A 114897-nucleotide genomic window follows, 5' to 3' on the forward strand; every position below is an offset into this window, starting at 1 on the left:
AGAAGGACTTTCTTAGATTAAAAGATACTAAATAAATATAACAATTAATTGCAATATATTAACCTGGACTGATTGGAAAAAACTATATTAAATACTCTGGAAATAGGGGAAATATGAAATTCTTTAGATATAAAACTGATAATGAGGTTATATAGAAAATGTATTTATTCTTGAAGGATGCCAAGTTGTAACAGTAAAAAAAAAATTTAGGAGTGAAGTATCATGATGAACTTATTTTCAAATGGTTTAGCAAAAATAATAGACAGATAGATAGATAGATAGATAGACATAGATATAGATACCTAATGTTTTATATACATATGCAAAGAAAGAAGAGAGGAAGAAAATGAATGTGGGAAAATATTAACAATGATTAATCCATGTGACAAGTATACAGGCATCCATTGTACCATTCTTTCAACTTCTCTGTAGGTTTGGAAAACTTCGTAATAAAAAAGTTGAAATTGTATCTGGATGCTGCTCTTACAATATTATATGAAGATAAGTATTACCTTTTCATTTCATTTTTCAGTTGAGGATGTCATTGGCTACATTTGCATACTGTTTACTTGTTCCTTTTAAAAAATATTGTTTTGTTTTGACATCTAACTCCCAAGAAGGAACATTCACATAAGAAATTTATAACCAACCATGGCCAAGTTCACTTCAGGAATCGTCTTTATAGGTTCATTTGTACATTCTCTAATAAGGAGTTTTATGGCCATGTATTTTACGGCCCCTCTGATGTGCGCCTTTACTGTTCCTCTTGCCATGGTGTTTCTTCTTATGACAAATGTTGTCTTTAACATTTTTCTTGGCCGCTTGTTTTTTCATCCACTGCTTAATAATATGACTGTGCGGGCTGGCACAGATTCTTCTGCGCTTGACATGAAGGCTGCCAAAAAGGGAAGAAAAAAGATCACTCGTAGAAAGTACAAGTAAAAACTTAGTTACTTACAGGAGTTCCCACTTTTAGACACACTGTATTCTTAGAGTCGGAATCCTAAAACTCAGTACCACAAGGTTGATTCTTAACTTGACTACACTGCTGCCTTTGGTTCCTCGGATATCAGCAGAAAGTATTAAAAGAAGAAGGAATTGGAGGAAAGGGGAGAAGGAGGAAGGGAGCAAGGGAGAGTGGGGAGGAGGGGGCGAAGGGGGAAACCAAGAGAAAACAATTCTCTTTCTGGACCCCAAGCTTCACCCAACAAAATCAATTCGTTTCTCACCGCCCATCTCACCCATATCCTCCTCAGTAAGGTTTTTCTAGATTCTCTCAGCTCAGTGCCCTCTTTTTTCCTTTGAGTTTCCATGGCACTGGTTATCTCTCTTCTGGCACTTAGTTTACTTGTCTTTTATTTGACTACTTGTCTGTCTCTCTCCTTTCACTGTGGCATGATGCTGTTGTCTACAAGTGTCTTGGAAAGGCCTGTTCACAGTAGCAATTCAGTAATTCGTTGTAGATGTGAAGTGAAAATTGTTCAAAATTAGGACAGTTTGGTTTTGTTTTCAATGAAACTAAAATATGCTAGGCTTTCGTTAACATTTTCATATAATATAGATCTATACCACAGCTCAGAATTTGTTTTCATTTTTCTGTATGAAAATTTGACATTGGGGGTAGGAGATTCCTAGAGCACCATTCACAATTTCTAGCAACTAGAAGAATTTTTTTTTGTTACAAAAGATATTGTGACTTAATATCCCCATCAGGTCCCACCAGTTTTATTAAATGTCACATGGGCCTGCTGTCTCTATGCATACAAGATTGCTACGTCTGGATAAATTGAGACCTTTGACCCTGTTTTCCCAAAAGGAATCATCAACTAATATGGGAACTGTTTTCCCAAAAAGAATCATCTGCTAATGTGAGAGGAAAAGTTGGGAAAGATTTGAATGAGCTTAAGCATAATAAAGCCAGAATGTAGGCATATTCGTTTGAAAAAAGTAAGGCATCGTAACAGGAGAACAATACATTCTCTAACTGTGTTAGATTGAGAGGTCTTCAAAAGAAAAGCTACTTCTCACCATGGCCAATTGGCGTGCCTTTAGTTATGACAGGAGAAAACTTGGCTGTAGCAATATGGAGGAAAAAACGAAAAAGTGTTGACGCTCCTACCCTTGGCAAAGAGCTGAAACTATCTCCTTCCCTGTGGTATCAGCAACAACCTGAGCAGACATCCGTGGAGAAAGACTCCACTGACATCCAGATAAGCCCAGAAGTGACACAGGAGAGAACTAGGACTCAACTCCATTATTTCTTGAGGAGTGAGGAGCTGCTGGGAGGGGCTCTGGCCCTCGGGCTGAAGGGCAACCTAGATGCGGGGCGAATACAGACAGAGGACCCAGGGAGGTGGAGAACCACAGGACAACAGGCAACAACTACCATGGGGGACCCTTTTCAAAGGCCTATGCAGTGTGACCTCAACCTCTCAATGTAAAATTAGGGGAAAAACCAGCTACCAGAACACAAACCAAATCCAAGATGCTATGATGTTTTAAAATCCTAATGTCTAAAGACTACTTAAACCTCCACTTGTATCCCTCGTGTATTCCATCAGGATAAAAAGAGATGAGGTAACATCGGGCTGGGATGTAGCCTATTCCATGCTCCCTACGCTGTCCCCAACTCCGTAGTATTCTGATGAGCACTGACCCACCCCGTTGTGAACTTCTAGGTGGAGAGTTTGATGCTAAGAAACCATAAGGCTGATCTCCTAATTCTTTTACAAGAGAGTAACTAATTCAATGGACCTAAATGGGTGGTCTTGTTGTAGAGATTGTATCTATAATTGTTACATAGACTTTATTTCTTTACCTGTTTCTCTAAGCACTACAACCCCTAACAACCACTTTGGAAAATATACTCAAGCCTGCCAGATAACTTCATGTAATAATCCCAAATTTTCTTCCCAACAGATATGATTCAAGAAACCTAATCCTAAATCTGCCCAAGACAAACAACTTTGCACTGTATGTATGTTTAGAAACAGCCCAAAGTTCTCTAATAAAGTCACTGTAGAGGGGTTTAAACATGCAAATTGCTGTTTAAACAATCTCAGACATCAAAAATTACAACGGTCATTTATGGGGTGTGAAACAAAGGACTTATTTCTAGGCAAAAAAAGGAAAAGAAAAGAAATCCAGTGAATTCTCTGTAATTTATATTTAGTAGCTGTGAAAATAACAGATGCTATTTGGGAATTATATTTTCAACACTTGTAGTGTTTTCTGCATCTAAAACACTTGTTGCAAACCTTGAATTCTTAATGCATAGTGAAAGTTAAGGGATAAATAAAGACGTGTTCTGTAGTAAAACAAAAGAACTTTTATCTATTTATATTGACTGTCAGGAAACACAACAGGGAAGATCTGTAATTTATGATTTAAAAGTGCTATATAGTCAAATTTCATCTTATTTGAGACCAGGTCATAACTTCTCTAAATTTAGCTGTCTTATCAGCACAAAGAGGTCAATTTACAAACTTGTACTCAAATAAAGTAAGTATTTTTAGATCCAAATGATTGTCTTCATAGTTTCCCTTTAATTAAAACTGAGTCCTTATTAAAATGACAACTCATGATTTTGATCATATTTTCCCTTATCAAAGTGAGGACTTATATCATTTCTGTTCCTATACCTTTGAGATCTCTATCTGGCGCCTGCTTATCCCAAAGAAACTTCTCTGAAACTCCTGTTAGCAAACTCCTGTATCAGCGTCCCCTGATATTCCCCATCATCTGTCTTCTACTGTTTCACACACAGAGAAACTTCCCACAGTTCTTTCCCCATACCTTCCTGGGAGTGCCATGGGAGCTCTTACAAACTCTGAAGACTACTTCAGTCTGGGGTGACATGTGCCAACAAGGTGAAAGGAACAGGAAGTTGAGAATTTGGTGTTATTGAGAGTAGCCAGAACAGCCTCAGGCAAATTCTGTTCAGCCAAATATCCAAATGTTTCTAATTTTCCAGAGCACTGTTTACCCATGAACTTTTTCCTATGAATTTTTGCCTATGAATTTTTACTCTCCAACTACTACCAGTACTATTTATTAAGATTAAGTAAAAAATGATAGAATTATGGCCAGGCATTTACTAAGGGAGTTTTTCAAAGAAATTGGGACCTTGAAGCACCCCTCAGCTTCACCCCTTGAAGCACCTCATTAGTAAGTATCCCCTGGATGGTCATAGAACACATTGGTTCCCAGTGACACAAAACCACCTGAGCCAATGGATCCAGTGTGGTGACATGAAGTAAGGAGTTGCTGAGAGAGTTTTCAGCCCTTTCCCTTCTCTTACATAAACACTCATGCTTATTACAAGTTTGGGCCAGGAATTGCCTTACTCCACACATCTAACCCCAAGTGTAATTTTAAAACGTTTTTAGATCTAAGGTCTTTTTGAAGGTCTTATAAAATCTGTGGACCTTCTCCCCAGAAAATGTTCACACATTCAGATGCACAAATTTCAGGGACATCACAGCCCCTCTGTCCTGAAGGAAGTCTATCAGTGGACATCTTACAAACTCTTCCTCTGATCTTCTAGAACCTTGCCTTGGAGCAGTGTTTCTCAAAGTTGGGTAATGGATGGATTTCTCTGACGGGGAAAAATGTATCTTAAATCTCAGAGAATGGTCTGTAGGACCCACCTGGATAGTTAGTCTCCTGGAGACTCTAGGAGGGCAGAGTCTATTTTGTCACTGCTGCATCCCCAGCACATAGAATAGTGTTTATTACATAATTGCTAATTGATAAATATTTGTTGAATTCATTGAATAAATAAGGAGGTTCCCCAGTGACTCGGGAACTCAGGCATAAGCAATGGGACTATTTGTAGCCCAAAGAAGGGAACACCAAATGGCTTGTTCGTGTCGCCTGGAACCATAAATGGTGTCAGGGAAATGCCTGATATGCTGTCATTATGATTTGAAGGTGCTGAATGCAATGGCATTTCAGGAGAGCATCTTATGGTTAGTCCCATCATCCCCTTTGAGAGACCTTGGAAGTACATAGTGCTCTGAACGAAGAGACCTGGGTTCACATCCCATTTCTACAGTTCACCAGCTGTATGTCACCAGGTGAACTTCGTAGTCTCTTCAATCACATCTTTCTTTTGTGTGACATGGAGGTAACTGATGCCTTCCCCACAGCATTGTTGTCAGCGTCCAGATTTGCTAAATACCAATGTATGTCAGATTTTAAAATCTCTATGGAGATGTTAAACACATATGTCTAAAGTTTTTAATAACTGAGCCAGGGATGGGGGTAGGAGGGGTCAGAGGGTCTACTGTGCGCCAACAGCCCAGCGTCAATAGCAAAGAAGGATGTTTGTGCGTCATTACATGTAGCACGTGTGGCAGGGACGACAGCTCTGCACTTCTGTTTGAACCTTATATACACTCCTGATGAATTCTGAGAGCAAAACGGATAGCAACCCACATACTTGCCTGGAAAAAGTTACAGTTAAAGACATGAAAATAGAACAGAGTCACTTCCTGGTTTTCTTTTCTTGTTTTCACTCAGAATGTCCCTTGTTTTGCTTAGGAAAGTCGTATGCATTGCTCGGTGACTGAAGGCATTTAGCCGTAAGCAGAGCACTGCAGTGAGGGGAGAGGAGGGCTAGTGCAGGGCTCTGGACATCCTAGTACAGGGGGACTGTGGGTTCACTCCCGGGGGCCTGGGGCAGAAAGGCGAAATATTGACTCTCCCCTCCCTTGTTTCAATGATTATCTGTGTGTTGTGCATCAGGCAAAGCCTCCCTAACCTATTGTTGATTGGCTGAGAAATGATCGCTATGCAGTTTAGACCTCGCTGCTGAAGAGCACTCACATGACAGCAGCCAAGTCACAATCCCCATCAGCTCTCTGAATGTGACATACAGTCACTCTTTCCAGAAGCCTTCTGGAAATATGATGTGAAACCTCGGTGCAACAGCTGGAGGCAATGGGAAGTATGGCTAAAAGAAGGAAAGAAAGAAAATGTTAAATGACAGTTTATAGAACAATGGCTGGGCTCACATCCTAAAGGCTCTGAAAGAACAATGTTAATCCACTTGAGCAAGGGGTAACCCTGTACCGAGGGCTTTGTGCGTGCAGACTCGGGCAGCACTGTCTCTCTACCTTCCAGAACTTAAACTGTATTGGGGGAAGATAAAATTAAGTACAGGCAAAGACACAAAACAATGGAAGTGATGATGAAATGCTCCAGACAACAATGTTAGTGGGGTTGCAGACTGACTTGATGAAAGATGAAATAAGTGAGGTTGACATAGTTCAGAAAAGAGTGAAATAAATAATGGTACATCTAAATGGAATAAAGGATGAAGTAGGTATATATACACTAACATACTGGGGCTGCCAAAAAAATATATACACATGACTTGTATTCATCTTTTATTATCGGTATATATATGAGTGTTATAATTTTAATGCAGTTTTTTCCTTTCTTAAAATGTGTGTACGCATACATTTTTTTGGCACCCTCTGTATACAAATTCCATAATTTATTGTTAAGTGAGAAAAGCAAGTTTCAGTACAAGAACTATAAATGACCCTGTTTTTATATAAAAATAGAATGTATACATATACAAAGAGGAAAGATATGGAAATACACATGTCTAAATTTATAAGCAAAAACTACTTCTGGAAAGGGGGCAAATTTTCAACTAGCAAATAACACAATAAAACTTCCAGTGCTATGAAGATCTAAAACAAGTCTTCTAGAAACACAGATTAGAGAACTCCAGGTGGGAAAGTTAGTAGGCAGCAAAGGACATGAAGTTTGGACTAAGTTTTAAAGGAGGAGTCAGAATTCACCTAACTGAGAGAGGGCCTGGAAGATGTCCTGCTCTCTGGCCTAGAAGAGAATGGAATGCTGGTTTGGGTTGTTTAGCTCACAGAATCTGAGACACATTGAACCTGGCATCTTAGACCAGGGCAAGTCTTGTCAAGAAGGAAGCTCTGCACTAACTTCAAGTCTTGTCAAGGCCTGGAGGAAATGCTGTGACCTTAGTTCCAGAGCCTCATGGAGGATCTGTGTAAAATTCACTAGAGTTCTTCCCTCCAGAAAGAAAGACTTTCGCCCTCCTCTCCTGTCCCACTTGTCCTAAATAGCTCAACGCTGCTCCATCTGTAACAGAATCTAGGCTGACTAAATAAATGAATGAATGAATGAATAAATAAATAAATAAATAAATAAATAAACAAATAAATGGCAACCTAGCTTCAGTCCAGTATATATTTTTCACTCTCGGGAAATTAGAATATACATATAATCTCCAAGTATACATTAATTATATATTTACATAGACTCATTTACAAAAATGTATGTCTTTAGTAACTTCTAAACCATGCATTTAAATTAATAAATGCAGTTGAAATATACCCACACCGGTGATAGAAGGTACTCACCCGCAGTTCCGTTATAATCTAGCTGCCCTGTAAGTCCGCAGCAGCCCAAATGAAGTACATGTTTTCCATTCCCAGTGCAAACTAGTTCATGTCCTGTTTCCTCTCAATCTAGACCCAGTAAGGGCTTTTCATTTTGTTATGCATTTGAGGAGAGTGTAGAGGCCCCCCTCAAATACCACCCAACCAGATTCCCTAGAATAAGGAAAGAATCTTTCGTTCAGCAAACATGCATTGAGTGTCCACTCTGTGCCAGGCCCTAAACTCTGTATTAGAAATGCTGAAATAAACAAGGCATAGTTTCCATCCTCGTGATGTATACTAGTCCAGTAGGTAAACAAATAATCACAACACAGAAAAATAAGTGTTGACCTAGACATGCTCAAAGTGTGATGGGATTATAAAATGAAAGAGACCAGATTCAAAAGGCCACATTTTGTATGATTTTGTTTATATGAAATGTCCAGAATAGACAAATCCAGAGACAGAAAGTAGATTAGTGGTTACCAGGGGCTGGGGCAGGGGGGAATGGGGAGTGACTACCAACAGGTAGAGTCTCTTTCGGGGGTGATAAAATGTGCTGGAATTAGATAGTGGTGATGGTTGTACAATTCTGTGAATATACTAAAAACCACTAAATTGTACACTTTAAAATGGTGAATTTCATGGCATGTGAATTATATTTCAATTTTTCAAAAAGTGCTATAGGAGAACAGAACGCTGGTTGCCCTTACATTTATTAATACATGTATTTCCTAAAATGAATTGTTTTTTTCTTTAGCTATGCCATGCTGCTTATTCTCCAAGTCAAAGTATTGTAATATTTCCCAAGAGGTTTGGGGTTTATTCATGTATCTATCCATCCATTCACCCATCTTACTATATAAGAATCATTATGTGAATTCTTATAGAGTGAATCACTATCTAGACTTATATCTATGACTTCTTATGTGTGAGTTACTATGCTAGAGCCTGGAGGTAGAAAGATGAAGAGTTACTTCATCTTTCAGACCACTGCTATTAGCTGTGATCCAGGCAACCATAAAGTACGAAATGGACTTTGAGAAGCATTGTGGGAAGTAAGAGTTATAGGCAAACCTGTGTGTTTAGGAATTTGAGTTATCTAAGAGCTGACATAAATTTGAGGAATAGATTTAAGACAGACAGACACCCAGGACCTACCTATATGTACTCAGTAAACTGATACACATTTCTCAAATATAAAGGTAGGATGGGCTCACTTAGAGATTACTTGACCTAAATCAGATTAACCACAAAAAGGCGAGGCAGGCCAGCATTTATTACATGTTGGCAGATGTAACTGGTGCCCTTGTGAGAGAGCTGGAAATATAAAAGGCGGGAAAAGGTAGAATCATTCAAAGAGTGCAGGAGGAGCCAGGCAATGAAGAATGAATGCTAGGTCGTTTGGACTCCGGCGATGGTGAGATTCTTTTAGATAACATCGCCGCCTAGTGGTTTTCTTATGCAGCCTCCAGTCAGAATATTTCCATTTTTAAGGAATGGTCAGCAACTTCCTCTGATTTCCACACAGGAGAGATTTAGGGGTAGTCATAAGGTTGAAAAAAGGGGTTAGGTGACAGTTCTTCTGCATTTAACACTTTTTATTCATATGATACATTTACTTGTTTGTGAAATCAAGCTGATAAGAAATTAGGGAAACTAAGCCTTCCCCAAAGACCACCCTGGTGCCACCATTGCACAAGGCCAGTAACCCCAAAGGAAAGAACCTGCTTTTCTTCCAAAACAGTAGTTCACACATAGACCTGTCTGATGTAGTAGGGGTTCCCTGGAAGGATAGATGTGAAAATTATTGCAAATACAAATATTCTTGCAGAATGGACTTGATAAAGCAAGAGGGCCCAGAGCTATAAACAAACAAGGTTATTGTAAAGCTTTTCCTACTTCACCCCCTGCCCCCTCCTCAATACCACCAGAGATGCCCCTTTGCTTTGGAAAGGGCATTCTTTTCTTTGTGTCAGCCCAACAGCGAGGACTCTCCTTGGAAATATGATTTATGAGAGCAGCAACTGCTGGGCTAAGGTCAGCTCTCTGGAGGCAGGAGGCGACCATGAGAGGACAGGGAGAGGGTCAACAGCAGCTGCCCAGCAGAAGTACCAGAAAGTTGCAGGTAGGGGCAGCCTCCCTATCCTATGAGACCACCTTCACCCAGACTCTGGGAGGGAAAGCACTTTTCTCTAAGACTCACAATTTGAGAATTATCAAGAATTTTTGAATTGGGGGACCCTAGTGAAAAATCTGTAATGACTATGAGGCGAGACAGAGAGGGGGTGATTCAGAACATCACAATTTCTATTCACCAGCCAGTGAAGTCCAGACCATGCAGTTTCCATGTGTAGCATCTGATGTGTGTATTCAGTGAATTGAAGTTAATGTTTCAATCATTGGTCAAATGTTTTTTGAGATTGTATCAATCTTTCCTCCATTATAAAGAATGGTTTACTCTTGTGCAGAAGTGTGACATAAAATAGGGGAAAACATATCTAACATAAGGCAGAATGTGGCAATTGCTATGTGATAAATAGAATGAGTGTCTGGAACCTTGAGCGGCAGAAGAGATAAATTATAACAAAGATTCAGACACATCTTTATCAAGGAGTGGTATTTGAACTGGAGACTTGAAAGATGGATAAGATTTTAAAAGGACAGTAAATGTAGAGGAGACAATGGGTGTAAAGACACAAAAGTGGAAAAAGATAGAACATATGCAAATTTGGTTGGAATTATAAAATTAATGAGTGCAAGTCGTAAGAGGAAGGCAGGAAAAGTATGTTGGGACCAGGCAGCCTTGTATTTTATGCCAAGAACACAAGTTCAGTAACCTCTTTCTGTGGAAACATATTTAATCAAGACATGATGATTTACGCAAACTAACACTCTCTGTGGAAATCTGAATGTGAATAGATAATTGATGACTTCATTACTATTCTTTGCTTGTGAAATATCTCAACACAGGGAAAAAGTAGCAAGAGTAATAAAAACCCCTATATACCCACCACCCACATTTTATTAATTTTAATCTTTTTTTCCATGTTTGCTTCCAGTCTTATTTTTAAGAAATCTTTTACCAATACTTTACTATTACAAGGAAGGCTGTAATGAACATCCTAATGGTAAGAAGAAGTTACATTTATTGAGTGCTTACTCTGCGCCAGGCACTAATGTAACTGCCCCATGTGAAATAATTCCTTCACAGCAACGATATGCAGAAGTTACTATATTATCTACACTGCATAGATGAGTAGCTGCTATAGAGAAAAGTTACCTGACTTTCCCCAGATCAAAGGGCTAAGAAATGGTTGGGCTAAAATTGGAATCCAACAGTCTGGCACTTTTTTAAACGATTGGGCTATGCGTTCCTTGCTCGTCTATGTCTCCTTGAGGCTTGTGTGAGAATATCTCTAGGGCAGTGGTTTTCAGACTTGAACGTGCCTCAGAATCATTGGGAGGGCTTTTTAAGCTACAGATAGATGTCAGGCCCTCCCGTCCCTCAGGTTTCTGATTCGGTCTGTTTGATGTCAGTATGTTAAACATCTTACACTATTGTTGGGATTATGTCAGATTTTTTTTCTTGTGAGTCTGTCCACTTTTGCAATATATTGCTTGGGGTTATATTTTCAGATGCACACAGACCTGCTGGTCCACAGCCGGGATTGGAGTAAGGTACCAGCCTTGGGTGCAAAATATAAAGGGGCACCCCAAACCCAGTGATCAAAGATAAATCACGTTTTAATGTAATATATTTTAAAATAAAAATTAATGCATGAAATCTTTGATGAATAAAACATCATAAGTTTAAAAAAAAACAACATCTGACCCTGCATCTGTACAACTCACCAAATCACCTCACTTGCCTCACCCTGTACTCAGCTCCTGGGTGTACCTTCTTGGTGAACTTAATCTTTTTTTATCCTTCCTATTAAATAAGATTCCTCTAGTCCTGTTGCAGCTTTCTGCTTAAGTTCTATTTTTCTGATATTAAATGGGCAACACTAAATTTTTGGTTAAATGTATCCACCTTATTTTGTAGTGTTTTTTTTTTTAATCATCCTTTTTCTCTGCTTTCCCCTCCCCCTTTCCTTCTATTGAATTAAATTTTCTACATTTCCTTTATTTTGTTTTATTTATTTATTTATTTACTTACTGAAAATTTAGGCTGGATTACGTAAAAAAAAAAAAGTCCTTGGGAAAATATCAATACTATCCATATCAATACAATAGGAAAATATTTTTACTATTAGGTAAAAAAAAAAGTCCTTGGGAAAATATCAAAATATCAATACTAACATTACTCACACAAATGTTTTTGAGTAAGTGTATTATTTTACTAATGAAAGTGACTGTCACATCAATAAAATTCCATAAACAATTACTGAGCACCTACCTGTGTCAGTCATTGTTCCAGGCACTAAGTATTATATACAAACATTAGTAAGTCACTCTAGCTGCCCTCAGGCTGCCTACCATAGCAGATATTTTTCTAACATTACTTTTCAAGACCTGACTACTGATTGTGACATTGTTACCCATTCCTTCCTAAAAACTTTCCATATCCCTGGTTTATAAGTCACTAATCTCTCCTGATTCTCCTAATACTGAGAAATTATCTTCTCTGCCTCTTGAAGACCTCCTTAGCCCTTCCTCACTGGTTAGCATTCCTCAAAGTTCCATTCTTGACCTTCCATTCTTTTCTTTCCATCTACATCTTCTCTGTTTTACATTACTACCTATGTCAGTAACTTCAAAATATCTTTGTCTACTTTAACGTCTAACCCAATATCCTGACATACATCCAACTGCTGTTGAACATGCACTTGGATGTCCCACAGGCACTCCTAACTCAATAAATACCCAACTGGAGGCATCATCTCCTGCTGCTTTAAATTTACGCCTTTTCTCATCTCATTTAACTATCATTTAGTTACCCAAGCCAAAAACCCAGGTGTCATTCCATCCTCCTGCACTCCCCACAGCCAATCACAAACTTCTGTAAGATTTACTCTCTTGACATTTTTCAGATTTGTCTCTCCCTTTTCATCCCTGTTACCCAAATTCAAGTTCATTGCCCAAGTCCAAGATCTCATTAATTGGCTCCTGGCCTACTGAGCCACCCAGTTGCCTCCTGTCTTTTAGTCTTGGCCATTCTGCACATAAATCTGTGAATCTGCACATAAAGCACCCTGTGCTTTCCTGTCTTTACCATATATAAAATTAAATGTTTATATGACTTTGTCTTTTGTCTGTGAGCTCCCTCAGAATATCTTTCTACCCACACCACAGACAGTACCTGGCATTAGTGCTAAATAAATGTCTCTTGAGCTGAACTAAATTCTGTTGTAATTCTATATCATGTTTCATTTTACCTTGTTTTAAGGTTTTCAGTTCCATTAAAATGTTTTTTCTTTTTCTTTATTTTTTTAAAGGAAACAAGATTATCAGTTTTTGGTGAAGGTCTCATGTCACAAATGTTCTAAAATTACACAGTGCTTTTAAGAAACATACCATTCCTGTACCTTAAGGTAATTAGGGGTCTACTAAATATGAAATCATTTGTGCATTATATTTAATATTTTAATGATGTTATTAGTATCTCATTAAAAGCATTACTATTTGTCTTATTAATTATAGTATTATTGCTATTAATTCTGTTGGTTCTGTATTGTTATCATTGTTGTTTACAGTAGTAAGTGGAACGGGTGATTTGCCATAAATGTCTGTGCCTGCATACTTATAAATGCATAGAGGAAATTCTAGAAGGATACATAGAACCAGAAGGGTTATTACCTCTAGAGCAGGGAGCGAGATTAAAGGAATGGAACAGGGGGAATGTTCATTTCTTTTAATTCTATATTTTATATTTAAAAATTTTACACTTAGTATTTGTTACCTTTATAATTATTGTATTTTTAGGAATTAAATTCTTTTAATTTGTGACTTTTTGGTATTACCATCAGAGGTAGCCCACAGATGTGTTGTTCTAGGGTTCAGGAGTTCTCCAAACAGTTCTTAAATTTTAGCATGTCATTTCAATGATAATCTTTAAATAGATATGTTCTGGAGCTTCTTTTGAAGACCATCTTAAAAGAGCACTTTCCAGACATTTGAACTTTGCTTATGTTTATGCTAGTTGTTACCAAGTTAGATCCTACCTTAATTGTCCCAGGCCAATCAGAAAATAACAGAGTAGAATTTCATAATGCATTCATGCTAAAGGAGGGCCAAATTATATAACTGTGGTTCAAACAGAAAAAAGTGGTGGGGGGAGAAATACTTCTCATTCTGAACATAGTAGTATATGCACACAACACTCAAAACCTGCACCTCAAGAATCAGTGTTGCAGGGGCCGGCCCGGTGGCTCAGGCGGTTAGAGCTCCATGCTCCTAACTCCGAAGGCTGCCGGTTCGATTCCCACATGGGCCAGTGGGCTCTCAACCACAAGGTTGCCAGTTCAATTCCTCTAATCCCACAAGGGATGGTGGGCTCCACTCCCTGCAACTAAGATTGAACACGGCACCTTGAGCTGAGCTGCTGCTGAGCTCCCGGATGGCTCAGTTGGTTGGAGTGCGTCCTCTCAACCACAAGGTTGCCAGTTCGACTCCTGCAAGGGATGGTGGGCTGTGCCCCCTGCAGCTAGCAACGGCAACTGGACCTGGAGCTGAGCTGCGCCCTCCACAACTAAGACTGAAAGGAAAACTTGAAGCTGAACGGCACCCTCCACAACTAAGATTGAAAGGACAACAACTTGACTTGGAAAAAAGGCCTGTTCCCCTTCCCCAATAAAATCTTAAAAAAAAAAAAAAAAAAAAAAAAAGAATCAGTGTTGCATTCATGTTTGGAATGGTGATTTTAGTTTTGGCCAACCAGTAGCTATTACATTAAGTTAATGTTACACTGAAGTCTTTTTGGCTTTGTAGTTGTGTTTTTATTTAAATCTGAGATTTATTTTGGTTTTATAATTGCAGAAGAGATATATACACAAGCGGTTTATACCTGATTTTATGTTTATATATCAAGTAATATAGCAAAATAATTTAAATGTCATTACTGAGAGTATAAAGAATGTTTTCCTTTAAAAGAAACCATATATGGTTCAAATTTGAGACGATTGCAATTATATCACTCTGCTTCTTTAGACATAGAAAAGGACATTTATAAAACTCTAAACTACATTGTAGATATGATGACTGGGTTTTTGAACCAAAATCGAGACACTTCATCTAACAATGGTATTGAGGCATGCGGGATGTACTGTTTTAACTAAAGGGCACACCTGGAGAGAAACTGAAGGGTAGATTTCCAGGCACATCATGTCTGGTCTCCCAGGGACCACTTCTGGTGACATGGAGAGTCCCAACTGTGCAGAACAACTTTCAAGCACAAATGTATATTCTTGGTAACCCTCCCTACTGAGTCTCTTTTAATTAAAACAAACAAAAGATAGTTTTCCTTTAGGATGAAACAACGAGTCCCTAGCAACTACTGGTGTAATAAGGAACCATCGTACTCTGAGAAAAGTAGACTGTCAGTCAGAAGGAAGCCAATCTGGGACTCAATGAAGCAAACCCCCCCCTCCCCCCGATGTGCATGTGCTGGACACAGTGGAACTTAGTCTTAGCGTATAATAAAAACAGCCAGGCCCACAAAGCCCTAGATTGTGGCTTCACACAATCTGGCTCAGGGCCACCGAGAGTGGATAATAGACAATTTTATGGACTTAGGATTGAGTTCTAGGAACCATGTCAGCAGATGTGGGGTGTGCCCAAACCCTATCTTTGGGTAGAATCCAAAGCTTTTAATTATGGGTAAGTCAGCTGCTTCCTGATTTATGCAAAATACTTTCGGAATGCCAACTACTGAACCATCACATCAATTCAGCCATTCAAGTAATTAACAGTTAATGCCTGGAAGAACAAAATGTATTTCCCAAAGTCCCAAACTGGCACAGGCCACTTCCTTATTCCCTCCCCCAGACTGCAACAATTGCCAAGGCCACCAGATACCTGCTTCCTTGTAGTACTCAGTATTCCCCACCGCCCTCCCACTCTCCCTCCCCACCTACCTTCCTCCTCCCCCTCCCCACCCCATCCCATCCAGCCTGAATCCTTAGGGACTCCCACAGGGCACCTGGGACACAGACACTTGAATGGAAGTTTGCTACGGAAGCAATGGGGTTACCCCATTCAGTTCAGAATGACAGTTCTCAGGCCTACTCTTATGTATTTTAACCTAACATCACTTTTTTCTTTTCTTTTTTTAAGGAGGGCACAGCTCACAAGCGGCCCGTGCGGGGATCGAACCAGCAACCTTGGTGTTATTAGCACCGCGCTCTAACCAACTGAGCTAACCAGCCACCCCAGTAACATCACTTATTTTTAAATGGTGGAGGATTGGGGCTTCTCAGATGTTGTAACTGCCTTAGGAAAAGACCTGAGATTAACCCAAAAGGCTACTGTTGGGTCTCCTCAGCTCCCTTTCTTTCTTATCACCAACTGTTCCTTTTCAAACCCTTCGATTTTGCTGTCCCACCCTCTCTGCCTGGACTCATTCCCAGGAAAAACTTGGTCTTAGGCCTGGTAGGGTTTCCCTCATTACCTTTGTCCTTTCCTCCTTCCCTTCCCTCCCCCTCCCTTCTCTCCTACAGAGGGCTGGCTCTGCTTCTGCTGCTGCTGCTGTAGGGACAGCTAGAAACAGGTCAGGAAGCTTCATTTCAAAACTTGATGAGGAAAAAAAAAATTGCATTGCCAAAACTAGGAATAAAGCCTTGGTAAGTAGACCTTTGAGAAACAGTGAAAGTGAATCCTAAAATTTCAATGGTGTATTTTTCCGAAGAATTTTACAGAAACACATACAATGAAAAACGTTTGTCTTTGTCATAATGAAATAGATTCATAAAAATGAAGACGAGATTATCCAGATTTTTCCCATGCTCAGCAATATAAACCCAGTGCATTGGTACACTAAATTAGGGTCCCTACATAAATGCCTACAGTTAATAGGATGACAGCCAACTTCAGAGAAGGACAGAGGTTTGTCTGCTCCAGCCAGTTCTTGCCAGGGAACAGGGAACCATTGTTGTCAGATCTGATTTTTCAAGAGAAGCTTTAAAATCTAATTTTTATGTGTGTATATATGAGTATGTGTATGTGAAATCCGTCAGTTTTTAAATGTTGGCTTAATTTTTAAAAGAGCAGTCCAAACAAAACTTGTATTTCACCTCAGTTCTGGATTTAGATAATCTTTTCAGGGTAAAGTTTCAGAAAAGAAGATGGTGGGAGAATCAAATCAGTCAAGTATTAAAGTACCTATAGGTAGGGTTTCTAAATATGGTACAAATGATTACATCCAATCCAAATGCAGTTATAATCCCCATGTATGTGCTAAGTAACAGCTCGCAATTTAAGTTCTCTTTGATGTCATTTGTATAGTTCAGTCACCTTTATCCTGCATCCTTTTTAGGGGCAGATTGAAGTTTTGGTTTTTAGTAGCCACAGAGCTGACTTTGTTCGGAAAACTTGTTGCAACTCACCAAACCCTAACCCAGAAGGTCAAGTCTCTCTTTCTTCCAGGAATATGCACACTTGCATCCAGACAGTTTAGCAGGTTGGAAGGAGGGGACAGACATGAATAATAGCATCTCTCCTCCAATCTCTACCTGGGGATTTTCTAAGATGCTGTCATCAGAAAAGGAAATGCAGCTCCAAGTTGTACTGGTGTGGAAGGACCTCACCTACCAGGTGGCAAATTATTAATATTCCTGTTCAAATGAGGTACCTTTCTGAAAATTCTTCTTGGAGATCAGGAATTTAAACCTATGCCATTCTTTTGTAGATAATTAGAAGTTCCTACCTGAAGAGATCGAATTCCTGCTACAAATTGCTGGCAGTCCGTCACCTCTTCCAGCTCCATCTTGGGAGGCAGCCCCCCCCCACTCCGTCTACTGAAGGCTTAGCAAGCAGGTGCCCTCACTCACCTTCAGAGGTGTGAAGCGCCACACAGGCAGCCAAGGCCAGGAGAGTGAATATTGTCTGCTGCATTCCCGCCTGCCCCACCAGCTCAGACAGCACTGCAGGTGAAGCTGTAAAATCAGGAAATGAGGCTAAAGGTGTCCTTGGCTGCAGAGAAAAAGCATGGAGGAAAAGTAAACAAGGAAGCTCCGCCCTGGGAGGCGCTGGGGTACCTATTTCTCAAGTTTCTTTCATGGAAACCAGGTTCTTTCTTGAGATCAGACCTGTGTTCAACCATCCGGGGGTCAGGCGATGCCAGTGTTGATGTGGCAGCAGCTGGTGAGGTCTTTGTGAGTTGGGGGTGTGCATCAGAATCCCTTGGAAACCGTTAAAAAAAATAGCTATCTATAAGAGTTCCTCCATAGACCTACAAATCAGAACTTTGGAATAGGAGACCATTAATTTGAACTTTTTAAAAGCTCCAAAAAAAGAAAAGCTCCATAGGTGACTCTCATGGATACCCCTAATGAGAACCATTGCATAAAGAAATCAGTTTTTAAGTAGCTTGTTGAAACTAAGTTTCTGGGGACAAGGGTGACAAGTCATAAAAAACATTATTATCTGGAGGAAAGATATGGAAAAATTTGACCCCACTCTGGTTTTGGTTTGCAGCCAAATTGTTTCCAGTGAAGCTGTTAGTTTATTTAGAAAAAAGGCAAGATATGTAGAGTGGCCTCTTCCCTCTAGGCTGTGCCTGGTAGAAAAGAGAGCCCAGAACAGGCCTGTGGAGGTACAGGGTCCAATCCAACTTTGCTGTTAATCAGCTTTGTGAATAAAGCTATAGGGTAGGGAGAGGATAATTGGATTCTAATCTTGCCTTTTCTACTAACTGGTTGCGTAAGCTCAGAAAACATACTTAACTTTTCAGTAAGTAAGGAATCAGGAGGGACAATCTTCCCAAGTCCTGCTCTGCTTCCTCTCAATCTGCGCTGTCTCATGAGGTAGCCTCTTGTCCACACGTGGCCCTTGAGCATTTGAAATGTGCTAGTCCAAATTCAGGTGTGCTGTGTGAAAAAACACACCTGATTTCAAAGACTTAGAACAAAAAATATAAAATATCTTAATAATTGTCATATTGATTACATGCTGAAGTGGTATTTAAATATATTGAGTTGAATAAGGTAGATTATTAAAATTAATTTTACCTGTTTCTTTTTACTTTTTTCATGTGACTACTCAGAAAACTTTAAATCGCACATGTAACTTACATTTTAGTTGCATTGGGCAGTGCTGCTTTGTAAGGTGAAGAGCTGGAGGTCAGAATTGTCTTCCAGCTGTTAAGTTGTGGTACTTTGCCAAGCTCCAATTTTACTATCAAGAACTGGAAGTGCAATAAAATAGGAAATGGGAGCTTTGGAGGGCATGGGGCTAAGCAAAGGTGGTGGCCTCCTGAAGGAGAAGACCCAGTCACGAAGAGCAGCAGTTCCACTTTCCCACTAATCAAAGGGACCTTGCCACAGTTCTCGGTAATAGAGCTCAGAGAACCTGTGGAGGTGACTGTCAAGCGTGTGAATTCATGTGCACCTGCCACAACCACAGCAGCCTCTCTGGACCAAGCAGTGTGCTCTGAAGGTAAGAGTCAAGGAAGCTGCATAAAAATTATATTCTGAAACAGCCACATTTTAAAAATTACTATGATTTACAAAATTTTTACCAAACTACTTTGATTTACAAAAATAACATGTGCGTAAGCATTCATTCATCGGTCTGCCACTGTGCCTGAAATTCCCTCCCTAAGAGTCCTTCCTGAGGAAAGCTTCTCTGCAGTAGAAAAAAGCCTCTGTTCAGATGAAATGAAGGGTGACTATTGGGGAAGAGGAATGAGTTTTAATCCAACAGGAAGGCTGGGCTCAATTTTGATGAACCTGGGATTAGATAGACCCTGTGTGCTTATTTGTGCACTCTTATTTCCTTCTCTGTTTGACAGGACAGCTCCCTTTTCACTGTGTGCCTATTTCTTCTGTTAGGAAATGTCACCATGGTCCTGCCAAGAAGAAAGCAAGGGACAGAATCCAAAGACTTGAAAAGCTTAGGGGATTGTCCTAGAGTTGTCACAGGTTATTAGCACTTTCCCTCTCCTTCCCACTCCTTCTTTGGGGACCACTGGAATGAGATGATGGGTTGGACAGTAGTTACTGGAAGACAGTTGGTATGACATGTGGAACTAAAAGCATTAAAGCCTGCACTATGAAATGACCACCATTAGAATGACAGCCTTGGGTCAGGGCGCTATGTCAGCATGGTGTTCAAAAACAAACCTGACAATCATCAGCAGGAACCAAGAAACCATTGGAAAACCTATGCCATATTGTTATACAACAAGCCATGAATGAGAGGAATGCTGGCTGACCAGTTTTGAACGAGCAAAACTGAACGATAGGATTTTTGTCTGGAGAGAACATGGTGCAAGCTATAATTATGAGGTGTGTGTGTCTGTGTGTGACAGGGTGTTCACTAGGTAGAATGGACCGGAACTAACTAGGAAGGACCCTCCAAAGAGTGGAATGAGAGCAACTTTGATTGTTTAAATATTTTTATCTGGACTTGGGCCTAAACAAAATGAGGAGGAGCCTGTAAAATATTTCCTTTTAGGGCCTAAAGGGATAGTGGGAGGGGAGAGCCATTGAATGAATGAAACAGTTTAGAAGACCACCTAAAACTGTATGGTTTTGTGTTTTCCATTGTGAAATGTCCCTGGTGAAGAATATCAGGACACAAATATATATACACACACACATATATATATATGTATGTGTATATATATATATATATATATATATATATATATATATATATATACCTACCAGGAAAAATGAAATCGTTTTCACTTTAAAGAGAAGGAAAGTGTAAACCTCAGACTGTCATAAAAATATTTGATGTCATCCATGTTCTTGATCTAATGACTGGTTCGAATTAGGGGGATGAAGATTTCAAAATGGTATAACAGCTTTCACAAAATAAAATCAAGCCAGTGAATTTTCCTTGAAGATTTGTCTTGAATATTCATACATAGATGGACTATTTTGAAAATCATGTCAACATTTAAATGTCCTAGAAGAATTTACAATTTCATGGACCACTTCCCTGAACCTTTTGGTGTTGAGAATGATCACCTTTTACTCTGTATGATATTTGAGTTCTGATTTGTAGATAATGGATTTGTTGAAGCAGAGCAGAGCCCAATGGGGGTCTCATAGTCAACACTGGGCTTCAAATACTTTATGATAGGCTCTGAGTTACAATTTTTAAATATAGTATGTTCTCTTTTGATTACAAAGTTATATTGGGTCCATTGTAAAAAATTTCGAACATGCAAAACAGTAAGAGATAAATGTTTAAATATCCAAAAATAAGCTTTCTGAACCTTTTGGTGCATATTCCTCCAGTCTTTTTTCTGTGCATATGTAGTCATTCAGTCTTTGCACAATTCTTTATTAGGAATATACTATATGAACAATGTTGTGTTAGACAAATGGTGAGCAAAGAGGCCATAGTCCTTACTGCAGGGAGGAAGGACAATTAAGCAAGCCATAACAATAAAATCTAGTAAGTGCCAGTGCAGGGAAATACAACGCTTGGGGCACTAATAGCGGGGTTTTCCCCCTAGTCTGACAGTGAACCAGATCTGAAACATGCTTTTAAACCGCTGCCTAGTTTAGTATTGCATAACCCAAAGGTATTGTGCTTTATAACTCACCTCTTATTAACTGAATTTTAGACTGTGGATTTTTTTCACTGTTATACATAATTCTGCAATGTATCACTTATATAATTCAAACCTTTATGCTCATTCTTTAGAATACATTTTGAAAAGCATAATTGAAAAGTTAAAGGATATGGTTAGTTGAAAGCCTTTTGATACATATTCAGACTGTTAATCTGAACATTTTACCAACATTTTTTCCTTCAACAGTTTCCATATTTTTCACGTGGCAGGGCTCTTCCGTCCTCTGAAGATCTATTTCCCAAATCAGGATTTAAGGACTTTCTTGTGCAGGGCCTTCGATGCCCTCAGTGCTCCTCATGTAAATAGGGAATGAAGTCCCTCTCCGGGTGGACACAGCCAGAGGACCCACAGTTTAACAAGCAGAAGATGCGTGCAGAAGAAAAAAGCCCCTCTTCTCTATTAAAAAAGCGTGGGAGAGAGGGTGCCACTTCCTCTGGGAAGATGCCGCCAGCATATCTTGACTTGACAAGCGAACATTTTCACCGCCCCCCCCCCCACACACACACACTCCTCCCTCAGCGGTTAGCCTTCTATGGTGCACAAACTAGACGGCTGTCCGCAGCAGCCCTGATCTTCCTGTTTCTTCGCTGATCTGGGTGACCTGGTCTGAACCATCTTCCCAGCCTCTTCCATCTCATCTAGAAAACTCCTACGCATTCTTTAAAGGCACAGAGCCATTGTCACTCTGTGCATCTCCTTGCCCTCCTTCTTTGCTTCCACAGCCTCTGGTAGGCCCCCCTCTTTTCTCAGAACTTTCAAGCTGGGCCTTAAGAGCAGGAAACTCTTCTAATTAGCTTTGCCTCCTCAAGTGCAGCTCAGGCTGGATACACAGAAGGTGCTTCACTCACATTTATGAAAGATGCCTGCTGAATCACTTTTATTGTACTCACTACCTCATATTTTTAAAAACTTTTATTCTAACTAAAAAAACGTTTTATGTAAAATACTTATATGAATATAAAATATAGTATTTATATTAATATACAATTATATTCATCACGATATATTATATGACAATATAAAAATCATTTATAACCAAACAGCCAATCAAATGTGAACTCCTCTTTAACATTTGCATGTGTATCCTTTTAGATTTTTTTCATTTGTTTGTAACTATATTTTATTTTTACCAAAAATACAGTCATATAATACTATTTGTTCTGTGACTTTGTTTTTCAATTAATCGATCAGAAATAGCCATCCATAGATCTGTATTGGTTTTCTCCTCCAAGGGATTAACAGTATTCAATCAAATGGTTTTGCCATCGTTTATTTACTTAATTTCCTCCACTCCTAGATATTTAGGTAGTTGGGTGTTCCTTTCTGGTGTTTATTATGGAAATACTAGGATAATCAGTCTTAAACACTTTATTCACATGTCTCAATATTTTCTTAAATAAATTCTTAAACATGGAACTTCTCAAAATATATGCCCACTCAAATAATTTTTTCCCCCCTTCTTCCGCCTCCCCCACCCCACTCTGGTTTAAGCCGTTGTTTCTCAGTCTAGTTGTGTAGGACACAGTTCCCTGACCATGCTGGTATTATAAGCCTTGCACTCCCCCGGGACTGAGGCAGTCAGTCAACGGTCAAAGGTTGGCTGATCACGGCAGCTCTCACCAGCTGCCCGCCACTCACGCTGGCCACTGGCCGCTCACGGCAGCCTGCAGCCCATGGCAGCCCATGGCAGCCCACGGCAGCCCACGGCAGCCCACGGCAGCCCACGGCAGCCTACGGCAGCCTGCAACTGCTCATAGCAGTCCAGCTCCAGGGAGAGCCATTGTTTACGATCTTAGCTATAGACTGTAGAGAGCACAGCTCACTGGCACATGTGGGAATCGAACCTCGGTGTCAGGAGAATGGTGCTCTAACCACCTGAGGCCCCCAAATCATTTTTAATATATATTACCAAGTTATCTCATACTATTATAAATATATATGTGTGTGCCTCTATCCCCCTATAGAGTGGGGCTCAGTGAGAGCAGGACCTGTATCTTATTCATCATTATACATCCAATGCCTAGTTCAGTGCTCAACAAATAAGAGATGTTTCATGTTTGTTGAATGAATAAGGAATTGAATTATTCAAATAAGCAGACATTCATTAGATGGCCAAAATCTTGCCAATGTCGTCACAGAAGTCTATAATTGGTACTCTTGGCCTCTTCTGAATATCTATATCCTAATTGGTAATAATATTTTAAATGTTCATTTCACAGAAAGAATTGTTTTCTATACCATACAGAAAACAAAAAATTACACAGAGTTTTTCTTAAAGCATGGAGAATGGTTAAGGAAAACAAGACACACACATACATACATATATATATATATATATATATATATACACGTATATACATATACGTGTATATATATATATATATATATACACACATATATATGTATGTGTGTGTGTGTGTTTTTTATATATATCACCAGGAGGGATTTATAGGCTTGAAAGAAGGTACAAGGGCAGTGGGTGAGTGTGTACGCTATTTCAGAAATCTATATTCTTTAGAAACAAGATAGAACATCTTCCAGCTGAGATGGCAGGAGAGCCAGTCTTGGTCCCTTTCAGTGCCCTGGCTTCATGAGGTACACTCTGTAATTACATGTGTGATGGGGCACTAGGTATACCAAAGTAAACAAAGAGGAAAGAACGCAAAACTTATCAGTGGAAACCTTATCAGAGTTTGAACCTATGGCCGGAGGAGGGAATTTCCCTCATCCTGAATTTCTTATTCCTGGTTAACACTTTGGTTTCCTTTCTAGACTTAAATTTGTAACTCTTTTCTGTTTCTTTTTCTTTTAACCTTCGTGCTTTCCAGGTATGTAAATAATCCAAATTCACTCCAATATCATCTCTATCACTTTTATTATGATGCTAAGGCCCAGAAGTTCAGTGACTTGCCTAACATAAATAAATTGGGAATCATGGAGCAGAACAGTATCTCAAGTTAATAAAAGCCAAAAGAATGCTGTCAGGAAAATCTGAAAAAGAAGAGCAATGAGGGATCTTTCTGGACTAAAATATATTGTTTATCTACTGTAACTAAAAGTAGACACTAGACACAGATGCATAAATCCAGAAGATATAATTACTGCTTGTGTGAATTTAATACATAGTAAAGTTAGCATTTATATCAGGGAAAACTTCGGATCATTCAATGAATGGTTTTGAAATCACTGGTTAACCACATGGATTAAAAGTTGAAACTTTAAATTCCAGCTGTATTAAATATTTCATATAAACATTTAAAATACAAAATTATCCAAAGGAAATATGGAAGATTTTTTTTTTTCATTTTGGAGCAAGGAAGGATTTTCTAAGGATAAAACAAGATTCAGAAGCCACAAAGAAAAGAAAGAAAAATTTGACCATACAATAAAGTGAAACTCTATCATGGAAAAATAAAACCCAATAAAAGACAAATCGCAAAAAGGTATATGTGTGGTTGGGGGTGGGAGGGCATTTGTAAGACAATAGACAGAAGGTTGCTATATAAAGAGATCTTGTATATCAGTCAGGAAGAGTCCAATAACTCAAAAGAAAAATGAGCTATGGATATGAACAGAACTAAAGGTTTATGAACATTTTAAAAATGATTGATATTATTCTAAATTACTTAAACACAAATAAAAGAAAAACAGAGTGAGATATATTCTCACCTACCAGACGGTCAAAGATCAAAGTGTCTCATGTTACCTGGTGTTAGCAAGTATTTACTCATATGTGGTTAGTAGGAATGTAAATTGGTGCTAATTCTTAGCTGGTTAATGTGGCAATACCTAGTAATTTAAAATGAAGATATCCTGTGACTTAAAAGTTTCACTACTGGAATTTATAGTACAGATTCAGACACATGTATGCAAAGATGCCACGTATAAGAATCACATTGTAGCATTGTTTTTAAGAGCAAATTATTAAAAACAACCTGTAGCTCTATGTATAGGATATCAGAAAAATAATCTATGGCACCCCCACACAGTGGACTATAATTCAACAGTAAAAAAATGATAATAATAATGTGTTGTGAGAAAAGATCTCTGGTCCCTAAGTGAAAAGACAAAACAAGGTGCAAAGCAGTGGAAAAATATATAGTACTGCTTATAGTTCTTTCCTCTCTGTTTACTCTGGCACACCTGGTGCCCAACCCCGTCACACATGTCATTACAGAGCGTAAATCATGAAACCGCGGTACTGAAAGGGACTTAGCCAGGCTCCTCTAAAAACCATCTGAGCTGGAGGATATTGTGTCTTGTTTCTAAACAATACAGATGTGTGAAATATCACACACATACTCACTGCCCTTGCCCCTTGTTCAAAGATATGTATCCATATATCCATATATATAATGTATGTATACAGATAAGCACACACACACATGCATATAAATGCTTATATATGCATAGATTTCTGGAATGATGAAGCATTCCATTATTGTGGTTGCCGCTGAGGAGGGTGAAGGCCTAGAATGGTAGAAAAATCTCCTTTTCAATGTATATACATTTTTATAGTTTGAATTTTTACTAGTTATCTCATTTTCTATCGTTGGATTATAAATGAACACAAACTTAATGACTTAAAACACCTACTGGGGGTGGCCAGTTAGCTCAGTTGGTTAGAGCGCGGTGCTCTTAACAATAAGGTTACTGGTTCGATCTCCACGTGGGCCACTGTGAGCTGCACCCTCCACAACTACCATGTTTCCCCGAAAATAAGACCTAACCAGAAAATAAGCCCTAGCATGATTTTTCAGGATGACATCCCCTGAACATAAGCCCTAATGTGTCTTTTGGAGCAAGAATTAATATAAGACCTGGTCTTATTTTGGGGGAAACATGGCAGATTGAAACAACTACTTGACTTGGAGTTCATGGGTCCTGGAAAAAACACACTTAAATAAAAGTTTTTTTAAAAAAGTTGGTTAAAAAAAAAAGCACCTACTTATTAGCTCAGTGTTTCTACGGGTCAGGAGTTCAGTGTGACTTACTTGGGTCCTCTGCCCAGGATCTCACCAGGCTGTAAAGGGTCAGCAGGGGCTGCTGTTTCATCTGAGGCTTCAAGTCCTTTGCGAGCTCCTGTGGTAGGTGGCATTCATTTCTTCACAGTTGTTGACCTCATGGAGGCTTGCTTTCTCGAGACCAGCAGAAGAGAGAATCTCTGATCTCTTGATGCTCTTTTAAAGGGCTCACCTGATCAGGACAGGTCCATCTGGAAAATCTCCCTTTTGATTCACTTAATGTCAACTTTAGGGACTTTAATTTCATCTGAAAAATTCCTTCACCTTTGGATAGTCTATTGGTATTAGCAAATCATGGGTTCCACCTGCACTCAAGGCCAGGGGTCTACACAATGGTGCAGATACCAAGAAGCAGGAGTCACCTGGGCCTCCTTAGAATTCTGCTTACCACACCAATATTACCAACTACAAAACCACATCACCACCACAGTAACATTCAATACTTAGAGAGAGCTTATTTTGTAGTAAGCACTGTTCCAAACATTTTGCATATATTAAGTCACTTATTGGTCAGAACAATTTTATGAAGTAGGAATTCTTATTACCTCCATTTTACAGTAAGGAAATAGAGGCATGAGTTTAAGGAATTTGTTCAATGTTGTGGAACCTGTAAATGTTGGAGACAGCATTAGAATCCAGGCAGTCTATGTTCAGAGTTCTGTGTTCCTTATTATACTACACATACATTTTTCAGATATGGTGGTAAAAGCATTTTTTTAAAGTGTTCCAGTGACTGAAGCTGTATAACAAATATGCCAACACTTGTGGCTTAAACAATCACAGCATTTATTTCGTTCATGTATCTGCACGTTAGGCAGGGGATGACTCATGTCTGCTGCATTCAACATCACCTGGAATGGTTTGAAGGCTGGGAGAGGAATCAGGTGGAGAGGCTCCCTCCCATGTCTGGCAGTTGACGCTGGCTGTCAGCGGGGGCCTCAGTCACTCTTTACATGAGCCTCCCCGGTGACTAATTTGTCTTCCTCACAACATGGGGCTGGCGAGTATCTCATGGGTGACAGAGTGAGAAATAGATAGAAGCTATATTGCCTTTTATGACCTGTCTTGGAAATTTATGCAGATTCAGTTCTACTGCATTTGATCATTAAGGATTGTCACAAAGTCCTACCCAGGTTGAAAGGGAGGGGAAACAGACTTCACTTCTCAACGGAGAGTGCAAGTTTCTGGAAGAGCATGAGAACCTGAAATATTGCTGTCAATCTGCCTCAAAAAGCTTAACCAATTTACTCCTCTGTTGCAGCATTAGCCTGTATCCAAACCATCCCAATCATTTACTTATTATTTTCTTTAAAAGCCTCAAGAAAAAGGCCCCGCGGTCTTAAATAAAACATCAAAGTAATGTCCATCTGTCTTTCCTCTTACATTTCCTGTAGGATGAAGAACAAATGAATTATTAGCTCTCATTGGTGTCTGCTGCTGGCTTTAAACCTGGGCAATTATGTTTTCTTTCTTTTGGCTGACACTTGTGGGAAGAAACCTGAGTTAGGACTATCTAGTACATTACATGTCAGCTCCTATCTTCTAAGAAAACAAGGAAGGGTGAAATAGATATAATCATTCCTTCATTCATTAAAAATGTATTGAGTCTCACACCTTGCATTGAGCACAGCTCTATTGAAAGAGTAAGAGGTAGAGACCTTGTGTCTGCCCTCAGGGAACACATGCTGGTGGAGAGAGAAAGAGACCAACAATTTCAATGTGAGAATAATTCCTGTAGTAGGGTCCACTGTTTTCTGTTCTTTGGTTACTCTCTGAAGTGGAGAAAAGGAAGACAACCGCCTTTATAGGTCCTCATCTGGGTCTTTGTCTTGTCTGGGATTGATGCTGCCTGTCACACGGGGTCTCAGCTCCCGCTCCCCGCACAAGAACGCAGGACATGGTGAGGCCAAAAGGAAAACCCACGGAGCCATGGATAAGGGGTTCATACCACGATATTCTCGCTGGCGGCTGGGTTGGAGACACAAGAAGCAGGAGCCATATGATCTGCAATCCGCTGTCCACTTCTCTGCCAATCAACCCACCACCACCAACACCAACCAACCAACCAAACAACCCCCCTACCATAGCTACAGCTGTTACATTAGTGGCTAATGGCTAACTGGTTACAGCTGATGGCCATCTAATAACCGAGCCAGCACCTTTCCACGTGAGGCCAAGAGCTTGGAAACTGCTCTCTGGGACTCTGTCCCCACACGACCTAACACCCAAGTCCTCATAAAGAAGGCTGCCATTGCATTAAAATTAATAATGCAGTTCCCAGACTGTGTGCCGAGCCACCTGAGGGTGCTGAAACAAACTCTTAGGATGCGGTGGGATATTCTAAATTATTGAGGGAAACACAGGACATCTGTTGGATACCATACAACTACCACGATTGAGTCATTTGGATCTAACTAAATAACAGGAACTATTTGGTATTTCTTCTGGCCTAGTGCTACAATGAAAAAATTACTGAGACATTAAGAACACCAACTATAAGCTAAGAAAATTTGGGAACTTCTAGAGTAATTCATGTATCAATTTTCCTGATACTTCCTTATGTTTTTCTCCGAAGTGAACATATACCCAGCCATTGTTTCTCTGGGGCAAGGCCTTATCACCTGGGCCTCCTGGAAGGTCTTCTCCCGGGGCTTTAGAGGACACCCTCAGGTGGGCATTATTGCCAATCTCTCTGCCCGTCTGCCTCCCTTCCCAAAGCCTTCTCCCCTTAGCACTCCCCAGTTTTCAGGGTTCCTTCACCCAGTCTCTGGCACCTCCCTAGGAAATAATCAAGTCTCAATCCTCACCACTGCCTTCTGGCAACTTGCAAATTTTACCTCCCTGTTTTGTCCTCCTCTGCCCAGTTATTGCTCTCAACAAGAGGTTAGGGTAGGGAAGAAATTGTGAAGGCCTATGGTTGCTTCGGCATCCCAAGATTAGTGTCCATTTGAACCCCTGGTGAGATGAGAAAGTCCTATTCCTTTTGTTAACATATCTTTGCACTGGTTTCTTGTTAACTAATATTCTGGGGCTACTATACTAAGATAACATTTGCCTCGACCTAGAATTCTGCATTAATTAATGATAAATGGTAAATGCCCAAGTGTGTTCTAATTTCAAGGCTTGTCCCCTGGCCTTTGTGTTGGGGTGGGGGCTGAAGTGGCCGAATAAGGAGAGGACAGCAAAGCAGTTAGCCCTTGTCACCACATCACACTGTAATAACCACAAAACAGAAGGACGCAAAAGACTGCCCTGAAGAGGAGCCCTAGCTCTACACTGGGGGCTGGGTTGACAGGTTTAAAATGATTTATAGACAAGACACACTTGAGGTGAGTCTTGAAGGGAGAGTAAGAGACACCCAGACACATATGTGGGGAAGAAAAAGCCTTCCAGCCAGTGGGAACAGTGTGTGCACAACGTGCTCAGTTCCAGCCACAGCAGGTAGCCCAACGCTCCATGCAAAGAGGCCAGACTTGATCCCAAAAGGCAATGATCAAGGGGAGAAGGACTTGGTTTGCTTTGGGTAGGGGTGATGGTGAAGAATGAAGGGGCCCGGTCTCATCACAAGCCTCCACCTTCACCATACGCATGAGAGAACCGCAGGTAACTCTCCTAGTTGCTGGTAAGGCCATTTCTTTCCTTCAAAACATGGGGGCCACTTACTTGGCACGCCCGGAATTTTAGGGCAAGCTCTCTCCCTCTCTCCTCTTGATTGTGGGGGTCGATGGAATACTTTCTCACCCCCTGGCTACCCCATCTCTTTTATGTTCCCTAGAGGGACATCCTTTTAACATTCTCCACCCAGCTCCTTCCCCTTGCCTCCGTTATACACTACAGGGGCCACCAAAGGGCCTCTGGCCTTGTTGCCATTAGTAACAACAAGGCCGACAGGGAGGCCGTGGGCCGCGCTCCTCGGCTCTCCAGAGCCTGTTACCAATCAGGGAGCCATCTGGGAGGGCCCCTGGCTTACCTCGGCCGGAAAACTGCCCCTACCCACGTCCCTCCTCCCTATTGCCCGTTCCTGCCTCCGCACTGTCGCCCCCCGCCTTCCAACTTTCCTCAGCCCCTTTTGCAACCCTTACTTAAGTAAGTCTTCCCTCTTTCACCCTCCGGACTCGGTCAGATTTGCCATTGGATACAAGACCTAGCGCTAGGCCTGACCGTGTCCCGGGGCCAGGCACCTGGGTGGGCCCTCAGCAGGGACGCCTGCCCGGGTGTGCACCCTTCCCCTCCCCCGGACCTGAGGACACCCACAGCAGGACGCCCTGCCGGTTTCCCTTGTTCTCTGGGTGATTAAGAGGGTCCAGACTTTAACTCCTTTTGCCCCCTATCCTTTACCCCACCCTTCTCTGTTATCTCCCCTCCCCTGGACACGGGGACTGGGAAGACAATATTTTTAATTAACGCCTCTCGCTTTTTAACTGCCAAGCTCTGAACTCCTCCCTCCAGGACAAGAGGCCCCCCTCCTTTACCTTGAGGGTTCGTTTGAGAACGTAAGCTACCCCTTTGCTTTCGACTAACTCCCTTACAACGGAGGCTCCAAAACCTCTCTTCCAACCTCGGTGTCTCCCCTGAATCCTATATCCTCCTGACACCGGAGACCCCCCTTTGGTTGCTCCCACTCAGAGGCCCCCTGATCACCTTGTTGCTCCTCTTACTTTTTGGCCCCTTCTTGCTCTTCTGTTTATTAACTTTATCTCACCGTGCTCTTACAAGACCACCAGTCCAGCCCCCTCACCCAAAACTCTAATTAGGGACTCTGATCACACCTCTGCTCAGCAGGAAGCAGTTACAGAAGACTGATCACCGCCCCTTTTCCTAAGAATAGTTACCAAACCCAGAGGGGGCCTTTGTTAAGCCATATTTAGGCTTGTAATCTTATCTTAAAAGCCATCTTGTCTTGATTCTGTCTTGCTTTGTCTCCTAGGGGCCTGTGATCAGGCCTGGAAGAGCCTCCTCTATCCCTCCTATAACACTCCATACCCCTCTTTGCTCTGGGAGGTTATGGTCTTTTCTAGCCTGACCTCCTACAGCTCAAACATGCCAAATAAATCCTAATAGACCAATTTTGGTCTCCCACGACTCATTCCTCTGGCCGTGCCTAATAGTGTGATGTTGCTTAGACATTATATCTAGTGCTTTATTCTTAGGCTGTAAGTAGCCCAAATTCAGAAGTAACTGGTTCTGAATAGATAGGCTACTTATTGCTGCTATGCCTCTAACCTACAAAGTTCTTGACGGGAAGGCCACATGGCTAGGTGACATCAATTAAAATGCAGCAGCTCTGGGGCTGGCCCGGTGGCTCAGGCAGTTGGAGCTCCGTGCTCCAACCACAGGGTTGCCGGTTCGACTCCTCGACTCCCCCTGCAACTAAGATTGAACACGGCACCTTGAGCTGAGCTGCCACTGAGCTCCCGATGGCTCAGTTGGTTGGAGTGCGTCCTCTCAACCACAAGGTTGCCGGTTCAACTCCTGCAAGGGATGGTGGGCTGCACCCCCTGCAACTAGCAACGGCAACTGGACCTGGAGCTGAGCTGCGCCCTCCACAACTAAAAATGAAAGGACAACAACTTGACTTGGAAAAAGTCCTGGAAGTACACACTGTTCCCCAATAAAGTCCTGTTTCCCTTCCCCAATAAAATCTTTTAAAAAATAAAATGCAGCAGCTCTAAGATTCAGCTCCCAGTTGTAGCCTCCAGGAAGAAAGACAAACCTGATCATTCCAGCCTCAGGCTTAAACCTTTCAGTGCTTCCACAGGATAAATTCCCAACTCCTTCACAGGCCCCTGTCACATCAGCTTGCTGCCTTCAACCCTCACACTCTCCCACCTCACTCTGCTCCAGCAATGCTGAATTACCTACATACCACCTAGGAGCCATCATTTGTTACTGCCGTTCTCTCTGCCTTCAGGGATCTTCCCACCCGCCTCCCATCACCTCACTCTCACCTTCACTGGAGCCCTCCTGCTTTTCTCTTAGTTTTCAGGGACCTCCCCTTTCTTCCCTAGAGAGACTTCAGAGTCCCTGTGTTTGCTCTTACTGCGGCACTTACCACGAAATATTCTGTCTCCTGTATGTCTCCACAACTAGCCTAGGAGTTCTTTTAAGGGACTATGTCTTCTTTTACCATTATTAGACCATTAGTTTTTAATACAAGGCATGCTACATAGTAAGAACATGTTAAACATGTGTTCAGTGGCTGATCGAACCAATGTTATGTGAAGGCAGGTATTGTATTCAATGAATGTTTAACTGGCCAAGGATTTTATGAATTTCAATCTTTACTTTTTTAAATGGAGAATAGAGAAAGGGTTTGTATAAAAATTCAGTAGTTCCACATGGAGAAAATAGAGAAGAAATACAACCATACGTATTAATAGCATGGGGAAAAAGAAGGACATTATTATCCCAAGATCAAACTTAACTCTGGCGCGGCAAGTTGGAGGTCATTTCCCCAGAATTTGAGGAGCCCACCATCACTAGGACAAGGAGCTAAGAATTATAGAAAGTTAGAGGGAGAGGGAAGCCTTGGAAAGCATCTGGCCTATTCCTCATTAACTCCAAAAGGATGAGTGACTTGTCCAAAGACACCAGGGTTAGATTCTGGTCCAGGGCACAGGATTCAAAAGAGTGGTCTCTGGTATGTCGAGGGGGGGGGGGTCGCTTGTCAGCTCATATTAAACGATCAAAGTCACCACCAACAGAACAAAAATTAAAAATATTTAAGGGTAAGCAGAATAATGCCCCCCACCCCGTGATCTCCACATTTAATCCCTGGAACCTGTGAATGTATTACCTTATGTGGCAAAAGAGGCTTTGCAAATGTGATTAAGTACCTTGAGATGAAGAGCTTATCCTGGATTGTCCAAGTGGGCCCAAAATATCACATGTTCCCCAGCTGTGGTCAGAGATGTAGATGTGACCATGAAATGGGGATCAGAGAGACGCAATGTGGAAAGGAAACTGCCCTGACCATTGCTGGCTTTGCAGATGGGATAAGAGTGCCACGAGCCAAGGAATGCAGGTGGCATCTAGATGCTGAAAGAGGCAAGGGGACAGATTCTCCCCTTGAGCCTCCAGATAGAACTCATCCCTGCTGATCCTAATTGTAACCCGGTGAGACCTGTGTTGGATTTCTGACATACAGAACTGTAACATAATACATTTGTCTTGTTTTAAACCATTGAGTTTATGGTAATTTGGTATAGCAGCAGAAGAGTAATATAGGATACACACACACACACACACACACACACACACACACACACACACACACCCCATAAGCCCTATGCAGGCCAAACAGCTTCCCATCTGTCTTCCATACTTTCTTCTCACTCTTTTATAGTATTTTTATCCTTTCAAAGATCCCCTGACATTTATTTTAATTCCATCTCACTTGGATTGATATGTCAAGATGGGAGCACGAGGCTTACAGAATGTTTTGCTCTGGGTTTCACACACTAGGAATGGCAAAGCCCTTTCCAGAAGGATTGGCCTAGGGCCCATGCCTCTCTTTGTGAGCCTGGATTGACCAAAAGAACCACTGTGCCACTCCATTTAGAATCTAGAGAAGCATCAGAGTCTCTGCTGGCCAGGGAACTAGGCCTAACACTGAGAGACTATTGTTACAGACTCTGGGCAAACAGCCGTGAAGGTCCAGGAAGAGGGAAGTGTGGTATTTATACACAGCTTTCCAAGAATAGCACTCCTCACCGCTTACAATGTGGTCCTTATAGCGGGGTCTCTTATGAATACTTTTAAAAGTTCCAGCCACTCCCTGTGATTGTGTGAAATAGCTGAAGGTAGCGAGGTATGACCGCTGTCATTTGGATATGTTACACTGCCTGCGGTCTGTTATGTAACCTCTATCCCACATTTTATTCTTTATTTAGCATCACACAGATATTTCAGGAAAATTTTCTCCCTGCTTTCTACTTTATGTGCATGGTGTCAATATCACTGACCTGGGAACCTGGGCAGTACTCAAGTCAAATCAATATTAATGAGTAAGCGTGTGTGAATTCAGGTGGGTGCTTTCATCTTCCTCAGAAGTCTGAGGAAAATTAGAATGTGTGTTAGAGCGCCACTCTGACATTTCCCTCCTGTTCAGGCAGTTACGGGGCTGATGGGATTGGACAGCTGCCCAGACCTTGAAGCAACATTATTTAGTACTCCCGGGTATATAAGCCCAATAACTCCTTGCAAGGTCAGTCAAAAGGGTAAAATGCTTCAGAAACCCTTTAATTATTATCATTATTCCTGGGAAGTAAAGAAATGCCATGGGGACACATGTGGCAATGCCTTGGATTTATGCGAAGTGCAAAGTAACTGTGGGAAATAGTGCTAGAATCTGATGAAGTAATAGATTAAGTAATAGTCAAAGCTACATGGTTCTAATTGAGGTGGTGAATCCAATGTGAAAACAGTGGAGCATGTCAACAGCTTGCTGACCCACCGGGACAATTATTACCAGTCTATTGTGTGAGCCTCGGAGGAACAGCGAGTGTTGGATGCTGGTGTTCGACCAGACCTGCCCCACAGCCTGAGAACTGCACTTATGATAGAAAAATGGAAATACCTTTATTTAATATAAAAGTCTACATGCCTATTGTAAAAAAAATATGTAATAAGTAAGTACCGAGTAAAAGCAAAAGTTCTTTATTACCCCCTTACTTCCAAGATGGCCATTGTTAGTTAACTGCTTGGTAACTAAATTTCAAATTGTTTTCTACATGTATACCATGTTTCCCCGAAAATAAGACCTAGCCGGACCATCAGCTCTAATGCGTCTTTTGGAGCAAAAATTAATATAAGACCCAGTATTATATTATATTATATTATATTATATTATATTATATTATATTATATTATATTAAAGATCCAGTCTCATATTATAATAAAATAATACCAGGTCTTATATTAATTTTTGCTCCAAAAGACGCATTAGAGCTGATGGTCCAACTAGGTTTTATATTCAGGGAAACATGGTACGTGCTTGTTTTACAAAAATGGAATCATACTGTTCTATCACTGGTCTTTATTTTTTAAATGTTTCATATGGATATTTTTGCATATCATTACATGGGTCTACTTCATCTATTAGTATTCCATTGTTTGTACAATAATTAGGATATGAATTCTCTACAGCCTTTTAGGTGGTTTCTAGGTGTTTTCTTTTTTCCATTTAAGCAACTAACAGAAATATTTTTCCTTTGTGTACTACCTTGCTTAGTTCTTTAAAATAAATTCCTAGAATTGGAATTTGATATTTCTGGGTAAAATGACTCATACTTTAAAAACATATTACCAAATTCCCTCTGATAAAAAAGTGAATTTATTGTTTCATACCAACAACACCCATTCGCTTACACTTCCTGCCAACCCTGAGTGTTATCAATCTTTCTAAAATTTGCCAAACAGAATCAGAAAGACTCATTGCTATTTTATATTACATTTAAATTAGATTCAATATTTTTGGATTTAAATAAAAGTTTATTTCTATAACATAGCAATTACAATCTGCAATAATTAGAAATAAGAATTTCTTGATGTAACTAAGAGGTAGAAAGTACCCCAACACAAAATAGTATCTTATAAATTCATAACAAGACTAGATCAAAATCAACCTCTTACCACATCTACAGATTTTATTAAAATTAAATTCAGCATGTTTTTTATCATATGAAACAGACATTAAAAATTCATCTAGAGGACGGAGAAAACACACACTTAAAAATACAATAACAGTTTGTGCAAAGAAGTGTCAAACAGCTTTCCTCAGAAGATCCTGTGTAAGAATATGCATCAATGTGGAATGGTTTATAAGATATCCTGCCTCAAGGCAAAATAATAGATTTCTATGAGGTCCTGTGAGAGTACAATTTTGTGTTTGGTGAGCCCCATAGGAGAGGAGGAAATTAGTAATTAGGAAAAGAAATTCCTTAAGGGCTATAGCTTCATGATTTGAGTCCAGAGGAGAAACCATGGGAAAACAAACAGAAACCTATCTGCACATTTGTTAGCTATGTTATTCATTGATAGGCGCCATATATATTTCACAGTCAGTACATCAGTGATCATACAACACAATAGACATTTTGCTGGGTGCACTGGCACACTGGTAAAACCCCATTGGGAGGAACCCCATTAGATTCCTCTGTCTGCCCTGCATCAATGTGTAATAACATCTAGAAGAAAGCATGAAACACACAAAGCAATGGACACTGCCTGACAAATTATGCATCAGTAAACAGAACTTCTTTCAATCCAGTATATCTCCAGTTGGAATTAGTCCTTTGAATTGTGACTCTTATGAATTTGGTTTGGGGTATCCATTGGTTATTGATCCTAAGCCTTCCAGAAGGTTATCATCTCCTTTTTGTCATTTGTCATAACAAGGAAAATCATGAGATTCTCTTTCATCTTGTTTTCATGTCCTGAGAGCTTGGGTTTGTAACCAGTGAGGATATTTTCAAGTTTCTTCCAGTTGTGGGGCACAGATTATTGGGCTTGAGTCAGGTGGCTAGCCAGCTGGCTAGGAGCCTGACACATGAAATGACAAGCAGCATTCTCTTTATCTCAACATAGCAGCTCTCAGGGGAGTTTGCATTAATCAGGGGTCTCAGTCTTTAAAGAGGCCTGTCATCTTTCCCTTCATTGGCTAGTTTGTGCTGGGAAAATTCCCATCCCAGTATTGCCTTTCCGATAACACAGATTAGTGGATCTGTGGCTTATCATATCTCACTTCTGTGGGAGATCAGAGTTTCATAGCCACCTGTGATAATGGAGGTGTTTGCTTACTTAGGCTGTCTTTGGGGTGGCTCTGGATCTTGGGGGAGCTATATCTTTTGCAGCCCATTTGGTGGTGCCTCTTTCATCCAAGGTTAAGTCATAAATCCTTATTGGTTTTAAGCTATGGAAAAGCGAACAGTTGGCTCAATGAAGAGAGGGGAAGTGAGGGAAATGAAGTTAACGATGCAGGATGGGTCTAGAGCAGTCGTTCTTAAAGTATGATTCCTGAACAGCAGCAGCAATATCAATTGGGAACTTGCTGGAAACACATTCTCAGGACCTACCAAGTCAGGACTCTGCAGGTAGGTCCCTAACAAGCCTTACAGGTGACTCTGATATATGCTAGTTTCAGAACCACTGGTCTAGAAAAAGGAAACTAAGTTTGAGATCTCAGAGATGAGCAGTGTCACCTAAAAATAAGGTACAGAGGCCTGTTATACTGGTTGATGGCTGATGTGCTGAGGCGATGAGTCAATGGTGCAGAAGAGGGGAATATTGAAGTCCAGATTTCAGGCAGGTCGTCTGACGACTAAGGATAAAACCAAGGGGTTCAAATGAAAAATGAAAAGGGATCCAGGTGCTCATATCATCAAAGGGAAAAGTGAGTCTTAGAAGCTAGCATGTGAGGGTGAGGATTTGGAGTAATATGAAGAAATGAAGAAAACTGAGACCTATGACGGATGAAAGGTCAATGCTGAGCAAGGACCAGAATAGCCCCTATTCCTCACTCCGTTCAGAAGGAAAAATGGAAAAAGACGTAAGTTATTGTTCCACCAGCCAAAAGAAAAAGGAGCCAGGAAGAATCTGCTGATTGGGTTGGGTAGCCCCTATTCCTCACTCCGTTCAGAAGGAAAAATGGAAAAAGACGTAAGTTATTGTTCCACCAGCCAAAAGAAAAAGGAGCCAGGAAGAATCTGCTGATTGGGTTGGGGTGGGGGGCTGCCTAGGAGAAGAAAGGTCTAAGGAAAAGAAAGGAGGTGAGGGTAAATGGGAATTTTAACCCATATGCTACAGGGGTTCTTAGCCCTCCACTAAAGAAAACTAGGCTTGGGGGTGAGTAGAAAATAGTTCCGTGGTGGAAGTCCTCCTGAGTAGCCAGCATAACAAACATGGCTCAGGAAAACAGTAGATTGGGAGGTCAGATCAGCAGAACAGTCAAGACAGAAACACTAAGTGAATGGAGGACATCTAGAGGACGGAGAAAACACACATGCCAACAAGATACTATCCAACTTTCGATATAATGTATTGACACAACCCCAAAAGAAAAGGAACAAAATGGTCGCATAGGAAGTTGGTTGTTATATTTCTAGAGGTTACAACCACATTTTTGAGAGACCACTTAGAGGACAAGGAACATTTCTGATGGTAGAGGTAGGAACAAAGATAAATCCACACTTAAGAATTGCAGTTGTTGCAACTGGTTCTGAGTTTGCCTGCACTTTCCTCTCAAGTGTGTACTTTCTTTTTCAATAAGTTGCTTTTGCTTTCTTGCAAAACAAAAAAAATTGCAGTTGTTGTTTAAGCAAAGAGTCATGGTCAAAATGAAGTTCCATTCTAATAAAGAAAGTTAGGACAACGCCCAAATCCCAATGTGACATTCTTTTTTTTTTTTTTAATTGGGGAAGGGGAACAGGACTTTATTGGGGAACAGTGTGTACTTCCAGGCCTTTTTTTCCAAGTCAAGTTGTTGTCCTTTGGATCGTAATTGTGGAAGGTGCAGCTCAGTTCCAGGTCCAGTTGCCGTTGCTAGATGCAGGGGGTGGAACCGGCAACCTTGTGGTTGAGAGCCCACTGGCCCATGTGGGAATCGAACCGGCCGCCTTCGGAGTTAGGCGCATGGAGCTCTAAATGCCTGAGCCATCGGGCCGGCCCCCAACGTGACATTCTTAATTAAGGCCCTATGTTTTCATGATGTACGGAGAAAGAAAAAAGTAGAGTTTTATAATTTAGTCAGAAATAAGATATATGCTTTATTTTCACAGATTCCTGATTTCATATGCCTTTTAAAAATCTCTACCTTAATCAAATTTACCCCTCACTATATAATATTTACTATTAAACCATCCAAACTGACATAATAATTGCTCTCAAAAGACAACAGATTATAAAACCTAATAGATTGTAAAATATAATAGATTGAAACCAGTTGGTTAAAAACAAAATGAAAAATTGAAGAGCTTGAACCTCTAGAACAATTTACAGAACTGTTTCCCTTAATAAGTAAGAAAACTCTGCTTTGGATAAGGCATTGTCATTTCTCAGAGAAAAAGGCACACAATCACTAACATTATAAATCACAAATGTGTAAGAAAATCTGAAGACAGCAGACGGCACATATGCTACAAACAAAAGTAGGTGCCTTTGGGGCATTGACTTTTACATCAAAGTAACATTATACTATGCAAATATAAAATTTACAGCAACTAAATTTCCTTCTCTAATAAAGACTAATCATTTTCAACAGAAGATCAACATGAAAAAACAAAGGAAAAATCAAATTTTCTAGAAGTACTTTATTTTGAAAAAGAAAATGTTTTGTCTCTCAGTATCAGGCAGGTTTTTACAAAATGATTTAACAGGTATAATATTTTAGAAGAGTATGTAAACAAATTGACAAAAACTAAAACCACTTTAATGGCACATTCAGGAGTTTACATTCTAAATAACATTACTGGAAAGTCTTTTTTGTATGAATTCAGATTCTATGGTTATGAGCCAACTATCAGTATTTTGTTAGTTAATTTTCAACAAATATTTTGCTAAATTTAGTTATGTTTTCCAAAAGAGTTAAAACCCTAACACATGAGATTTTTGGGCAAAGATACTGAAAAACGAATACTTCAGGAAGATGTTACTATAGTCAACATATTACAATAATTTCCTAAAGTGATTTCTGAAACAATAACCTAGATCTAATGTTAGTTATTGTCTTTTTCTGAATTAATTTTATTGGGGAATATTGAGGAAGAGTATGTTTCTCCAGGGCGCATCAGATTCCAGTTATTGTCCTTCAATCTAGTTGTGGAGGGCGCAGCTCAGCTCCAAGTCCAGTTGCCGTTTTTGATCTTAGTTGCAGGGGGCACAGCCCACCATCCCTTGCGGGAATTGAACCGGCAACCTTGTTGTTGAGAACTCGCGCTCTAACCAACTGAGCCATCCAGCTGCCCCTCCGGAAGGGCAGCTCGTTGTCTTCAATCTACTTGTGGAGGGCGCAGCTCACTGGACCATATGGGAATCAAACCGGCAACCCTGTTGTTCAGAGCTCGCGCTCTAACCAACTGAGCCACCCAGCCGCCCCCAGTCATTGTCTTTTATGAATATTGTAATGATTTCTCACAAGTGCACTGGAGCAGATTCTGCCAGTAATTACAACTCACTAAAGCACTTGGCAAATTAAATTTCATTCGGAATCAACATAAATGACATAAAGAAATGTTAGCATTCACTGTATATCTTATTCATGATCTCATTTATTTTGGCCATTTTACTGTATCACTATCTCAGGAAAATGTGGATCCAAATATAATGTTAACTTTCCACAAATCAGTCACCCTAAAATTTGAACTGATTTTCATCAGGAAATGGACTACCTTAAAGCTATATTTCCAAACTTAATTGGATGTTACTCTAATAGAGCTATTAGTAAAGCCAGATAAACCGAAGAAACTATAAAAACAAATATCACTGAATAAACAAAACTGCAATATTGCACTAGAGTGTTACAGAAGTGAGAAGCTGAATTAATTACAACAAAGGTATAATTTTTAAAAATTTGTACATGCCTCCTGAGCAAAAGGATTCAGGAATTATAATAATTACTATTAGTACCTAATATGTTTTTTTATAGTTCATTTTAATGTTGGCTACCCTTAATTATCATTGTCTGAATCATTTGATTCCCTAAGACTGCCATATGGTTACTTCAGACATCAATATAAATTCCATGTTTTGAAGACATCATTTGTCTGGTCCCTGTTAAATACATAACCAACGAACAGATGTGAGGTAAAGATGATGTGATTATTACATAAAGCCAGAATGGCAAAGGAGAAGTTTTTCCAAATGGGCATATCCACAAGCCATGACGAATGCCATCTCGGATATGGTGTGAGGTCCAGGATATAAATAACATCCAGGGAAGAAAGCACCATGAGTCTTTGAGCTTGAAAAGGTGCATAGCAAACTTCAGGGTCAGAACCACAATGGGTATCACAGTAGAACAATGAAGGAATGGTCTTCGTGGAAGAGTCAAAGCAGCCTGTGGGGGGAAAGCAATAGCTATGTCATTCCCTTTTTGGCAAACAAAATTTTATAGATGCTTCTTAGTATTCTAAAATATTTTCCAGGAGTTTATTGGAAATGTGAGGGCATCATTTTCTATGCCACCTCCAAATACATGCATTGCATCTATTATGTATAGGCAAAGAAGACAAACAAGGATATCTTTCACATTAAAAATGAAATCAAAATCTCAAGAACATGGTGATTAAGTTTTTAAAGTTTTCTATTATTTGCTTAGAAAAGTCACAATATGAACGTAATTTATATCCTAAATATATGGTTTGTGTAAATTTGGAGTTTTAAAGAATTGTCTGGGGCCCCTAACAGTGTTGAAAAAAATCTCACAACCTAATAAAATATTCTTCAATTAATAAAGGCACAGAAGGGGAATATCTTTCTTGTAACCATTTTATATTAGCCTTGAATACTTTCAGAATTTATTTACAACATTTAGAAAGATTATATTATTTAAGTAAATATTCTAAAGTTGAGTGAAATAAACTTAAGTTTCTAAACCATTGCAAAAAAATGTAATCAATATCTAAACAAATGAAAATTTCAGTCTTAAACCCTCAATAATCCATTAGTATGGTGAATGCAAAAAAAATTTAATACATCATTCAAAAATAAGGATCACTTAAAACAAAGACTATAGCAAGGGACAAAGAAGGACCTAATAATCCCACTTTGGGTATTTATCCGAAGAAACCCAAAACACTACTTCAAGGGGATGTGTGCATCCATATGTTCACTGAAGCATTGTTTACAATAGCCAAGATATGGAGGCAACCTGGGTGTCCCTGAATGAATGAATGGATAAAGAAGAGGTGGTACATATATACAATGGAATATTACTCATCCAAAAAAAAGAAGGAAACCTTGCCATTTGTGACGACAGGGATGGACCTAGAGGTTACTGTGCTGAGTGTAGTAAGTCAGACAGCAAAAGACAAGTATCACAAGATTTCACTTGTAAGTGGAATCTAAAGAACAAAATAAACAAACGAAACAGAAACAAACTCATAGCTACGGTGAACATTTTGATGGTTGCCAGACGGGAGGGGGTTTAGGGGTAGGTGAAAAGGGGAAGGGATTAAGAAGTACAAATTGGTGGTTACACAGTAGTCATGAGGATGTAGGGTATAGCTTAAGGAATACAGTCAATAATATTGTAATAACTATGTATGGTGTCAGATGATACTAGATTTATCAGGGTGATAGATGAGAGGAGGGTTGGGGCAGGGTGAAAAGGTGAAGGTACTAAGAAATACACATTGGAGTTACAAAATAGTCATGGGGATATAAAGTATAGGGAATATAATCAATAATATGGTAATAACTATGTATAGTGTCAGGTGGTACTAGTCAGGCGTATCACTTCCCAAATTATATAAATGTCTAACTACTTTGCCACACACTTGAAACTAATGTAAAATAATACTGAATGTCAACTCTAATTGAAACATTTAAAAAGGGGGGAAAAGATCAATAATATTGTGATAGCATGGTACAGCGCCAGTTGCTGGACTTCCCATGGTGATTACTTCTTTAGCATAGGGAATATAATCAATAATGTGGTAATAACTCTGTATAGTGCTAGGTGGGCACTGTTGAATAACTATGGTGTACACGTGAAACTAATATAATATTGAATTTTAGCTATATTTCAATAAAAATCTTTAAAAAAATAAGGATCGGTGCCAACACTAAGCTATACTTTATGCGCACTATCTCATTTAATTCTTACAGCAATCCTATGAGTTAGGGATTATTGTAGAGAGGAGGAAACAGACTAAGAGAGGCTAAGTAATTTCCCCATGTTGTGCAGTTATTAAGTGGCAGAGCGGGGATCTGATGTGGGGTCTGTCTGAATCTATGGCTCCTATTCTTAACACTACTGTTTCTCAGTGAATCAAAGAATAAATACTGGGGGTTGCTGGTTAGCTCAGTAGGTTAGAGTATGGTGCTAATAACAACAATGTTGCCAGTTCTATCCCCTGTGAGCTGTGCCCGCCTTAAGAAACAACAAAACAAAACAAAAAAGAATAAATACAGTTCACAGCCCAAATGTTTTTAAACATTACAACAGGATAAATTCTAGATGAATGCACTTATGAACCACATTCTTTTGCTTTACAGATTATCCCACTCTCTACTAAGATACAATATATTGTTAACTATTTGCCAGGGTGTTTCACTTAATATGCTCTTTTAATCCTCACAACAACCCTATGATAAGTTATGTTGTAGCCCACATTTACAGATGAGGAAATGGAGACTTAAAGAAGAAAAGGGGTCTGCTAACACTACAGGCTAGGGTTCAAACTCAGGTTTTGATTCCAATCTTAAACAAGTAACATGATGCTGCTGCCTCCACTTACAGCAAAAAAAATTAAAATTTATCTCTAATCAGGAATTGCTGATTCCGTACCTGTTAAGCTTCTAAGTAAGACAATCTCTGAGAAATATCTGGTCTAGTACTTGACAGATAACAGGAAGAAGCAGCGATCATTTCTCTTTCTTTGAACAAATATTTACTGCATACCTCCTAGGTGAGCCAGGCACTTTTCTAGGCCAGCGGGGAAGAAAGCAAAGTCCTTGCTCTGTGAATCTGTATTTCTTTCCTTGAATGTGTACAGATCATAAACAGGTAAAAGGTAGGCAAATTTGTTAACATTTAGAAAATATTCTCTGAACGGTCACTTGCAGCTTATTTTGTAAGGCTCATAGGTCACTGTGTAGTAAACCACTGATGTCTCAATGAAATGCCTCAATTTCTCCTCCAGAGACTGTGTCCTAATCAGCCCATTGAAATGCACACCTTTGGCTCCAAGAGGTACTTGGGGAATGAATCCTTTAAAGTCATTTCCCAAGACTGGGAATCATCTTAAAGCAATTCAACTGTTATAGAGTACTTAGGTACTTAGTTAGTACTTACATACTAACTATAAAACATAAGGAATATGGGGGGAAATTTAAGTGTGGTTCTGAAGGAAGACCACTAGTACAAAAAGACTAGGACAGCCCTAAGAATGACACCCTTTACTTTAAACCAGTTCCTTCCGTCAAGAGTTGGCTAAACACATCCTGTGTAAAGCCAGCCCGGAACTCCTCAGGCAGAGTTCGTGAGTCCGGGCTCTGTGTGCATCCACAGCACTTTGTGATGCCAAATAACTTGATGAGCAACATGTCTGTGAGCACCTTCAGGGAAGTACTAAGTGCTCAAACACGTTGGATGAATGGGCTTCCTTATTTTAAAATAAGGCTAATCTTCTCCAGTGCTAACTAAAATGATACTGTGAACATCAAAAAAATGGTGCTAAAGAAATAAAGATCAGAAAAATCCACCATATATGCTTCTTACCTTTAACGACAGGGATCCAGCTAGAAAAAAGTGGTCTACGTCAATAACAGAGGCTAAAAATCCAGCTAAAATGATTTCTCTCAAGTCAGTCTTCTTCCTGATTCCAATGACTATGGCCCACGACCACATGCCAATCACACCATGCACTGCATTATCTGAGAGGGCACGAAGCCAGTCATTTTGCTGAATTATGGAAAACTGTAGTAGTAGTCTGTCAGCTATTAGGCAAAATATCCCCAGACCAAGGCTGGAAATAAGAGATTCAGTGCTACAAGACTGGAGTAAAGCATGGGTCTTCTCAGTCTCGGATGCCATCACAAACAATATGTCAGTATGTACTAAAAGCCATCAGGAAACAGCTTATCCTTCTTTACATTCCTAGTCATCCTAAAATAGAAAGCAGAGAAAAATATTCATGATTATGGGCTGCCATATAATACTTAAACAAAATATTATCAGCAATAATTTCACAAATATAAAAGCAAATTGTAAAAACTGGTATTTTTTAACTGTTGTCAGTAAGTTTACTTTTCCTAGCTTTACTGAGACATAATCAATATATAACACTGTATAAGTTTAAAGTGTACAATATGATGATTTGATATATATATATATATATATATATATATATATATATATATATATATATAGTGAAATAAGTATCATAATAAGGTTAGTTAACACATCCAGCATTTCACACAGTCACCTTTTCTTGTGTGTGGTGAGAACATTTAAGATCTATTCTCTTATCAACTTTCAAGTATACATGTTATACATAATATGCCATGTGGCCCAAGAGTATAGCTTTGTAAGAAAAACAATTCAGATGGTAATATGCATCAAGGGACATTTAAGAACGGCCACTAACTGTAACCTATTACTTTGAGATCATCAAATAGTTCTATCCCTCAGCAATGTTTACTACATGGTAGTGGGCATCCATTGTGTCTAGTATGTATCCAGCAACTACTTCCCACACTTCTGAAAACAGCATCCCCTTCCTTTGGGAAAACTGCTCATCACAATACCGTAACTCCAGAGCTGACCAATTACAATGTCCTGTCTCCCCTATTAGTAGTAGTGATTAATTAGTAATTACTAATTAGTAATCATTTTCCAGTAGTGATTAGATTAGTTGTGATTAATCTAGTGATGAAGGTGACCCAGGTTGGGCCAATCAGAGTTCTTTCCAGAATTTTCCTGTTGAGTGGGTGGGGAAAGTTCCTTTTCTTCTTATAGACTATGGGCTCCACTACATGGAACAGCCTATGTAAAAAGAATCATAAGGACATCAAATTCTCAGGTCCAACTCTAAGGTTCTCAGAGCTGCCCTTCTCTAAGGCTCGTCAGCATTTTTCCAATAAATTCCCTTTTCCTTTCTGTTGCCTTTAACCAAAGAACCTTAACTGATATAAAAAAGCAATCATAATTCTATGCTGAGTGCTTACTTGGCATAGAATATCGAAATCACTTATCCAATTAAAGGTATCAATATTGTGTGATATCTGAAGTTTTTGTTTTGTATTATTTTGTTTTAATTCTGAGACTAAAGAATAACTTAATGATTTATTGAGAATGATTGAACTTCCATTTTGTAATAAAAACTATACCTAGCTCATTATGTATATATTCTAAAATTTACAGAGAAATGCAAAAGACCTAGAATAGGATAACAATTTTGAAAAAAAGGAATTAATTTGAAGAACTATGTCATCTGATTACAAGTCTGATAAAGCCTAACAATAATCAAGACAGTGTGGTAATAGTATAAAAATATGCAAATAGATCAATGGAACAACTAGAGAGTGGGATCAAAAATAGATCACATACACATACATGGTCATTTTTGACAAACATGCAAAGGCAAGTCAATGAAGAAAAGATATTCCTTTCAACAAATGGCGCTGGAACAACTGGATATCCATATGCGAAATTAATGAACTTCAATCCATACTTTACTCCATAAACAAAAATTAACTCAAAATGGATCAGAGACCTAAAAGTAACACAAAACTATAAAACTTTTGGAAGAAAACACAGGAAAATATTTGTGTGTCCTTGAGTTATGTAAAGAGTTCTTACATGCAACATCAAAAGCTTGATCTGTTTTAAAAACTGATAAACCGAACTTCATCAAAATTAAGAACTTTTGCTCTTTGAAATACAATGTTAAGAGAATGAAAAGACAAGCCACAGACTAGGAGAAAACATTTGCATAGCTCATATTTGATAAAGGATTTCTATCTAGAACAAAAAATTTTCAAAACACAATAACAGAAAAACAAAGAAAACAATACAAAACTGGCCACTTGAAAAGGTACTTTACAAAGATAATATTCAGATGGCCAGTAAGCATATGAAATATGCTCATCATTAATTTCTATGGAAATGTAAATTAAAACCACAATGAAATACCAAACACACCTATTGGAATGGCTAAAAGTAAAGACTGACCATCCCAAATGTTGACAAGATGTGGAGCAACCAGAACTCTCATATACTACTGGTGGAAATGTAAAATGGCACAACCACTTTCCAGTTACTCCTACCATATGACTCAGTCATTCCACTCCTAGGTATTTACCTCAGAGAAATGAAAGCATACATCTGCACAAAGACTTGTACATAAACGTTAACAGCAGTTTTATCTACATTAGCTCCAAATTGGAAACAACCCAACTGAATAACTAAAATGTGGAATAAAAAACAATAAAAATAAAAATAAGCGATATGTACGAAAACAAAATGTGGAACAAAAAAGAAAAAAGTGATACATACAAAAACATGGATGAACCTCAAAAATCATACTAAGGCAGACCCTCTCCAAAACAAGAAAAGAGTACAGTCAAAATCCATAGAATTGTAGAACACAAAAAAAAGAACCTTAAATTGTAGACTTTAGTCAATAATAATGTATCAATATTGGTTCATTAATTGCAACAAATGTACCTACCACATTAATGAAAAATGTTAGTAACGGAGAAATATGTGCAGAGGGAGAGTACATAAAGTTGACCCATGAACACAGGTTTGAACTACACATGTCCACTCACACGTGAATATTTTTCAGTAACTACTGTAAATGTATTTTCCTTATGATTTTCTTAACATTTTTTTCTATTGCTTAATTTATTGTAAGAATACAGTATATAATGCATATAACATACAAAATATGTGTTAATTTTTTATGTTATTGATAAGGGTTCTGGCCAATAGTAGGCTATTAGTAGTTAAGTTTTTGGGGAGTCAAAAGTTATATGTGGATTCTTGACTGCAGGGTGTCAGCATCCCTAACCCTACATTGTTCAAGGGTCAACTGTATATGGGAACACTGTACTATCTGCTTAACTTTTCTATAAACCTAAAACTACTATAAAAAATAGTCTATTAATTTAAAAAAGTAAATAAATGAAGCAATTATGGGAAAATGTTATAATTGTTAAATTTAGGTAATGGATATACTGTAGTTCATTATACTTATCTTCTTTCGGTATGTTTGAAATTTTCATTTAGGAATGTTTTCAAAAGAGCACATAATATGATTCAATTTATACAATATTCTAGAACATGCGAACTACTTTAAGTGACAGAATGCAGACCACTGGATGCCTGGGCACAAGACGGCAGGAAAGATAAAAAAGGAGCATAAGGAAACTAGGCAGGCCAGATATGTTCAGTATCTTGATTGTGGTGATAGTTTCATACATACATCAAAATGTGTCAAATTGTACATTTTAAATATGTACAGTTTATCACATGTCAATTACACTCTAGATATTTTTTAACAAAGATATTGTACATTTTAAATATGTACAGTTTATCACATGTCAATTACACTCTAGATACTTTTTAACAAAGATATTAAAAAGTTAAAAAACACACTTTGTCAATAACAACTGCAGACTTTCATGTAAAAGGAGCAATCTGAAAAAAAGAGATTATAGAGATGAAAAGCCTGATTGCCCAAATACAAGGTTAACAGAAGCAATACGTAGTAAAATAAATGCTTCAAAAGTCACAAGTGAATATGAACATTTTCAAAGAATTTTCCCAAAGCTTGATGAGGGAAAGAAGAACCAGGAGTTGGACACAGAAAAAAAATAATTTAAAATATAAAGAGAAAATCTTGAAGAGTATTCAAGTCCCCCCCCTCGAAAAAAGTTATCTGCAAAATAAAGAGAATGTGATTAACATCAACACTAAATACCAAAATATTATGGTGTACAGAGCTCTGAGAGAAAAGGATCATTAGTGTAGGAATCTAAACGTAACTAAATTGTGGCACCTGTGTGATAATAGTGAATTTTAGGAGTTTTGCCTTAGAAATTATAATAGTTATATATGATTTCTGGGGGGAAGAATTGAGGAGCAGGACTTCTAAATCTCTAGGGGGAGGGGAGAGGAATAAAGAAAACTTGATCAATACAGTAAAATGGAAAAGGGGGGAAAAAACATAGAAGAAAATTTTACTCCTCTCCCCAAAAAGTAATAGGGATCAAACACAATACCACAATAAATGTGAATGTATTAAATTTCTCTATAAAGAGGCAGATTGGGACAAAAGGAAACATGCACTGTTTTAAGCTTCTAAGTTTTGGGGTAATTTGTTATGCAGCAATAGATAACTAAAATATTAGTTTCTATTTTTTAAGAAAGGTCTAACTATGGTCCCAGAAACACAATTCTGACATCTATTCCACTCCAACACTTGGTGCATATGTTTAGATTAGATTCTGAGTATGAGATAAGAAATTTAATAAGTATACTTCCTCTTATTTGTTGTCTCTGACCAGGACACATGAGTGTACCTATTTTTCTTCTCATACTTTTCTTCCCTTTTCCACTTCCTGCTCCTCTCCCTACAAATAGAATGGAGTCAGAAACCTCCTACACTGTAAAAGAGCTTTACGTTTATTTTACATATTCACTTTTTGAGGGCAGGTTGCTTAAGAGTAGTAATTATAATTTTCTTTTAAACCTATACTCAGGTGTTTAATAAATATTTCATTATACTAATAATAGGGGTAAGCAGGTAAGCAATCCTCAGCCTATTATATATTAAAGATATACGTGGAATGAATTCTCTGCCATAGTAGCCAGTTACCCAGATCATAAATTTCTCTCTATGACTTGCAGGAGCCACTTTCTGCAATGGCCAAACTCTGCTGCAACCCATCCCCACTAAAATGCCATCAACTATGGGGCCTCCAAAGTATACATAGCAGTAATCTTCCCTTTCCTCAAGTCCACAAACACATAATTAGTCAGTTACTTTAATTATACACTATTATGCATTGTTTGTTAACCACTTAGACATTACTTCTGCCAAAACAAATCAGAGCTAACAAATTCCCAATGTAAATATCATCTTCTACTTCACCCTCTTCCCTCCCCTCTTCCCCTCATCACATTCACAAACACCTGAGGCAAAAGCACGGTCTAAAATCTGAAATTTGCCTTTATGTTTTATCAATGTCCTCTTCACTGAACTGTAATTGCTGCAAAACTTGTATCTAATTTCTTTAATGCTACAATACCTAAAGCAGAAGCCAAATCGAATGTAGCTAATCTGCAAAGAAAGGAAACATATCTTGCCTTTCATGGAAACTTTTTATAGCCAGAATATATGTTTAGTTCCTATGACTATTACCGATAAAACATACAATTCGGAATTTCAACATGTCTCAAGTCTCAGCAGATTCCCAAAGTCATTCTTTCGTCAGACTGGTGTGATGCAGTAATTTTTAAAATGTCGATTAAGAAAAGGTAGGAAGCCCTGGCGTCTGTAAAAAATGGGCCAAGTCACACTCATCGCATTCACGCCTCCCAGGATCCGGATCGCATAAGAGTTCTGATGCCTGGTAACGATGAAAATGGGCAAGACCCCCGCCCGGCACTCCGCCCTGGTTCAGGGAAACGCCAAGGGCGGGGAACCTCGGCGAGGGCTGGGCGCCTAGGGGATCTAGACTGCGCGAGAAGCCAGAGGGCGGTGCCGGGGCTTCGCGCAGATCCCAGGACCACCGGACAGTGCCCGTCCACGGGTCAAGTACACCCCGCGTGCTCTCGGGTGCCGCGTGCCTGCCACCCCTGCACGCCCTCCACATCTGGGACCTGGATCTTCCAGACTTCGGGGCTCACGTGACGGTCCCTGCCTCCAGCATTCCACCTCAGGACGCAGTTTCAAGGCGTCTATTACGTCCTCCTCCCGCCCAGTCCCTCGCTACAGCTCAGCCCCGCCCACCCTCCGCGCTCCCTGCTGAAGCCCACGGCGCGAGCCGCGGCCACTCCCCTCCCTCCCGTCCGTCCGTACCATAGAGATGCCGGCCGCTGGCCAGAGTGGCTCCAGCGCGCAGAGCCGGGCCAGAGGACGACGGGATACTGGCTCCACTCTGAGTCGACAGGAACCGGTATTTGAATGCTCTTTGGTCGAGCGGGTGGAGATATTTCTTCTTCCCAGTCCTGCCCCAAAAGGGAGACCTTTGGGACAACAGGGTAAGAAGTGAAAAGCGCCTTGTTGGTTTACTTCTGTCAAACCTGAGAATTCGTCCTGGGTTTAGCCGGCGCCGGGCCACAGATGTGGCCGCTGACATACCCACAACTCACCCAAGTGGCGGCGGGGAAGCTGGGGACGCAGAATTAACCTCACCGAATGTCACATGCACAGGCCTTATGCCCAGACGCTTGAACTAGGAGCCACAGGCCATCGTGGATCCCAAAGGTGTAGAGATAGTTCCGACTTCCTTCAATGGATCCTTCAGGTTGGGTGTCAGTTTGTCACGAGACGGAGAGACCGCGCGACCAGGCGGACCTGACGCTCCTCCGTAGCGCTTCACCGCCCCCTGGGGGATTTCTTGATAATTATTCGTTACTTCTGCGGGCGTGTACGTGAACAGCAGTGACTTACTTGGCTAGAACAGTTTATCATGACTTCTAAACGCTCAAGAGCCGGAAAAGCAACTGCATAGAGGGTAGCTTGATTAACTGGACTGACAAGATGCAGCCTGTCTACCGGTACTGTGGTCGGTTCCCATTCCCGTCACCCTGCCTCCGGGCAGTGGGTGCTCTCATCACCGAGAAGACATCTAGCTTGACATTTGGCTCTAGGCAGTACTGGCCCAAAAGAGGAGGCTCAAAGAGCAACACTCCTTTCTCCTTTCTACCTACAGTTTCTCAAAACAAGTGTCAGGTGGAAAGCAAGGCAGTAGTGGGATTATACTTACAAAGTTGAAAGAGACCATAGAAAATTGGAATCTTCAACCTCAGGCAAACTCACAGGTCTCTAACAGAGCTTTAAAATGTGGCTCAGTATCTCCGTTATAGAACTTTTCATTGCTTGTCACACTCTTGGTTTAACGGGATTACAAATTTTATCCACACAGCATAAAAGCTAATTAAAAATAGCACCGAATACATTAACCACAATAGTGGGTGTTTTCAGTCATGTTAAGAACACATTTTTTTCTGTAGTAACAATTTGGCATTACCCTCATGGCAGCATGGTGCATGTCTTATTATAGTCTAGGCTTTCCAGAGCTACTGAGGGACAACATACGATGTAGATGGCTTCCTGCTACCAAAACAGAACCTACAGTTTGTCTGTAGTCCATCTACTGCCCAAAGGCACTGATTCATTTATCCAACACTTACTGAGTGCTCTCAATATGCCAGGCGTTGTGTTTGGTTATGGAATAACTTAATGGAGCTCAAGTTCTAGTGGGGGATAGAGACCACAAAGAAGTTGGATGATTGGAATACGTGCTGTAAAGTAAATAAATAGGGTGATGTAGTAGAGAATAACTAGGGGAGGCCAACTTTTGATAGGGTAGTCAGAGAGGGACCTCTGAAGAAGTGATATTTGTTCTGACACCTGAAGCTGGCAAGGGACCCTGCATGAAAGGAGCTAAAGAGCACTGTGCCCACTGAAATAGCTGACATTATCAATCCTAATCTCCTATGCTCTGCTTGCTTTGCTCTCAGTTTTTCTCCTTGTTTCCTCTCTTGCTTCCCTTTTACCGTGTTTCCCCGAAAATAAGACCTAGCTGGACTATGAGCTCTAATGAGTCTTTTAGAGCAAAAATTAATATAAGACCTGGCCTTATTTTACCATAAGACCGGGTCTTTATAATAATATAATAAAAATAATAATAATATAATACCAGGTCTTATATTAAATTTTGCTCCAAAAGACGCATTAGAGCTGATGGTCAGGCTAGGTCTTATTTTCAGGGAAACACGTTATGTGAAGAGGCTGGTCTTTTCTAGAAATCAGAAGTTAATTAGAACATTTCTGGTTATATTTGGTATAATATTGAAGTCTTTTTAGATATATGGTTTTGTTCTTTCCCAATAGACAAGGTGTAATAAATAGCACTTTTGGTGAGCTCATTTCTCTTAGCTTCACACACTTTGTAGCATAGATCTTTTTAGATGTTCAAAAGAAATGAACAAATCTGGTTCACGAGACAGTTCCGATAAAATTTAGTCATTGATGAAGTACTTGATTCTTAGCCTGAAGGAATATTACCTACATTCTTTTTTTTAAAGATTTAATTCTCTTTTTATAGTTCTATTGAAAAATACTTGGAGTAGAGAGACTAAATAGCAAATGACCAAATGCACACAATATTGCACATTGAAAAACAAAATAAACCTTGAAGATTAATAGTGAATGCTCTATAAAATAAAACAATAACTCTTATTTTATAGAATTTTTTCTCATAAATCTGAAATAAGAAATTGTTCAAAATTTCAAGTTATTTATTAATAAGTATATTATAAATACATATTTTTAAATTTATAGGTTAGATAAAATACCTCCAAAATTAAATGTCACTTCCCATATAATCACTGTACAGAAGTCATATATACAATTTTTTGGCTTTCTAGTAATTTTATACCAAGCACTTGAAACAACATCCTTAAGGTTTAATAATATATTGCAATAATTCCATTTTTCACTTTTTAGAGTTTGATAGAAGACAGTCAATATCCTGAAGAATTTCAGAGGTTTTTTTCAGTGCCACTGCTACTCTGTTTTCATTATCTTCTTCGAGCAAGATTTCTGAATATTTTGGTTTGTAATTATCAGAAGACTGTTCATTTTTTTTGTTAGAAATCTGGTTTAGGACACCACTATTCTCCAATAATACTGAGTTGCTTAGTTAAGGAGTTTTTGCCCACATTTTTCATTATACAAGTATTTTTAATTTCAGAAAGCCTGGCCTTCATATTAAAATATGATTTCTTCATTGGGAGGAAGACCTCTTGGATACATCACAGAGTTGGGACTTCAGAACTCATGAAGTCTATCCCTTATACATGTAGAAACTAGAGTACAAGAGGGGGAAAAGAAGGAGTATGTATGTGTGTTTGGATGGCGATTTGTTGATAGGGAGGAAATGAAAGAATGAAAATCTCAGCAAACCTTTAGCTAGATTTACCAACAGAAAAAGAGAGAGGACTCAAATAAAATTGGAAGTGAAAAAGGAGATACCACAACGATACCACACAATACAAAGGATCATAAGAGACTATTATGAACAATTATACACCAACAAATTGGACAACCTAGAAGAAATGGATAAATTCCTAAAAACACACAATTTACCAAGACTGAATCACAAATTAATATAAAGTCTAAACAGACTGAATACTAGTAAGGAGATTGAATCAGTAATCAAAAACCTCCCAGAAACAGGAGCCCAGGACCACATGGTTTCACTGATGAATTCTACCAAACATTTAAAGAATACCAACCAATCCTTAAACTCCTCCAAAAAATAGAAGAGGGAATACTTTTCAAACCATTTTATGAGGCCAGCATTACCCTGACAACCACAACCAGACAAAGATACTATAAGAAAAGTATAGGCCTATATCCCTGATGAACATAGATGTAAAAATGCTCAACATGATGTACCTTCTACAGACAAGATGTATCCTGAATATCTTAAATATTACTCAGTGAAGCTCCGCAATATATGTCTGAATTCATATAAACTACAGTAATGAATTAAGCCTAGAATGGAAAGGGAATAATTATGCAGGAGAATACGTTGTGTTTAAAGGATACAGTTGAACTTCTGTATCTTTTCAAGTTCAGAAGCCACACACCTGTGGGGAAAAGAAAAGTTAAGTTCATGCTAGTTGTCTTGATTCTTTTTTATCCACAATATTTCAAATAAGCACTCTTGATTTTCTTTTTAATAAATGTTAGAATTTTATAAGAACCTAAAAGTTAAGAATTCTCTTCATAATAGCTTTATTTATCAACAAATCAACTTGATTCAACTGCTACTTACTGAGTGCTTTTAATGAGTAAGCTAAGGGAATAAAAGTCCCCACCTCAAGGACTTTTTTTTTTTCTTGGGGGTGGGGGATAGTGTGTTTTTCCAGGGCCCATCAACTCCAAATTATTGTCTTTCAATCTAGTTGTGGAGGGCACAGCTCAGCTCCAAGTCCAGTCACCGTTTTCAATATTTAGTTGCAGGGGGCACAGCCCACCATCCCATGCGGGGATTGAACTGGCAACCTTGTTGTCGAGAGCCTGTACTCTAACCAACTAAGCCATCTGCCCGTCCCTCCGGAAGCTCAGCGGCAGCTCAGTCTCTTCAATCTAGTTGTGGAGGACACAGATCACTGGCCCATGTGGGAATCGAACTAGCAACCCTGTTGTTCAGAGCTTGCGCTCTAACCAACTGAGCCATCCGGCCGCCCCTCAAGGACTTTTTAATCAAGTATTGATGTTTGAAGGTAATGGCCTTCCTGCTACAACTTCTTAGTACTAATCTGGCATACCCTCTATTTTCCTCTTTGAAGTTTACTTAAATTTTAAAAACCTACTAACATCCCATCACTTTTTGTAAAAGAAGTGATCTTCCTTGAAGTAATCTCTCGTTCCCTGAATTCCTGTAGATTATTTTAATTAATCATATACTTACTTGTAATGTCTTCTCTTGAACTATTTTATTTTCTGATATTAATACCTAGATTGTCTCTTTCAGGAAAATGGATCTTTTCTTATTCTATATTTTGCACACACAGTAAGACTTCATTGACATGGAACTCTTAGGGAATGGATGGTTTTGGAGGGCCAACTTTTTACACAGTTGAACTAGGTTGCAAAACATACATATTTTCTATTAAATTCCTTCTGGAATAGACTACCTACTCATTTCATTGTTTTCTTAAGCACAGTCTGTATACTAAACATTCTCTTCTTGACTTGAAGCGTTAACATTAACGTTGGCTCTTACCATGTTTCACAGAAATAGATTTTGGGGCAAGTGGTATGGGTAGAGGGATGTATACAACTCCACCAGAACCTCTTTACTTGTGTGTTCTTTTTCTCTTTCCTCATCAATAAAATATGAGCATGGCACACAACTAGAAAATAGCGTAACTCATCTAGCTCTCTAAAAAATTAATGAGGACATTAATGTCTAAAAGATCTCTTTATTCAAGTCACTAGAAAAGTCTTCTTCACAGTTCATAATAGAGTATGTGACTCGTCTACTGGCTTTACAAAATGGACCACATGTACCTTCCTTTCTGCTTACGCTCTTGTACTCCAGCCTATGGATGAAGAATGAAGGAGAACATTCATCGTTTTAAGCATCTGTGGCAAAGACTTGGATATGACTTACTCTAAAGCCTGATGATTCTTCATCATTGCAAAACACCATCTTTTTTTTATTATTATTATTTTTTTTACATAAGACACATTTTTCTGGTCATAAGCAACAATACAAACTACCCTTAATGCTGTTGCTCATATGATGCATCAACTTCTCATTAAAGATCTTCTATACTATTTTTTGACTAGCATCCTTATTAAAAAGTTGAATCAGTGAGCTAACAATAGATGAGTTGGAAATAGAAATACTGAAGTACAATTTAGGTAGCTGTTTATTGTTCAATCTCTCTCTCCAACCTACCCTCTTTGACAAGAAAACAATTTACAGTTAGAGATGTCTTAGAGGCTTTGCAAAGGAAATGGACCTATGGCAGGTGGCTGTATCTCCTCTCCCTATACCTCCTCAATTCCTTGGTCTCTCTGCTGTTCCTCATTGCTTCTACCCATAGCTGCTATCACCAATCTGCACTTCTCGACTCCCTCACTTTTTTATGTCTCGTCAGTTATCCTCTTCTAAGCTTCCATATAAAAAGGCATTTTACAAACTGTACCAGCTGGGCAATGATGAAGTGACTAATTTTATAGCTGTGTACAATTTCCCTTTCTTTGCAACTATGTCTTTTGCTAGCTACCTGGGCAATGTTTCTGCTCCCAAAGTCTAGTTGAAGAAGGAGGGATCTGGATAGCTGAATCCTTAAGACCTGAGATATTCAAATAACATCTACGGATTTGATTTGTACCTCTTTCTCTAAGCAACTTCAGAAAAGGTGGTAAGAATCAGGCTTAATGTTTATATTGTTTACACCATGCTATGCTCAAACACCTTGCAACTTACTTTAAAGCTTCCTAAATTATTCCTGGTATCCTTTTTTCCCAATATATTTAGATTACATTCTCAGTGATACTAACCTTCCTATGGTCATTTTTTTCTATTTAGGAACTTGTAATCATCAAGTCTGAATTCCTTTACTGATTACAGCATCCATTCAAAACTCACACTATAGCTAACAAAGAACATCTGCTCCATAAAAACTATCTTCTACTATCTCCACAGTCCAAAATATCCTTTCTTACCTCTCTCCTTGCTTCCTCCCTAAAATGTCTTAAGTTCGATAAATATTCCTTTGAAGCCCGGATCTAGTCCCCTGCACACTGAAAGGCACACAGGAGGGACTAAAATACTCGCTTTGTTTGTTGATTTGCCCATTAATTTTGTGGAGGTCAATAGGATAGAAATTATTTTAAAAACCAACTTTTCCTGAAAGCTTATTATGTTAGTCAACATTTTATTTCCTTTAAAATTACTAAAGTTTGGGGGAAAAAAAAAAAAAAAACCTTTAAAATTTTCCATAAAGTTTTCAGGATGAATTTCTCACATTGAAAGAGTCACCCATTTTGACATGAAGTTTTCTGAACTTCAGATGAAATATAATATGAATTGTAATAAATTAGATATCTAATTAAAGATAAATTATTTTTAATCTTAAGCTATCATAAACATTATAGAGTTAAATACACTTAACTAAGAAAAGGTTTTCTTGGGAAAAACATCTTAGAGTTTACCATTTGACATTTTAATTTTTGAGTATTAGTTGACTCTTCTACACAGATTAAATTTAAAAGAAATATAAATACCAATTTTCTTCAAGAAAAGAAGAGGAAGGATGTGTGGGCACCTCTCTCTCACTAGTCCGGGTCAGTCTTCTGCACCATGATATTACTGTTGTCACATATCTAGATTGAATACATTAAAAGAAATATTTGGAAAATAAACTTGTATAATATTTATAAATTCAAAAAATGAAAATAAAGTCATTAAAACAATTTGGGTAAAAAGGATAAAGAAAATATTCTAAAGTGAGGCATTTACCGGGCAATTCTCTGAATCTTTTTTCATTGGAAATAGAAAAGGCAATTTTTTCTCATTATTCATCCAGAAAAAGATTATTTACTCACATTCATGATTTAAAAAGATGAGATTTAAGAGTCAGAACAAAGTGGATACTTGGATTTCATTCAGTTCCAATTCAAATGTCTAAATTCTTAGTTTTTCAAAGAAAAATGAGTTTCATTAAATGTTATCATGTAAAGGTGTGTACCCATAAGACTAAGTGAACATTTGCTTTTTAAAATTAAATACATAAATACATACACATACATATATATATATATATATATGTATAATTATATGTAACTCCCTGAGTATACAAAACAAGTATCAAGTTTAATAAGATGAATATTCTGAAGTGACTGGCTGAAACAAATAGTAATGTTTGCTAAAAACACTATCTTTTTGAGGCAAATTATTCAAACTAGCAATGAGTGTTGGAGTATTTAGACCAAAATGCAATAAATCCCAACAGAAAAATAAATTCAAGAGGTAAAAAAGCAATTCTTTTGTGAACATTCTCAAAGTAAAATCATCAAAATGTCAAGAATATCACAAGTACAATGTTTATAATAACAAACTATATAAACCAAAAGAAGCATATTCATAAAAAGCTGATTTCAAGAATCTTCTCCATTTTAAGAATAACCAACCATCAGCTAATTAATTTTTTCCACTTTATAGAAATACACAGAAGTTTAGTTATTTGTGTTTGCAAACCTTGTTTAAAATTGGTTAGGGGATTAACTGGTTAACACAATTGACCACAACCTCCACAGCAAGCCAGTTATGTCTATAACACATTCATTTTGAAAAAATCACGTGAATACAAGTGGAAATGTTAAACCTGGCCTGATCTGTTTAGTTATGCTAGATGCCAATATGACTGTAAACTCTGGAACCTGTTGAAATGACTTCGTTCACATTGTCCACATGTAAAAACTAAAACAATATATAACATGTAAACAATGTTTATGTTTCCTCTCTGTCAATTAAAAGTTATTTAGTAACATGTAAATAATTAAAAAAAATTTTTTTCAGTACCTTTCATATGGTCCAGGATGTTCAATCTGAATTAACTGATCATGTCCATCAGGAAAAGTTAACTTACACCAACCTAAGTTGAGACCTTGATTTACCTTAAGAAGCAAGGAGGAAAGGTAAGTTTTATCACTGTAAAACTGAAAAACAAAACAAAACAAAAAAAAAACCTCTTCTAACTTAACAATATAAAAAAGTATATAAGTCGGGGGCCAGCCCGGTGGCTCAGGCGTTTAGAGCTCCATGCTCCTAACTCCAAAGGCTGCCGGTTCCATTCCCACATGGGCCAGTGGGCTCTCAACCACAAGGATGCCAGTTCAACAACTCGATTCCCACAAGGGATGGTGGGCTCCACCCCCTGCAACTAAGATTGAACACAGGCACCTTGAGCTGAGCTGCCCCCGGGATGGCTCAGTTGGTTGAGTGCCTTCTCTCAACCACAAGGTTGCGGGTTTGACTCCAAGGGATGGTGGACTGCGCCCCCTGCAAATAGCAATGGCAACTGGACCTGAACACAACTAAGACTGAAAGGACAACAACTTGAAGCTGAACAGCACCCTCCACAACTAAGATTGAAAGGACAACAACTTGACTTGGAAAAAAGTCCTGGAAGGTACCCACTGTTCCCCCAATAAAGTCCTGTTAAAAAAAAAAAAACAAAAAAAAGCCAAGTATATAAATAATTAAAAATTTATCTGACTAATTTAAAAGTTATATTTTACATGAGATACAGGTAATACTTAACCACCACTCATATAATTATCAGAAGAACAAAAATACTAGTCCCTCTCTGTATAATGAGTTATCTTTATAAAAAAGACTATTTGCCATACCTATCTGATATTTGGTAGGAATCCAATGAGATCATAAAGGCTCTTGACAGATTTTTATACTCCAAAATACAAATTGAGATAGAACAAAGAAAATAAAGTACCACAGTATTTCCACAGATAAAAAAAAATAAAAATACATTTCAGTCTGAAGTATACTCACCTGTGTCTTTTCTATAAAAGAGCCAAAATTCCAATTTAGGGTTAGAGTAACACCATCTAAAAAAATAACATGTACTTTGTCATCAGAGTATGCAAGAAATCTTCCCACGCTGGGTATGACTGATTCTCTCAAAAGCAAAGGCAGTATACTGTTATCATTTATCCCAGGTACCTAAAACCAAGTAAATAAAAAGGAGCAAGTAGAATTATGTGTTAATAAGATTTAAATGATTAATGAACTCGAAGGCAACTTGCAGATTCTTATGCAGAAGTTGAATATTGTAGAATCCTTATGTAAAAGCCTTAACTTTTCCAGAAGTGGATACCCAAACAATCTATTAGAAACAGTTTAAGTTCTAATGTCTTAGGAAAGTCACCATTTTGCTCTGAGCTTTACATAGAACACTAGGAAAGATTAGGAACTGCAGCAACATATAAGTTTATAATCAAATTAGTACAGATACAAAAATCAAAGTCTGAGAATTACTTCCTCCAAGTCGGCATTACAGAATTTACTTTTACAGTTATGGAAAGAGAGTAAATACTATAATATCAATGTTTATAATAACTATGTTTTTACATACAAATCCAATCAATTCCCCTGTCCTTCCCCCTCCATGTAAAAGAAAAAACAAAAACTATATAGAATAAAAATATAACATAAAAGCCTGATTTTGCAGTGTTTAAATGGATATTTTTCTGAGTAAACCAATATTATATTACAAAGAATTTCTCTCATGACTTAGATGAAAGTAATTTGAACTCAGGAGTATGTCTATATATAAATAATAAAACAATTTAAAAATATCTTGCTTTTGAAATAATTTTAAGATACCATTTTCCAGCACCATATACGATAATTATGGCTTAATGAAAGTCTCATCTTGGCACAATGCTGAAGAATCCTGTGAAGATGAAAAACACTACTTAAACATTTGCAAATGATGGCATTTTTCCAATTCTAGCAAACCATTCTCAATGCCATATGGCATTTTAGGCAAGTAGTTCATTTGCACTGAAATATGTGCAGACCTCTTCTTCCAGAAATCCTTATGCCCTAAGGAAACTACCACTGTTGTTTCCCTTTGTGCTAATCTTACCTAGTTAAGGTTATTCTTCTAATTTTTAGCAATGAAATGACTCCAAATAGAATTTTCAGGTGTTCCTTTATAAGAGGTGACAGATTCAGTGCCTAAAAGGTTTAGCACAGAGTGGATGTAAATCAACTGTTCCTAGGATATCAAATTACAAATCTCCTTCATATCTACTTTGGAAGTTGCTTAGACATCATTTATAAACATAATTTAATCCAACAATCTACTTTCATTCTTCTGAGTGCACTACAGATTAATATTTTTAAAAACATATTAACCCAAAATGAAACTACATTTCATCCTCTGTACACTCTCAGAAATTTTTATTACTATGATAAATAAGTATGAAAATGTTAAATGTATCATCAAATCCTCAACTTGATTCCAAGGAACCATAATGATGCCAAACTTACCCAGAGAAGTCATCTATTTCCTACTAGCACTTACTTACCATGTATGGATGTTTCTCCATATTTAACTTCACATTTCAAAGATGGAAATACTCTTTTAATGACATAGTGATTACCTTATTTTATAAATGATGAGACCAGAAAAGTTGACAGATTTTACAAAAGACATGTATTTCCATTCTATCTACCAATTCTTGATTTTGACCATTAGAAAAGGTATTAAGGTGCTCATTACATGATTTAGTTGAATATAAAGAACTTACCTGGTTGCCCGTTTAATTAGAGAACACACAGAAAACAGACTTCCGGGTCTGTCTGGTGGAAGGTTATTTACTGAATATGTTTTCTCTTCTCTCTGAAAATTAGTTTAAAATGAAAAATCTCAATAATAAATACTGGCCATTATTATGTAGCTGTTTTTTTCTTGAAATATGTATTTACATAGTGACAAAGCAGGCAGTTATTTTAACTTAATCTAAAGACCATAAAAGGTATATTTTTAAAGGTATTTTATGATACTTTTCCATTTTCCCTATCTATTCAAAAGTTATAGTTTCATAGCCTATAACTTACTGTCCAATTTAAATCCTAACTATACTTAACATGGTTACAAACTAATTTTCCTACACATTAGCAGGAAACGTATCACATAAGCTTTTTCCTTTAGACAAAACAAAACAAAACAAAAAAGCCCTACACATCAAAAAACTATTTTAATTGAATGAACATACCATTTTATTACACTTTATTAATGGAATAACTTGCTATAGTTTGTGGAAGATGACATTATTTACAGCCTTGGGTTCTTCAATTTTTTAAAAAAATTGTTATTTTGTTATCCCTTCTGTATTTCGTCTTTCTCAGACTCTTTAATGCTAGTGTTTCCCAGCACTCTGCCTCCAGCCTTCTCTTCTGGCTTTCTGATTTCTTCTTGGGTTATTTCCACAGGGTTCAAAGCTACAGTCATAATTATCATTACAGCAACAGCTAACATTTATTGAATACATATGTGCTAGGTGCTGTGCTATGCAGTTCACATGGATGATTTCATTTCTCAAAATAATTATGTAAGATAAAAATTATTAATGCCTATTTTTAGATGAGGAAACTGAGGCTTAAAGGCTAAGAATTAGTAGAGATCTGTTTTGAACCACAAGAGAGTGCAGCCCACACTTCAACATCAGTGAGAGAAAGACGGGCTTTGAAGTCAGACAGATCTGGATTCCAATCACTATAAAACATGTGGGACAGAATTTAGTATATAGCAGGTACTCAAAAAACAGTTTTTGCCATTTTATCCTGGACTGTAGACTTGAATTCTAAATCTCTACTTGGCTTATCCCCTGGATATCTGAGACATCTCAACTTCAACAAGTCAAAAAGAGAATTATCTTCATTTCAAAATTTGCGTTTCTCCTTCTCTACTTTCTATGTACCTCTGGTGTGTCAATTATCACATGCTGTTTCCTCTACTTGGTTTCCTCCTCCATCATCTCTTTGTGTCTGACTCTTGCTTTTCCTTCAGTTTCAGGAAAGCCATTATGGAGGTCCCACGGACAGGGTGAAATCCCCTAGTGATGTCCACAAGCACAGTACCCTCTACTTCTGCTTCTTGGTTTTCATTATAATTTCAATTTAATAGGTTTTTACTTAAGGTCTGTCTTCCCCGCTAGAATGGTTCTTCACAAAGGTAGGGGTTGTATTTGTTTTGCTACCCTCTGCATCCCCAGCATTTATTAGCACAGTGCTTACCACATAGTAGGCACTCAAAATGTCACATTTTAATTATTTATGTCTTTTCCCATTTTAATTATTTATGTTGGATACTGAGTTCCCTGAGCATTCTTGTTTTTTCTACTATCCTATTTCATCAATTCTAAAATGCTTATTTTTCACAATTTAACCTCTCTGAAATCTGGAATCACTTTATAATTAAGAACGTCTTACAATCACTATTAGGCAAATGGGGTTGAGATATAATAGAGTTTAAATCTATTGACTCATCCTGCTAAGATCAACCAATGGCCATCATTGAAACAATTGAGATTTGATAAAATTTTGGTTTAATACAGTGCCTGGTACCACCAGTCAATGATTTATTCAATAATTTGGCATCATTTTCAACTCCTTCCTCATCCTCAATATCTACTCAGTCATCAGTCCTTAATATTTTTTGTGTGTCCAGTCCTAACTTTTCATTCTCTACCACTGCCTGGCCCTCATACTTTCTTCCCGTGAACTACTGTAAATGTCTTCTAACTGGTTCTACAGCTTGAAGTTCCATCTCTTCCCCACTCCAGTTCATCTTCTGAAATGATCTAACAAAAATCTGGTATCACTTCCCTTCTTAAATCCTTCAGTGGCTCCCCAAATGCAATAGGGTTTCTCATACCCACTTATGAGTTAGCCCACCTTAGTGGTTTAGCCTCTTCTCTGGACATCCCCCACATTCTCCCTCTGTTCTAGCCTACTGAACAACAGCATTTTCATTTCTTTCAACACTTCACACTCGCCCCAGGATCCAGCTTCCAGTTAGGTGACATTTATCTACTGTTGTACAGACTAGCAATAATAGTATGTTAACCAAGCCAGGGCTTACCTCAAGTGTGGGCTAGTTAGTAAACAAACACTGATCCATAAGAAAAGCTCACACAGCATAAAGTGCTATGAAGAAAAAAAGATAGTGCACCATGATTGGGAGTGACATGGTGGCTTCTTTTTTAATTTGGATACCCAGGAAGAGCCTCCATGAGAAGGTGACATTCAAATAGAAACTTCGATGACAAGAAGCCAGTCAAGCAAAGAGTTGAGCCAGTAAAGTGTTCCCTGAGCTATATGCTCCTCTCTTGTATAACTGTCCTTTAGAATTACAGATCCCAGATTAGCCATGTCATCCTCCAGGTTTTTCTGGAGTTGCCAAGACTAGGTCAGGTGCCCCCCGTTATGTGGTCCCAAAACAAGATCTTCTCTCTACAGGAGCACTTACATTGTGAGTACTTGTCAATCTTTCCTTTTTAAAATTTTAATTATGTAAGTAATAATACATTACTATGTTTTTCTTGAAAAAAAAGTTTCAAGAGTACAAGATTTAATTCCTCCTGATCCTCCTCCCTCACAATATCGCAGATTCCTCCCCAAAAGTAACCACTTCAGTGTATATCTGTCCAGATCTTTCCCTGTGCATTTACACGTGTATTATATACAGTACAGGTTTGGGGTTTGTTTTTTGTTGTTTACACAAAAGACATCATTGTACATGTTCTTATGCAACTTTCATTTTTAACTCAACAGTGTCTTGGAGATCTTTCAATATCTGTCTCTCTTATGCACCTCCATTTTCCTCCTTCTTTTGAACAGCTGCACAGCAGTCCCATATCTGTTCACTAAAGCTTACATTTCCCTATTGATGAACATTTAGATTGCTTCCAGCATTTTGATACTACAATGACACAATCTACATCTTTGGCCATGCTTCTTTGTATATATGTGCTAATATTTTTCTGGGATACACACCTAGAAGCAGAATATCTGGCCAGTTTTGCTTGATATTATCAAATTGGCCTCCATGAACCATTTACACTCTTAACAAATACTATTAAAGCACCTCTTTTCCCACACCCTTGCTGGTAGTAGATAGTATCAACCTTTTAAGTTTTTGACAAGTTGAGTGAAAAATCTTATATCATTAATTTGCATTTCCCTGATGCAAGTAGTGAAGTTGAACATGTTTGCAAATATTATGGGGTATACATATTGTCTTTTGTAGTCTTATAACTATTCTTGTCCTTTACTCATTTTTCTATTAGGATTTTTGGGGCAGGGATCTTTTTATTATAGAATTATAGTATAGATTATTTTCTTCCACACCTTTGCCTGCCCTTTTGACTTTATCTCATTTAACTTTATCTCTTTAAATATTTAAAATTTAACACAAGATTGAAAATTTTTAAGCTGATCAAACTTTTCTTTTTTGCCTTCTGGTTTTTTGTATCGTACTTAAGAACAGCTCCCCTACCCCAAGATTATAAACATTCTTCTTCTGTATTTTATTTTAACAATTATAAAATTTGGTTTCTTACATTTAGCCCTTTAATCCATCTGGAATTTATTTGGGAATATGAGTGAAAGTAAGGAGCAAACAATTTTATACCAAAAAGAGAGCCAATTGCTTCTAGATCTTTTCACTCAAGTAGACAGAGGAGAGTGAAAGTGTGGCACACAGAGGTCTGAGAGTGAAACCTAATGCAGTCCACCACAAAGGCACAACTTGTTTGGAAGTTTTGTGTTTTATCCCCAAAGCTCATGCTTCTACTCTGTATGTTTCCTTTAGTATAAAAATCACCCCCTCCTTCTGACACCTTTCAGTAGAGCTGAAACTCCAGGAAGATGCACTGTATTCATCTTGTAGTTTTGCAAACTCCTGTTATACAGCAGTCAGTAGAAATGCATACTCGCTCTATTTGCTTTTTACTTGTCGCATGTACTACACACACACACACACACACACACACACACGTATTACTGGTCACACTTTCATTTCAGTTGTTAGCTTATCTGACTACTGGACTGTGAACCCTTGAGGGCAGGAACTCTTCGTCTTTACCTACAGCTTAATACAGCACCTGTCTGGGAATGCTCAATTAATATTTATTGAACAAATGAATACTTTCCTACAAATAGAACTCACCAGGGAATCTGTTCCAATATATACTAAAATAGTTATGAATGACATAATATTTGTGATTTACTTAAAATATAAAAAAATAGAGGGGGGGCAGAAGTATAGATGAAACAAGCTGGGTGATGGGTACATGAAGGTCTGCTACACTTCTCTTTCTACTTTTGTATATGTTTGAAACTGCACAGTTAAAAAAAAAATCTGTTCTATTTTTAACTCTTTTCCCTAGCATCTCTGATAATCTTATCACTTAAATACTCTACTCTGGAAAAAAAAAAAAACACTACTCTGTAAGAGAGAAAGAAAACACATTTATTTATTATGTTCCATCCTACAAGGCAAAGCCGTGTGATACTATGGTGATCCCTATTAAAGGGTGGATGTCAAATGTAGGATTTGGAACAAGCAAATTAAGACTTAGTAACAAAATACCCACTTTATTACATTTTGATCTGATATATTAAATAGATCATGTCATGTTTCACTGTTTTCAACAACAGAAAACAATCTTGTTCAACTTTCTAGTTGTACATAAAGATTTAGCAGTTAAGAGGTATTTAAAATATGCAAACAATACATGGCTGGGGCAAAAACAATGTGCTTTTTAATGTGCAAATATTGATTCAAAGAAGTATATTGATTCAAAGTAATACTGCTGATTTTAGTGTTTCCCATTGATAAATTCTATGACAGAAGAAATTTAACCTCTGATTTAAACACAAATTGCTTAGGCAAATGGAAGACAGAATACAGTACGAGAATACAGTAAAAATAAGGCGGTGAATAATTATTATGCCGATGCTGGCAGTAAGGTTATATTAATTGTCCAGACTAAGTAGTTGCAAGCAATGTTATATAAAGATCAAATTTCCCATATATATATATTCAGAATTATTTGGAAATAGTTATATACCAAAAATCTTCTTGAGCTGAGATCTCATTGTCAGCTTACCTCTCCTGATCCTTCTCGAATAGAGTAGTATGTAAAATAGTTCCCGAAATAAGCTCCTTCTGATTTGAACACAGATCCATCCCCAGGATAAATCTCTATTGAGTTCATATTTTTATGGGTAAGTCTAAGGAAAAGAAATAATCACTTAAATTTTCTTTCTAATTGAGATTAAAGGCAATAATCAAAAAAAAAAAAAAAGCAAAGAAGTATAAGTTTTTACCTACCTAGCAAATGGATAATTTCATACTCTATACCCTTAACCAACTAAATTAATTTGTTTGCAAAAAATAGTGGAGCACATAGAATTGGTTAAAGTATCTTTTTCAACAACTAAACTCAGCTTTTGGAAGTCAGGCATCTTGTCTTATCACACTGGTATCCCCACTGCCAATTACAATGGCTGGCACATAATACCACCAAAGCAATACCCATTGCCTAGGAGTTAAATATAACAACTCTAAACCTGAAAATAAGATTATTCTTTAATAATGAAACTAGTTGAATCAATGCCTGATGGATGAGATTAGCCATGTGTAGAAGGAACCATCCCTAAGAGAAGATGACTGATTATACCTGGAGTAGCCAGGTACAATCAAGGAATTGGGTATATAATATATAAAAACTTGAGCCAAGTCAATTTTATTGAAACATATATGAAGAATATGTTGTCAGAAGCAAGTGGGTCCTCTTGCAGGGAAAGGAGCCCAAAGAACAAACATTTCACAGTACTCTTCCAGCATTATTTAAAAGTGAACCCCTAGATCTGACCACACTAGTATTCCCATCACTAGGGAGGTCTACTTAGTAGTGAGGTAGGGGTCATTCAATGGAATACTCCAGGCACAGAGCAGCCACTCAATGAGTATTTGCTGAGTGAATGAAAGCCGAAATCACCCTTAGGCTCCTAACTTCTCTAATTCCATGCTCAGTGGGCAACCTTTTGATATAACTAATTCAGACAACTGGATCCCCTGATGCTTGGAAGGGGTGTGTAAATAGCTGACACGAGTATTTCGTTCACTAGCAAAACTAATCCCTCACTGGCTTTGGAGTTGTCACAAAAAATCTTGTGAGTATGGTCAATGTGACTTAGCAACAAAATCCCTGTGCCCTAATGTAATTAAGTTTTGATACCTGTAAACCTCAAGACCAAACAAAAGAGCATGGTGGCTCCCACAAAACTGTTGTACAAGTGTACTGCAAGGTTAGTCCTGTCTACTCTGATTTAGTATCACTAAATACTCGTAGCTCTAACTCCAACACAGGTGCCTTACCTGTATGTAATACCCTTATACCAAACCACTTTCACTAGTTCAGGATAGGAATATTCTTCTTCATCAGACGGTCTCTGTGAAAGTGAATCACAAAAATTCCACCTGTGAAGAATAAAATACAAGCTATTGATTCTGGTTGCTCAACATAATTACCTTGAAAAGTCAACAAAATAGTGCTTCTGTAACTAGATTTATTTCTTAATTTATTAGATCAAAAAAAAAGTAAAAATATGAAAGTATATTAATTTAAAAATGAGTTAATTTTCCATGAATTTTCAATAATCTCATTATTGAATCTCAGCACAATTACATAAATTAACAATTTTACTAAGTTTTAAAATTTAAGATTCAAGCAACAAATATTTACTGAAGTATCTATGGTGGGCCAGGCACTGTATATACACTGGTAATATATTAGGTTGGTGCAAAACTAATTGTGGTTTTTGCAATTTTTAACCTTTAAAACCGCAATTACTTTTGCACCAACCAAAAAGCAAACATCACTGTCCTCAATGGAAATCCCTGTCTAGATGTTATATAGTAAATACTGAGCAGAAAGAAAGTAGAATTACTGGATGTATAAGAACCTCCTCTCTAAGGACTTCAGGATAACAGCCTCAGTGAGGCTTTCTGGAGACCTGGAGATGAGCATAACTGCGGGAGCTGAAAGAGATAAAGGGAGTGTTCCTGGAAGAAGAGCAAATGCAAGTGGTGAAAGAAAGCCTGAGCAGGCATTCTAGGGATTGCAAGAAGTCCAGTTTAGCAAGAGTAGAGAAAGCAAGGGCAAGGGTGGTGAGAGAGTGGAGGATCACAGACACCGGAAGGGACCAGATAATGGAAGGCCTGTGAAGCCATGTTTAAGGGCAATGCGCTTCAGTCTAAAACCAGAGGCAGGTTATTGAAAAAGTGTTAATTTAGGAGCATAAATCTCTTTTGATGCATACTTATAATACTGGAATTTCCTATTTTATCTAGATAATCATGACAAGACTGAAAATCATTCCCATATTTTAAGTAACAAATATGTTCTCAGAGAATACCTAGGATCAAATCGCAATTCTACACGTACTATGCGTAGCTGTGTGACTTTGCTCAGGTTATTTAATATTTCTATGTCTCAAGGTACAAAAGAAGGAACCAGTGACCATACTTGTCAGATCTGTGCTCCAACAATGGCGGTAACAGGCTCCACTGCACGGCACCTGTTGCTCCCCTGTACTTGCTCCCACAGAGTCCCGTGTAGAACCCCGGGCCATCCCTTTCCACATTTTAATCTTTTCAGCGACAATGACCCTCACTAGACTCGAAGCTCCTAGAAAGCTTAGACTGTGTCCTAGTCGTCTCTATAGTCTCTGTGCTTAACAAATCATCAGTGTAGTCAGCCTTCCATAAGCATTCAATCCATGGACATAGGGTAAGAAACATAAGCAATACATTTGCTAGGGAAATTTACTATCAGTTTTAAGCAAAGTTCTGGATTAACTGAATGAGCTCTCCTCATAACTGGTATCAGATTAGGAAAAAAAATTATCCTTAGGACTGGTGCTGACAAAATAAGTCATTCTTTCATTACCTGTGCAAGTGTGGGACAGGACAGCTGAGTAACAAGGCCCTGGGAAGAACGGAGACCTCTTTTCCTCTTTCTTCTGAAACATCAGAAGTTAAAATTCTACTCTGGGTGATATTTACATCAATTCCAGATACATTGCTGATTTTACTATGAAAATGAAGTGCTAAAGACAAAGGGTATTTCCATTCGTCTGGACAGGAGGCCACACACCAGCGCTGTTTTACCCATGTGTATACATATGTGTGCTTTGTGCCAAGCGAATGCAGTGCCTCCCTCCCTTCACTTCTGTTTACACAGCTCTTCTTCTCTAAAGGTTCTTTGGATTTCATGATCTGACAGTGAAGTGCATTATCTTTCTTCTTCAGTCTCTGTCCTGATAAACTTTCATTTGTGTAGATTTTGCCTGTTTTCTCAATTAGTTTGTCCTTTTTGGCATGATTATTTTTTTCTGACAATACTCTAGATGAGTCTGGCTTCTGGCTTGTTTTACACAAAAAATGTACTGTGAATTCATGTTGAGATTTGGGCAGGCAAAGGTATGCATGGCCATCTAAGGATGATATCTTCACGGTGCCATTCTGCATGCATATCATGCGATCATCCATATCCAGACTGGGCCATCTCACTTCTGAGATGTCAATGAAGATATGCTGAGTTGAGAGGAGAAAAAGAGATACGTATGTTTTGTTAACAGACCAATTTTTCCACACATTTGATACTTATGTATTGTGTAAGAAAACTCTTAAAAAGTTTTGTGTTTTACTACCTAGAGAGCATGATAAAGGAGAGTCAGGTGTCAGCCTATATATGGTTTTCCACAGAATATTTGATATTGTTAAAATTATCTTTTTAGAAAGAGAAGTAACATACACACACACACACACACACACACACACTGACAAAAACTGATAGAAAAGAAGAAAAAAATCATCCTGACTATATTTTGTATTAGGCATTTTTGTTTAAAATATACAATGAATTAGAGATCAATAGATTTTTCAGCCCCTGCCAAAAGTCTACTCTGAAAAAGAATATAAATGAGGGAAGACCAGCACTATACTGTACTATATTAAAAGCAATCACAACTTAAGTGGTATGGAACTAGCATAAAAATCATTGGCAAAATAACTCAGAGAATTCACATCAGACTTAATCAGACTTAAGGGGCAGACTTAATCATATCTTAGAATGTTACATGTGATAACATAAGCTTTTCAAGACAGGCAGGGGAAAAGGAAAATTATTTACTAAATAATACTGGAATTATTAAATAAAAATAGATAACATATACAAAGTACATGTCCTAGATAAGCACCTGGCACACCATATACTAAAAGAAATTCCAGATGGCTTAAAGAATAACATTTTTAAAGTTGAATTATTCAATGGTAAATTGATCCTGACCAATATCAAAAACACACTGGTAACAGGTAGCAGTGCCTGACGCATCTTTTCATATAAGATAAAAATAGTGAGTTATATAACAGTTTTTAATCAATTAATCTTGTCAACAGTTAAACATTTCAACTTCCATTTACGTAAAGTCTTCAATTTACAAAAACTATTGTCAAGACATCCTCTTAAATTTACAATGCTGTTTATGTGTACAGATGTTAGTACACTAAAATTAAAGGCAGTATGCATTGATGGCAAACCTGGTATGTAAGGGTGGTCAGTTAAGTTCTCTCTTCTAGAATTAGACTATCTAATAATCCCACTTTAGCATCAGCAGCAAACTATGCAGTTTCAGTGAATAAAGTTATTAAAAAGTTACAGTGGAAAAAATATCCTTGTAGACTAAGTACAGCTTAAAATTTTTCACGGCTCCTTTGCCATAAGACAATATAATAGAAAACTACTCAATAGGCAGGCAAGCATCATGACAACAGCAGAAAGTGGTTAAAAGACACAGTCTTCAGCGTCAAACAAATTGGGCTCAAATCCTGACGTTGCCACTCAGAAAATTTCCATGGACGAGCTAGGTAACTCTGAGATTTAGTTCTCTCACCTATAAAAAGGGGCTAATATCCATTCAATATACCTTTGCTGACAGGTTGGATACGCATTTTGATCAGTAGGTACCTAAGGCATTCTAGTGTTAGTAAATTTTTTTTTTTAAGAAAATAGGAAATTTATTAGCATGATGGAAGAGCCAATAGTTATATCTGATTCAATGTCATAAGCAATCTTTTTCCAGCTCTTGGTTTTGCTTTCCTCTATGGGGGCTTCAGTCTTAGCCATGCCCTCCCAGCGTGGTGACAGAGACGGCTACCAATGGCTCCAGGCTGATGGGTTACCAGCTTAGCCACTCCAAGGAAGGATTCCCCTTTGACCTAGAAGATCCAGCAGACGTCTGAGGGTGGAATCTCATTGGCAGGTGTGCCTTTTGGACATCCCAGAACAAAGCACAGTGACCAGGCCTGGAGCTAAAAGGAGAGGTCAGTCCCTGTCAAACTATGTGAACTCAGTAAATATTTTTAATATTCCTAGTTCTTAGCACATAGTATACCCTCAATAAATGACAGTTACAATTATTCCTAAAAGTTCAAAATAAACAAAAGAATAAAAATTGTATACTCATAAGTAGTTACACATCTACTACATATTATCAAATAAGTACACATAAACTATTAAAAATGGCCACACAATTTCTTAATTTTGATGTCTCTGAGAATCAAAAGTTACCAATCTGAAAAGTTCTGAGTATAATCGTTGGCTTAAAAAAAAAAAACAAGAAGAAGAAGAAGGCAAAGAGATGAACTATGTACTTTCTGTGTCTCAATCAAATATACAAAATATCAAGACTCCCAAGTCTAGTGAAATACAAAGTCCTATGTATTCTATAGCAGCCTGTCTATTGTCAAGTGTCACAAGTAAAAAGACTAAATATTAAACACCTGTTTCTAATTACTTGTCCTCAAATATTACTTATAAAAATGAGATTTACAAAAATTACCTTTTTTCTCTCAGAAGGTATAATGCTTTCAGATAAAAAAGGGCAAGTGGCAAAAGAATTTCGAAAATCTAGGGCTCTCTGTAGTTGCTCCTACAAAACAGATAGAAATGTAATCTTAAAAAATGATTTGAAAATCAATTTTGAATGACAGTAATCCAGAATTCAAATTACTTTCCACATTCTGGCCACCTCAACAATATTTTGGTATTAAAAAGAGTAGTTTTTGTGTCATCTTTACTTACTCGGTAAGTGCTAATAACAAAGTGTGTCCTTTGACGAATTCTTTCTGGTTGTTCTAAAGGATGTGCTGAAACAAGGGGTGCCTTTTCAAATAAAAATTCAGAGCCACAGGGAGAAAGCTGCAGTCTGGATCCATCAACATACTGTACTTGCACTGAATCATCTTCATAAAGTACCATTTGCACTTCAGCCGCCATTACAATAACTATGGATAAAACTCCTTCCAAGGGGAAGACTAAAGGAAAAAGGAAACACAGTAGCACAAATAGTTCTCTTAATGTACAAAAGTTCTATCAAAATAAACAGATGCATAATCTAAGAACATAAGTAAAAACATATTGCCATTGCATTTACCTTACTTTTGTTGGAGGAAGTGATTATCTTACTACATACACTTAAATAATCTGAAATTAACATCAACAGAATTGATTTTACTCCTTGATTTACGCCTTGATTTTAACTCCTTAAGGCTTTGCTCCAGTGTGGGAACATAACCTAGAGGGAAAAGATAGCCCACCAAGTTATAACTGCCTTTATAATTTCAGTAGCTTTACTTCTTCTTAAATTTAATTTCTGAAAATTATATGCTCAGTATCTTATTTCAAATAACAATAAGAATACAGCATATCATTGTAATCTATGCAAAAGGCAAGCCAAAAGTAACTATTAGGCCTAAAAGAAAACAACACCTGGATTCTTGTCCCTAGCCTGGCATTAAGGAAATAGTTTCATTTCACTGCTGAGCAAGCTAATCTCCTAGTGTCTTGGATTCATGCTCATCTCACTGATTTCAATTTCTTCTTCTACACTTCTAAAATGACTCTGTATCTTCACCTATGCTTTCCAGATAGGTATGATGGGAGTGGAATTAAAGGGTTGGGTTGTATTCATACCCACCGTTTACTAGCTATAAGCTTCAAGTCATTTGTTTCCTTATTTGTAAAATGGGGATAGTAAAAGGATTGTTGTGAGGATTAAATGAGACAACACATATGGCAATACCTAATATTGTGAATGTCACCTTGTAGGAGCTCAATAAACATGATTCCTTTCTAACACTAATGGCATCTCCTTCTAGGACATTATTCTTTCTAACCCCCATCCCCTTCTAGGAAATTATCTCCTTCTACTATTCAGGTGATCAAGATTCATCCGACAGAAAAAAAATAACTTTCCATAGATACCTCTTCCCCAGTTTACCCCTATTTCCTACCAATAAACCTTTCAAGCGTAGTATCCAGTCAATGTCCACTTTCTCTTCCATTAATCTTCAATCTATTACAATCCAGCTTTCTCCTCCACCTCTCTCTTGAAATTGTTTCACAATGGTCACTAATGTTTCCCTACATCCAGTGACTTCAATCTTCATCCTACTAAACTAGTAAACCTTTGACAGCATTGTCCATCTTCTCCTGCAGCAAACACAGTCTTCCTCTGCCGTTTATTTAAAAACAAAAAACAAAAACAGGCCGCCAGGGCTTCTCCCCTACATCTACCTCTGTTTTCAGTTTAATCATTCTTCATCATCCTCTGAAATCAAGGATTCTTCAAGACCTGACCTTAGACTCCATTTCAATACTCAAGTTGGTTTTATGCCCACCATTGCTTTTTTTCTTAAATCTTACCCCATTTCAATGTCTGGAATCAGGCACATGTGATTGGCCTATAATCACTTGTGGAATATGTCAGGATATCTTAAACCATATGGTCTCTCCTGAGGAGATTCACACAACTTTATTTTCTCTAAAGAATTTCCAAATTGACCAGACCTTTCTCCAGAGCATCCAGTTGCCTCCTGGACTCTCTTCATGTCTCTGTACCACAGATAAATCAAATGCAACGTGGAACTTAATCACTCCCACCAAAAACTGCCTCCTGTAAATATCCCCGAAATTTTTCACTTTCACTCTTACCTCCCTCAAGTTCCGTCTACATACAGTAGTCAGAGGGATCTTTTAAAATAAAAATGAGATATTTCACTCCTTGGCTCACAACCTACCATTCGCACTCAGAATAAAATCCAAATTCCTAACCATGGCCTGTAAAAGCCCCACAATCTGGCCCCCTCTACCTCTCAAAATGTCATCTCCTAACTCTCAACATCCTTGTTCAGGACCCTTTAGCTCCATCGACCTTTTTCATGTTTTTTAAACAAGCTCTTGCCCATCTCAGAACCTTTACACTGTTCTTTTTGCCTAGCATGTCCTTTTCCCTGGCTTACCACATGGCTGGCTCTTTTTCACCATTAAAATCTCACACAAATGTCACTTCTTCAAAGGCCTGGCTTGGCCATCTCAGTTGAAGATGCTCCCAACCATCTTCCAATCACTTTTTTATTCATGCCACCTTTTTTCTTCATGGCATCTATTACTATTAAAACTGATTCTTAATTAATTAATTTAAAAAACGGATTCTATTTACTTACTCACTTTTTGTCTTTTCCCATTAGGATATAAACTCAATCAAAGCAGACTTCATCTTGTTCACAATTATATCTCTGGCATCTAAAACAATACTTGACAAATAATAAGGATGCAATAAATATTTACCTAATGATGAAAGAATAAGTAAATGTTTAAATTCTTGCTTTTCTTGAATTTGCAATTTGAGTTAATGACATTTCAATGTTAGCAATATTTGACTTCTCACTCTGTTGTTTCCCTCCACACTCTTGTAACAAGTCCTGTTGATTTTGTAAGTCTCTCTCAGGAACCTGGCTCCTCCTTTTCTATTTCAGGCCATCAACTCTCAATTCCTGTAACTATCTGGGGCCTTTTGCCAGCTTCTTCTTTCTTCAATCCATTTCCAGCATTGCTGTCATAGGTAACTTTCCACAACCCAGACCATACTAACCACTTTACATCACTAGTTTACATACTTGTTAAATGGCAATAAATATTCTTGGCCATATGATGTCTACTAGCATTTTCAGAAAAAAAAAAGGTGCCTATACACAGGTGGAAAACTTATATTTTCTGATACCAATTAGGAAAAGGTCTCTATCTTTGGCTAGGTTTAATTTTTTAATAAACAGTTTATTGAGGTATAATTGTTGTTTAAGTAAGAAGCATACACAAGAAAGAGTAGAATGTCTAAAGATCCTGGCATATCATAATCCGGCCCCAATCCACAACTCCAGCCACAACTCTACAGTCTGTTTGTGTTTTCACCACCCAGCGCATTACGTATGAATACGTTTAACAATCAAAAAGCCACAAATCTGTTGTTGACATCAACGGGAACCTAATTTTTCAAAATGCGATATCTAGTTACAGAAAAAGCCTCACCAAAACAAACCAACGTCTTGAATTCACACAGCAGTTCTGACCTTACAAGTCGTGGAAATGAGACCAATCAACGGCTCATGTGCTTTAATTTGCCAAAATGCTCGAAGCTGCAACGTCTACGCCTGCCCACAGACTGCTTCTCGAGAAATATTTCTTGAATTTGACAAGTTACCAACAAGTGATGTTTCTTGATGAAAGAAAACAATCACAACCGCAGAGGAGTAAGGCCACAGGGAGAGCGTTTTGGCCGACACGTCCGTCAAGTTTGAGTAGCGGAAATAGCGGCAGCGGCAACAGCAGCGATGATCTAGGAGGAAAAAAACACAGGCAAACAACAGAAATTCAAACCTTCCCGCACCCTGGGGAAGCGGCTTTCCTCTCCGGAAATACAAATACCGGAAGTCCCGCCCTGACCGCGCCCTCCGCTCCAGGGACCACGCCCCGTCGCACGCCTAGAGAAAGGCGGGACCGGAAGTGCAAATGGTTAGGGAGCTCTCAGTCCGGAATCTACTGGAGGACTCTTCGGTGTTTACTTCCGGTACCCACACGTAACCTATCGGACCTGCTTGTGACAGCCTGTGAGGACCGGCGTTCTGACGGTCCAGCCCAGCTAACTACACGGGTGGGTTTTAGTGGAGTGATGCTTATTTAACTGTCTAAACGACCGTTATACTTCAATAAAGCTGTTAAAGAAGAACTCGGCCAAAAATAGACACTTCTTCCTAATTTGGTATCAGAAAATAGGTCTTTCAACTATGTATCTGCACCTTTATTTTTTCTAAATATAATGTGTGTGCTATATTTATTTATTGCCATTAAACAAGTATTTATGGAGTGCCTGCTATGTGCTGGGCACGCTGGGGATTAAAGCAGAGACTGAGACCCAGGGTCAAAGATGGAAACTAGAGATTAACTGGAAAGAAAGGATTAGACAATAATTTGATCCCAGTTGTAGTAAGTGTTCTTTCTAAAGTAAAATGTTTGTGAGAGCACATAGTGGACAGGCCTAACCTAGGCTCAGGAAATATTTCCACTGAAATCCAAAGGATAGATAGGTGTTAGGTAGAGAAGAAAGGTGTTTCAAGACTGGGTAACAGCCTGCGTTAAAACCCTGAAGCCCAAAGGAAAGATTTTGCCCTTAAAAGGGCTGAAAGAAAGCCAGTTTGGTTTGAGAATGATTAAATAAAAAAAGAGGACTTTCGGGCAGAGAAGCCTGAAATGGAGCTGTAAGGTAGGCAGGGCATGATTGTTATCAATGTATGGATTGTGGACTTACCTTAAAAGCAATGATGAACTATCACAAAGGCTTTAAGCAAAAATGGCAGCACCAGATATGGGGAGAAATCTAACTCCTTAAATTCATCTCCATTTTAAAAAGTCCGATATGCAAATTGACTTCAACCTTATATAAAGTATAATAAGGGCATCCTTAGACAACCATATTTTCATTGTTTTGTAGTATCAGTTTGTATTATATAGTGCTAACTTAGGCCTTATCGCACTCCCACCTTTTCCCTTCCAATGTCTAAGAACCTCCTGCTGTGTTTCCCCCAAAGTAAGACCTAACCGGAAAATAAGCCCTAGCGTGTTTTTCAGGATGATATCCCCTGAACAGAAGCCCTAATGCGTCTTTTGGAGCAAACCTTAATATAAGACCCAGTCTTATTTTCAGGGAAACATGGTATATATAAATTCTGTTTACTACTGAGGGTTTTTGTGATGCTATTTGTACTTTGGAAAGATTCTGGAACTGCTAAGTAGAGAATGGATTGTAGGATGCAAGGGCATATGTGGGAACCCAATAGAAGTCTTCTGAAAAAGCAAGACAGATATGGCAGTTCAGACAGATTGGGAAGTGAGGATGGAGATCACAGCTCCAAGAAATAGGAGATGTATTTCAAGACTACAGTCTTGTTAATGATTGAATGAAGGGGTGGTAGGAGTATAAACAGTTCCAGGTTTTCTGGTTGGTGCAAGTGAGTAGGTGGCAGTGCCGTCAATTGGGGGGCGGGGGCAGGAGTATAAGAAGAGCAAATTTAGGGAATAACATGACTTAAATTTTGTAAGTCCTCCTGGTGGAAATGACAAGTTAATAAAGGTCTAGTATCAGATTAGAAACAAACCTGGGGGTCAATGCCTGATAGCTGTTAATCGAAGCTATAGGAGAGGATGAAATAGTTCAAGGATATTGTGACATGAGAAAAGAATGCTTAGAACTAAGCTTTGAGGAACACCGATACATACAGATTAAGGAAGAGAATCACACAGACATTGAGGAACAGCATGAAGCTAGAAGGCAAGCAATCATGTTCAAGATGCTTAGAGGTTTTCAATTTTGGTGTCACAGTACTGTCCGATACTGCCTAGAGAACAAGCTAAGGAAGGATCTACTAGATTTCATAGTGACATGGAGATCTTCGTAATTCTAGTGAGAGTTGTAGACAGTGAAGGCAGAAGCTATAGTGGATTTGAAGAGCAAATAGAAGAAAATGGAAAAATGGGCAGCACTTGAGAAATCTGACTAGAGATAGGACAATAGTTGGAGAGAAATATGAGGCATGTTCAACAGCTCATACAAAGAGCCAATGGAAAGACATAAAAAATACCGACCAAGTAATAATAGAGCTCATAAGAGCGTGAGAAGGGACAGGATTTGAGCACATGTTGAATAATTGGCCTTTAATAGGAGGAGCAATACATCATCTATAGGAAGAGGAGGGATGAAGTGAATGTTTGTGTACATATTTGCCTGGTGGTTTATTTTTCCTTTGAAGCAATTCACAGGGGATGAAGGAGCAGATTGAGTGTAGGGTTTAAAATAGTTGAAAGAAAGAAGAAACACAGTAAGATTATTGGCAGTGCTGACAGCCGAATTGAACGTGATGACTGAATTTACAGTGGTACAAACCTACCAGAAATATGACCTCCAGCTGTCTGGATGCAGCATCACTGGGTTCATCCAGGGTTGGCGTCTTGCCAGACTGATACACTCTGGCAATAGTATATGTGACCTTAAATGATTTACATCTGCTGTCTAGTCAGCCAAAGGCCACTAAACTCAGGCCTGTAGTCTGACAAAATCATATTTATTGACTTGAAAGCAAGGGAGCACACTCCAGAGGAACCATGAATGGTATTCAACACAGGGAGGAGGAGGGCACCTTCTTTGGTGAGGTTTGGGTTCCTTCTGAAGAATTCTGAGGAAGTCCTAAGGGAAGGGAGACCAGTTCTGGGTTGGATGCTGTTTCTGAAGCAGGATTAGGAGAGGCAGGGATTAACTAGGGGTTGGGTGCTGCTGTGAGCGAGGGCAGTTTAGCAACTGGGTATCCCCAGTAATAGATGCGTGGGGATAGCAAAGAAGTCTGGAGTTGTCACACAGAGGAGTCATGACATTTTATAGCTGCAGCATGACCTTGGAAGAAACAATGTTTCCTATTAACTTTGCAGCTGGCTTCATCTGTCCATCCTCCCATCGTGATTAATGGCAGGGCTGCTCCACCCCCACCCCCACTTTGAACTGATTTTCAGTCCTTTAGTCCTGAACAAGTTTTGACTTTTATACCAAGCATCCTCCTCTCACTAAATGTGACTTACTTCTTAAAAGGAAATTATAACTTAATCCATGCCCCTATCTGTCCCTCGGTAAGATTTCATGAAATACCTAATCATAGATTTGCCCCTGCTTTCTGACATCCAATCTAGAGTAAACCTCCAGTTTCTTAGACCCTCTCCCAAATTACCAACCAAAGCCCAAATCCTGTAATAGGTTGTTTCTAACACCTTAGTTGCTACACCCCTGCTTCCCCACGGTATGTATTCTGCCTTATTGCAACGTTCAAGGACAGCTGTTCCTGGTAATCTTTGGCTGGAGGGCACTAACACAGAGGGTCTGAGATGACAGGACTGCCAGGTTCAGACCAGTATTTGCACTTTATTGCCAGCGACATTCACTGGCACCTTTGTGTCCTTGCTCCTTAAATACTTGTACTAATAATCCTTACGAAAGACTTAATGATGCATATTTCTGTGGAAGATATGGCCATCCTAAAGGCCAACAACAGCAGCACAGAACCTTATTTCCCTTTGATTATGTACTGTTGCAGTTTCAAAACATGTCCACACATTCCTCGATGGCCTCCTATCTGATATGGCATTAGCAACTCAGAGACTGTAGTGGCAGGAATGTTCCCGCAGCTTCTGAATGCAGCCTCTTCCTGGGTCTTTTGGAATGCCCCACCGCCAAATCCAGCTGCCACGTTGTGAGAATTCCAAGCCATGTGGACCAGGCTATGTGTAGGTGGTTCTGGCTGAGTGATGCTTTCAAGTCACCTCCAGTCATCAGCCATGAGAGTGAAGAAGACTCCAGGTGATTACGGCACCTAGCTGTTCAAGTCACCCCGAGTCCTTAGTTTTCCCAGCTGAGGCCCCAAACGTTGCAGACTAAAGCCATCCCTAGTCTGCCTGTCCAAATTCCCGAGCCACAGACACCATGAACATAACAGAATGCTTATACAAAGACACTAAATTTGGGTGGATTTTTAAGCAGCACTAGTAACGGGAACATATATTGATCTTGTTGCTTAGAAGCTGTTATGAGTAGAACAGTGGGAGGTGACAATGAGCTAGTGGACAAAACTGGATGGTTATTCATAGAGCAACTGCTGGAAGTTTCAAGTATATTCAGTTAGCATAGACTTGGCCACTGGTCTAATGCCCTGCCCCTGAGATTTACAGTGAGCACAATCTTTAGAGAACTGCAGATTAAGGTAATAGCTACCATTTTGAAAAAAAACTTCTATTACAATTTCCAAAAAAAATCCAATTGCATATATACTTCCCTTTTACAATAAGGAATCGAAAAGTTTTAACGTTTTATATTTACTAGTTTTTCCAACTAGACTTGTCATTGAACTGAATTCTTATTCAATAGGCATTGAATAGAATATCTTCTAAGTTTCTCTGATTTCAAACCATAATTTTATGTCACGTAAAAAAGTTCAACAGAAATTCTTTAAAATACCAGGATACTGCTCCAAAAAGTTAGAGAAAACAAAACTATTTCAATTTTATTTTCAAAGTCTAATTTTAATCCAGACTGAACAAACAAGCAGAAAAGTGAGAAAACTAACTGTATTAGCAGACACAGATGTACCAAATGTAAAACAGTGGGTTATTAACAGAACTATTTACATGCATATTTACAAGCAATCCCTTTGTACATAAGTTTTAGTTAGTTGGAAAAAGATTTTTTGACATTAGGTAAAAATAGGGCTGAGGTGGTACTACATTATAGTAAAAGTATTAGAAAAGTGATCTTCAAGGTGTATCAATTATAAAGCAGATGAAAACTTGAGTGACAAAGACCTAGCAAAATTCTCTAGTAAAAAAGTCAATGCAACTCATGCCACAAAATAAAAATGAGAAAGCCATATAAATGAAGCAGAAAAATACTCCAGGCTTCTAGGTAAAGTAATGAAGTTAGATGAAAAAAAAAAAAAAAAAATTCTAGGACTGCAATAAATCCTCAGTGAAGAATCTTGGTGGTTTAGTTTGGAGTTCTAACTCCTTTTTTTCTTTTTTTTTAATGACATTTTAACAGCCCTTAGTATCAAATAGCATCAGGATATGTAAATCAGTTAACGATATAGTCTAAGACTTTAGTGCTAAAGATTTTCGTAATTGTGAATCATATTTGAAACCCAATTTATTGAGACACTAAATGTAAAACTAAATGAAAGCTATATACTTATATCTAAAAAAAAGGGTGCTACATTTTTGCAGTAATACATATTTCCAGGCTAAGACCTTTTCCCTCAAGAAAAACTGAATTTAAAGGATAAGCTTCTAACCAGCTAGCAAAATTTACTTTCAACATTTTATTTATTTCAAAATCGATTTTATTGCAGCCAAAACAGTGGAATTAACTGTACATAATAAACTATTATATATATATACACATTTTAAGTTACAGGGAATAAAGTTTATTTTGGCAGACAGTGTTAAACAAAAGTTGTATACATTAGTAATGTAACTTAACATCCTTAATTTGGTAAAGTGTGACACAATTTCTTGCTTTCTGTGTTCTGCTAAATCATCATAACCTAAACTGCTTTATAAAACTGATTATGCTGACATTGAGCTTTACTGTTTTCGTTTGCGCTCTGATTCCAAACAAAACTTCTCATATGCTTCTTCTATTTCAGGGTCCATCTCATCATCAATATCATCGAAGTATCTGTGAAAGGAGCAAAGATGACTCAGACGTTTCATGTTTTTCAGTTCAGAAAAGGTCTAAGATGCTAAGCCATGAGAAAAAGTGACTGAGCTGTGATAGAACGCAAGCACTAACTGTTTAGAATTACATTAATTGGCAGTCCTCAGACAACAACTGCTTAATATGATGAGTTAAATTTTACACTGGATTTTGAGTCTCTTGTCTTCAAAGTTAAGATTCTGTTATATATTTAGACATATGTTAAATTCTTTAACCTAATCTAAAAGTTAAATCAAAGGCTGGCTTTACGTATAAACTCGGGGGCTCACGACTGAATTTCATAAATTTATCTTATCAACATAAGTTCAGATGTGCCCTTCACCTCTAATGCTGCGTTAATATTTTATGTCTACTTAACATCAGAAATGGTATTCCTACAATAACAATTTAGTCAGATTCCATTTGGAATCAGGCTTTCATAGCAAAAAGCTACTTTCAAGATCATCTATTTCAGAATTTTCCCACCTATGCAGTGGTTTAAAATGATGGAAAACAAGGCTTTCCATAGTTAAGTAAAAAGTTTAAAGTACCCTGTGAAGGGCTTAATATACACATTTTTACTGAATTCCCACAGTCACCTTAAAAAGATAGGTACTACTATAATCTTCATTTTAGAGATTAAAAAACAAACAAACAAAAAACTCCAGGAGATTAAATAACATAAGATTTGTTAAGTATGTGGCAGAGGCAGAATATGACTCCAGATCTTTTCCCTTTTCTATACTTTTCCTCCACAACAAGACACTGACTATATGTCTTCCCATCTCCCAATAACCTTTTCCACCTACACGTGTGACAAAATTATACTGTTTTTAACATGGTTGTCTGAAAATTTTTGATAACTACTACATATATACCACTATATATCATCAAATCAAAATGCACATTCTTTCATTATCTACTTTTTTCTGGTTTAAACTCTACCTACAAACTGTGGCCACAGAAATTTCACAAATAAAGTTAGTAGCTAAAGAGAACTTACGGATCACCAGCCCCCGATAAATCTGTTCCATTTTCTTCATAATCTGGAAAAAAGTCTTCTCTTTCAAGTAACTCTTGATATTTCTCTTGGTAATCTACAAAAATAAAATGAAAAAATTTAAGAGCTGAAAAAATTCCTAAGAAATGGCCAGTTATCCCTAAGAAATTTTAGTATTATGACTTTTTAAGTAGATCCAAAGTACAAATAGCAGTAAGCTATTTTAACTTACTTGTTATTAAGTAAGCTTAATTATGTATTTAAGAACAGCATTTACAAATCTTATTTTCTGATTGGTTTGCTTTTGCCCCCCGCATACTCACAAATTATATATAATATTCCTCTCAATATGTTAGAAATCAAAGCCACTGTGAATATACCAGAGTACATTTCACAGCCTATGTGCATGCTGTTTACATTTTTTTACTGCTTCTTTCCATCGGACAAAATATTGGCTATATAATTTGTTAGGGAAGAACGTGTTTTTTCTATACCTATTTTTCCTTTCACAAGGAGAGATTTCAATCAAACATCCTGGCTTCCGGCCTCCCCATTATTCCTCCCCAAGGTAAAGTGAGCTATCTATCTGGCTAGCAGGTAACAGCCATTGGTCCACGTTTCTCAATCAGAGGAAGCTAAGCAAGCATAGGTTCTGAGCATAGGGGATCTTTGTTTCTTCCCTCTACTTAAGACAGCTGGAAGGTAGCTATGTGATAGATGTTTCAGCTATACCAACTTTCTAAGGCAATACATATGATATAGCTCTCCATCTGCCAACTGTCTTCGAGTTACTAAGTATCTTATAAGATTAGCATGTCTGTAGGGAGTCCTTGCCTTTGAATAATAAAATAGATCAGTGTATATTAAAACAAGTTTTAATAAAATTAGTTTTCTATGAACATTACCTCAAATTTTAATCAAATAATATAATTACATTAGATTGGATAAAGACTATGTTCCCAAGATTGTCAGTCTCTGTAACTCTAATTCGAGCTTAAAGGATTAGTGATATCTTGACATTCAATTCTGGCAATTTGGGGACCATTTTAGGTGTAAAACGTTCCTGCAACAAATACTTGAGGTAACAGGTAAGATATTCTTTTAAATGTATGGGTGACAAAAAACATCACGTCATCCGATGACAGAAATGGAAGGGAACTGAAAGTCATACATAATTACTGCAGCTGGGAGGCTGGTAAACCATGTGCAACAAATAGGCTTGGATTTTAAAACACACAGAAGGTCAGAAAGGAAGGTCTTGGGCCCATGTGAAACAGGGAGATGGAATTAATGCTCCACAACCATCTCACCCTGCACAAACCCCGGACAGTCAAAGGACAGATATCTCAAGCAAAAGATGGATGGGGGAAAAGCAAAATGAAAAACACCTCAGTGAAAGGGAGTTAGCAAAGAAGTTTGGTTGTCTCTGCCTGGATTTGGTAGTACTCTGAAGAAACTGGTTACCCAGAGAATTTGTAACAATGGGCCTGGAGCCCCCATGACAAGACAGTAAAAACTTGTCCCAAGTCACTATTACCCTGTGGCTCCTGGCAGGAGCAAACAGAAAACCCACTCTGGACAGATGTTCCAGCAATCCAAGCCACAAGGAATGTTCATGCAGATAAACAAAAGGCAGTTAAAACACTGGAGCAATCTCAAAGGACTATAACATATGTAACTTAACTGCAAATGATTCTTTTTTTTTTTTTTTTTTTTTAAGGAGGGTGCAGCTCACAGTGGCCCATGCTGGGATCAAACTGGCAACATTGGTGTTACCAGTACCACACTTTAACCAGCTGAGCTAACCAGCCACCCCAACTGCAAATTATTTAGAAAAAAGAATGAGTGTGGAGACAACAAATGATAAACAGAGTAAACTTAACAGAAGCTATGTCTGAGTAAAGGATAAATGGATGTTCTTTGTACAATTTTTACATTTGTAACTTTTCTATAAGTTTGAAATCATTTCTGGAAAAGTTTAAGAAAGACGGCTGAGATTGCAATAAAAAAGATCATAACATATAAACAATTTTGGGTATAATAATCTGAAAGAACAGCAGGATTGGAATTAAAAGATAGAACAAAAATACGAAGCAAAAATAAGTGTGTTTAGAATGATGAGAAAAAAGGACTCAAAACTTTGAGAAAAGATCAAGATACTTTGAACAAAATGCAAAAACAAAATTCAGTTTCAAAAACCAAACTGAATTTCTATAAAAAATAGTCACTAGAAATTAACGATTAAATAGGATCAACAGATTAGACAAAGATGAAGAACAAAGAACCAAAAGGAATCAAGGTAACATTGAAGAATAAGGGAAGAAAAATTTGTTTTATCAGACAGCAAGATGTATAGTGAGAATAATTAAGAATGTGGTATTGGTGTCAAGATATACAAACAAAAGAAAGATCTACATACATTGACAGAGGTATAAGACACAAGCTTACAGAGGAGTTACATGGTACATTTTATCTAAAAGGGGAAGGATGATTCAACACTTATTGCTGCCATGGGAGATGATGGAAAAAGTATATCCCATATATAAACAGTAGCCAGACAGATTGAAGACCTAAATATAAAAAACAACAAAGTAAGACTTTTTAGAAGAAAATGGAATTTGATAGTAGGAAGGAGACTGGCCCAGAGAGCACAAACAAGACAGATACATTTAGTTTACATGAAAACTCAAAGCTTCTAAATGCTCAGACATAAACAAATAGTAGGACAGCACATACTGAGAAAAACTAAGGATCATTTTCTAGGCTGTGCAAAGAATTACAAATCAGTAAGAAAGATAAATGGTCCACTAGAAATATGGACAAAGAACACAAACAGGCAATTCTCAAAAGAAGAAATCAAAGGTCAACAGAAACATGAAAAGAAATTCAGTATCATTAGTAGGAAAATCAAAATGTACAATTTCATACAATCATACTGACAAAAAAAACTAGGTCTGCTAACAATTAACTGTTGCCAAGAATGAGAAATAGAAAAGCAAACCAAGTTCTTATATAAACACTCCGAGTATTACTTGGCATTTAAAATGAATGAACCAAATGTATATATTTCAACATGAATAAATACCAAAAATAATATTGAATAAAAAGTAAGTTGCAAAAGGATGTGCACTATAAGATACCATTTACATTAACACTACTATGTGATAATACCTATTGTTTACAGACTCACATAAAGTAAAAAGACACCACAGTGACACAAATGTAAAGGACAGTAATTACCTCGGGGTAAGAAGTAATAGAAGGACTGAACTTTGGGAGGAGGGGATCAATTACAGGACAGATAATGGTTTTAGTAGTATCTATTGGGTGTTTGTCTTTAAAAAGATCCACAGTATATGTTAATATGGCAAATGACATTGCCATAATCAATGAACTTGGTTTAATTTTTTTTTTTTAAACATTTGCCATTGTAACTAGGTTTTTTTTTTTTTAAAGGAGGGCACAACTCATAGCAGCCCATGTGAAGATGGCACAGGCAACCTTGGTGTTATCAGCACCACGCTCTAACCATCTGAGCTAACTGGCCACCCCGAACTTGGTTTAATGTTGACTGAGTGGTTTTATCTTGTCTGTGAATCAACAGGTCAGTTTTCTGTGGTTTTTTAAATTATGAAACATTCAAAAAATTTAAGTCGAAAGTTAATCAGTCCTTCTTTTACCTCTTTTGTGCTACAGGCACAGGACAGTTAGTGCCTGCTAGCCAAAGGAAACAAAAGGGAAAACTCCAACAATAAGCTGTTTGTAATTGTACCAAATGGGAAAAATGTCTCTCTTGCTCACACTGTAGTCCCATTTATCACAATTAAAGCAATCTTTTTATAAATGTCCTTTTCTGGAAGAGCAAGTGTGAAGAGACTTAGATTTTAATTAACTTTGACCCACCAAGTATTAATGAAATCCGTAATTCTTAGTACCTGTGAATATTAACCCATATTAATGAAAGTTGCTGACTATGTAGTGAACTAGAACCATCTTTTCTTTCCATTCAACCACCTGGAAAGTTTAAGAGTATAAAAACAAAATATCAGAGGAAATACAAAATAAAAATTGCTGCATTTAATTGAGGTATTCTTCCAATCCTTCATTGTTAGGGTGACAAGACACTATATACTGAGTCAGATGTCCCATCTGAAATGGTTCCAAGTGTAACTAACCATTGTAAAGAATATTCCATGAGAGGGCCGGCCCGGTGGCTCAGGTGGTTGGAGCTCCGTGCTCCAACCACAAAGCTGCCGGTTCGACTCCTTGACTCCTGCAAGGGATGGTGGGCTGCGCCCCCTGCAACTAAGATTGAACACAGCACCTTGAGCTGAGCTGCCTCCCGGATGGCTCACTTGGTTGGAGCGCGTCCTCTCAACCACAAGGTTGCGGGTTCGACTCCCGCAAGGGATGGTGGGCTGCGCCCCCTGCAACTAACAACAGCAACTGGACCTGGAACTGAGCTGCGCCCTCCACAACTAAGATTGAAAGAACAACAACTTGACTTGGAAAAAGTCCTTGAAGTACACACTGTTCCCCAATAAAGTCCTGTTCCCCTTCCCCAATTAAAAAAAAAATACTTTCAAAATCATAAAAAAAAAAAAAAAGAATATTCCATTACTCTGAGAGACAAGCCTTTACTCTGTATTTTAGACTGATGTGAACTCTTCAAAAAGCTACAGCTCTGTGCTGGTGAGGTTATTCTTTTTCTGTAATTTACTATCCTACCAAAAAATGGGCAGAAAATGACAGGGACAACATACCTGGATCAGCTGCAGTGAAGGGAACGCCATCAGATGTATAAAATGTTGGTTCATTCTAAGATGAGTCAAAGTGATAAAAATGTTATCATTTCAGAACTCATTTGTAAAAAGCACATTATTAATGAAGCGTGGCTGATGTCATTCATCTGTACCTGATAATGCAGGAGCAAACAAAACACTAACCCCCTAGTAGCCATTTTCATTTTATTGAGAAAGTCTATGGTTTTCAGATTTCTATTCTATTATCTCAAGTTCTTGTGGTTCTAACACTGCAGTCTATTGTCTGTCACACTCATGGTGAATTGTTCTGCTGTACACTATGATTTAGTGTCAGCTCATGTTTAGTTGTAGTTCCTTCCCCACTATCATTTTCTCCTCCAAGAATTTCCAGACTGGAGTTGTAGGAGCATTGTTCCATAGTTACCTAATGTTTGGTCATGTTGGGAGCTTCTGGGCATCACTGGTCTGGTAACTGTTTTTGTTTGCTTGTTTTACTTTACTACAACATGCAAAGTAAAGGTTTGAGATGCAGGCTATGAATTCCCTGGAAAAACTGCTTCCTGGAATCCCTATGCTCACCCAAGTCCAAGCCTTGTTAATTTCCCTTGCCATTGGATGGATCTTTCTCTAGCCCACCCAGTCACTGGAGGATTCCATGTTTCTTTTATTTACCATGTGCTTGCTGCCATGTGACCCTAAGCGAGCGACAGGCATTAAATTCTGAGAACAGCTTTATGTATCTCATCTAGAAATTTCCAAAATTCAATGGGAAAATTCAAGCAATAAGCAAAATTTAAAATGTAAACATTGGCATACCATGAAATAGTTAGGATCATTTTCAGGTGTTGCTTCTCTGTATGTTGAGGTTACATGGACTCTACCCCAGTTACTTGACCGGAGTTCTACAAGCTTCAAGAGCATCTGTTTTACGTCTCTGCAAACAAAAGGTGAAAAAGAGTTCAAGTATATCCTCCATAAGAGTTGTCAGGCTCTAAAATACCACAGATTTCTAAAACTAGTTCCTAAATTTAACATGTACATTCATTGCTTTTTCTAGACATTTCCTACAATGACACAAGTTTACATTTAAAAAAAAAAAGCCTTGAAATTTGTTCCATGTAACTATATGGTTCTTAAAGGCAGTGGAATATCCTACAAACATTTTTATCCCTCCAACTGGACTTATACTAGTATTTTACCCAGATATTTATCGGACAATAGCTAGAAAATTGGTTAGGTGAGCAGAAGCCATAGGTAAAATATGATGCCTTTAAAGGAAATGTTTCTGTAGATAAATCTGTAAGATTTCAATTATTCTGATGAAGTATAGATTTAAAAACAGATTTAAAAACAACCCCCAAAGAAAAAGCAAGGAATTGAGACCTACTGGCTGTCTACATTACTTCATTTCTTACCTGCTGCAATTTGCATCTAGGACAACATTTTCAATTCTCTGAATAATTTCTACCATATCAGTCTTTCCTTTTTCCTTCCAGGCATCTTCCAAAACTGACCCTGTCAACTAAAATAAACAAGCAAAGAAACAGGCATCAAAATAAAGAATTCAATAAAGTATAAAATTCTAAAAATGTATTAGTAGCACTTTAAGCATTCTTTGAACAAGATGAATTTAGCAAGTTAAATATTCCCAGTACTTCTCTACCATCTGATATTCAGGGATCTCTATACCTTCTATGTTTTTCTTGATTGAGAGAACCTAAAGGAATGACCCATAGCAGAATTTTAATCATAGGTTTCATGTGTCAATGACCATATGGTATACTACCTGTATGTCTAAAACAGGCTATAAAATTTTAATCAATATGTTTTTTTGAGATATACAACATACAATAAACATTGAAGCTTTGAATTAAAAAATACAAACTTCATCAGAAAAAAATGAGTTAAGGATATAAACAGGTAATTCACAGAAACTAAAAAAATGTCTAATAAACATGAAGAAATTCACTAATGATCAGAAAAATGCAAATTGAAATGATATTTTTGTTTTTACACATCACCTATGACAAAACAAAACCCAGGATTGATTATATCCATCACTGATAAGGATTTGGGGAGAAAGGTATATCATGCACTGTTGGTGGGAACAGACTCCGGGTGAGCATTTGGAATGGAAATTCAGCATTACAGAAGGTCCCCAACTTATGAGGGTTTGACATAAAATATTCTGACTTTACAATGGTTCAAATGCAATAAACATACAACAGAAACTGTACTTCAAATTTTGAACTTGGGTCATTCCCTGGGCTAGCCACTGTGGTACGAAACTCTCCCATAATGCTGGGCAGCGGCAGCGAGTTGCAGCTCCCAGTCAGGCGTACGATCACGAGCGCAAACAACGACTACTCAACAGTGTATTCGTTGTGTTAGATGATTAGGCCAACTGTGGCCTAACGTAAGTGTTCTGAGCATGTTTAAGGTAGGCTAGCTCAGCTATGATATTTAGTAGGTTAGGTGTATTAAATGCATTTTTGACTTACAATATTTTCAGCTTCCAATGAGTGTATTGGGATGCAACCCCTTCGTAAGTCAAGGAGCATCTGTCCTTACCAAATTTAAGTACACATACTCTGTGATCCACCAAATCTATATGTAGGAATTTAACCTATATAAACAACTGCACGTGTAAAGACATGGTGAAAGATTACCAACAGTGCTGCAGTAACTAAACTGAGAAAACCCAACTGTTTGACAACAGAATGGATAAACAATGTGCAAACATACAATGGAATGCTAGGAAGCTACTGAAGAAAGAAGTAAATCTATGTGTCATGCAAAGATATTAAGATCTTATTTACGAGAGCATACTTAGAGACATGGGAAAGGAAGGAAAGGGAATTTACAGATGAGGGTAGAGTGAAGGACTTCCATTTTTTCACTTCTAAATTTTGCTTAAGTACATATTGCTTTTCCAAAATTCAAAAAATTTGAGTGCAAAGTAAAATGTCAGCATTTAAAGTAATAACTTAATTTTGAATTCATTTGTGTATCATACATACTTTTCTCCAAATTGTACACTAAAGGGGTAGAACTGTTACATTTAAACAAATTAGTAAAACCTACCTTCAGTAATTTTACTGCACAAATTAAGTTGTCATCCATAGGATTAGAAAGGAGGGCATTCAGCAACTCCCGTAGACCAACCTGAAGAATATCTGCCCTTGTAACCTGTCCATTTGTTCCTTTGATCTTTTGGAACAAAAGAAAATGAAAAGCAACTATACCAAAATATAATACATATATGTAAATGCCCTAACAAAGTGTTGGCAAAATAAAGTCTTTTACATTAAAAATATACCAAAATCATAGGAACACACTCTGGTATCGTCACAAAATTAGACTTACTTTACACGTAACTAAGACCAGTAATAAAACTGGTAAACTATAGGTAGGTTTTCATTTACCACACATAACATATGGTCACGGAATTTAAGCCTCCTTGAATGTTACTGCTTCATAAAGTATTCTCTAGTCTATTAAGCTACGCCCTTTTTTGGGAACACATAGCACTTTATTCTGCTTCTTATACTGATTAAAAATACTGTTTTGCATTAGAATTGTATACATATCTTAGCTCTCTGGCTACAAGAATTAGGAGCCATGTCTCATCTTTATGCTCCCCACAGACACAGCATCAGTACTTGCACATACGAAACTCAGCAGCATTCCTAAAATGGCTCCTCATTAAAAGCATATTTTAGATTGGTGCTCTTATTTTGGCTTATATAAAAAACTGAAAAAGATTAAGACATGAGATTAAAAAAAATTAAGTCCACCTGTGATAAAAAGGGATAGCAAATGAGGCACCAGACTAGACAAAGACCTTTTAAATGTGCTGAGATGCATATTTGATAGTGGATTTATGTGTTTTTTCAGTGGTGTTTATGATACTAAGTCCTCAATTCAGAGTTTAAGAAATATACCTATATCTAGGACTAGTCATAAAAAAAAAAATTAAGCAAATCCATTACAAAGTAATATTCAGCACTTATGTTGCTTATTAACAAGCATATATTGAAGTATACCGCCAATTTAGAAGCAAGTTTAACTGTACACCTTGCATAAATGCATTTTATGTGGAAGATTTGTAAAATAGGACCAAGAAGCACTAATCTGGGTGAATTAGGTGAAAAAAATCAGAAACTCTAGTCTCTCCTCTCTTCATGCAAAGCTTTATTAAATGTATGTTTAATATTTATGTTTCTGATGAAAGAATTGAAAAAGGTATAAATGTCTGTATTGCAAAAGCTTAACGTTGCATGTAAACCATGGCTTTCCAAAAGGACACAAAGACTTTAAAATGCTCAGTAACTACTTCCCAACACTTTGCCCATGAACAGGAAAACAAATGTTACTCACATTCCATTAAAGTTCAGACACCGCCATGAGTGGGTATTAAGACATTATTTTCTTTCTCTCCCATTCTCCCTGTCCCATTTCACTCTTAATGTTATAAAAGTATCATGTAAACACAAAATCCTTATTAAGATCAATTTGTGTTCTCAGGCTTTCTCAGAACATAGCAAAAGAAAAATTTCTCCTCACCTCCAGGTTAAGATAAAGTTCTCCCAGAAAGAGTACAAATGCATGGAATCGTTTTCGAGTCACTTCATCCCCTTTTGCAGCTTGATCTTTAACTTCATATTCAGTCCGACATCTAATAAAGATATTCCTTTTATAATCACACGACTTTTTTTTTAATTGGGGAATATTGGGGAACAGTGTGTTTTCCCATACACATTATATTTTTAAATAGTCAAAGAAGATAACCATTTGTCGGTTTGGTTGTCCACAAGCAATACAGAGGCCAAATACAATGTACCAACTTCCTGACGTTCTATAATAAAAAGTTCCTGTCCATTGTAGGAACAGAAAATAGTCTCTTTCATTCTAGGATTCCTAGTTTTAAGAAACTAATAATAGTTTGAAAATAAACCTATTAGATCAAGCCGTAGTAAGTTTAAACAATATAGGTTTCATGAGGGATGCTGTATACTGGCACTAAAAAGAAGGAAAAAAAATGCCTCACCTTATTTATCTTATAAGCATTTCTGTTTAAAAAAGCACTGTTATTATCCAAATTCTCTCTGTAAAATGTTCTACTCTTTCTGAACATATGAACTTTTGAAATGTATCTTTAAAAATATATTACTGGCCTCCAACTAAGATGAAAATAAAATGAATTCTTATCAACCCTATTATTCTTATTATTTCCATTATATGAATCAGAGAAAAGAAATGAGGGGAAAAGTCCCCAGTTGAGTATACACATAGGAAGCGATTAATTTGGTTTCTATTTCCAAGAGACTGAAGGAGTTAAATACCTTATTTTCCCCCAACTTAGCCCAGTGGCCTTACACAAGTTAACAAAAGAAATCCTCTTCTTGGAGCTTACAGACATAGTTCCTACAAGATTTCTAAAATAATGACAATAAACTTGTCCTTGCCTGCGTCAATGAATTACGGTGTTTGGCTATTGTCACTAAAATGAATTTTTTTAAATGGTCTTTAAATGTTTACTATTTGGGTGTTAAATATTTTTTTCCTACCTTTATTGAAAAGATGGTGAGAAAACTCTAGGAATGTCATGTTTTATAAAATTAATTTTGACAGTTCTTTTAAAGATCAAGGGAGGAGCTTATGGAGACTTAATGGCTTTCATACATGAGGGACCAGTTTAGGTTGCTTTGTAAAAAAAATTGTTTAAAAAGAAAAAAGAAGTCACTTCAAGAATTAACCATGGGTCAATTTGTGAATCAACCCTAAACCAGGATAGTTTGTTGTGCCTACGTGACTGATTCCAGTGTTTACAAGCTATGTTAAATGAGCAACATCTTGTGCATGAGTCAGACATAGAAGATATTTGTTACCTTCTCATCCATATTAATTCCTCATCAGAAAAAATGTTGGGAATATCTATAAATAGAACACTCTGGTTAATAATGGAAAGGACCAGTTAATTAATGCCAATTCAGTTATCCAAGCACCATGTTGGCTGCTCTTTCTCTGTCCTTTCTTTTACGATTTTGCAGGTAAGAGCTTTGATGAAATGATCTCCTTTTTGTTTTATAAATATGACTATTATACATTAAGTTATGTCAATGTATGTGCAAAAGTAAATCTCTCCCCCTGTACATGGTTGATTATCTAGGTGAGAGGAAAGACCCAAAACCTTTTTAGGGTGAAGAGTTCAATTATAAAAACAATACATGCTTATTTCAGAAAGGTCAAAGCAAAGAAAAACGAAGAACAGAGAAAAAACAAAGAGCAGAGAAAAATCACTGCAACCCAGAGATAACTGCTGTGAAGGTAACTTAGGTCTTTTCCAAGTATGTATATATTTTTAAGTCAGGTAATAGAATTATGCCCTGCTCTTCATTGTTATATGATTAGCCTTTCTCCATGTTAATATCCTTGACAGTACCACAGAACTACAGAAGCATACAAGGGGTCAGGAGTCGCAACAGTGGTTCTCAACCATGGCTACACAGTAGAATCACTTGGGAAGCTTTAAAGAACCATGCCCAGGTTCCACTTCAGTCCATTACGTTAGAATTTCCAAGAGTGGGGGCAGGGTCTCAGCCCTATTTTAAGGCATAGCCAGGGGTAAGCAGCACTGGGGAAGATAAGCAAGCCTTTCTGCCACCCTACCTACTAGAGGTGCCTGCTTTCACATCTTTCCAGAAGCTATGATTTTCATTTCCTCAATTATAGGCTAAGGTTAGATCTTTCTCTCATTTATAGTTTTCCAAATTGTTCCTATTCAAAGCCATTCCGAATATTTCTATTAAAATACTGGCCTTTTTCTTACATTCCTAAGAGGCCCCTCTTTTCATAGTGAATAAATGAGCTCATTACCATGTGTTACGTATTTCCTTATTTTTACTTTTCAGTTCATATAAATTTATGACTACCCCCAAATATTATAACCTATATGTAATTAAATTTAAATGATCTCTTTTTAGAGCCTGTGGGTATCATGTCTTGCTTAAAAGGGCTTTACCGACCTAAGAGTTTTGTTTAATTGTCAATTTTTCCCCTCGCATTTACTGTTTCACTTTTATTTAAGTCTTTAGTATATCTGAAATATATTTTGGTGGGAAGACTGAGACAGGAGCCAGTCTTCGTTTTGTTTTCCCCCCCAAATGACTAGCCAGTTGTGTCAGCAACACAATTTATCTTGTACATATGTATGTGAAGTATCACCTTTATCAAAAGTTTAATTTTTAAGTGTCTCTGAAGTGTGCTTTTGGAATTTTTATTTTGTTCCAGTGTAGTGTAACCACATGATGGGAGTATTTTGCACCCATTAAATGTATCTTTAAAGAACTAAGGTGTAAATTATAATAAACTCAAAGACAACCTTATTATCGAAATAACTCAAATTATAAGAAAGTTCCCTAAATTAGTTAAATGTCACCCCAAAAATATCTAATATATACCAACAATATTTGGATAATTTCACATGCTGATTCTAAAATTCATTGGAGAAAACAAGCATGCAAGAAGAGCAAAGAAAATTCCACACAACAAAAGTGGGGAACTAACTAGATATTAAAAAATTAAGAGCTTTTAAATAGTATGGTAATAAAACAGGAATAGAACCAGTGATGAATGGAATATAATGAAAGTCCAGAATCAATACCCAAATATAAGGATACAGTGTGATAAAGGTAGCAGTTCAAATCAATAACGAAATGGATCATTCAAAAAAGTGGTATGGGAAAAACTGCTTAAACATGTGGCAATAAATAAATTAGATCCAAGCTCAAAACCAAAGCACAAAAGTACTAAGAAATATGTAAGTGATCATTTTTAAGATCTTGGGAAAGGAAAGGCTTTTCCAAGCACAACACCAAAGGCAGAGACCATTACAGAAAAAAAATAGCTATATATGTGACTATAAATTTTTAATACTGTACAAATAAGAATGGTCTACCTATTCTCCCCTGCAACTTTCTATAATATACAGTCTTTACAAAAAAAAAAAAAAAAATGGTAAAATTCTAGTACCTTTAGAAATGTTCCTTTAATTTTATATGGTCACACTAACCTTTGAAGTAGCAATTGGCGGAAGTTGCCACTCTGTGGGCTGATTGTCAGATGATGGGACAGGTAATTACACAGGCGAGCTCCCATGTAAGAGAAATTTGGAATAGATGTGGCCTTTAAAAAAGAAAAAAGTGTTGTAGGACACAGATAAGTTGTCATTAATGCAAACACTTAACAGCAATATTTTAGAGAGGAAAAAACATTTCTACTCCCCAAAACAACCATATTGTACAGAAAAATGTACAAGTCTTTTGTAATTGCTAGGACCAGAACAGGTACAAAGAAAAATATTTGAGGCAAGTTCTCCCCATCATTTACCTGAGACTACCAGAAAGCAAACAGACACTATTGCTTTATACTAACCCATTTTTGCACAAAATATGTAAATGAACCCACTTGCATAGTGCCCATTATAAGAATATTTGCCAAACTATTGATGTGTGGTGCTTCTCAAGAATAGGACAGCACTGACTTTGGCATCTAGCCGTCCAGAAACAGGATTCCCAAGCCTTCTGATCTGTGACTTTGGACATCACTAAACCTCTCTGAACTTCAGTTTGATTCCTATAGAGGTGCTTAATAGTACCTGGTGCAAGAGATTAACACTTCAAGAACAGTCCAAAAATTCTTGGGGTAAAGAGGAAATCAAAACGGGTAAGCCATTTAAAGAAAGTAAGACAGTGATGAAACACCACATATCAAAGACTGTTGACATAGACAAAGCAGTACTCAGGAAGTTTAACTTTCATTGTAGTTTTTAAAGACTGTAGAGAACATATGAATAGTTCACTACCTAATATTAGGTACGAAAAACACACATTAAGAGGTCGTGGGACTCGGCCAAGGTTACAAAGGTATTTGGATAATTTCACATGCTGAGCTAACAGATGTCCTTGCAACCCTATTTTGGGTCTACTTATTAGCTGCTGTAACCTTAGATAAGTCATTTAGCTTCTCTGTTAAGATACATATAAAATGGGGGTAAGAGTATCACTCAGCCACTGAGGATTAAATGAGTTAACTACAAGTCAAGTGTTCAGCTTTGCCAGGCATGTAGTAAGTACTTTATAATTAGATCTTTTTATTTCTAATTATTTCCTTGCTCAACCAGGATCCTGTACATTTCTCATCAAGACTGGTTTCTCCTGACATCACATGTGTTTATGATGTATCTGGTACCAGAAAAGACTTGAGATTCAAAATTTATACTTTTTCCCAAATATATGGTGATGGAAGGAGAACTGACTTCGGGTGGTGAACACACAATGGGATTTATAGATGATGTAATACAGAATTGTACACCTGAAATCTATGTAATTTTACTAACAATTGTCACCCCAATAAATTAAAAAAAAAAAATTATACTTTTCCCATTATTGGTGTTGCCTGTTTTCTTTTAGTTTACTTTTAAAATTATCACACACTTTAAAGACTAGTTCTACAGGCTGCTTCCGTGCTGCACCTCGATTTTACTCCCATAGACAACCACTTTCAATTCTTTCAGCTAAGAATTTAACCTCTGTATCTGCATGATCTGTGATTTTTCAGTTTAGACATTATTTCTTCCCACCATGGAAGATGAGCATTTAGTTTTCACCCTGCTTAACCCCACTCCACTCCACTATTTCACAATCCTTCCACCTACCATTATGGTTATACCATGATATCATTCATTAGTTTTGTTTCCATTTATAGCTAAACCATGTCTTATACTGATTTCTTTCTTGTACAACTTTCTTTTCCCTAGACTTACTCATTTTTTTCTAATACTTTGCTTTTTATATACTTCTCATTGCTTTATTCTTAAACTCACTACTTTGTAAATTTCTTAATATCTTCTAAGCGCACCTGTGCTGGTCTCACCAGGAAAATCTTTCCTGGAGCCTTCTGCCCTATTCCAGTGACACCTGGCTCCTCCAGGACTGCTATGCTCATGGCTAATGTCTTAGGATCGATCTCCTTTCATCATCACTTAATAATACACTTAGCATCTCCTATAAAATTCCCCATTTCCTAGTGCCCATGTCTTGGTCCTTGTCTTAGTTGCTGTTTGCTGGAGCACTGTCTTTAATAACTTCTCAAGAAGGGTTACAATAAAATTTCAAACTGACTACTCAGTGCAAGAATATCTAGAGGGTCTAGTTTTTGTTTTATTTTTCAAGCAATTTTTTTTATCCCCATTTTATCCTTAGAAATTTTTGGTGATTCTGCATTGTAAATCAGGGAGATTCTCAGCTTTCCTCACCGGCTTGGAATTCAACTTTTTTAGATCTGCCATGTCAGTTACCACTGACCCACCTGCTTTCTAGTCTCCCAAACTGATACTTCTATCTCCTTTCTCCATCTCAGTACTTATGGGATTCTGGCTTTTAAAAATCTCCATATTGTCATTTTAATGGTATTTGGTGAGGAATCAAAGTTGAATATGTATGTTTAACCTGGTTTTTTGTTTTGTTTTTAACAACAGGTCTTCTTTTGTTAGTTGCTATGAGTTAATTCCCTCAATGAAACTTAAAGAACTGTTGGTAAATCTATGTATCACTGACCACAGAATGTTAAAACTTAAAAGAACGCTGAGAACATATTTGAGGAACCAGCTTTAAGACAAGCAAAGAAATTGTAGTTTGTCAGGTCATATCCTTCTGTTCAGCCCTAAAGAACTATAATCAGGCAGACTATTGAAGAGCTGAAACTAAATAGAAGAGAAACCAAAAAAGAATTAAGAAATAAGTATAATTCTTCTATTTTCTTATCTCACATTGCTCCTCAATCCATTTAGAGGCCAAAAGCACTTTTCAGAACAAACAGAGTATTTCTATTTTCCTAAAATTTCAGGCGTTTCCAGAAACCTGAAAGTTGGCTAGGTAATCCGGCAGGGGTCCAGAAATAATCGACAACAAATTGGAAATGTAGTCAAATGAGACACTAGATGGGATTAAAAAAAAAAAAAAATCAACTTGCTATCATAATCACCCTTCCACATATTCCAAGTCTAAGTTGTTTATTCAGCAATGACTTAAAGAACACTAAAAGTTATATTTCTGTTCATCTACTATTCTGTTTTGGCCAGTCTCACACACTCAAATGTCTTCAAAATCCAGTGTTACCTATTTTTCACTCCTTAAAATAACATTAGTTTGTCAATGACCAATATGCTAGGATCAAAACTAAACAGTATGTGAAGAAACAATCTAGACTGACATCAGACTTTCAAGGAATTAAGGAATTAAGATATATCCTTGAAAATTTTAAATGAAGTAAAAATAAGCAGAAATGTTAAAACTTAACATACAGTGCTTTGTGGTCTGGGGTTTTTAAAGACTCATTTATGAGGCAACAAAGTTCTTCCATGATTTTTTTCTTCCCTACTCTAATAATGCTATATAATTCAACATAGAAAAGAATTAGTCTTTTTAAAGTATTATTAATTACAAATCCTATAAAGCAAAGTGTGTGTGTGTGTGTGTGTGTGTGTGTGTGTAAAAAAGGTATGACTCATGTAGCCTTCCTCATAAATGGCCAAAGCTCCTTACAACTGCTTGTATAGAGCCTTGGCTACACAGGTGCATTTGCAGTCTGGCTCTAGCTATGGATGCCTAACTATAGAATTTTATACAACAGACACATGAAAGCTCCCATAAACCATAAAGTTAATGAATGAGGCAGGTGAACATGAACCTGGCCTCCCTCAAAGAGCAGCTACCATCCGTGGGCTTCAAGTAAACTATCTGATAATCACCCATCAGCCAACATACCTGTTGATAGATGAGTTCCACAAGTTCTTGCAAAGCATCATCTGTTGTAACCCAGCCATTCAGGGTCTCTGCAAACTGTTCAATTTCAGTTTCAAAACTGCCAGGCTGCTCTGTAAGATGATTCAAGAAATCCTGAACATATTCTGCTAGAGTGGGATAATCCTCACAACCATCCTCATAGGATTCCTATAGATAAAAAGTTTAAAAATTATTAATCCATGCAACTGGCTAAAGTAAACATGAGGCAGCTTTAGGTTGAATTGTCTCTAGCACAAATGATTTTTAAGGACCCTTCACATGATAAAATTTGTTATTTCCTTTAATAAAATTAAGTTCACTAAGGAATCCTTCTTCCATGCCCAATGGTCAAAATGTTTTAACAGAAGGGCTCCATCTAGCTGGATAGGGAATTGTCTTCTCATCCGATAGATTCACAAGATGGTGAGAAATAAAGTTTAAACCAATATAATACCAATATCAAAATTAAAATGTTGACCTATTTAAGGAGACAACAAGATCTAGGATTTGCTTCAAAATGGGAGGGTAAGGAATGCAGAATTAAGAATGGCCACATGTAGCTAAGTGACAAGGCCATGGCAATTCATTATACCATTCTCTATATTATAATAGGTATTTAACAATTTTTATATTGAGAGACACTAGTAAGGTTTGTCATACATCTGTTAATCCTCAAGGAGAGGGAAATATATATAGTTTAGTGACTATGAAATTTCATCATAGTGTACAGTGGCAGGAGACTTTCTGGCTGCTATGTCCAGGTTTCTAGCCAACCTTGATAATAGTAATTTCCAATTAATATCTCCACCACTACCACCTTTGGAAGTTCCCAACCTTTTAATTAATGGCAAGAGAATGAGCAAGGTGAGTATTGCCAATGGTAATAGATCAGTGCACAAGCTTATACTTTCAATGTCTAGAAGACCATCCAAAGCATCTTGAAGTTTACCTAACAGTTATGATCTTATAATAACCATATTGCTTGATGAAATTTACCTTTCTGAAAGAAGTCAAATGAGAAACCAATATGAAAGAACTAGAATTATGACTACAGTATAGAAGAATTTTATGAAAGGGTTAGGTTCTAAAGTCAGTGACTGCATAAAGGAAAAAAAAAGTCACACCTAGTCAAAATTCCCCTTAGGAAAACTCCATGTTGGAGAAGGACATACAATCTTAAAAGAAAGACTAACACAGCCAATTTTTCCTCCATTGTTGGTGCTGACCACTATTTCTTCAGCTAACCACCTTCAGAAGCCATATTGCATAATTTTTATTTCTCTCTAGACATTAAAGTGACACATTACATGAGAAATTGCATGTACTATATGTATGAGAGGCACTCAGGAAACACCAGCTGCAGGACAGCAGATTCATGTGCCCAGATCGTGTGCATACAGCGTTCACTGACAAGAGCAGGTGACCTCTCATGTATTAAATGTTTGTCTGATCACACAATTGAATCCATGACTCTCATTAATGTTGATGAAATTCAAACCATGAATCATAAACATTACAGCTGTGTAACTGAGGATGAAATGAGTTAATGAGTTAAGTAAGTTAATGAGTAAATGCCCCTGGACCAGTGACTAGCACATAGTAAGGCACTAAGTGTTCAACAAATAAATTTTTAAATTTCTGGGAAAAGATCAAAACGTATTCAAAATGCAACAGTCATGTTCTCATACCTGAAAGGGTTAAAGCATAAAAAGCATCCAAAAAGTAGAATGATAAAAAGCTGTATTTCTTGGTACGTAGGATGGTATTCTAACCGATTAACTAATTAATAAGTTAATAACCAGTATATTATCTACTCAAAACCATTTGAGGGGAGGTCGGTTAGCTCAGTTGGTTAGAGCGTGGTGCTAATAACACCAAGGTTGCCGGTTCAATCCCCACATGGGGCACTGTGAGCTGTGCCCTCCTTAAAAAAACAAAACAAAACAAAAAAACCACTATTTGAGTGTGGAGTATCTACTAAGTGCCAAAGGCTGTTCTATGTGCTGTCGTGCCATGAATAAAGGAGAAAAAGTCCTCCTCCTTAGGAGCCAACTTTCCATGATGGAAGACATTATTCAAACATTGCGATACCCTATGAAAAATGTGGTCAGGGAAGGATCCTGAACAGTTTACATCTAAACTGAGATTGAAAAAGAGGGGGAAAAGAATCCAGCCATACAAATATCTGAGGAAAGATATTCTATGCAGTGGGAACAAGAAGCATATAGGCCTCCAGGAGACAGGTGTTTGCCTGAGGCCTTTAGGAAAGGCCAGAACACAGAAACTGAGGCTGGGTGGTGGCTAACACTGTAGGGTGATGGGGAACACACTAAGGAGAGTGCCTGGAAAGATAGTGGGAAAACCAGGGCGGGTGGGGAGCAGGTTAGGGTGGGTTTGATCGAGGAAGGACCATGTACCAAGGACCATGTCATTTGCACAGTCACATAGCTACTTAGAAAAATGGAGTACACAACAAAGCTTATACTTTAACCTCTATGCTATATTCCAAATAACAAACAAAGAAGCTTAAATGCCAACTTCAACATATATACAAGGATACTCATTGCCAAAAACTCATCCAACAATCCATCAACAAGGAATTGGTTAAATATATTACCTTATAACCATATAATGGAATGTTATATAGCCACTTAAGATATATTTACATTATCAATACAGAAATATCACCAATATAGTGTTAAAGTTAAAGAGAATACAGAACCATAATTTAGTACAACTTAATTTTTTTAAAGAGAGACACAATGAAAATTTTGGAAAGATAAACAAGGGATAATAGTAGTTACCAATGGAGAAATGTTCATATTATAAATATTGACCATTTATTATAAAACGGTGAAAGCAATTATTATAAATGCATAAATAATATACTTAATATTAACCATATACGTGTGAATTTTACAGTTAAAAACTAAGTTTAAGTTTTTGATATATAGTTTTACAGACTTATAGTATCCTACCATTAATGATAATAAAAAGCAGGAAGTCTATAGGTCCTGACTGAAGGTATTAATTTCCTAACGATCTCTATCAAATGTCATTTATTATGGCAAAATGTAGTTTAGAACATTGATTTCATTTTTTTTTTTTAATTAGCAAAACTCTTACAAAAATCTGAATTCTGAAGGTAAAAGCAGAAAGTAAAGCCGCTTTGAACATAGCAGAACGGGATTCAGAGCCTGTCGTTTTAAGCAAAAAAAGCAAAAATATTCTGAACAAACAAGCACTCCGACATGTTTGAATCAAAGCTTGTGTTAGTTCTCTAGTACCAGATTTTTTTAAAGTACATATTTCTTCAGTCTTCAATGTGGAGTTAATTAAATGGCTTCCAAACTGAGGAATAGTTAAGTTTTATTTTTCTTGGAAATAATTCTGTGACAAGAGATTAGGAGGGACATCAATTAGAAAACTCCTTTTTCACAGTAGGTACGTTAAATACATTGTCAAGATGAGAACCTAGTCCAAAGCAGTGGGAATAAAAGGAAACTAATCAGACACTTAGTGGAATAGTCAAGACTACAGTTGACCCTTAAACAACATGGGTTTGAACTGCGCAGGTCCACTTATAGGTGGACTTTTTTCAGAACATACCTGCACTGTTTTCAATCTGTGGTTGAGTCCATGGATGAGGAGGGCCGATTAAATGCATTGATGTATGCCATTTTATATAGGGGATTCTAGCAACCGTGCATTTTGGTATTCACAGGAGTCCTGGAACCAATCCCCTGTGGATACTGAGGGACAACTAAGTTTTTGAGGAGTCAGAAGTTACATGTGGATTTTTGACTGAGCCAGGGTTGGTGTCCTTAACCCCCATTTTGTTCATGGGTGAACTGTACTTTAGTTAACTGGATTGAAGGGGGGCAAGAGTATGAAAGAGAAAGGTGAACTGATATACCACCAAGGTTTTAGCCTGAACAGCTAGTTAGGATATAAAATCATATGAAGTTTGAGGAGATACATGTTTTTGTACTTGAATTTAAACATGAGATCCTCACGAAGAGGTCAAAACAAATGGAAACACAAGCCTGGAGTTCAGAGAAAGAATTAGATTTCAGAGTTATGAGCAGACAGATAGGCAATGGTTAGAGTCTAAGGGATAGGTAGGTAAGATCACCAAGGGAGGTAATACAATGGAAAAAAGACAGAATCTCCAAGACTACAGTCTGAAGGAAGAAGGAATAAGCTGCAAGTTGTGAAGATAAAGAAAGAATACGGCCACAGAAGCCAAAAAAAAAAAAAAAAGGTAAATGAGAAGAGGTGCTCATAATATCAAATGCTACAGAATTTCATAGGTTGAAATCTGAGAGAATGATTGCAGAGTCTTGGAAACAGGGAGATGATGAATAGAGAAGGAAAATCAAAATAAAAAAATTATTACCTTAAATACTCAGTTCTTAAAAAGAGAACTTTTCTAAGACTGAAAATACTTGGTACCTAGCACGGACACATTAAACCTGACTTGTTAAACTTTAAAGATTATCCTCTAGTCAATAAAGTCCAAGACGAGGGTTAAGAGGACAATAGATTTTAAAACCTGGAACATCAGTAAATGTTGCAAGAATAGTTTCAGTACAACTAGAGGGATCAGTTTGCAGCAGTTTGGTCAGTGAGCTGTAGTACCAACAGTGAATAATTTTACATTTTGGAGAATGTCACTACTGAAAGGCAGAAGAAAAACTGGGCAGTAACTTGAAAGGGGATGTTCTTAGAAAAAAGGTGGGATTTTTTGTGTGTGGTGGGGGAATTGTGTCTCTTAATAAATGTTTTATGAATTCCTCTGTGAAAATTTTGGTTCTCATAAATGATTAAATATTCAAGACGTAATGGTTTATCTGAGAAGCGCAATGCCAGTAATAGATGGATATAGCAACTCACTGGTAAGAAGGCATAGAAAGCAGGAAATTCTAGCAATGGGATTAGAAGGACTAAAGATAAAAGAGCTTAGAGTTTTGGAAAGGTTAAGAAAGCACAGCAAAAGACTAATATAAAGGCTTTTAGGAAAAGCATGCATTCTTGAGAGCAAATCTAGCTCAAGGATACCAAGCAATAGATTTTTATGTGTCTAACAAAAGCAGACTCAAGGAGTTTCTGGAGACCAAGCCAAGACCACTAGAATAGAGGCTTTACAAAGGTAGGAATTTTTGTCCACTTTGTTCAGTGATGCACCCCCAGTGCTTGACTCATGGTAAGTGTTCAACTGTTTGTTGAATGTTCAAGGGAAAGACAAGGATACTGCTATTCTGTGACTACGTGCATTGCGAAAACTCCTTAGTCTTGACAGAGGGCTAAAGGGTAAACAAGTAAGGCTTGAGAATGTACCAGTGCAGGGGTACCAAACTTGAATGCTTATAGAATCCAGGTGGATTACAAACACATGAAGTAAGTGAGCCAATGAGCAAACTAGAGCTCACACACTCCCATCTAAAGGGGCTGCCTCTACTCAGCCAATTTTTATCAAGATAACAAACAGTGCAGTATGACTGGATCTTATGATTTCAAGAGAAACCAGAAAATGCAGATTTGCAATATCTAATTTAAGTGTTGGTAACTTATTAAAAAGTGTTTTTAAAAAAAAGAAAAAGAAAAGAAAAACAGGGCCACAAGTTTCCATTACGTAATTCATTCTAGAGAACTGAGCATAGAAGGGATCGATCTACTAAAGGATATCAAGAAATGCCTAAAAGATGACAGTGGCTCAAAGTAAGTGAACTAACATAGCTTTATGCACTGCTCTATACAGCCCAGGAATCACTTGATCTATGTAAAACTAGTTGGTACAGAACTGAAAAAAATTGCATCCCTCTTATAAAACAGCCCAAGTCAATAGGGAGACAAACAAGTGGGGAACTCTAGCTGTAAGAAGGTAAGTACTCTTAAGAGTTTTTTCAACTACTCACAGCTCTCCAATGATTCCTTTCCTCTATGAGCCAAATACAATTTTCTGGCAAGAACCCAAGCTGCTCTTACTTCTTCTACTTTAATGATTGATGGCCCCTTTCAACCCAAATCTAACTGCTCTTCCTGCTATGCATATACATCCCTCCTTCTATCCCCAAAGCTTTTTCCTAATGCAGTCTAAGATGCATAGTTTATAAAATATGGAATACAGCTTTTCCATACTTTCTACCAAATATGGAAGCCAAAAAAAAAAAAGTAAAAAGCCAAAAAAGGTGGCTTATAGTTATAAGGTAAATACGTATATTAAAACCACAACTAGATACCACACACCCAACAGAATGGCTACACTTAAAAAAAAACAGAAAATACTAGGTGTGGGCAAGGAAGTAGAGCAACTGGAAATTGCATACTACTCCAAGCATACATTGGAACAGTGTCTTAGGAAAACTATGAGGCAGTCTCCACTAAAGCTGGCTACCCTACGTCCCAGCAATTCCATTCCTAGGTATATACCACATAGAAACAAGGGCACATAGCCACTAAGACATGGCCAAGAATATCAGCCCTATTCATAATAGCCCCAAAGTGGAAGCTACCCAAATGTTCAATAGACAAATGGGACTATGGTTTAGTCACACAATGGAATGGCATGAGAATAAGTCACTTCCAATTACATGCTACAATATGGATTTTGATGTTGAATGAAAGTGAAAAACAAAAATAGCTTTCTGTATGATTCCATTTATATAAACTTTGAAAAGAGGCAAAACTATTATAAAGGCAAAATAGTGGCTGTACTTTATCAAAACTCCTACATTTCTGCGTAATAATTAGCATCAGAAACACCATTTTAACCTAACAGAGCCCATGTGTACTTCTCAACATTCAAACACCTACCTGAATTAGTCTGCATGAAAATCACTTTTGATTTACCCTAAAGCAACCAATGAGTATTCAGCTATCTTGCTAAAATCAAATAAAAAATCAATTTTACCAGGCCACTATACTATAGGCTATCCATAAGTATGGACAAAGACTTTAGTTTTATATATTGAAGAGGTCCTTGCCTACATCAAGTTTAACCGCCTAGAGATACTCTCTAGAGGCTGGGAATAGGGCAGTTAACACAACAGACAAGAATGCCTGCTCTCAAGCCTACACTCTGATACCCTGACTATAATAACTACAAAGTATATTCCTGAGTCGGGAATATACTTGAGGAATATACTATATTCTTGAGTTCAATGAATTCATGTTTTTATGTGTTGTACAGAAAGCACCAGCATACTGATTAATGGATAACCGTATTATTCCAGTAATATCAACCTCGAGTTGTAGTAAAAGGGTGCACTTACTGTATAATTAGAAGAATAACCTGATGGGTAAAATTCAGGGGCGTTAACAGACAGCTTCGACATTAACACAGGAGCTACGACCACCTGGGGTTTAGCCATCACGGACTCCGAGTTCTGCTGTGGGATGTTATCCTGTGAACTAGGTGGAGCTCTCTGGGGTTTCGTTTGTTCTGAGAAAGGAAAAAAGGGGATGGGGGATGTTAGATGCGTTCATTCCTTTGTATAACAACTTACTACACAATGAAAAGTTATCTGAGAAGGGCGGGTTTTTAAGAGTTAAACAAGAACCATCACGAAATTTAAGGTTATCGCCAAGATATGTGTAGAGAGCCAGCGAAAAGGAACAATAGACTTGCTTTAAAGCTCCTTTAGGTACATACTTGCCTCCTAAATGAATGCTTGAGGTTTTTTATTTTTAAAAGAGTCGGCTGAAAAAAGGTGGTTGCTCACCTAAGATCTCCCCTTCGAGGGCTGGGGAAGAGGAGGTGATTTTTACTTCCTCCCGGGACAGCAGAACTCGGAGACCGCGCACTGGGCCCCTCCCCCCGCCGGGGCGCACAAAGGATTCCAGCAGCCACCTTCCAAACCCCGTTCCGGGCCCATCCCCACCCCGAAACAACCCGGCCCCTCGGGGACGGCTTTCGGGGAACCGGGGAAAGGAGGAGACAGCGCGCCGGCTCTCGACGCGAGCGGAGGGCCGTGGGGAAGCGTTGGCCCTGAAGGACCGAGTCCCCTAGAGCTGCTCCGTACCTGGGAGCGCCCCGGGCCGGGGAGGCCGCTGGGGGCCGGCGGGGAACTCGCACTGGGCCCCTGGCGGCGGGGCCGTCCTGGGCTGGCGCAGCGGCGGCGGCTGCAGGAAGCCCGGGGCTTTGGGCTGAGGCGGCGGCTGGTGCCGCGGCCGCTCAGCAGGCCCCGCTCCGTTCGGGAAACCGCCGCCCTCAGGCCCGCCCCCTCCGCGGCCCAGGCCCCGGCTCCGGCCCCGACCAGCACCTGGAGCCCGATCGAAACCGTCCGACATGCTCCTCCTCCTCCTCCACCGGGGGCCGCTGCCGCTGCCGCTGCGCTCTGGAGAGGACGCGGGAGGAGGCGCTACGGGCCGGCTGTCGCCGCTGCGCTCACTCGTCCCTCATGGAGGAGGAGGGCGGCCGGCCCCTGCTCGGCTCCTCAGCGCTTCGGGCGGAGCGGACAGCAGCTGGAGAACCCGCCCCTCACCGCTACCCTCCGCTTTCCAATTCTCCCCTAAAGCCCCGCTACCCCGCCTTCGGCGCACTGGGGGTGAAGGCAGGTCACAGCGGCCCCCCGCGGCCCGGAGGCCCCGGGCGCGTCTGCCGTGGCTCCTCCGCTTTCGCAGAGGGCTGCCAGCAGCCGCACAGCAGGCCGCCCGGCGAGCGGCGTCTCGGCCGCGGGTTGTCCTGTCCGCTGCGGGGGCCCGGCGGGGACACCTCGGGTCCCGGGGCGGCGCTGGGTGGAAAGAGGGACGCTTACCCCAGGCGGGCCCGACCTATGCGGTGGTCCTCAGGAGAGAAGTGCAAGACTGACGGTTGATGCCAGGAAAATAAAAATACGGGGGGAGGGGGCGTGAAGCCAGCGCCAGGATTCGCGGACGCGCTCCTCCGTGGCGCGCAGGTGTGCTCAATGACCGCCCCAGAGCCCGGAGGCCTAGTCCTGAACCCAGCTCTGGAAGAAGCTCTGCCACCTGCTTGCTTTGCAGGGCCGCGGGGAGTAAAAAGAATAAAAATACGCTCAATCCCACCCCCCGCCTTTTTCAGTTTCAAAGTAGCTAGTTATCACAGTAAATCACACCTATTGTGATCTAGCTTCAATCTCTTCCCTTTTCTCTTCACCTCCTGAAATTTTAAGGAAATAGACTACCTTACAATGAAACTCCCCTTTTTCGTCTTCTACCAGTGCTGTCAAATATATAGTGCGAGCCACAAATGCAAGCCACTTAATGTAATCATACATTTTCTAGAAGCCATATTAAATGAATAGAAAGAAACAAGTGAGCTTAATTGTAATTGAGTTAAGTGTTTTACTTAATCCAATATTTCCAAAATGGTATTATTTTAACATGAAATTAACATAAAAAATTAGTAAGATCTTTTCTTTTTTTTCATAGTAATCAAAATTCAATGTATTTCACAGCGAGTATACCAGTTGGGATTAGGCACATTTGAAGTGCTCAATAGTCACATGTGGCTAGTGGCTATCACATTGTACAGCAAAGTTCTGGACATTATGTGTAAATTATTGTTTTTGTCGGGACTGACAATGTTAAAGCCAAATGAAGGGTGACTATAAGTAATGAAAAGGAGGAAAAGTATTTCTTTACTGTTAGTTTGAAGCATCTGCACAAATTGATTGTAGCCCTGTAGTTTAAGCAGGACTTAATAATGTTTTTCAATCTTGTCATCTTAAAAATCATTTCAATTTGGAACAAAAAGTTAGGTTAACCTTTTTCTCTAACATCTTCACCTAAGTGAATGAGAAAAATGGCTTTAAGTGAGAGCAATCATGAATAAATGATTTGTGCTGTTGATTGTTGACAATAATGAAGTCAGGGAAGGAAGCCAGCAAAAAGTGTGGTTCCTTGATGCTGAGAAAGAATGTAGGGTTAAAAGTACCAGTAGGCCAGAGCTTGGTTTGGGTCTTTGCCTTGACCATCAATGCCTCCTTAATCTTGGGTAAGTAAAGGATTTAACTTCTCTGAGCCTCAGTTTTCTCATCTATAAAGTAAGTATATTGCAGTATTAAACATATTTTACAAAGATAAGATTACAATTTAAAAATTAGATGAGGTAATGCTCATAACATTAAAATCCATTCTTTTATCATATTATCATTGTGAGTCACTTCTTGCTTGGACTTTCTATTATACAGGAAAGACCCATAAACTGTATGCTCATGCAGGGATGGAAAACTTTTGCTTTCTCCCCTTCTAGATTCATTGGCTGGTCTAATAACTGAATTGACTAAGTCAGATCAGCAAGAGAAAAACAAGTTGAATTTTGTACATACAGAAACCCATAAAAATATGAAACACCCTAAAGTGACCAAAGCAGGCAGCTTTTATACCTTTTAGATAAAGAAACAATAAGTTTGTGAAGAATTGACAAAGGGGTTTGAACTTGGGGTAGCAAATTGGTGAAGAAGTAATAAGGTTTATTTACACAATCTTCTCAGTCCTGAATTCCCTATCTCTGGCAATAAAGATGCCTTCTACTCTCCTGGTACAGGCTGGGTACCTTCATATGGGATATTTATTTCCTCTTATAGAAGACAAAGGAGGATCAGAGTGTCCTTGCACTGGCTATTTCTTAATAACTTTATTTCAAAATAATCAGTATGCCAAAGTGGCATGATTTGGGGAGGCATAGTCTACTCTCTTTCACTTGAAAATTGTGAGTTATCCTGTATGTTCTACTAAAGTACATGCCCCAGTCCTTTTCTTTTGTTTGCATTGATTACCCTTTTGTTCCCCTTAGAACTTTTATCCTGTATTGCACCTTTTCTACACCTGAGATTTTCTTATTAGCATCCATGGTGACATCGGTATCTTTGCAGTCTCAGTTAGATAAGTTAAATATTGAGATGTTATACTTGGCTTTCTCCCTATGTACTATGATGTAACTTTAGCCTTATTCTTATGATATATGAAAGGTGGACTTGGGGATAACATGAATGGAATTAGCTTCATGATAATAACAATAGTTAACATTTATTGAATGTTTATTATGTGCCAGTCACTATTCCAAGAACTTTGCTTTTATCATTTTATTTAATCCTCACATCCCATGAAGTAGACATTCCAATCATCCCCATTTTACAGAAAAGGTGCCGAGATGTTATGAGGGTTCAAATTCATCTGGGGACTGTTTTAGGGCTAACTGGCAGGTGCTAGGTATCGCAAAATGCCAAGAGGCTACACACACACACACACACACACACAAATGAGCACTCTGTAGGACTCTGAAGAGAATCATCAAAAATTCTCCTCCTCCATATTTATGCCTTTCTTATGGGTTTATGGTGAAAAGAGAGTAGGAGGACTAAATTCAGAGAGGTTGCAAAATATGTTGTAATATGTGGAGAGGCCTGCTGTGAACTATGGAAAAAGATTTATTTCCTTCAGCTGGGTTTGAAAGAGGTTTTTCAGGAAGAAATTGACAAGTTGGCTAATCTTAGATTCCCTCCTTTGTGATAGTTTAACCCTGGGAAAACTCTGTTTTGGCACTTGGCATGCTGGATTGTTAATCTTTGGTTTATTTAACTGTCTCCTCCACTAAACTAGCCTTCTGAAAGCAGAGGACACCTTTAATCTGCGCCCTTAGATTCCAGCCCAGTACTACTTGGTATATAACAGGCTTTTAACAGTAATAGGACTCAGCTGCAACAGTCCTGTTTTCCTTTGAGTCACCAGTATAATGATGGTAAAGAACGCTAGTTTTCAGAAACCTAGCAGAATTTAATTGACTTCAAGATCATCATTGGCCCATATGGGCGTAAATAGTGCAGCTTTTCAAATCCAGCTAATGAGAGAAAGTTATTATAAATATGGAGGAGAAAAAATTTGTACACCACATATCTGACAGAAGATTTGTATCTAGAATATATCTTTATACATATAACTACTTTATAACCCAACAGCTACATTCCTGAGCATTTATGATGGTTAATTTTTTTTTTTATTTGGGAACAGTGTGTTTCTCCAGAGCCCATCAGCTCCAAGTCATTGTCCTTGAATCTATTTGTGGAGGGTGCAGCTCAGCTCCCAGTCTAGCCACCGTTTTCAATCTTAGTTGCAGGGGGTGCAGCCCACCATCCCATGCGGGAATTGAACCAGCAATCCTGTTGTTCAGAGCTCACGCTCTAACCAACTGAGCCATCCAGTTGTCCCCTATGATGGTTAATTTTGTATGTCAACTTGACTGGGCCATGGGATGCCCAGATATCTGGTTAAACATTATTTTTGGGTGTGCCTGTGAGGGTATCCCTGGAAGAGATTGGCATTTGAATCTGTAGACTGAGTAAAGCCGATGCATCTCCCAAATGTGAGGGAGCATCATGCTATCCACTGAGGGCCTGAAGAAAACAAAGAGGAGGAAGGGAGAATCCATCTCCCTGCAATGATTGCTTGAGTTGGGACATAAGTTTTCTCCTGGTCTTGGTCTAGGACTTACATCATTGTTGCTCTGGTTCTAGGTCTTCAGACTTGAACTGAAACTACACCTCTAGCTTTCCTGGGTCTCCAGCTTGCAGACAGTAAATCATGGGACTTCTCAGCCTCCATAATCATGTGAGCCAATTTCTTATAATAAAGCATGTATATCCTATTAGTTCTGTTTCTCTGGAGAACCCTGACTACGACAGAAATTGGTGCTGAGAAGTAGAGTGCTACTACTACAAAAAATACCTAAAAAATTTGGAAGTGGCTTTGGAACTGGTTAGTGGGGAGAGGCTGGTAATTTTTGGGGGTGAGTGCTAGAAAAAGCCAACAAAGCCATGAAGGGACTATTAAAGGTAAATCTTATGAGGGCTCAGAAAAGAAATAGGAAAGCTGCAGAGAACGCTTCCATCTTCTTAGAAAATACAAATAATCATGTATAGAATGTTGGTAGAAATATGGATGGTAAAGGCATTTCTGATGAGGTCTCAGATAGAAATGAGGCACGTGTTGTTGGACAACGGAAAAAAGGCAATACTCATTATAAAGTGGCAAAGATTTTGGCCAAACTGTGTTCATGTTCTAGTGATTTATGGAAGGTGGATCTTGTAAGCAATAAATTGGATATTTAGCTGAGGAAAATTTTAAGCAAAGTATTGAAGGAGCAGCTTTATGCTTCCTGACTTATGGAAAAATGTGAGAAGAGAGAAATTAATTGAAGAAGGAATTGTAAAGCAAAAAGTAACTAGAATGTAGAGATTTAGAAAATTCTCAGCCCGTTCCTATTGAAAAGAATGAAAAAGCATGTTTAGAAGAGAATACTAAGGGTAGGACTGACCAATCACTTGATAAGGAGATTAATATGGGTATGAACTGGGGACCTAATCAGCCGCGCCAGCAGGAACACTGCCAGGTGAACTGAAGGGGACAGAGATAGGACAGAATGAAGGAAGTCTATTGACTTTTTGATTCTACAGGACAGGATGATAAAGCTATTTGTGAATTTGCACTATTCTTCAAGAAAAGGGAAGAATGGCTCCCAAAAGCAATTCAGAGATCATCAGGGACACCATCTCAGTTTCCACAGGCCAGACAACCTCGAACCAAAGCTGTGGGGCAATGCCCCCCAGAGTTCTGCGGGTGATCTGCCCAGCAGAGCTCTGGGGTACTACCCCCACATAGAACCTCACGTAGACTCACGTAGATGTGGAGTGGCATCCTTTGCCACTGCAGTGGGCCTGGATTGCGGATCATAGAGCCAAGGATGATTTCTCAAACCTTAAGATATTATGATATTTGCCCTGCTAGATTTTGGATTTACTTGGGACCTGCTACCCCTTCCTTCTTTCCTAGTCCTTCATTTTGGATTAGGAATGTCTACCCTATGCCTGTCCCACCATTGTGTTTTAGAAGCATGTAACTTAACTGGTTTCACAGGTTCACAACTGGAGAGGAATTTTGCCTCAGTTTGAGTTGTACTTTGACTGTCATCCATATTTGATCTGAATGATATTTAGATGAGACTTTGGACTTTAGAATTTAGAGTTAATTCTGGAATGTGTTAAGACTTCTGGGTCTGTTGGGATGGAATGAGTGTATTTTGCATGTCTGAACGACATAAATCTTCAGGGGCCAGGAGCAGAATGCTATAGACTGAATGTTTGCATCCCCTCCGAATTCATATGTGGAAGTCCTAATCCCCAATATGATAGTATTTGGAGGTGGGGTCTTTGGGAGGTAATTAGGTTAGATGAGGTCATGAGGATGGAGCCGCCATAATGGGATTTGTGCCTTTACAAGAAGAGGAAGAGACCAGATCCCTTTCTCTTTGTGCCATGTGAGGGCACAGCATGAAGATGGCCATTTACAAACCAGGAAGAGGGTCCTCACCAGAACCTGACCATGCTGGTGCCTTGATCTTGGACTTCACAGCCTCCAGA

At 38.2% G+C, this 114897-nt stretch overlaps 4 protein-coding genes across 18 annotated transcripts; all 4 read right to left on the bottom strand.

The window, feature by feature from the left end:
- Window positions 1-284: 284 nt before the first annotated feature.
- Window positions 285-17679, bottom strand: CCL28 (C-C motif chemokine ligand 28). Its single transcript, XM_033110828.1, has 4 exons — window positions 17624-17679; window positions 17417-17521; window positions 5830-5956; window positions 285-895 (listed from the first exon to the last, which is right to left on the bottom strand). The coding sequence occupies exons 2-4, from the start codon at window positions 17478-17480 to the stop codon at window positions 703-705; spliced, it is 384 nt and encodes a 127-aa protein (XP_032966719.1). The 5' UTR covers window positions 17481-17521; window positions 17624-17679; the 3' UTR covers window positions 285-702.
- A 22487-nt stretch (window positions 17680-40166) lies between these two features.
- On the bottom strand, window positions 40167-52583 carry TMEM267 (transmembrane protein 267). Of its 5 annotated transcripts, none has more exons than XM_033110812.1 (3): window positions 51287-52583; window positions 44641-45027; window positions 40167-41253 (listed from the first exon to the last, which is right to left on the bottom strand). In XM_033110812.1, exons 2-3 carry the CDS (start codon window positions 44953-44955, stop codon window positions 40918-40920), a joined length of 651 nt encoding a protein of 216 aa, XP_032966703.1. In that variant the 5' UTR covers window positions 44956-45027; window positions 51287-52583; the 3' UTR covers window positions 40167-40917. The 5 variants fall into 5 exon arrangements, with proteins under 5 accessions (XP_032966703.1, XP_032966700.1, XP_032966699.1 ...); XM_033110809.1 differs by having other exon boundaries at window positions 51244-52583; XM_033110808.1 differs by having other exon boundaries at window positions 50951-52582.
- A 795-nt stretch (window positions 52584-53378) lies between these two features.
- On the bottom strand, window positions 53379-77036 carry C7H5orf34 (chromosome 7 C5orf34 homolog). 9 transcript variants are annotated; one of them, XM_033110802.1, is made up of 14 exons: window positions 76699-76969; window positions 75800-75885; window positions 73373-73605; window positions 73131-73220; window positions 70178-70824; window positions 68605-68706; window positions 67331-67454; window positions 61964-62055; window positions 61032-61101; window positions 60198-60368; window positions 59208-59302; window positions 57911-58009; window positions 54713-54753; window positions 53379-53788 (listed from the first exon to the last, which is right to left on the bottom strand). In XM_033110802.1, exons 3-14 carry the CDS (start codon window positions 73565-73567, stop codon window positions 53595-53597), a joined length of 1920 nt encoding a protein of 639 aa, XP_032966693.1. In that variant the 5' UTR covers window positions 73568-73605; window positions 75800-75885; window positions 76699-76969; the 3' UTR covers window positions 53379-53594. The 9 variants fall into 9 exon arrangements, with proteins under 9 accessions (XP_032966693.1, XP_032966692.1, XP_032966691.1 ...); XM_033110801.1 differs by having other exon boundaries at window positions 75800-75919; XM_033110800.1 differs by having other exon boundaries at window positions 76658-76969.
- Window positions 77037-81697: 4661 nt separating this feature from the next.
- PAIP1 (poly(A) binding protein interacting protein 1) lies at window positions 81698-109417 on the bottom strand. Of its 3 annotated transcripts, none has more exons than XM_033111016.1 (11): window positions 109279-109417; window positions 107794-107963; window positions 100502-100687; window positions 96748-96860; window positions 93240-93351; window positions 91758-91883; window positions 90089-90195; window positions 89490-89607; window positions 88674-88728; window positions 83914-84007; window positions 81698-82892 (listed from the first exon to the last, which is right to left on the bottom strand). In XM_033111016.1, the coding sequence occupies exons 2-11, from the start codon at window positions 107890-107892 to the stop codon at window positions 82799-82801; spliced, it is 1104 nt and encodes a 367-aa protein (XP_032966907.1). In that variant the 5' UTR covers window positions 107893-107963; window positions 109279-109417; the 3' UTR covers window positions 81698-82798. The 3 variants fall into 3 exon arrangements, with proteins under 3 accessions (XP_032966907.1, XP_032966905.1, XP_032966906.1); XM_033111014.1 differs by lacking the exon at window positions 109279-109417 and adding an exon at window positions 108544-109019; XM_033111015.1 differs by lacking the exon at window positions 109279-109417 and adding an exon at window positions 108784-109032 and having other exon boundaries at window positions 82526-82892.
- Window positions 109418-114897: the final 5480 nt, after the last annotated feature.

Source organism: Rhinolophus ferrumequinum, chromosome 7 (genome assembly GCF_004115265.2).
Source record: "Rhinolophus ferrumequinum isolate MPI-CBG mRhiFer1 chromosome 7, mRhiFer1_v1.p, whole genome shotgun sequence".
NCBI lineage: Eukaryota > Metazoa > Chordata > Mammalia > Chiroptera > Rhinolophidae > Rhinolophus > Rhinolophus ferrumequinum.

Bases quoted from the DNA above. Each gene is read 5' to 3' on its own strand.
- CCL28 (XM_033110828.1), bottom strand. From the start codon at position 17,480: ATGCAGCAGACAATATTCACTCTCCTGGCCTTGGCTGCCTGTGTGGCG. The intron at 5,957-17,416 runs GTGAGTGAGGGC...TCCTTCTTTTAG, and splicing joins GGCGCTTCACACCTCTGAAG to CCATACTTCCCATTGCCTCC. The intron at 896-5,829 runs GTGAGTGCTCTT...CCTTTTTGGCAG, and splicing joins TGTGACTTGGCTGCTGTCAT to CCTTCATGTCAAGCGCAGAA.
- TMEM267 (XM_033110812.1), bottom strand. From the start codon at position 44,955: ATGGCATCCGAGACTGAGAAGACCCATGCTTTACTCCAGTCTTGTAGC. The intron at 41,254-44,640 runs GTAAGAAGCATA...TTCCCCCCACAG, and splicing joins CTGGATCCCTGTCGTTAAAG to GCTGCTTTGACTCTTCCACG.
- PAIP1 (XM_033111014.1), bottom strand. From the start codon at position 108,811: ATGTCGGACGGTTTCGATCGGGCTCCAGGTGCTGGTCGGGGCCGGAGC. The intron at 107,964-108,543 runs GTACGGAGCAGC...TTCCTTTCTCAG, and splicing joins CCGGCCCGGGGCGCTCCCAG to AACAAACGAAACCCCAGAGA. The intron at 88,729-89,489 runs GTATGCCAATGT...GACTCATCTTAG, and splicing joins ATGATCCTAACTATTTCATG to AATGAACCAACATTTTATAC.
- C7H5orf34 (XM_033110807.1), bottom strand. From the start codon at position 73,567: ATGGCGGCTGAAGTGCAAATGGTACTTTATGAAGATGATTCAGTGCAA. The intron at 73,221-73,372 runs GTAAGTAAAGAT...TCTGTTTTGTAG, and splicing joins TTGTTATTAGCACTTACCGA to GAGCAACTACAGAGAGCCCT. The intron at 58,010-59,207 runs GTACTGAAAAAA...TATTCAATCTAG, and splicing joins CATCCTGGACCATATGAAAG to ATATGTGACAACAGTAATAT.